This window comes from Thamnophis elegans, chromosome 2, assembly GCF_009769535.1.
Source record: "Thamnophis elegans isolate rThaEle1 chromosome 2, rThaEle1.pri, whole genome shotgun sequence".
NCBI lineage: Eukaryota > Metazoa > Chordata > Lepidosauria > Squamata > Colubridae > Thamnophis > Thamnophis elegans.
In genome coordinates, this window is record NC_045542.1 from 6,220,656 (window position 1) to 6,348,601 (window position 127,946).

General features: G+C 43.5%; 4 protein-coding genes across 4 annotated transcripts; 2 read left to right on the top strand and 2 right to left on the bottom strand.

The window, feature by feature from the left end:
• Positions 1–5,666: 5,666 nt before the first annotated feature.
• DNMT1 (DNA methyltransferase 1) lies at positions 5,667–64,989 on the top strand. The gene is made up of 34 exons (XM_032210202.1): positions 5,667–5,813; positions 12,739–12,781; positions 13,455–13,562; positions 17,810–18,086; positions 18,997–19,069; positions 21,034–21,136; positions 22,765–22,805; positions 25,049–25,100; positions 26,922–27,005; positions 27,687–27,796; positions 29,665–29,783; positions 32,519–32,611; positions 33,052–33,203; positions 35,761–35,948; positions 38,354–38,543; positions 39,370–39,467; positions 40,172–40,319; positions 41,098–41,213; positions 42,717–42,921; positions 46,226–46,359; positions 47,453–47,626; positions 48,944–49,165; positions 50,327–50,519; positions 51,529–51,619; positions 52,524–52,658; positions 52,846–53,128; positions 53,730–53,871; positions 56,449–56,615; positions 57,724–57,901; positions 59,023–59,218; positions 60,251–60,414; positions 61,981–62,097; positions 63,386–63,476; positions 64,491–64,989. The coding sequence occupies exons 1-34, from the start codon at positions 5,674–5,676 to the stop codon at positions 64,526–64,528; spliced, it is 4,665 nt and encodes a 1,554-aa protein (XP_032066093.1). The 5' UTR covers positions 5,667–5,673; the 3' UTR covers positions 64,529–64,989.
• A 5,380-nt stretch (positions 64,990–70,369) lies between these two features.
• EIF3G (eukaryotic translation initiation factor 3 subunit G) lies at positions 70,370–85,858 on the top strand. The gene is made up of 11 exons (XM_032211756.1): positions 70,370–70,477; positions 75,117–75,163; positions 76,436–76,540; positions 77,232–77,320; positions 78,997–79,056; positions 80,594–80,698; positions 81,934–82,123; positions 82,438–82,545; positions 82,913–83,049; positions 84,700–84,806; positions 85,743–85,858. Exons 1-11 carry the CDS (start codon positions 70,458–70,460, stop codon positions 85,756–85,758), a joined length of 984 nt encoding a protein of 327 aa, XP_032067647.1. The 5' UTR covers positions 70,370–70,457; the 3' UTR covers positions 85,759–85,858.
• Positions 85,859–97,457: 11,599 nt separating this feature from the next.
• On the bottom strand, positions 97,458–105,514 carry P2RY11 (purinergic receptor P2Y11). The gene is made up of 2 exons (XM_032211448.1): positions 105,427–105,514; positions 97,458–98,611 (listed from the first exon to the last, which is right to left on the bottom strand). The coding sequence occupies exon 2, from the start codon at positions 98,608–98,610 to the stop codon at positions 97,660–97,662; it is 951 nt and encodes a 316-aa protein (XP_032067339.1). The 5' UTR covers position 98,611; positions 105,427–105,514; the 3' UTR covers positions 97,458–97,659.
• A 5,645-nt stretch (positions 105,515–111,159) lies between these two features.
• On the bottom strand, positions 111,160–124,530 carry LOC116504444 (suppressor of SWI4 1 homolog). The gene is made up of 12 exons (XM_032211447.1): positions 124,432–124,530; positions 122,628–122,798; positions 122,018–122,119; positions 120,794–120,844; positions 119,621–119,791; positions 118,178–118,254; positions 115,862–115,969; positions 115,014–115,137; positions 114,176–114,254; positions 113,430–113,559; positions 113,119–113,279; positions 111,160–111,655 (listed from the first exon to the last, which is right to left on the bottom strand). Exons 1-12 carry the CDS (start codon positions 124,447–124,449, stop codon positions 111,231–111,233), a joined length of 1,617 nt encoding a protein of 538 aa, XP_032067338.1. The 5' UTR covers positions 124,450–124,530; the 3' UTR covers positions 111,160–111,230.
• Positions 124,531–127,946: the final 3,416 nt, after the last annotated feature.

Genomic DNA, 127,946 nt, shown 5'->3' on the forward strand with positions numbered 1-127,946 from the left:
CTCCCTTGGATCTTCATCTACATCTTTCATTTTCAATTCAATCATTATTTCCATCTCCACTATTTTCCGCTGCCAGTCCATCTACAGATCTGCCAAATCCTCTGTCTTTTTTCCAGAAATGTTTTTCAATTTATTGACTTCCATTTTTCTACCACCTAATATATATTCTCCCAATTTTATTTCACCCCACTTTATTGTCTCCTCTTTCTTATTTCCTTGTTCTATTTGTTATGGGTTCTGTTCTATCTCGTTCTCTAAGCTTCCAGTTGTCTCCTCTGTTTCCCGTTATTTCTTTAGCTTGATTCATCATTCCTTGTTGCATATTTTCAAGCTTTTTGGTTATATCATGTAGTAAGTCCTTTATCTCTCTGAGGTTCTTCATCATAGTGTCATAGATGTTGTGCAGTAGCAACGTAGTCTCTTTCTGGAGTAACTCCGATTCTTCCTGAAAATCCATCTTGCTTTGTCTTAAAGAGTCCAAATAATACTCAATGCTCTATCAATAGTCTATCACCATTCTTGAGTCTATTCTTTTTTACTTCTTGAAGCCAGCAGATTCCAAAATCTAAACATTGTTCATCATAAGATACAATAGTTATGGTTCTTTATATCTCACTATTAGTCAATAGGTTCCATTATACAGTCCAGGGTTTTTTCCAAATTCCATTAGACATTCTCCGGGTTTTCAAAGTTGAACCACTAGTAACCATAAAGTAGATAGGTGTAGAACAGTAAATAATACAGCAAACCTCCAAGTATTGTTCTTCTCTTATCAGAAATTTCCAAGGCTGTTTTATTATTCTAGGACAGTGTTTCCCAACCTTGGCAACTTGAAGATGTCCGGACTTCAACTCCCAGAATTCCCCAGCCAGCGAATGCTGGGAAGGTTGGGAAAGGCTGTTCTAGGAGTATGACTTAATATACATCCATTCACCAGTAGGTGGCATCTCAGTTTAAAGATCAACGTTAAAAAGCCACTTTAAAGCAATTCCACCAATTATATATTTCAAGTTAATTCAAACAAAATATCCAATAGATCAGGGGTAGTCAACCTTTTTATACCTACCGCCCACTTTTGTATCTCTGTTAGTAGTAAATTTTCTAACCGCCCACCGGTTCCACAGTCATGGTGATTTATAAAGTAGGGAAGTATCTTTACTTTATAAAATTTATAAAGCAGAGTTACAGCAAACCCCTACCGCCCACCACGAAAGCTAGTGGGCAGTAGGGACCAGGTTGACTACCACTGCAATAGACAGTCAGCTGTTCCGCGTTTTCAAGTGCCTAATCAGAGTCATGCCAATAGAATTTATACCTCCAGTCTTTTCCTATTTTATATCTTGTACTTATTTCCTGTTAGGGTGCAATTTTTCTCTGCCTCTTCTTAATCGCTGCTTACAAATATTCCAGAGAGCCTCTTTTCCCAGATGATTTTTTTAGGGTGGGGGGGTTAATCCTAAACAGAAGTTAAGATTCACTTTACCCAGCTCCAATCACTGTCCACTCTCACCGCTCCAGCACAATCTTAGTTTCTTTGGCAGACCCTGCTTCACGGCAGCCATGATGGCCACCTTGTATAGAGGGAAGAGACCCTGGGTTCAGCTGGAGAGCCACCGCTCTCTGGGATCTGCAGGGAGCCCCTCCTTATTAGCCCCTCCCCGGGGGGGGGGGCTCCGACGAAGAAGAATCGGTGTGGCGGTGCAGAGTCCCATTCCCCCATGTCGACCTTGCAGCGACATCTCCGGAATTTTTTTTGGGGGGGGGACAGACATTATTATCTCCATTGGGGTAAATTGGAAAGAAGGAAGGAAGGAAGGAAGGAAGGAAGGAAGGAAGGAAGGAAGGAAGGAAGGAAGAAAGAAAAGAAAGCACATTTCTATAGCCCCTGTAGATGGCAATCCCTGAGCAAGATGGCACAGAGCATCCCCTCTACCTGATCTTATTGGGAGGCAAATGTTATTAGGAGAAAGCAGTTGCACAAATGCCCTGAATCATGAAAAGTTTCAGAGATGGCAACCCACAACTTAAATAGCATCCAGAAGTAATGGTGTTACTGTGTAAAGTACGTGTATAAAGGAGCGCAAGAACGGGTACATTCTGGACCAAGTGTAGCTTGACTCAGTCAACATTGTCTATTGTGTGCTGTTGATTGGACCCAACTTCATTTATATTCTTCTTATCTTTTCTTCTTAATGTGTAGCTTGGGCAGAGCTACAATCTTAAATATTAGATTTTGTCAGCTTCTCCTTATCATCATCTTCTTCTTCTTTTAACGATTCCATAATCCCTTGCGGGGTGGAGTCTTGCCAGCTGAATTGAGCTGAGTGTTTACTGGTTGGATGCCCTTCCTGTCGCCAAGGCAGAGTTTTGTTCAGTTGATATATCCTCATTGTGCCTGGAGAGAGAAATATCTGCCTCTACCTAGGATTGAACTCACAGCCTCCTGATTGTGAAGCGAGAACTCCACCTCTAGGCCGCTCGTCAGCTTCTCCTTCTAAATAGTTTTATTGTCGGAATTTTAAAGAATGATTTTTTTATAGTTGGATAACATCCATCTTTATATTACTTTAAGGAAGTTTCCCTGATTTTCTTTTCTAATTGATTTTTTGTGGAGTACAATTGTAAAAAATTACTTGGCCTATATGAAATACATTTCTGAGACTACAACAGATATCCAGTTCATATTTTTTTCCTTTGCTTGCTGATGCTGTATACACCAAAGTTATCTTGGTTCATGTGAATTAACATCATTAAGATCATTAAGATCTTAGGGATGTTCTCTTCAGTTTGCTTTAGTGGCAATCTGAGAATGAAAAAGAAACATGCAGAAGATGGAAAAGAAGGACAACCCACCAAGGAAGAAGATATACAAGTAACCTAAGATTGGAAAGAATATCAGGAAAGGGAAGGCTATACGGGTTTCATAATAAGGGGTTTAAGTTGCAGGAAAGGTTGCCTTAAACACCCTAAAAACGTCCCCAAACTAGAAATATTTTGACAGTGAAACTGAAATAGCCAGCTCCCTTTCACTGGAGTTGTACAAGTGAAGACTAGACCACCATTTATCTGCATGCTTGAGTTTGGATTCCAGAATGGAACAGGAGGTTGGACTCAGTGGCCTAGTGATCCTTTTCAAAGCTTTCTTGTGCTGCTCCATCTGATCAGAGTTAACCCATCCCATATAAACAAACAATTGCTAGCTTAGCATCTTCGGATTAAGTTACTTTTGTTACTTGATCCTTTGTAGGCCATGGAGGTTGGTGGGTAGAGAAATGCTCTTCACATTGAGCACTTGAGTTCTTTTGCCTACGCAATTAGTCTTCAGTTTTGCCTATGGTGACCCTGCTTTTCCTCTGCCAGATGCCACATAAATGGAAGGGTGGGAGAGATACAAAGAGAGGCCTAAAGAAAAATGTAATTGCTGGCAGACCCAGGAAAGCCTTCCGCTCTTCTGTCTTGGGATGACTTGTAAAAGTCAAAATTGCTGTTTGGATTGTATGAAACACTAACTGGGAGCTCATGCCTTGGCAAAGAACAAATTCAGAATGGTGAATTCCGGTCTCACTGCTGATCCAAGGCAGTATCAAATTTTGGGTGCTCTCTGATCTTGGTTTTTCTTTGCACACATTTAATTACCTGATTAGGTAATATCATCAATGCTAGTGAGTGTAGGGTTTGCTCCGTTTATATATGGAAGCTTGGCCTGCCAGTGTGGGCGGTGTGACTGTTGCTTTGGTAGCTCCTTGATTAGGATTGTCTGCTTGACTCTTTATCTACATGGTAGTTTCTTGATTAGGGTATTGTTTTCTGCCTGGTAGTTTGTCTGGTATTAATCCCTGCTTATCTGGATGTTGGATGCTGGAGAGGATGTGTTCTTGTCTTTTGTTTCCTTCTTAGCTTTTATTATCTCTTTTGAATGTTGCATAAGTATAGCTAATCTCTATGTAACTGTTAATGGCTGATTTGTCTGAGTGCCAAATTTTTAGGAATTCCCTAGTATTTAGCTTTGTCTTAGAGGCTGATAAGTTCCCTAGCTGAAACTATGGTTAAGTCTGTCCATGTCTTGTGAAATTTTTATCCTGTCTTCTGACTGCTAGTTGATGTTCATGGATGCATTCAGCTAGTCCTCTGCCTCTCTATCCTACCTAGTGGCTGTTATAGTTCTTAAACTATATGTTGTAAATGGATCACTTTTTTTCTTCTTGAGCTGCTGGGTCTTATGGTTTATTTAAGACTAGTGCTGATAACCTGCTGTTGCCCTGGTATTTATTTATAGGGGGGAAATGTCCGGACTAAATGTTCTAATGTTGGATTTTCCCCCTTACCAGAGGGAGCCCCCTTGTGGAGTACAGTGAAGCTGTTACCATGGCAACTCCACTGGCTGTACAGTAGAATCCATTTTACGCCAGTATAGTAGAAGCCATTTTAAGGAACAATAGACTGTATCGTAACAGAACACACACGCCGAGGGGTGCTAGGGAGGTCTTTCCACCCACAGTATATGTTTCCAGAGATAAGTCATCTGTGTACCAAGATTGGTTGAAATTGCTCGAGGTGTTCGAGTTATGCTGGAACACACACACACACAGAGCGCATATATATATACATTCATTCATTCTGAAGGACTTTAGTTGGTTTGTGTGCTATGATGGATTGTTTCTTTCATAATGGAGCACTTGGTTAGTGTGGGTCATTTTTCAATAGCATTTCTCATCTGCTGCCATTTCCTCTACCGATGAGGATATCCATTAAGAGTAGTGTTGTGTTGTCTTTACTTGTGAATTTTATTCCTTTAAAAATGTTGATTGTTCCCTGTTTTCTCTAGCTGTTCCTTTTTTATTATGACAAAGGTGTCGGATCCATGCATTTGGTTCTACGTGCGGGAATAGTATGATTTCCGGACATTGCATTAGTCTCTGATATGAGTTCCAAGAGCCGTGATCCCAATGAGTTGTTCCTCTTGATTTGTTGGCATATTTTGTCTAATCACACTGAAAATAGTGAGGCAAAGATGAGGTCCATAATTCAGGGGTTGTTTTTTTTTATCTAGTAATGAAATATCTGCAAATAAATAACCAAGCTAAGAGAGCACCAAAAAAACCCCACAGTTCAGCTCTGAGGTACAGATGCTCTTCTTTTGTTAGTCAAATGTAGCCCAAATATATATTAAGAATATTAGCACGACGTGAATCACTGAGCCCCAAATAGCTCTTTTCTCATCAGGAAAAACGCGAATGATCCGAATGTTTGGAACATGTTTGGAATATCCAAATACTGTGGGAAGAAGCTGCGTTACGTTATTTGAATTTCCCAGGTGGTGAGGAGAAGCAAGGAAAGCGCCGGACTCAACTGAGGCAGAGAAATTCCCTATGCTATTATTATTATTGTTGTTGTTGTTGTTGTTGTTAGCTAAAATCGGGGTCGGCATGGTGAGGGGGAGCCGAAATGTTGTTCAACCCCGCGCCCTGCAAGCCTGACTCTCCCTCAGCAGCGCCCAAAACTAGAAAAGGCGAAAATAACGAGCGAAGCTCCCGCGCGCGCGCGCGCTCGGCCGTCCCCCCCCCACAAACCGCCGTTTGGTTTCTCCCTCTCCCTGAATGGAGGCTTCATAAGTTCCGCCCTTTCCTCCCCTCCCTCCTACTTCTTACCCACCCCCCCCGCCCGCTTTGCAGGATGGTCTATCCCGAAGCCGCTCCGCCCCCTCCCTCCCCGGTGCGCGCCAAATCGGCTCCCGTCGGATCCTCGCCTGCTGCCCTGCCGGTCCCGATGCCCGCCCAGGCCGCTCCGCTGTCCCCGGAGGAGCTGCGCAGGCGGTGAGTCCGTGCCGGCGCTACGAGGGGGTGCGGAGTGGAGGGGGGCTCGGCGCGGCGGGATCCCCGGCCGAAGGTTATCCGCTTCCCCCCCCCCCACTCCCGTCCTGAGGGCACGTTGACCTTACACCGCCCCCCCCTGCGGTGTCCGGGGCTGCTCTTCGGCCACCCCGCTAAATCTGAGGGCGGGGAGCGCGGTTTCCCCCCCTCCTCATAGTCCCTGTAGCCCCCCCCCCAAAAAAAACCTCCTGTTTCGGGACCAGGCGAGCGGGACCCCCCCTCGTGCTTCCCACCCCTCTTCCTGTTTGATGGGGAAGCCGCTTCCAAACTGACAATCCCGGGGCTTTTCGAGATTGGCGCTTCCTTCCCCCCCCCCCCCCAAACGTGTCTCTGCGGCCGTTTGGGGTTGCGCAGGGAGAAGGAAAAAAGTTCCCGCAAAGGGGGGGGGGAGAGAAGTGCGACAAGGAGAGCAAGGAAGTCTATGGAGAGAAGTTAAAGGAAAGGGGCTAGGTCTCTCCCCTCCCCAAACTCCCCACCCCCCACTTTTAATAGCCTGCAGTGGATTTCACTTGGGTGCTTTTGGGGGGGAGAGGGGGGGCAGACTAGGAGAAAAGCATGTTTGTGGTTCCCCTAGTTTGCAAAAAAAAAACAACGGATATATCCTCAATGGGGGAGTTTCCCCACTTTTTGGGGGGGGGGTTTGCAGAGATAGTGACCAGGAGTGCAAGGCCTTCTTTACATAATACTGTATGCTTCCCCCCCTCCCCAACTTGGAGGGAGAAGATATTTACTTGGATGTTTCTGGTTCATAGGATTGTTTGGCCACTGCGCTACTTTCCCGCTTCCCTCCCCCCCCCCCACTTGTCAAGTAACAAAAGTTAATCCAATTAGGTTAATTCCTAAAAATCAATTCAGATAAATTATCTTATCGGGTTTTTAGATTTCCCCCCTCCCCCCTCTCCAGGCTTGGGATCTCTTGCATAGAAATTGCAGCTCTCTAACAGCAACTATTAAAAAAAGAAAGAAAAGAGGAATCGGAAGTGGGGGGGGGGATTGTTAATCTTTACTAAAAACATTCAAAGGTGCCAGCTTCTTTTTGAGTTGGGGGTGGAGTGGGGGTGTGTGTAAGGAATATGAATCGCTGCATCAGACGTGAATTAGCCACTGGATATCTCACAAGGACGCGGGCCTCATCTTCCTTTTTTTTTCTCTCCTTATGCCACCCATTGCCATCTGGGACAGGAAGTGAAAACGCGTTTCTTTTCCAGTTGAAAGCGCAACTTGGCGGGAACATTTGTTTGTGTTTAGGGCAAGGATCAACGCAGGCGCACACACGCCGTTCAGGAAGCATTGGTTAACATGCCCTGACTTCTGCATAAAAATAAAGGGGGGGTGCTGAAATGGGTTGGATTGTTGGCAGTCATGAGTTTGCAGGATGAGGAGGTGGCTTTCTGCTCGTTGGCACTTCCAGCAGCGTGCTGCATTTCAAAGGAACCTCTTTCTGAAGGAGGTGGTTGTTGTTGTTTTTTGTTGGATCTCTTTCCCTGGGCAGAATTATTAATTGACAATTGCTCCAAATAATCATTGCTGTGCACATTTATCAACGTTGGCTCAAAACAAGTTATCTTTTTCCAAGTCATTTCAGCTTCCTCCCTTTCACTGGAATGGATAGCTCTCCTCCAACCAGAGAAACGAGGGAAAAACACTCTTCCTAATTCGTAATTTAATAAATTTATATGCCGCCCAATCCCGTAGGACTCCGGGCGGCTTACACATACAAGAGTAAAATAAAATATGGGGGAAAAAACAAAAACAGATTTAAAATAATACACCATGCCCTCAAACCTAGATGGGGGCTGGACCTCATTCAAGGGTCAACAGCCCCCAGGCCTGCCGGAAGAGCCAGGTTTTAGTGGCTTTTCTGAAGGCCGAGAGGGTGGGAAGGGTCCGGATCTCTGCGGGCAGATCGTTCCACAGGGCTTCCTCTCTTTCCACAACCCAGCCTCCTCACTCCACTGGTGATGGACATGTCAGTTTCTTTGTACTATGGGAAAGCATTTGAATTTTACCATTCATCAGCTTTAGGTTTTAAATTCTATAAGCCCCCTTAAGGTTGAGAGAAAATAGATTATATGTACAACTATTCTTTTTTTTTTTTCTCGGCAGAAAAATAAATTTGGAGACAGAATAAATGTTGGTCTCTCATTCTTCTTTAATTTAGTATCTGCTAAATCTTTGTGTTCTAGCTCTCGCATCTACTTTAGGTAGTTCTTCGGGCCTGCCTGCAAAATGGAGCCCAAAAATGGGTGCTTATTGGGGATGAGTTGACTTTTGTGTAACCATGGAGAGCTGGGAAGAAGGAAAGTGTTCCTTCTCTTTCTTTTTCAGCTTCTCATTAAATTGCCTGCAAGCTCCTGTGCTCCCTTTAAGGGTATCATATGTAAGCCTTCCTTACTATAACTGTTGTGAGCAAGCACGTTAGCTTATACCACCTGGTACATCTATTTGGGTATCTCCTTCTGAGAGAGTTTGTGTTGCTATTGTCTGGAGTCAGCAATGGGTGGGAACTTGCTTACCTGCCCTTCAGACAGAACTTAAGCACTGGGATTTTTCTCAATTCATTTATTCTCTTGCCCCAATTTTCATGACAGTTGTATGTATTGCAGGATTGGTAATGAAATCCCATCTTGAGTTAACATATCTAGCTGAATAAAATTCTTTCGCTTCTTTCTAATTTCTATTATGGAACTGTCACCTTTGGTTTTGACGTGGTTATTTATGTGGTCATAAGAGAAACTTGTAACAGCAAAGTTCTTTAAAAAATTTCCTTGTATCTTGGGGTGCTCCCTTCCCCTGTCTTGTATTGACAGTGGGGAGCAATGAGTCCACCATAGAGAAATACAGCCACACAGTAAAACTTTGAACAGCTTTGGTTGAATGTTTTAAAATGAAACCTCAGCTACTTTGCTTTGGCAAGAAATTTACAAATTGCATGATTAACCAAGAAGCAATGTGAGGCTGAAGGTTTTGTGTTACTCTGACGGGTCAATGGTCCAGAAGGTTTGTTTTCATTTAAAAATATTTTTTCCAAATCTGGAGAAACAGAAAAGTCAGAAAGAAACTTAAGTTTATTCTTTTCTTTTTTTACAATTGCTGCAGTAATTGTTTGTGGCATATTGATTTTGTATTTGTATTTGGTTTATTTGTATGCCGCCCTTCTCCAGGAGGGACTCAGGGCGGCGAACAACTCAGAATGTAGAATGAAAAGGATTCATTTCTGAGAATTATTTAAATAACTTATTTTAACAATGGAGGGATGGTTCAAGGTTTGCCTTCATTATTTTTTTTTTATAAAGTTCTGCTGACTGACCCTAAACAAATCTTATATTCAGGCTACAACAGTAAAGGAGAGCTTATATTGGAGTGATCGTTTGTGCAGGTGATCAAGAACATAAACCAACTTTGCGGCAAGTTTAGCCATAGTGGCTGAAGATGAGAGGAAGAGTTGTACACAGAGGGATAACTCCTTTTTTTTGCAGATAAAATAAGACATCTGTTGCAATTTTAAAAGCTAGTTCTTTGGTAGTAGTAATAGTTTTAGTACTTGTGGAAACTCTTAGAACTATGGCCCAACTGTCAAAATGCATGAAGCTGAAATATTTTAATTACACATGAGATGAAGGTGGGGATGTTTTTACAAAGTAAAGCAGCATTATGAAGAATATGAATGAAAAGTTAAAAGGTAAACATGTTAATTGGAGTAAGTATGGCCCACTTTAAATGATGATGAATATTGTACTTAAAATGCTGTAATAATAACAGCTGACGTCCTTCTTTGATGACCTAGTCTGTATTAGTTCTAGGACATAGTGTTAAATGTGGAAATTCTAACCTGAAACATATCTGGATTCTCCAGAGATATTTTTCTCCATCAGGGCAGTAGGCAAAGAAAAATAAAAGCCAATTTTTGAATGAAGAGGTCTTTGTAAAAGAGCAGTATAGCTATATAGCTTGCTAAATTATATAACTGGAATATAAATTAGTACTTGCAGAATATACACTGAGAGGGCAGTTCCCTGGTATGCCTCCACAGGAAAGCGTTTGCCTTCACTGGAGTAGGGGAAATACTTTGCTCTCTGGTATTGCTGTTGACATTTTGGCCATGCTTCTGACTATCTTTACTCATGGGAGTAAATGAAATGTAATCCAAAGAGGGTCTTAACACTGTTGTCTCATGGGCACCAGTCTCTTGCACGGCTACACAGTTGAATGATGAGATCCAGGAGAAAATATTAATATATTCTTCAATAACTGCTTACCTTTACTAGAAGGAATACCACTGTTTTGTTTTGAAAGAAGATAGGAAATCTTTGGCTCAGAATCTACCCATAATTTCTTTTTACCTGTTTACATGTCATTGTCTCTGGGGCAGTGGGCTCACTCTGAACTATGAAGTCACTGGACAAAGAGTCCTTTGAGCCAGAAGAAAACTCTCTTCCCATGATACCCATATCTTGTGTTCTGTTTCTCATACTTCTAACTTATAAATACAGCTGTAGGTGAAAGCAGATAGAAAGCTAGGCATTCAGTTTGTCCTGTTTTACTATATTAGTAATCTAGTGGTGGCTCAGCGACTAAGACACTGAGCTTGTTGATCAGAAAGACCAGCGGTTCGAATCCCTAGCGCCACGTAATGGAGTGAGCTCCCATTACTTGTCCCAGCTTCCGCCAACCTAGCAGTTTGAAAGCACGTAAAAAATGCAAGTAGAAAAATAGGGATCACCTTTGATGTGAAGGTAACAGCATTCCGGGTGCTTTTGGCATTTAGACATGCCAGCCACATGACCACGGGGACATCTTCGGACCGCGCTGGCTCTTCGGCTTTGAAACAGATGAGCACCGCCCCCTAGAGTCGGGAATGACTAGCACATATGTGTGAGGGGAACCTTTACCTTTAATCTAGTGAAATGGTTATTTTAACTGGTACTGCAATAAAGAAGGGATCAAAGGAAGTCAGGTAATTACACAAATTCAGTATTTCCTGTAAAAAAAAGGTTGAAGCCCTAAGGCACGTTTTTCAGTCTATGAATAGATTTTGTGTTTGTGTGTGGAAATCATTACCTGTGCTTTTAATCGCTACCTCTGCCTTTATGTTGGCAGCTATAGATTTCAATCTGAAGTATGAGATGAGGCTTTGGGCTCCATTTCTATACCTCCACTGCATAGAAATTAAGAGAACTATTCTTGGTTGTGGAATTACTGTTGTCAGTTGGAAGCCTCCTCCAAGAAAAAGGGATGAATTGAATATTTCCCTCTATAAATTGAACTTTAATACCATCTTATTTTAGAGAGATATATTAACTGATGTAGATTTTTTCCCCTCCTTTAATTTTGATTACTCCTATTGGAATGTTAAACTAGCTTTCCCCAAACTAGCAGTCCCCAATTGGACTGCAGCCTCCTTCAAGCCCTTTGATTGCTTGAGGGTGTGGTGGGATTTGTAGCCCAAAAGATATCATCAAGTTTAGGAAAGATGGTTTAAATCAAGCTAGTTTTCCCTTTTTTGCCTTGCTTGGCCTTGGGTTAAACAAGTTACTTTTATTACATTAGCATTTACTGCCAGTTCAACTGCTTTACTCATACTAAGACAATGTGAGCTAAGTGGTTTTTCCAGTCAGCCAGAGAAGGCCTATTACTTTTTGGCACAGGTATTTTCCTTTGGCCTAACCTGAGGGATTTGCAGGTGCTCTGGATAAAGGAAGTTGTGCATATGAATGTAAGGTGTGCCCATTAGAATCTGGTGGAAGCAATATCAAAGGAATAATGTTAACAAATCTTATTGGTTTCTTGGATGTCAGGTTGATCAGCCAGCCTATTCTCAATGCAAGAAGTGATTTTTGCCTGACTTTAAAACACAGATTTGAGTTTACTGTGTTTTTTTTCCCAAGTGGACAGTTCAAATATTTTAATGGGGAAGAGGAATATATGGATTCCTTGTTTCCCTAGAATGAAGAGTGGGTCACCTATCTTATAGCTGGAGTGGGTCACCTATCATAAGCTTATCCTTAGCTTATGCCTGACAGGTGGCTGCATACTTCACATACCTTACACTAGACCTATTGATATATGAGGATTACATTCTCAATCACCAGTTTTAATTATGTTCAGTGCAAGTACTTGAGGTGGTTTATCTTCTAAAAGTGTGAGAATTCTTTCCTCAACCAAAACATCATCTGAACTGCTTTTAGCAAGATGCCCAATCAAAATATGTTTAAATTATGCATGCGGGGATTAAAGTGTAACACAAATACTGTTCCTGACTGTCAGATATTTCCATTGATCTTAGTGCTAATGACTTCAAGCTTCATTTACTTTAGAAGCTGCCCCCCATCTAAGCACAACATGACGAATATTGTTGCAGCCCTAAAGGATATTTTTAATATGGATCTTGGATTCTAACAGTGATCCAGAGGAAGCCTCAAGTTTTACATACTCTCTTGCTGTCCTTTCCAGGATGGAAAAGAAGTGCACTGATGGAATGCTAATATCTTCATTTAGTGAAGGATCTCCTTTGATTACCTACAACAGTCTGGTTCACATGTATTGTACTATGCCAAGCTGAAGTTTGGTTGTTCATGGATTTATGTCTATCAAGCCAACGTATAATCTGTTCAAAAAACCATACTTAAACCCGGGCTTAGCACAATATGACAGTGTCAGTGAGTCATTTCTGAATTTGTTCTAGTATATCTTACTGTGATTCATTCTGTGACAAAAGTCACAGAAAATCAAAGGGCTTGTGTATATCTAAATTGGTTGTCGATCCTCTAACTTGGCTTTCATTTCAGAGGTGAAATTTCCTCCAGAACTCAAGAGGTCAAAACAAAACTAATTTGTGGTGTCTTTGTGTTTTGATTTTAAAAAACAGGCTGAAAGATCTCGAGAGGGATGAAGATGGCCTTGGTGAAAGAGTAAGTCACAAACTCCTCACTGCACCCTTCCCATGATGAATCGTGAAATTCAAGATTGAAGATTTAATGCATTTGTATGCCGCCCAATCCCGAAGGACTCCGGGCGGCTTACATAAAAACAGTTTTAAAAAAATACTAAAAAAATTTAAAATAAAGAGACAAAGCAAGTTAAAAGGACACAACATGCACTCAACTTTAGTGGGGCTGGAACTCAATCAAGGGTCAACAGCCCCAGGCCTGCCGGAATAGCCAGGTCTTAGTAGACTTTCGGAAGGCCGAGAGAGTGGGGAGGGTCCGGATCTCTGGGGGTAGATCGTGCCATAGGGCCGGGGCAGCTACAGAGAAGGCCCTCCCCCGAGGAGCCGCCAGACGACATTGTCTAGTCGACGGCAGCCGGAGAAGGCCCATCCTGTGAGATCTTATCGGACGCTGGGAAGTATGTGGCAGGAGACGGTCTCGTAGATATCCAGGTCCTAAGCCATGTAGGGCTTTAAAGGTGATAACCAGCACCTTGAAGCGTGTTCAGAGACCGATAGGGAGCCAGTGCAGCTCGCGGAGGATAGGTGTAACATGGGTGTAAATATCATTCTGCTTCTACAGCTTGGGAAGCTTCTGCAGATCTGGGTTGCTACCTGTGGTACTCACCTACTCTTTCCCCCCTTCTGGCTTTTAGGAATGTGTTAAAGAAAAACTGAGCTTGATACATGGCTTCTTGCAAGTAGATGTTCAAAATCAGTTGAAAGATCTGGAGACTAAGCTGCGCAAAGAGGAACTTTCTGAGGTGGGTAATCAGGATAAACAGATTCATCCCATTGTGTTCAACCGTTGTTTGTTTTGCCTGCCTTACAATTAGTGTTCCGTGATTTCAGGATGAGTTGGATACACGGTGGCTGCAAGTCTAATTTTGTTCCTCAAGTTTTTGTTGCATATCTCAACTTGCACGTCTGATCAAGGCACACTGCTAGAGAAAACAAATTACTTTGCTTTGTGATTTAAGCATATCTGAAAATTTATCATATATACCATCTATAATCTAAAGCAGTGGTTCCCAAACTTGGCAACTTTAAGACTTGTGGATTTCAACTCCCAGAATTCTCCCAGAGCTGGCTGGAGAATTCTGGGAGTTGAAATCCACAAGTCTTAAAGTTGCCAAGTTTGGGAACCACTGATCTAAAGGAAGAAAGACATGACCCGAGAATTGCTGTCAATTTATGTAGACATTTTCAAAGTAAATCTGGAAGTCAAAATACAGACTTATGCTACTAATTCATGAATAAGGGGGCCTGTTATAGAAACCTGATCATTCAGAACCCCCAGAGCCTCAGTTTTAAAAGAGACAGTTTTTGAGCATCTTAAATTTGCTGGTATTGCTGCATATCTATAAAGTCTCAGTTTACTTCTGGGCATCTCTTTCTGCTCTGTTAGTTGGAAGAACTTCCAAACACGGCATTCTGAAATTTGAATTCAGGAAAGCATTTGCTTCGTTGGACTTCATTACAAAAAAAAAAACACTGTTGGTTGTAGAATTGTTTATTTAAAAAAAAAAAACATTCATTTTTTTGCTCCTGGAATTTGAAACTTTTTACATTCTTCCACTGATCCAAGAGCAAATAATATTGCAAGATCATTTTTTTAATGTAAAAGATAAAATGTCCGTGATTGGAAAAATATTTGGAATAGAAGAGTATATAAGAATATGTCAGAAGAGAGAAGAAAGGAGGGAAGGGGGAAGGAAGGAGGGAAGGGAGAAGGAGGGAGGGAAGGAAGGAGAGCAGGAGAGAAGAAACGAGGGAAGGAAAGAGGGAGGGAGGGAAGAAGAAGTAGGACCGTTGTAAGATAAGATGGATCTATGGGATGGTAAGAAAGCAATCTTCAAGTATATTGTCAACTGTAGGGAAAAAATTGTTATAAATACATATTATTAATAACAGTTATGAGATCATATAATTGTGAATGTATATATGAAATTGATAAAATAATTTTAAAAAAAGAATATGTCAGTTAGAGTTAAGGAAAATGGATATAAAGTGATATGGAGGTGGTACCAAACACCACGTAAATTAAATCAAATAGATGGTAAATATACAAATATTTGTTGGAAGTGCAAGAAAGAGGCTGGAATGTATAAACATATGTGGCGGCATTGTGATAATGCACCAAAAATATGGAACCTGGTGTTTAGAGAAATTGGAGCACTGTTGAATGTAAATCTATGTATGTCACCGAGAATTGCATTACTGTTGCTGGTGGAAAAAATGGGACATAAATGAAACATAAAAAGGAATTGATTGTAAATTTGATAATGGCAGCTAGATTAGTGATGGCTAAATATTTGGGACGAAATTGGGATATTAAAAGAAATAAGTGGTATAATGAAATTTGGAGTATGGCAACAAATGATAAATTAACAACAGAAATTAAATTTTTAAAAAAGGGATGATTTTTTAAAGTAAATAATTATAATGAAATTGGGGGGGGGGATTTTATAAAATCCGTGTTGGTGGAAGAGCTGGCTGGGGGATTCTGGGAGTTGAAGTCCACAGGACTTAGAGTCGCCAAGGTTGAGAAACACTGTTATAGATGAAGAAATATAGAGTGTGGGGAGGTCTCGAGGGATGAGGGCGCACTGTAATGTGTTTTTTTTTCTTTCCCTTTTTTTCTTTCTTTTTTTTTGTATTCAGATGTATATGTACTGTTTGTATTATTTGTGTTCTAAAAAAAAATTAAAGATAGAATGTCAATATAGGTATTCCTCAATTTATGACCACAATTGAGCCCAACATTTGTTTTGTTAAGTGAGACATTAGATAAGTGAGTTTTGCCCCATTTTATGGCATAGAGCGGAGGTGGCGCAGTGGTTAGGGTGCAGTACTGCAGGCCACTTCAGCTGACTGTTATCTGCAGCTCAGCGGTTCTAATCTCACCGGCTCAAGGTTGACTCAGCCTTCCATCCTTCCGAGGTGGGTGAAATGAGGACCCAGACTGTGGGGGCGATATGCTGACTCTGTAAACCGCTTAGAGACGGCTGAAAGCCCTATGAAGCGGTATATAAGTCTAACTGCTATTGCTATTTCTTGCCACAGTTGATAAGTGACTCACTGCTGTTGATAGGTTAGTAACAGGGTTACTGGCTTGCCCATTGATTTTACTTGTCAAAAGGTAGCAAAAGATGATCCTGTGACCCTGGAATACTGCAAAGGTCATAAATATGAACCAGTTCCCAAGCATCTGTATTTTAATCACACGGTCATATAAAGGCCGTAAGCGTGAAAAATGGTCATGTCACTTTTTTCAGTGCCGTTGTAACTTTGAAACGGTCACTAAGTGAACTGTTCTAAATCAAGGATTATCTGTATAAAATTTCCCGTTAAAGCAAAATTTTAAAATTCCAAGATTTATGCCGGGAAGATTAAAACCTGTCTTTTCAATTAGTAATTTAAATTGTTCTGTAATAGGATCAATAAATTATTAGTGAGGATTCCGTTCATATTTCAGATATTAAATAATACTCAATTATTTTCTAAATAATTAAATATGACACTTAAATAATGGAAGTGTAAAAACAACTAGGGATTTACTAATAAGGAGGTTTAATTTGTGACCCGACAAATGCGCGCACAACAAAAGCGTGCCGATGAAACCGCGGTGCGAAAACCACAACGTCATCAATGCGCCGACAACAGCGCGCCGACAGAAGCATGATTTAAGTTAAGGGTTAGGTTCAGGGTTAGGGTTAGGTTTAGAGCGCGCTTCTGTCGGCGCACTTCTGTGCTCATTCATCGGTGTGATTTAGAACTCACAGTTTTGTCACCGCAGTTTATCGGACGCGCTTTTGTCGAGCGCGCATTTGTCGGGGAACTGGTTTAATTATCTTAAGTAGTTAGCCTATTTGTGGAATATCAAAGTAAAGATGTCTTTCACAATTTTCACACACACAGACTGACACCCGATATTCTTTCTATGTGTGGTGGAGTAAACAAACATGCATATTATCGGCATAGTGAGAACCTGCTCATAAATTTCCTAAACCAGTACTTTTATTCGCTAACCCGGTTACCACGTCTGCAGTGGCAAAGTTCTGTGCTGCTGCAATGTCCATAAGAAAAAAATTGGCTACAGAAGTATAATACCATCTTGTACCAATTATCTGGACATACCTCTTAACAATCTTTGGACCATTATGTTATTATCCACTTTTAGTGTCAATACTTTTTAATTATATTTTAATGTTAGTATTTTTTAATATAGTGTAAAAACTAATGTGTATTGCTGGTCTTTGACCGTAATAAAGATTATATATATATTTGCTATTGGCAAACTAACTATTTCCATGAGTCACATAAATGACTAGCCTTACTTCTTTTTTTTAATGGAAATATGAACATTCCAGTGGTGGGTTTCAAAAATTGTTCAAACCTACTCTGGGTGTGGCCTCCTTTGTGGGAGTGGCTTGACGCCCATGTGACCGGATGGGAGTGGCTTGCTGCCCATGTGACCGGATATGAAGATGCCGACGACACTTGTCAGAACCACCTTAAATTACCTCACACACAGCACTGGCATGCATAAGAATATGATGTTTTTTAAAAGGCATCTTTGCATTAAAACAACTTCAACACACGCAATGTTCTGATTGCACCACAAACGCAGTAGTCATCCTTACCTTTCACAGAGGCCCTGAGTTTTATAAATATGAGCATGATAGTGTAGAATAATCATATCCAAGGACCAGTGGTGGGTTTCAAAAAATTTTGGAACCTCTTTTGTAGGTGTTGCCTGCTTTCTGGGTCCACTGGTGGAACCTCCTCTAACCGGTTCGGTGGATTTGAAGAACCGGTTCTACCGAATAGGTGCGAACTGGTAGGAACCCACCTCTGAAACATTCATAACCTAAGGGTTGAAACCTATAGAATTAAAATGGATTATGTTTAAGAGATGATCCTGGTAAGCTAGGAGGCAGCGTCTCATGGAATCACACCCTGATTTATAAACATATTCAACCTGCTACTCTTTCCCTTCTTACCACAGGAACTCTACCTGGCCAAAGTCAAAGTCCTCCTCCATAGAGAACTCTCTTTAGAAAATGGAGACAACTTGTCATTTGGCCAGAAGCTCAATGGATGCTCAGAAAATGGTGGCTATGGCAGTGATGAAGACCCCGAGAGAGTGGAGAACAAGGGGAAGGAGGAAAGCAACATGGAAGTTGAAGAGGCTGCCTCCTCTTCCTCTTCAACACCGTTATCTTCACCATTTGTTCCAAAAGCTCGGAGAGGCAGGAAGAGCAAGTCCAATAGTGAGAACAGAAGTAAGATATGTGTTATCTACTTAACAGACATTTCCCTGGGGGAGAGAGGGTGGGTCAGTTGTAAATTTGGGGCTTAAAGGGATACCCTCCCAAATTATCTCTAAACAAGAAAGCTTAGCATTTAATACAAATTTGGTTATTTCCCCCTCTCACACTAGGTCTCAGCTGGCCAACACAATGTTGTGTGAATAAATGGGCTAGTAGAACATAGTTACCAAGCTCAGAACCAATTATATTAAACAAATTGAATGCGTTGAAGTAGAATATGAGAGCCGAGGTGGCGCAGTGGTTAGAGTGCAGTACTGCAGGCCACTTCAGCTGACTGTAATCTGCAGTTCGGCTGTTCAAATCTCATCGGCTCAGGGTTGACTCAGCCTTCCATCCTTCCGAGGTGGGTAAAATGAGGACCCGGATTGTTGTTGGGGGCAATATGCTGACTCTGTAAACCGCTTAGAGAGGGCTGAAAGCCCTACAAAGCAGTATATAAGTCTAACTGCTATTGCTATTGCTATATGATCATGTTATCATGTTTTGGAGATCTTTGTCCTGTATTTTTCCCTTGTTTTTACTATCTGGAAATTATGTACTTTTAGGGAAGCTTCTGTTTAATTTTAACATAATTTTATTGCAATTTTCTTAGGTTTCCCTAAGAAGACTTTTTTTTGAAAGGGAATAAACATTTAATTTAATTGAAAGACAATAAACATTTAACAATACACAGCACATAAGCTCCTATCGCAGCCTAACCCCCCCCCCCTTGCAATATTGCAGTAGACAACCTTCTTATTAGAACGTAATACATGGAGTTTAGAAGTGTTCCTTTAAATCAGGAGTGCGTAGCCTGCATTAAGTACTTTTAAAATGACAGCCATAATATCTGCCTGGCAACATTTTTAAAATGAATTTGCAGGAACCTCAATCAGCTCCAGAATCACCCGAAGTTCTGGCAAGCAACCAACCATAACGGCTTTATTTTCCAAAGGGTGAGTAAGTTATGTGAAATCCAGGTATTTTTCTACTTTCATCTGTTTGTGCCTCTTCTGATTCTTTATTGACACCCATAAGTTCCTTTCAGATTTTTTTCTTTGCTCCAATTGTGACATGACTACCTGCATTGAAAATGCTTAATGTCAAAGAGCAGGCAGTAATAAATACTGAGATATGTTTCCAAAGAGGAATAAAACAGTAGACTGTCCTGGGGCAGAGAGTTAGGAGTCATCTTGCTGGTTCATAATCAGAGATTTCGGTAACAATATAAGTAGTCCGCATTTAACAATCGCGATTGGGACTGGGAACTCCGTTGCTAATGAACAATCATGTGACTCTGACTATGCTTACAGTTTTACTTCAGATTTCCTTTTCCCCTTTCCCCATTTCTTTGGAATGTTAACCCCGGCACTGGGATAATTAGCAAGAAGGGAATTAATGTTTTTATTTAAGTTCATTGGAGAGGAGGGGATTATAAGAGAGTAAGCAGAGCACACAATGGGGAATATACATTGAAAGGATGCATATGCTGGCTGTCTGCCTCGCGCTCACGGCCTTGAGCATGCTAGGCAAATAGCTGGCACTAGCACATTCCTTTCAATGTACATTCCCCATTGTCTGCCTGCTTGTTCGTAATCACTTCTTCTCCAATCTCTCCATTTTTGTGAGGTGGGGGGTGGGATGAAAAACTAGTTCAGGCACCAGACAAAATGTACTGGCTGTAATGGTGAACAGGTGACTGAGAGATGTTGCAAAGTTTGTAAATGAATGTCTTGATTGCAAAGTTATTTTTTCAGCACTATTGTAACTTTGAATGGTCACTGCATGGGACAGTTTTTTTAGGGAAGTCCTCCTGTAGATAATCTGTTCCAAGTATGGTACAACTCTGATTTAGAGGACTCAGAGAGGGTTCGCAATTTGGGAGTCCTCCTGGATCCGCAGCTGACGTTAGAACATCACCTGTCAGCTGTGACCAGGGGGGCCTTTGCCCAGGTTCGCCTGATGCACCAATTGCGACCCTATCTGGACCGGGAGGCCCTTTGGATGGTCAGTCACGCCCTCGTCACCTCAAGTCTGGATTACTGTTAACGCGCTCTACATGGGGCTGCCCCTGAAGAGTGTTCGAAGAATTCAGTTTGTCTAGTACACAGTGGCACGAGTGATAGTGGGTGTACTTAGGTACTCCCACGTTACACCTATCCTCCGCGTGCTGCACTGGCTTCCCATTGGTCTCCGGACATGCTTCAAGGTGCTAGTCGTTACTTTTAAAGCCTTACATGGTATCGGACCTGACTACCTGAGAGACCACCTCCTGCCACTTACCTCCCAGAGACCTATAAGATCGCACAGACTAGGCCTCCTCCGGATTCCATCTGCCGGTCAATGTCGGCTGGTGATTCCCCGGGGGAGGGCTTTCTCTGTAGCTGCGCTGGCCCTATGGAACGATCTCCCCGTTGAGATCCGGACCCTTACTACCCTTCTGGCCTGTTGAATTATTCAGCCCCATCCTAAGTTGTGAATGTTGTGGACCTTTTAATGTTGTTTTGTTTTTTGTATGTTTCCCCTTCCCTTTTTTACTTGTAAGCCGCCCTGAGTCTCTCGGGAGTGGGCGGCATACAAACTAATTAAATAAATAATAAAAATAATAATGATTGAAGGCAGGTTTTGTTATGGTATCAAGAACATATTATTACGGATAATATATTAGACCCATACAGGGAGCCAAAGTACAGCATGCTTTTAGCTATACATTACACTCAGCCATAAAGAGCCTGAGTCTGATTTTTTTAGAAAAAGGACTGGTTTGGGGCGAATGCAACAAAGAAGTTGGGAGAAGGATGGAACGGATCTCATTTCCCTTAGCTTTGTTTTTCTCTTATTAATATATACCGTACTATGAACAGCAGCTCCTTTGATTAATTTATATTTTATGGGTCCGTTTTATGGTTAATCAAAATAGATCCAATAAACGCAAATCAGATGAGGTGAATGGAGAGCTAAAACAAGAAAGTAATGCAGAAAATGAGGAGGAAGAAGAGGAGGAGGAACTGCCAGGAGAAAAGGTATGCTTGCAACTTAGTTTTCTCCTATATGGCATGGGCTGGCTAGAACTTTCAATTTAACCCAGTGGTTCCCAAACTTGGCAACTTTAAGACTTGTGGACTTCAACTCCCAGAATTCTCTAGCCAGCTAGTCTTCTGGCTGGAGAACTCTGGGAGTTGAAGTCCACAAGTCTTTTTTTTTTTTTAAAGTTCAAAAGTTTTATTTCTTTTAAAACAAACATTTCATCATTCCTCAATCAGTAAGACATTGAAGTACAATTTTTTGTGTGTCAAAATAGTTCTAGTTTACCACCAAATTCTTGTCTAGCCTAATGTATACCCCTCCCTCCCTCCACCCTCCCCCCAACCCCCCCTCCTCCCCCCCCCCACTTCCCAGAACCCGTACACGGTATGGATTTTTAACAAACACGGTCTAAGATCTATTGAGAAAAAAGAAATAAATTAATGACATCTCTACATTGATCTTAGCTTCTTCTTGCTGAGCTAACTTTAAACAATTTAAATCATTTCTGATCTTAAGCATAGGCTATCTGGAATTTCTTAGTCCCGTATTTGTTTTGTATATAGTCAATCCATTTTTTCCAGTCTCGTTTATATCTCTCATTTGAGTGATCTTTAAGATATGCCGATATTTTAGCCATCTCGGCTAAGTTTGTGACTTTCAATGTCCATTCTTGAATTGTAGGCAAGTCTTCCTTCTTCCAGTATTGCGCCACCAACAGTCTTGCTGCCGTAGTTAGGTGCAGAATCAAATTAGTCTCTACCACTGTAAAGTCAGTACATATACCTAGTAAGAATAACTGAGGAGTAAACTTTATCCTTCTTTTAAAAACATTTTGCATAATCCACCATATTTTTATCCACAAGTCCACAAGTCTTAAAGTTGCCAAGTTTGGGAACCACTGACTTAACCCATCTGACAGTTGAGAAGGCTTATGAAATTCTTTGAAAGTTTAGTTTTCCTGTGCCTCCTCCCCCCCCTAAAAGCACCCGAATACCTCACTGTGAAATATATATCACCCAGGACAAATTCATTTTGGATTGAATATTAACAGAGTTGCCCTTTTGTGAGGAAGATTTTTATTGATGCTAATTAGATCTAGCTTCGGCATGCAATTACAGGTAGTCTCAACTTACAACCATAATTGAGCCAAGAATTACAGTTGTACATTATTGCAGTTGTTAAGTCAGTGTTTCTCAACCTTGGCAACTTGAAGATGTCTGGACGGCTGGGGAATTCTGGGAGTTGAAGTCCGGACATCTTCAAGTTGCCAAGGTTGAGAAACACTGTGTTAAATAGATGATCATGTCAACATGCCCAATTTTACAAGCTTCTTGGCGGTGGTCATCAAGTGAACATGGCAGTCATTAAGCAAATGTGATCGTTAAGTGAAACCCTTTATCCAACGGCCAGTTTTGGTGAACTAATTGCCAAATGCCCAATATGCAGTGGCATGACCATGGGGGGGGGAGGGGTTGTGTAGCTGCCATAACTTCAAAATTGGATCATAAGTAACTTTTGGAGACTCTGTCATAACTTTAAGTGGTTGCTAAGTGAGGACTACTTGTAATTTTAAAAGTATGTAAACTTTTTACCCTTTTTTTTTGTTTTCCATTTCCCTCTCAAGGAACAGGATGAGAAAAGAATCAAAACCGAAGCCAAAGAAGTGTAAGTACTGTAAACTGGACACTTAAAATCTAAGGTACTTTCCTCTCCACGGCTTAGTAGCAGTTACCTAAAACAATGATCCCAAAGATGAATATGCTTGAAAGCAAGTTGCCTTTTTTATCGAGAGTGAATCATCAGGCAGAATTCAGTGTTAATTCAATGCAGCATCCATGGAAAAGGGGTCAGTGATAAAAGGGGGTCAGAGATTTCCGATTTTGTAAGGCAGGTAGCAATTCAAATATTGCTTGTTCTTCATTCTGTGGATTTCACTGTCTTGTGATCTCTAGGTTTATAAACCCACATTTCCTAGAATTGTTAGTCCTGTTAGAAAGGAATTATTGGCATTTTAGGCCCAATCTCATTGAGATTCTTGATCACAAAGGCTGCCGCATTTTCTCTTTTTCATATCAAGATGCAAGAGATACATCCCTTTTGTATGTGATCACAGTCATCTAGTCCCTGTCATATCAAGGTTCGAGGTTCATTTTATTTATATGCCGCCCTATTCCCAGCGGGACTCAGGGCGGCGCACAAACCCAATGGAGGGGAAGGGAAACACAAGAACTACAGCAAAAAGTACAGGGAATTTAAAACGACCAACAGCCACACGATTCGAGAGGGGAAGGGAACTCATTGACCCCAGGCCTGCCGACACAGCCAGGTTTTAACGGCTTTTCGGAAGGCCTGGAGAGAAGTGAGGGTCCGAATCTCTGCAGGGAGCTCGTTCCAAAGGGCCGGAGCCGCTACAGAGAAGGCCCTCCCCCGGGTAGTAGCCAGATGACATTGGCTAGTAGACGGAACCCGGAGGAGGCCTAATCTGTGTGATCTAATGGGTCTTTGGGAGGTGTACTACAGGGCTGTACAGTTGTTGCAGAGCTACAGTTCTAAGCAGGCTTGGTCAGACTGTCCTGGAGTGCTGACTGTTTTATCTTAGCAACATCAGAAGAACCAACTCTAATCTTGCAGAACTTGCTGAAGTATGAAGGAGAGTTGGCTGCTCTGTTTTTGTAGCAGAGCCTTCTCCATTTGAATAGAGAGAGGGAAAAGAATAATAAAATCAGTTCTTAACTTTTTTTAAAAAAAAATTGGTAATCTTGACTGAGTAAAAGTGGCCCTTTAGTTATACTTAGGTGTTCTGACCCCCCCCCCCTTTCATACACCAAAGCACGCCGAGATAAAGATACTTCAAGGATTTATTAACACACAGACTGGACCTTGGCAGCAATCCAGCACAGACCAGACCTTGGCAGCAATCCGGCCTGCCAAGCTAGCCACGATAGCTTCTCCAGCTCTAGTAAATACATTGATTCCTGCAACGAGCGTGTGGAAAGTCATTCCATTTATAGTCTTGAGAGGAGCCTAATTACCACCAGCTGAGTTCAATTATCTCCTGTAACTGCGTAACTGTTCTTCACGCCTATTAGCCCTCCGTTGCCGGGCATCCAGGATCAACTCTCTTGTCTCCTCCCCACTGCTCCAATGCATGACGTCAGGATCACACTCCCTTGTCTCCTCTCCACTGCTCCAAGGCTCAGGCGCCTCCTGGTAGCCAACCAGCCTCTCTGTGCACTGCTCAGAGTCGGAACCCTGTCCAGGGTCCTCCAGAGCCGACTCATAGCGCCCCTCGCTGTCGGAGTCTGGTGGCAGCTCCAACGGCTCCTGCTGGGCCACAACACTTAGGTTCCTTTGTTTATGTTGATGTGACACTCCGGGAAGTTAGTTCAGAAAAGGAAATGGAGGGGGGATGGTAGAAAGCACGAGCAGAAAAAAGCATGGAGTTTACAAGAATGAAAGAAACAGGAATGTTATGTTTCCATCAGAACAGAAACGGCTTCTTCCAAGTTTAATAAAAATTCAGCATTTGCCCAACACTTCATTATGCTTCTGCAGAGATTGAAAGTAATAATTATAAAACTGGAGCAGAACCACAGTCTCTTCTGTTTCCATAATAGTGGAAATTTACTATAATATAGCCAATTATATACCTCCTTGGCAAACTTTGTTTTTAATGTGCTTATTTGTACAAAGAAATACTATGCAAGTGCATTTAAATTTATATTCCACCTTTTGAATATAGGATTCTAGTAAGCAATTTTGCAATAAAAGGCGCCACGGTAATCATAAATGTGCTACTGTTGGTTATTGGGATCCAAACACTTTACAAAATTATCAAATATCTTAAACTTGTTATAATAGCCTGTAATATCCCTAATTCTGTCATTATGTATGTCCCTTCTCCCCAGGTCTGAGATAAAAGAAGAAGTAAATCAGATTAAAACTGTAACTCCTGTTAAAGTAAGTAGCTACTTTGTTTGTGTGATTTTGTTTGTTTAATGAATTAAAAAACACCATCTATACTATATTTGCTAAAATGAAGTGTTGAAAGTAGTTTGGTGCAGATGAGCCTTTCCCTGTTGGGTGGCAAATCATATTGTGTATATGTACACAATTTGGCTGAGAAACATGTTTTAATTAGCTGTATCTGCTATTGTTTTGGTGAAAGCTAGTAAATATTACAATGGCCAAACATTCTAAAGCACCCCATATACATAATAGATAACCTTTATGAGATAATGGTCCTCTCTAGCTACTGACAATTCAGGATCAGAGTTTTTGAATAAGACCAGAAGAAATGTAACAATCACCTGCATGGTTAAGTGGCTACAGATAATCATGCTGCTGTTTGCTAATGGCTGTTTTATTGTGTGCTTAGCAATGTTCCTTTGCAAGTTACTGTGGAAATGTTTGGCATTACCTCCTGCCTGTCATGGGTAAACATTGAACTCTTTCCAACTTGAAGCCTTTTAACACCTGCAAGTCTTCAGCCAACATGAACACGGTAGTGCATTATATCTGAAAAGCATCAACTTGAAAAAATCTGCAGTTAATTGAAACTAAACAATCACATAGGTTATAATGTGGTTTGTTTACATTAAGCAAAACCAGTGCATAATTTCAGCTGTGATGCTTGTGTACTATAGAACGTGGCTTTAAAAAGCTATAGCTTTACATAATATATAAATCTAGTATCATACTTCAAAATGTTATATAAATATAAATGTTCATAAATGAGGGACGCGGTGACTCGGTGGGTAAGACACTGAGCTTGTTGATCAGGAAGTTCAGTGGTTCGAATCCCTAGCGCCGCGTAACGGAGTGAGCTCCCATTACTTTTCCCAGCTTCTGCCAACCTAGCAGTTTGAAAACATGTAAAAATGCAAGTAGAAAAATTTAGGAACCACCTTTGGTGGGAAGGTAACAGCTTTCCATGCGCCTTCGGCATTTAGTCATGTTAGCCACATGACCACGGAGACATCTTCAGATAGCGCTGGCTCTTCAGCTTTGAAACGGAGATGAGCACCGCCCTCTAGAGTAGGGAATGACTAGCACATATGTTCTAGGGGAACCTTTACCTTTTATGCTTTTAAATATTATTGCTCTTTGCTTGCATGAAGTAATGATTACATACTATTTGAAAATAGCATTATCTTATTATAAAATATCCAGGTTCCTGGTTACCTAAATTTAGTATTCTAGCTATGTACTTTTTCTAGGACATTTTACATAAGGCTCCTTTCAGAATGCTAACTCCGCATCTCTAATTCACTTCCTCATGAGCTTTTCAATTAACATGAGACGTTTTTTGTAAAATGATAAACTTCTTTATTTATAAAAGAAGCTGACAGGGCAGAATAGGAATTTGAAAAGCTGTTTCATTTTACTGTCTATTCTTTATATAAATACCTACGGTCCACTTTGATTTGGAGGTGAGCAAAACAGAACAAACTGGCAACTAAATGCATAAATACAGTAGCTAAAGTTATCTTGGATTTCTTCATTGAAGCAAGGTTGGAAACACCACATGTAGCCCCCTCAAGTGCCATCCTGCGAGAGCTGGAATGCCCTGGACCTGCCACTGAATTTCAGCGGCATGCAAAGACCCACCCCTGAATTAAGAACTGAAAATGCAGAGTTCGTGCCTTCATGATAACTTCAATATGTTGATTCCATATTCCAATGTATTGTTTTCAAAATTAGATTCAGCAGCGATTCCTGCATTAATTACATATTTCTGATGTCTGAGTGCAGTTTTTCTGTCATGCATTTTTCTTCCAGACGACCCCTCCCAAGTGCATGGAATGCAGGCAATACTTGGACGACCCTGATCTGAAGTTCTTTCAAGGAGATCCAGATGATGCAGTAAGTTGGCCCACTTTTGCAGCTGAAAAACTTCCTCATTTGGAGGAAAAAAATAATACTAATTGTAACTGAACATATACTGTACAATGAAAGTGAGGTATTTGGTTATACTAGGTGAAAAATCTGGGATGGTAAATATTGGAGAATATGGATGTTAAAACACCTGTAACCAAACAACATGCTGTATGTGATGATGTTTTTGTGTGTGTGTGTGTTTTTGTTTTGTTTTCTTTATTGTTGTGTGTATGTGTTGTCTGTGTAACAAAAATTTAAAAAAATTATATAAAAATATGAATATACATACAGTATGTATGCTAAATGTAATAATATATAATTGGCATTATGTAGAATATGGTGATTGATATAAAAACAATATACTGAAATATTGAATAATCAAATAACAAGTTGAATAAGCAATAATGGAAGATCTTAACGTAAGATAAATGTTGGTATTAATATTAGTTATTTGTCTGTTAAATGTAACAAATATGATTGATAATATTTTATTCACATCAAAAGATATGATAATTAAGATAGGGTGATTGGTTCAAAAATAGCATATTGAAATATTGAATAATTAAACAAAAAATAAAATTTAATATTAAGATGTGTAAAAAAAAATAAAAAACTTCCCTCATTTGAACGTTGTCAGGATGAAAACCAAATGTTCTTTACTCCTAGCTGGATGAACCAGAGATGTTGACAGATGAACGCTTGTCCATTTTTGATGCCAACGAAGATGGGTTTGAAAGCTATGATGACCTGCCACAGCACAAAGTAACATTTTTTAGGTAAAACTTTATTCATTGTAAAGTGTAAATTGGAAGGTGATCTGATTTGGAGAGATTCAAAACCACGTGGATTTTTCTCTTTTTTTATGAAGTAGGCTTCTTCTACCCACAAGTTTGAGTTTCTTAAAAGTAATTTTATTAAAAATTACAATTCACCACAACAAAAACTAATGCAAACTGAAAAAAAGAAAGAAAATAGAAAAAAGAAAGAATATATCAACGAAAGAGAAAATAAATATATAAAGGAGTGACACAAACAAGTATTAACAATTTTAATAAATTACCACCTTATCTTAGAATACAAATGATTTCTTTTTCCCATATCATATCTCTTATCTATAAACAAATCCATAAAACCCATCATCTCAATCTTGATGTCAGCAAAAAGTCATTAAGTGAAGTAGTGTGGTGTGTTGATAATTTTGGTTGTCAACTTTCCAGATTTACGACAAGATTTCTGAGGTGTAATGATCAGGAATATGTACAATATGTAGAGAAATGTGATTGGAATATATTCTTACTATTCTTATCATATTGGAGGTTTGATATCCTTTTCCAGTCCTCTTGGACATCTGATTTAATAATCATGATATTTTTCTTGAGCAAACCCCAATGTGAATTTGGATGGATGGATTTAACCTCGAATACATTAATTTAACTTTGCTTAGATTAAGTTGAACTTGCCTTTTGTTCTCCCTGTTACTATGGGTGGATAACTCTAATCCTCAAGGTTCCTTTCGGCAGTCCTGCTAAGCCCCTTCTAAGTGCTGAAAATTGGCTGCAGTTTTATTTTCCAAAATCATGTCTAGAAACCCATTTCTTTTTTTTAATATTTGAGATCTGTGAAATTATACAATGGTATCTTGTTCTGACCCCCCCTCATCCTACACTAAAGCAGACAGGACCTTGGCAGCAAGCCAGCACAGACTAACCTTGGCAGCAATCCAGCCTGCCAAGCTAGCCACAAAAGTTCTCCAACTTTAGTGAATATGTTGACTCCTGCAAAGGGGCGTGTGCACAATCATTCCTTTTATAGTCTTGAGAGGAGCCTAATTACCACCATCTGAGTGCAATTATCTCCTGTAACTGCCTAACTGTTCCTTCCACCTATTAGCTGTTCGTTGCCAGTCATCCAAGAACAACTCCCTTGTCTCCTCCCCACTGCTCCAATGCATGACGTCCGGAACACACTCCCTTGTCTCCTCCCCACTGGTCCAAGGCTCAGGTGGCTCCTGGTGGCCAACCAGCCTCTCTGCGCCCTGCTCGGAGTCAGAACCCTGTCCAGGGTCCTCCAGAGCCGACTCATAGGGCCCCTCGCCGTCGGAGTCTGGTGGCAGCTCCAACGGCTCCTGCTGGGCCACAACACTACCTGCCCATAAAAATAGCCCAAACTTAAAAGTAATGCAGGAAATGTTTGTAGCCTGAAATTCCCCCTTGTGTTAGCAGCGGCAAATGACGTTTTTCAGGGTGGACCTACTCTGCCAATGCAAGTCTGCATTCTTGGAACGAAGCCAGAGTCTTCAGCCCAGTCTGGTCTCTACCCAGCTGCCCAATGTATATTTTTCAAGCTGTTTAGATTTGTTTTGGTGAAAGTGACAAAAGACCTTGTAAACAAGCAAATACACATAACATGCTATCCTCATGAACGTCATTCACTTTCCCTAACTCACTCCACCGTGGCCTTACTATCAGCGCTTCCTTTTGAGTTTTTCATTGCAAAAGCACAAGTCTTTACATGTATTGCCTTGTTACATGGGAACTGTTCTGTGTATATTACTCTTAGGCAGTAGGTTTGTATTTTGCTGTAATAAATAGCAAGAGTAAAATTGGATCGATAAAAATCTACACCCATTACATTTTCTTTTCAGTGTATATGATCGAAAAGGTCATCTATGCCCATTTGATACCGGCCTCATAGAAAGGAATATTGAACTCTACTTCAGTGGTGCTGTGAAGCCAATATATGATGATAACCCCTGCCTGGATGGTAAGAGAAACGGGGGCTTGCTTAGTGCAAGGCTAAGGGAATTTGAACCCTAGATCTTTATCAGTGATCATTTTCTGCACCCTGTGATTTGTGTAAAACCTGTCTAGAATATTCAGAATGGTGATCAGATAAAGAGTTTCCTGCTGGCTCTACGGTCCTGGGATTCCAGAACTTCCTGCTGGCTTTACGGTCCTGGGATTCCAGAACTTCCTGCTGGCTTTACGGTCCTGGGATTCCAGAACTTCCTGCTGGCTTTACGGTCCTGGGATTCCAGAACTTCCTGCTGGCTTTACGGTCCTGGGATTCCAGAACTTCCTGCTGGCTTTACGGTCCTGGGATTCCAGAACTTCCTGCTGGCTTTACGGTCCTGGGATTCCAGAACTTCCTGCTGGCTTTACGGTCCTGGGATTCCAGAATTTCCTGCTGGCTTTACGGTCCTGGGATTCCAGAACTTCCTGCTGGCTAGTGTTAACAGATGGGGTCTTTTAAGTTATTATATCCAGATCTATTAGAAAATATCTCACATAATAATTTGCATTATTAAAAGAGTGGTGCTGAATACTGCTATTATGAAGTTATTTCTTTGTGTTTACTAAACACTTCTCCTGTGTGCTGCTTGGGGAATCCAATCATGGGTTAACTTTGTCCATTAGCCTAGAGACTGAGTATGTAAATTTTGACCACGCCTCCTCTGACTGGACCTAGGCATTCACCAGGAGTCAACCCTGAATTGGAGGCACCATACCCAAAAAAATCTTTATACATGTATATACATACGTACGTACGTACGTACGTACGTATATTCTATTAGATTTTTACAACCCCCGGTATGCCCAAATATGGGAGGAAGATCACTACTTCCATTCTCTGTCCTTCGGCTCTTCACAAGAGACCATCCAGGCAGAAACCCAATATTTTTACTGTTGCCTTTTTGTTACATTTTGTTGTATTTGTGCTGATAAATAAATAAAGGGAGACTAGTATAGATCTATTTCAAGCTATTTAGCTCTCATCAGCTAGCCATACCCTTAACCTCTAATAGATACCTTTCACCCTGGCTTGGCTGATAACGGATAAGAGCCTGTGGCCTAATGGCTAAGATGTCTGCCTAATATGTAATATAGCCCAGGTTCAAATCCCAGTAAGGGTATCGCTAGCTGATGAGAGCTAAATAGCTTGAAATAGATCTATACTAGTCTCCCTTTATTTATTTATCAGCACAAATACAACATATGTATATTCGTTAACATATAATTTACTATGATACTAATAGTGAAATGATAACCTTAGTTAGGATAAATAACCAGGCCATAGAAATGTTAATGTATACTTTTGGTGAATGATAAGTAGAAATGTTAACAACTCTTAGATTATCTTACATGTTTAACGTTTATTTCCTTAGCACGTAATTAACTAATTTGGGATTGAGGGAAAAGACCTATAAATCTTATTAATAGATCATTGTTTAAAGATGGCTATAAAGGTATAATATTGTGTGGGCCTGTGGAGAGGAGAGGTGAGATAAACAGTAAATAACTTTTAGTCAACTACAATAATAACAAAGAAGTGTTAATGGATAATATCTAATGATATATACAGGTGTGTTATGGGGGAGAAATGCTTAGATATCTTACTTAACTGAAGTTGTTTTAGAATATGTCATAAAGGTGTAACGTTATTGGAGATCTATTGAAACTGCAAATGAATGCCAGTAGGTGGTTGTGTCTTTAAATATAAATGATTCTAGATAAAAACATGTTTAAATAATGGTAATCAAATGAGAATTGTGGTACAGGGATAGTAAAATACGTAATTTTTCCTTCTTGACTTAAAATGTACAACTCGATTTGAATGAAGTATATGTAAGGATGGTGGAAGAAACGCACAGAATATATTTGTAACCAATCGATAACGCTTTCTACAAGGTGTTACGAAAGATGATTCTTTTTGTGTGTGTGTTTTTTTGTTTAACTTAAACAATAAAAAACATTTCCAAAAAAAATCTTCATGCCAACAAGATGTGAAGACATTTTACAAGACATTAAATAATTGGGCCTTTCAGTTTCATAAATGCACAATTGGAAAGGAAAGCTAGGAACTTTCAAAGTGACACTTATTGTAATATACATTGCTTATGTTATTTGGGACAAAAATTCAGAAGTTGTTGTTCCACTTAAAACGTGAGATTTCAGACTTTTCAAGAGCCAGCCAGAGACAAAGTTCACACTTAAGTCAAGGCTATATTTGGAGACTGAATTGAAAAACTGATAACTTCCAGGTAGACAAGGAAGCATTTTCAGATTTCTAAAGCAAGTATATGCAATCTCTTTTGGACCAAGGCTATATAGTTGCACTTTGAGTGCTCTTATAGTTCCCTACTCCAAGGAGTGGGCGAGACCAGTCATGAATTTCAACTAGGTACAGTTCACATCATTTCCCATGTGTCTCATCATTTGTACCACATTAAATATTACAGCGTGGTGGCAATTTCAGGAACCATGCGGCATAGTTAGATTGTGCGCCTTTTGTCCTAAAAAAAGGAAAGGCTGAGAAAATAAGACTACACAATGTTGTATTTAGTGATGGACATCTATCTGGTTTGATAATTAAGTTATAAAAATTCAGAAATGTTACTGATATTCAAGAGACGTGAAATAAATATTAAAACAACAACAATAGTCAGGAAAACCATGGCGATGGGTTAAATCTCCTTTATATTTCTGTTACTGTTGTAGGGGGTGTCCGAGCCAAAAAAATGGGCCCCATCAACGCTTGGTGGATCACTGGTTTTGATGGAGGGGAGAAAGCTTTAATTGGCTTCACCACAGGTAAGGTCAATTTGGCAGAGATTAATTCTCAGAAGTGTCCATTGTGTTTCTCTTACATGCTGGGTTCAGAGGGCATTAAGATGCAATCAGGTAGACAAAATTGAGTCTGGTTGAACCAAAGTATTCCTTTACATTCTGTTGCCCTTCCCCAACGCACATTCCACACTGAGGTCATTTTAAATGCTATATATTAGAAACCACAAGTCTCCCCAATTCATGATGATTTTTGCCACACTGCACTTGTTTCATCTGATGAAGGTATAGTACATGCTCTACGAGGCATGATATGTTAAGTTCTTTGAGATAGGTAAAAAGCAACTGATTTCAATCCATCATGGTTGCGTGCTTATAATTTTTAAAATAATAGGTTACGTTCCTAGTTATGTTTATGTCCCCACCCAGGTCCCATTAACTGGGCATGCATTTGCTCTGTCTTCTAGCCTTTGCAGATTACATCCTGATGGAACCCAGTGACGAATATGCCCCCATCTTTGCACTGATGCAAGAGAAGATTTACATGAGCAAGATTGTTGTTGAATTCTTGCAGAACAATCCTGACGTCAGCTATGAGGACCTGCTGAATAAGATAGAGGTTAGTCTGACTAAGCAGGGAAGCTCCATTTTTTTTTTTATGCAGTGTAAAAGAAAATGCCAATATATTGCTTGTTCACAGAAGGCATAAACCAAGCTATGGAATTATAGATAACTTGTTCTGACCCCCTCCTCTGTCCAGTAACGAATGCCGAGACAAGCTTAACTGGAATGTACTTTAATAGCAAGACACCAAGACCTCGGTGGCTGAAAGCCAAGCAGAACAAATAGATAAGGACCTTGGCAGCAACTCAGACAAACTCAGGCAGCAATAAACACAGATAAGGCTTGGCAGCAATCCAGCCTGCCAAGCTCCCAGTACTGTCTTCCGACATTCAATCCTGCGTTGACTTCTGCAAAGAGGGCCGTGTGCACAAGTAGCTTTTATAGTCTGGAGAGGAGCCTAATGACCACCAGCTGAGTGCAATCACCTCCTGTAATTGTGTAATTGTTCCTGACACCTAGTAGCTCTTTGATGGCGTGCATCCAGGAACAACTCACTACTGGCCCCCGGCTCACTCTCCCTTGTCTCCTCCCCACTGGTCCAAGGCTCAGCGCCTCCTGGTGGCCAACCAGCCTCTCTGCACCCTGCTTGGAGTCGGAACCCTGTCCAGGGTCCTCCACCTCCTCCAGAGCTGACTCATAGGGCCCCTCGCTGTTGGGAGTCTGGTGGCAGCTCCAACGGCTCCTGCTGGGCCACAACAGATACTATACAACATTCGGCTTATCAGATTGTTGCTTCCCAAATATAGAAAGAGAGACCTTGACAGGAATATTAAAGAACTTCTACCTGGCCAAAGAGAGCTAAAGGTTGATGTCAACATCGCTAGGTAAACCTGTCTAGGAAATCAATTCTATAGGAAAACTAAAACTATAATTTATTGCAACAGCCTGTAATAGCAGAATCCTGCAAGTCTGATTGAGGTTTCTCCTAATTATTACATCAGTGAATTGGGGAAACATTTGCCTGAGCCTCTTCCAAATATTATTTGGATTCCCCTGACTTAAAGGATGTTTCAGCCTCAGATCATGGAATGCTGTGTCATCAATCAGAAAAAAAGCAAATGAACAGTATACACTCCTTGTTTCAAAACTCTTTCAATAGTCCATAAATCCAGAATAGGTAAGTGTTTCTCTTCAGATTTTGCTGAACTACAGCTTCCTGCAGCCTCAGCCCACAAGGAGTGCTTGGAATATGATTTCAGTAATATTTGACGGGCCTCTGTTCCCTAACAAACTTACAAAAACTGTTTGGTGCAGTTAAGGCACCAACTTAAGCCAAGAGACCATAAATTCTAGTCCTGCTTAGACACAAATCCAGATGGGTGGCCTTGGGCCAGTCAATCTCTCACCCCTACGAAAAATTAAAGGGCAAAGCACTTCTTAAAATGTTGTCAATAAAACTACATTTTCTTGTCCAGTTAGTCAAGAGTACTCAAGATTGACTCAAAGGGACCAAAAAAAAAAGTATACATCATAATGACTTGTGGTAGTTCTTTTTTTTTTTAATCACTGAATTTTGCTACAATAGTATTCTATTTCTAAAACTTTACATTCATTAAATAGTTGAAGATTCCATTGTGTTGCTAATTGAATTGGGCAGTTGCAAAATGGTATCGAGATTTGTTTCCAGAGTGAGGTTTGGGAGGAGTAACCAATGGGTATTAACCCTGCCATCTTGCCCTTGGAGTCTGAGGATAATCCTTTGAAGCCACGCCTCTGATCCTCCTCTTGCTCTCCCAGATTAACCTCAGACTCGAGCCCAGAAGGAGTGTTTCTCTGACTCTCCCTCACCTGGAAAGTTTAGGGTTTTTTTTTTGTTTTTTTTTTTTGCCTTCAGGTTTTTCTAGGATTGCAGCCTTTTCCCCTGATACTGTAGTTTAAAAGCATAAGTATTTGGGGGTCACAAAGTTACCAAATGGAGATATCCTGCTTTTTCTCTAAAGAATTGAAGACAGTTTATAAGGCAGTTTTTCTGCTTATATCTTACAACATTCCTGTGTGTTGGGCACACCTGAGGGGGGAAAAAAACACCTGGGAAAATGGGGATTTGAACCTGGGTTTTCTCAATCCTGGTTTAATAAAGCATCCCCTGCTCCAAACTGCCTTCCTAAGCGTGACCCGTCAAATGTAGGCTCGACAAAAGCGCGCCGACAAAACCGTGGCAAGAAAACAGCGAAGACGAAATCGCGCCCACAGAAGCGCGCCGATAAATGCGCGCCGATGAAAGCGTGATTAGGGTTAAAGTAAGGGTTAGGGTTATTACGTTGTATTATGTTGTTTGTTGATGGCACGCTTTCGTCGGCGCGCATTTATTGGCGCGCTTCTGTGGGCACGATTTCGTCTTCGCTGTTTTGTCACGGCGGTTTTGTCAGCGCGCTTTTGTCGAGCGTGCATTTATCGGTGAACCCTTCCCAAGGCCTTTGAAGATCAGGAACCTTAGAGAATAGATGGGACCTCTGATTGGGGGGGAGTGTTGAGGGAGGCAGCTCATGTGTGCCTTTCTTCCTGCATAGCTTATCTGAAAACCATAATTAACTCTCCTTGATTTTCTCCAGACCACAGTTCCTCCTGCTGGATTGAACTTCAACCGTTTCACGGAAGATTCCCTTCTGCGACATGCCCAGTTTGTAGTGGAGCAGGTGGAGAGCTACGATGAGGCTGGGGATAGTGATGAGCCTCCAGTCCTTATCACGCCTTGCATGAGGGACCTGATTAAGCTGGCGGGAGTCACCTTGGGGAAAAGGTAGGAGGGCAGTTGGGCTCTATGTGGGGGGGGTTCACTGGCTCAAAGGAAACGTCTGTCTTGTAACAAAATACATACTTTGCATTGGTCTGGCTTTAAGTGAAGGCAAATTCTTTACCATGAACTGCCAGGTTTTACTGGTAGTCTTCCAACCATTAGTGACCATTCAAAGTTACAATGGCGCTGAAAAAAAGAGACTTATGACTGTTTTTCATACTTACGACCATTGCAGCATCCCTGTGGTTACATGATCAAAATTCAGACCCTTGGCAACTCGTGACCCGTCAAAATCGCGGTCCACTAAAGCGCGCCCGATCAAAGCGCGTACGTGACATCATCAGCAGCGCGACAAATAAAATTAAAAATAAATTAAAATTAAATTAAAGCAAGCCGATTCACATAAAGGTAAGGGTTAGGGTTAGGTTAAGGGTTAGGGTTAGGTTTAGGGTTACGTTAAGCGTTAGGGTTAGGGTTAGTGTTAGGTTAAGGGTTAGCGTTAGGTTTAGCGTTAGGTTAAGGGTTAGGTTAGGGGTTAGGTTTAGGGTTAGGTTTGGGGGGGGGTAGGGTAAGGTTTTCGCGTTAATTTTAAATTTACCGCTCACAGCGTGCCGTTTTCGTCGCGCTGTGATGACGTCACGTACGTGCTTTCGTCGAGTGCGCTTTAGTCTACCGCGGATTTGTGGTGGAACCTGGCAACTGATTTCTATTTATGATGGTTCAAGTGTAATCATGCAATCACTTTTTGCAATCTTTCTGACAAAGTCAATGGGGAAGCCAGGCTCATTTAACAACTGTGTTACTAACTTAGTCATTGCAGTGATTCACTTAACAATTGTGGCAAGAAAGGTCATGAAATTGGGCAAAATGGGGCAATGGGATTTGGGGCTAAATTGGGGTCATAAGTTGAGGACTAGTTATATTACACTGAAACAATTTACGTAATTTATTCAAAACTAACTCTTGTTTGGGATGAGAAGGAACTCCTCATGGCACCTGGGCCGGGTAAAGATCCAGCTTCCCACTGATCAGCTGTATTGTAGCTGAGAAAATGGCTGGACAATTTGAAGAAAATCTCTCCCCCCCCCCCCCCCAAAAAAAAAAAAAACACATTTTTGCCTTCCTATCCTCAAAATGGGATCCAACATGCATATTGGTCAACATTTGAAAATAGATCTGGTCATGAAGTGAACTAATTTATGAAAAGGAAAGCTTATTTCAGAAAAACCTTCAGTTTTCCAAAGTTTGCAAAGAGGAGAAAAGTGGGGGGGGGGGTTGGAAAGAAGAGTAATAATACAGTGTTTTGATTGAGGATAATGCAGTTTGAGCCAGCATTTTGTTGTGGAAGAATGCATAAATTGAATTTTGCTTCCTCCGTTCCCTTTTTCAAAATACAAAAAATTATGGCTCTTTGTAGCTATTTCATATTCTAAAGCAGTGGTTCTCAACCTTTCCAATGCCAGGACCCTTTAATATAGTTCCTCATGTTGTGGTGACCCCCAACCATAAAATTGGTGTCTCGGTTCCTAAGACCATCGAAATTATGTGTTTTCTGATGGTCTTAGACGAACCCCTGTAAAAGGGTCGTTCGGCCCCCAAAGGGGTCCCGACCCACCGGTTGAGAACCACTGATCTAAAGGATAAAATCCAAAACATGTAATTTCCTTTCCTTTTCTCTATAATGATGATTTTTTTTTCTGTTTTCAGCATAAACCTCTTGCCTTTCTGCTTCGCCTAAGACATAGACAAAAATGAGGAGCCAGCTATAACTCCTTTTAGTGCAAAATTTGAAATCACTCAACCAATTTTTAGTCCATGGCTTTCAGTGCTAATTTTGTGCAGATAGTATGTTTTACTTAATACTCCAAAATACTTTTAACAAGAAAAATTAAACTATATGTAGTATTATAACGTAACAACGCAGTGATAAAAGATGCTAACATTTAAATATTGTTTATCATATATTTTAATATTATTCTAAATATACATATTTTTAAGAAGTAACATCTTTTCCCTCTTGCTTCAAGATTTCTAGAAATAGCAATAGCAATAGCAGTTAGACTTATGTACCGCTTCATAGGGCTTTCAGCCCTCTCTAAGCAGTTTACAGAGTCAGCATATCGCCCCCAACAGTCTGGGTCCTCATTTCACCCACCTCGGAAGGATGGAAGGCTGAGTCTACCTTGAGCCGGTGAGATTTGAACAGCCGAACTGCTGAACTGCAGTCAGCTGAAGTAGCCTGCAGTGCTGCACTCTAACCACTGCGCCACCTCGGCTCTCTATGTTGCATGTCCAGTGAGGATTTTTGAAGCAGTGTTTCTAGTTGTTTCATTTTGTCCCAGTGCTGCCCTTATGCTGTACCCAGGTAAGTCCCGCAAGGACCTAATCCTTTCCGGTTTCTTCTCCAGACGAGCCGCAAGGAGACAGGCTATCAGGCATCCCACCAAAATTGACAAAGATAAAGGTCCTACCAAGGCCACCACAACCAAGCTGGTCTATTTGATCTTTGACACTTTCTTCTCTGAACAAATTGAGAAGAATGAAAAAGAAGAAGACAAGGAGAACGCTGCCAAGCGGAGGCGCTGTGGAGTCTGTGAGGTACGGGAGGGGGGGCGGGGGTTAGGTGGAGGAGGCTGGCATTCAGATGGAAAAGGCTTTACGTCTTCCACTCCTTTCTGATCCCTTTCTTTTGGCCTATTAAGCACATTCACATTAATTAATTAATTAATTAATTAATTAATTAATAGAATTTATATGCCGCCCAATCCCGAAGGACTCCGGGCGGCTTACAAAAAGAAGAGGAAGAAAGAAATTATTTTTAAAAAGACAGATTTAAAAGCACCACACATGCATTGTAATCGGGGCTGGACCTCAACAATGAGGTCAACAGCCCCAGGCCTGCCGGAATAGCCAGGTTTTAACAGCTTTCCTGAAGGCCATGAGAGTGGGCAAGGTCCGGATGTCTGGGGGTAGCTCGTTCCAAAGGGTTGGAGCAGCCACAGAGAAGGCCCTCCTCTGGGGAGCCGCCAGCCGACATTGTCTGGCTGACGGCATCTGAAGGAGGCCCAATCTGTGGGATCTCACCGGCCGCTGTGAGGTATGTGGCAGTAGGCTGGCCCTAAGCCATTTTGGTATCTGATCATTTATATTTTACCGCCGCGTTGCTTCTAGCCAGGATATCCCAAATTATGCCAGCATCCAGCGGTCACGTTCACAGTATAGACCACAAATTACGGTAAACTTTTTCGGAATTTTCCTTATGTGTCGCGCGAATTTGAAGCATGATGGTTGCTTTGGATTGTGAGATTTTATCCAGTCCTCAAAGCATGCAGTAGTACTCATTAACAACAGTTTCCACATGAAGATAGGAAGATTTCCTCCTTGATCTAGTTGCGCACACACACCCCTTGCTTTTTTCCCGCAGGTTTGCCAGCAACCAGAGTGTGGTAAATGCAAAGCTTGCCAAGATATGATTAAGTTTGGAGGGAGTGGAAAGTCAAGACAAGCCTGCCTGCATCGGAGGTAATAATTATTTTTATTTTCATCAGCCAATATTGAGGGCAGAGCAGCTGCTAGCTCCTCAGTTTAGGTGTTAACAAGCAAGGGGAAGGCAGTCCGAGAAACCTTCCATTAATTGGTTTTCGAATAAGTTTGTTTCTGGACTTCATAGTCATAAATACAGGTTCTGATATGCTGACACCCCCACCCCAGAGAATCCTGTTTACACTGAATCACTGGGGCTGGTAGGCAAACAGAATATATTCCGTTTCTCCAGACATTTATGACCACAAGACTCAGAATGGGGACATTCCTTGCTCATTTAAAGCAATAGCAATAGCAGTTAGACTTATATACCGCTTCATAGGGCTTTCAGCCCTCTCTAAGCGGTTTACAGAGTCAGCATATCGCCCCCACAGTCTGGGTCCTCATTTCACCCACCTCGGAAGGATGGAAGGCTGAGTCAACCTTTGAGCTGGTGAGATTAGAACCGCTGAACTGCAGATAACAGTCAGCTGAAGTGGCCTGCAGTACTGCACCCTAACTACTGCGCCACCTCGGTTCTTACTAGCAGTGTTCCTCAACCTTGGCAACCTTAAAATGTGTGGACTTTCACTCCCAACCAGCAAACGTATAGAACTTGGTGGCTCTTTTGGGGAGAATAGAGGCTAAATTGCTGGACTCTTTTAGTTGCCAAACTTCATATACATTTTTTGTCTTAACTCCAGGTGTCCCAACCTAGCTGTGAAAGAGGCCGATGAGGATGAAGAAGTGGATGATAACATTCCTGAAATGCCTTCCCCCAAAAAGATGTTGCAGAGCAGGAAGAAAAAGCAAATCAAGAATCGAATTTCCTGGGTGGGAGATATTATCAAGGTATGGTCTCTGCATGAGAAATACCAATTAGAATTCAGTTCAACTTTGAGCTGTACCTTGGGAAAATTCCCTCTTCAGTTTCACAGCTGTTATCCCAGTTTTGTGTAAGTGGATGGAGACGTAGACCGTGACCCGACAAAAGCGCAAACGTCATAAGCGCGCCGACAACACCGCGGCACTAAAACCGCGATGTCAAAAGCGCGCTGACAACAGCGCGCCGACAGAAGCGTGATTTAATTTAAGGTAAGGTTTACGGTTAGGGTTAGGTTTAGGGTTCCGTTACAGCGTGCTTCTGTCGGCATGCTTCTGTCGGCACGTTTTAGGGCTAATTAGTCGCTCATTCGTCGCACGGTTTTGTCACCGTGCTTTAGTCACCGCAGTTTAGTCAGGCGCGCTTTTGTTGTGCGCGCATTTGTGGTGGAACCGACGTAGACAACATGTATAAGGGGCCTGATAGTCCTAGATAGTTATCCGCATCGTTTGCAATTGAGCCAATTTTTGCCTTTTTAAAAGGGAGGAGTAGCAGCACTAGTAGTAGTATTTCCATAAAGGCCAGAGGCCGGCTTCTAGCACAAAATTTTAATCTGAGCGGTTCAGAAAAATGAAGGCCTTTACTTCTAGTCAGATTTTTTTTCCCCAATTGTAATACAGTAATACGAAGGCAAACTCATAATTCCTTTTCTGCTGAGATATAGTGACAGCGAGAGAAGAAGTATGGCCGAAGTCTTGCTGTGCTTTCTTTTTCCTGTTATCCCTTTTGGTTTGTTGTTATCTGCAGAGCGATGGCAAGAAAGATTATTACCAGAAAGTGTGCATTGATTCAGAGACTCTGCAAATTGGTGATTGTGTTTCTGTGAGCCCCGATGACCCCACCAAGCCTCTGTATCTTGCAAGGTACAAATAAAGCATATTACATAGATTTTTTTTAAAAAACTGTAGAACGGATTGTATGTTTTGTATTGTACTCCATTGCTTCGTGTCTTTCAAAGATATCGCCTATAATGATTGTTGCATTTTGCTTTTTTTGATAGTCAGAAAATGATACCTGCTTCATTGTGTAACTGATTGTATACATCATACTAAGCTGTTCTGACCCCCTCCTCCGTCCAGTAACGAAAGCCGAGACAAGCTTAACTAGAATGTACTTTTAATAGCAAGAAGCCAAAATCTCGGTGGCTGAAAGCCAAGCAAACAAACAGATAAGGACCTTGGCGGCAACTCAGACAAACCTTGGCAGCAATCCAGCCTGCCAAGTTAGTTACGTTCTCTTTAGTCAATGCTTTGACTTCTGCAAGAGGGGCGTGTGCACAAGCAGTCTTTTTTATAGTCTGGAGAGAAGCCTAATGACCACCAGCTGAGCGCAATTACCTCCTGTACTTGCGTAACTGTTCCTGACACCTATTAGCTCTTCGATGGCGTGCATCCAGGAACAACTCACTGCTGACGTCCGGATCACTCTCCCTTGTCTCCCACCCACTGGTCCAAGGCTCAGGCGCCACCTGGTGGCCAGCCAGTCTCTCTGCACCCTGCTCGGAACCCTGTCCAGGGTCCTCCACATCCTCCAGAGCCGACTCATAGGGCCGCTCACTGTCGGAGTCTGGTGGCAGCTCCAACGGCTCCTGCTGGGCCACAACACTAAGCCATGGCTTCTTTAAACAGGGGGTTGGAGACTTTGAAGGAGCTACTTGGATTTATACATCACTCTTAAGTCGAAACCAAACCAGTCTTATTGCAGCTTAGTACAGTGGGCAGACCAGGCTTCATATCTGAAACACTTGCAAAGAAGTGGTTGTGAAGCTGAGCAGTAATCTAGAAAGCCTTATATTTCATGCCTCAGTCCTAGGCTCCCTGATGTAAACCCTTCTCTTTCAGCCTCAGCACATGGCAATCCCATCATGGGCCACAGTAGGAGAAGACAGCCCTGTTCCTATACCGCTGTCCAGAAAGAATAATAGGCAGTATGATATGCCTCCCATGCACAAGCTTGGGTGTTAAGATTCGGAAAGCCTTCTACTCCCCAGGCCTGAGTGCTCTTCCAAGTATTGACAGCCAAACTTTCTAAACAATGGGAAGTCTTTCAAGTAAATGAAAGTAGTAGTGAGCCAAGGTGGCACACTGATTAGAGTGCAGCACTGCAGGCTACTTCAGCTGACTGCAGTTCTGCAGTTTGGCTGTTCAAATCTCACCGGCTCAAGGTTGACTCAGCCTTCCATCCTTCCGAGGTGGGTAAAATGAGGACCCGGATTGTTGTTGGGGGCAATATGCTGACTCTGTAAACCGCTTAGAGAGGGCTGAAAGCCCTATGAAGCGGTATATAAGTCTAACTGCTATTGCTATAAATTTGGCATTTGTATTCTTCATTGAATTAACATCCTACCCCATCCCCTTCCCCCCTAGAATCACGGCCATGTGGGAAGACCCCAGCGCTGGACCAATGTTCCACGTTCATTGGTTTTGCCGTGGCACCGATACCGTACTGGGAGCAACCTCTGACCCGCTGGAACTTTTCGTGGTCGATGAATGCGAAGATATGCAGCTGTCCTACATCCATGGCAAAGTCAATGTTATTTATAAGGCCCCTCCCGAGAATTGGTCTTTGGAGGTGTGTTGAATCGTCTCACTACTGGGGCATCTAATTTATTCACAACGTTTAATTGTTAGGATTATATCCCACCTTTCATACCTCAGTTCAAAGTAACACATAGAGCACACCCCGCTCCCTTTCCCACCCCACCCCTCACAGTAAAACCAGAGGACTATATTTCTGAGTTTGTGGTTTTATCTTTGTGTATGTAAGTTGTTGGGTTTTTTTTTTTAAATATACTTTTTTTTAATTTTCCATTTTCATAACATATAATCACATGTATGCTATTACACAGCCAATATCCTATTGTATTAAGTAGTAATTACATCAGTTCCTCTTGCCATCAACGCCCAGAAAGATAAAAACCCATTGTTAGCTCTTCTGCTCTCCATACACCTCTTTCTTCTACCTCTCCCCTACCTCCTTTCTTCCCTCCATCATCCTTTCCTACTCTACTTCCCCTTCCTTTCTCCTTCTCCTCTCTCTACATTCCACTCCTCCTTATCCTTCTCATCTTCCCCGCTTACCCTCTCTCCTATCCCTCTCTTCCCATCTTTCTTCTCTCTTCTATTTCCCACTCTCACAAATATCACTAAAGAAGAAATAAGACTCCGGAAATTGCTCTGACATTCAAGTGATTCTATGTTCAGCAGTGGTGGGATTCAAATAATTCTCCTACCTCCTTTATCTTAGTTTTAAAGAGCCGAGGTGGCGCAGTGGTTAAATGCAGCAGCACTGCAGGCTACTTGCAGCTGACTGCAGTTCTGCAGTTCGGCTGTTCAAATCTCACCGGCTCAGGGTTGACTCAGCCTTCCATCCTTCCGAGGTGGGTGAAATGAGGACCCAGACTGTGGGGGTGATATGCTGACTCTGTAAACCGCTTAGAGAGGGCTGAAAGCCCTATGAAGCGGTATATAAGTCTAATTGCTATTTCTTCCCTCCATCATCCTTTCCTACTCTACTTCCCCTTTCTTTCTCCTCCTCTCTCTTCATTCCACTCCTCCTTATTCTCCTCATCTTCCCCCCTTACCCTCTCTCCTACCCCTCTCTTCCCATCTTTCTTCTCTCTTCTGTTTCCCACTCTTCCTCTCATTGGTGTATTTCCGCTTCTGAGCAAACTCCATTCTATGTTGATGGTATTTATGCTTCCATATCAATATACTTAACATATCTTAGTTTTAAAGAAAAAATAAGAGAAGACAGTATACATGTGCAATCATATTACTTTAAAATCTAACACCCCTCGTCAAGCCTAATGTACATCACTCCCTCCCACCCACCCTTTTTTTTTGTCAGTTGTATGTTGGATGGTGATAATGCTATGCTAGTAGTGGAAGAAACAGATTTCACTTTCCCTTTTTATAAAATCACATTGATGGGCAGAGTAAAGGAAGCATATAAAGGCTTTCTGGAGTTTTCCTGTGTTGCTCCGCTGTTTTCCCCTTCGTCTCTGGAGATTGCACTGTGTTTAAGAGCCAAGGTGGCGCAGTGGTTAAATGCAGCACTGCAGGCTACTGCTAGATCAGCAGTTCAGCGGTTCAAATCTCACCGGCTCAGGGTTGACTCAGCCTTCCATCCTTCCGAGGTGGGTAAAATGAGGACCCAGACTGTTGGGGGCAATATGCTGACTCTCTGTAAACCGCTTAGAGAGGCCTGAAAGGCCTATGAAGCGGTATATAAGTCTACTGCTATTGCTATTGCTATTTGATACCCGGGTGCTTAATTATGATGATTTGATTCAGGAGTTATACTGATAAAACTTCAGAGCAGGGTAGCGATGACGTTTCGGAGACTGCATTTTTCCCTGGTCTGATTCAGTAGCAAGTCACAGCCCAAGGAACTGACTGATCTCTTCCATACATTTCTTTTTCTTTAGCCCTGGCTCCAGTCTTTTAAGGCAGAGCTTGGCAGGCTTCCTTGGCTTGCAACCCCTGACACCATGGTCATTGCAATTTGGACCCCCTGTGCCTCTTATGCATGAGTACAGCTACTGACAGCAGTTACTGCTGCCCCTTTTCTTAGCCCACAAATTGTCCTTATCCTGTGGCAGTCTTCTGGGAGGATTGCTTCAGGATTAAGTTCAAAATGGACGCAAACGGGAGCTGATAGCGACAGTCAGTAAGAGGCCAAAATACTTACAAGTACTGGCAGAGAAATCGGATAGGGAAGTGGCTTTGGTGAGCTTTGCTGGGCTATGCACTGACTTACTGAATTGCTCGTTTTGATACAATGCAGAAGTTGAGTCATTCTAATACAGGTAACTTTGACATGACTGGTTGTTTAGTGAGCGTTTAAAGTTAGAACAGAACACCCCAAAAAGTATGACCTGACACCACCTCCACCACCCAGCAGTAGCATTCTGGGTGCTCGGTAGCTGACTCACCTTTATAGCTGTTTGCAAGATCCTTTGGTCACAGCGATTTACATTTTCGCTGAAAACCAGCTTTTCTGCAAAATGCCCCATAGCAAACTGTTCTGACCCCCTTCTCCGTCCAGTAATGACTGCCGAGACAAGCTTAACTGGAATGTACTTTAATAGCAAGACACCAAGACCTCAGTGGCTGAAAGCCAAGCAGAACAAACAGATAAGGACCTTGGCAGCAACTCAGACAAACTCAGGCAGCAATAAACACAGATAAGGCTTGGCAGCAATTCAGCCTGCCAAGCTCCCAGTAATGTTCTCCAACATTCAATCCTGCGTTGACTTCTGCAAAGAGGGGCGTGTGCACCAGTAGCTTTTTATAGTCTGGAGAGGAGCCTAATGACCACCAGCTGAGTGCAATCACCTCCTGTAGTTGCGTAATTGTTTCTGACGCCTATTAGCTCTTCGATGGCGTGCATCCAGGAACAACTCACTACTGGCTTCCGGCTCATTCTCTCTTGTCTCCTCCCCACTGGTCCAAGGCTCAGGTGCCTCCTAGTGGCTAACCAGCCTCTCTGCGCCCTGTTCGGAGTCGGAACCCTGTCCAGTGTCCTCCAGAGCCGACTCAGAGGGCCCCTCACTGTCGGAGTCTGGTGGTAGCTCCAACAGCTCCTGCTGGGCCACAACAGCAAATAATGGGTTTGCTTAATGATGGTGACATTCATTTAAAGACGGTGGGTTCATTTAATGGACATGGTTGATTCACTTAACAACCGCTGGGGGGAAAAAAGATTGTAAAATTGGGTGAATCACACAAAGCTCCAGATCTCTTACCTTCCTTCTGGAACTTTTCTCTTAACTGCGGTAGGTTCTGTGTTTCTGTAATAATTGAATAACCAGTATGTGTTTTTTCTTTCTTTCTTTCTCCTTCTCCTCCTTCTGCCTCAAATATTCTCATAGGGAGGACTTGATGTGGAAATCAAAATGGTGGAAGATGATGGCAGGACCTATTTTTACCAAATGTGGTATGACCAAGAGTATTCTAGGTTTGAGACTCCGCCAAAGATCCAGCCCACAGAAGACAACAAACACAAGTTAGTGCACACAACTAAGTGGCGCGGGACTTAGATAAAGTCGAAAATCAATAAATGTGCAGGTTCCTACCTAATCCTAAATGTACTTGGGACTGTGTCCGCATTAGGCCCAACTCAAAAGAGTTGCAAAAATGGCATGCGCAGGCATTCAGTCTCAAGAACTCTTAATCAGATTACTTACACTCAACTTTCTCCCAAAGATAGCAGGGATGAAGAAATGAGCATTTATATTTTTTGAAAATATACACATGATTCCATTCTGAAGCTCCTTGTGAAACGGAAAACGGGAGGGAAATAAAACAGGCAGTTTTGCATGAGATTATTTGAAGTATTAGAAAGCAAAAAAGAGCAATTGGTAGTAAATCAAGTAGCATTATCAAGAGGTTGAAGCAGAGGTGGGTTCCTACCAGTCCGCACCTATTCGGTAGAACCGGTTCGTCAAATCTACCGAACCGGTTAGAAGAGGTTCCACCAGTGGACCCGGAAAGCAGGCCACACCTACAGAAGAGGTTCCCAAACTTTTTTGAAACCCACCACTGGTCCTTGGATAGGATTATTCTACACTATCATGCTCATATTTATAAAACTCAATGCCTCTGTGAAAGGTAAGGATGACTACTGCGTTTGTGGTGCAATCAGAACATTGCGTGTGTTGAAGTTGTTTTAACACAAACCAAAGATGCCTTTTAAAAAACAAGTTTACATCCTATTCTTATGCATGCCAGTGCTGTGTGTGAGGTAATTTAAGGGGGTTCTGACAAGTGTCGTCGGCATCTTCATAACCGGTCACATGGGCGGCAAGCCACTCCCATCCGGTCACATGGGTGGCAAACCACTCCCACAAAGGAGGCCACACCCACAGAGTAGGTTTCGAACAAATTTTGAAACCCACCACTGGGTTGAAGATATATACGTTTTAAAAATGCTCACGAACTGCGCGATATCAGTGGGTGGTGGTGCTTCAGATGCTTTGACTTGCTTGCACAGACTCGAATGCAGGGGGAGGGGAGAAGACTGGGAGGTAGCGTGGTGACTCGATGATATTACAGTTTCCCCCCAATCCAAAACAGGCCTCTGCTTCTTCCCTTCGAAGGTTTTGCATGAGTTGCGCCCATTTGGATGAGGCGAGGCAGAAGGAGATCCCCAAAGTCTCTGAGCCTCAGGAGGAATCGGAAGGAAAAATGTTCTACAGCATGGCAACCAAAAACGGGGTGCAGTACCGATTGGGAGACGGGGTTTTCCTCCCACCAGATGCCTTCCATTTCAGGTTGGTTGGTCAATTGATTTCAACTGGAACCAAGAGGGGGCTCCTTTTAGGCAGGGCTGGGGACACCAAGTCAAGAAAAGGGGTCAGTGATGCCCAAAGAGCAAACACATTTCAAAATAGTGAATAATTCAGGGCTTAATAGTTCAAATTTTACTCCTCAGTTGTTTTTGCTAGGTATATTTACAGACTGTACAGTTATAGAGACTAATTTGATTCTGAACTTAATAACGGCAGCAAGACTGTTGGTGGCGCAGTACTGGAAGAAGGAAGAATTGCCTACTATTCAAGAATGGACATTAAAAGTAGTAAATTTAGCAGAGATGGCCAGAATCTCAGCATATTTAGCAATAGCAATAGCAGTTAGACTTATATACCGCTTCATAGGGCTTTCAGCCCTCTCTAAGCGGTTTACAGAGTCAGCATATTGCCCCCAACAACAAATCCGGGTCCTCATTTTACCCACCTCGGAAGGATGGAAGGCTGAGTCAACCCTGAGCCGGTGAGATTTGAACAGCCGAACTGCAGAACTGCAGTCAGCTGAAGTAGCCTGCAGTGCTGCATTTAACCACTGCGCCACCTCGGCTCTTTGAAGGACCATTCATATTAGAAATACAAGTTGGAAGATGGATTGATTACATTCAAAATAAATATCGGACTAAGAAATTTCAATTAGCTTATGAATGAACAAGGAATGTCACAATCTATCTAAACTTAGTTTAATAAAAGGGGAGCTAAAGTACAAGAGGGAGGTAGGATGCTATAGTTAGTTAGCCTATGTTAGTGTATGATTGTTGAACGTTTATACCCTGTATTTTGATCTGGGAAGTTGGGGAGAGGGAGGGCTAGAGTGGGGGAAGGTTGGGCGGGAGGGGAAATATTTGTAAAATTTATTTTAAAAAAAGAAAAAAATAGTTTAAATGTTATGTCATAAGGAGAGTTAAATTTATTTCATGAGAATTAAGTTGATACTCACTTAAGGATCTACAGGATATATTTATCAGAAAAGAGAGAATTTTCAGGTAAGTGGGGTGGATATAAGTTTAGGCAATTGAATAGCAAACTGATGGGGGGATGAGATTGGGAAGGTTTTAACTCGGTAGCATTTCCATATTTAAAGTAGTTCAAGAATGCAATTAGCCTGGTTAAAAAAGGAGATGATAGAAGAATTGATTCATCAATCAACTCTCTTTGGAAATCAGTTGTCTGCCTTCAAATATATGCATAAATCACGTGATTAGCTATCCATGGCATGAAAGGAAGTAGGAAGCACCTCCGGTTCACAGAATCTTTTCCTTTCTCATTTTTCCCTCTCACTAGCCTGAGGCTGACCAGCCCGACCAAGCGCCAAAAGAAGGAAGCAGTGAACGAAGAGCTTTATCCTGAACATTACCGAAAATATTCCGAGTATATCAAAGGGAGCAACCAAGACGCACCTGAACCATACCGCATTGGCCGAATCAAGGCAATCTACTGCAACATCCGCAGCAGTGGCAGGCCCAACGAAGCTGAAATTAAATTGCAAGTGTACAAACTTTACAGGTAAGTTGCCATTAGAATTATTATTATTATTTATTATTTAATGGATTTATAGACCGCCCAATCCCGGAGGACTCCGGGCGGCTTACAAACAAAGGAAGTAATTAGAAAAACATAAAAGAAAACAATTTAAAACATCATCATGCACCCAATCTAGTCGGGGCTGGACCTCAGTAATGAGGTCAACAGCCCCAGGCCTGCCGGAATAGCCAGGTTTTAATGGCTGGCTGGGGAATTCTGGGAGTTGAAGTCCAGACATCTTCAAATTGCCAAGGTTGAGAAACACTGATCTATAGGAATTTTTCTAAAGTACATTGGAACTAGCAAAGGCTTATCACCTTACATTCAGAAGCCCTCTCTCATGTTTCTGTTCATGACATCATTTTGCTTCATCTTCTGAGAATTTGAGTGCTGTTTTTTTAAAAAAAAAATAGCTTCCGTGATTACAAACAGTTAGGCAATACACTAGCTAGAATCTAAACAAATGTAATAATACGATATCTTATAGAGGAAAAGTATTACCAAGCATTTTTCCCTCTTTCTCAGTCTGTCTTATTTCAGGAATTTGAACTGGCCTGGGAGAGAATTTAGCTCCACCTACCCAAGTCCTCCCTTTGATTCTAAGCAAACTAATAGACTTATAGAATAAGTGTGCAGGTACCAGGTCTTCGGCCAACTTCCTTTTTGGGGGGGAGAGGGGAGCCTCCAGACTGAGCAGTTACCCCCAAAAAATGGGGTTGTAGTTTCCTGCCAGTTGGGTTAATGCATAGATATGTCCTAGAGCCTGTTTTTTTAGAGATTGCCTGAAAATTGACTTAATATAATATTTTGAAACAACAGCCATGTGAAATAATTAGCAATGCTGCAAAACCCTGTCTTCATTACTTTGCATCGTCACCCTTAATTGGTGTCGCTTTTCAAGACCCACAAATGCTTAAATGAGTCTCAATCTTTTTGTTATATACAAATAGGAGGGGAAATAATCTGAAATGCAATGTATTCTTCAGTGATTATATTTTCTTGAAAGAGGATTTAAGGGTCACTGAAATCTGCGCTCATCATCATCGGTTTATCTGAGGAAAAATTCGTGTCCTTTCCCATTGTGTAGGTGTTCCTGGGTTTATGCCTTATCTTCCTCAGCGCAAATGTCTCTTGTCTTTGTAGGCCAGAAAACACACACAAATCAGTCAAAGCCAGCTACCATGCAGATATCAACTTGCTCTATTGGAGTGACGAAGAAGCAACGGTGGAGTTTAAAGATGTGCAGGGCCGCTGCACTGTGGTGTACGGGGAGGACTTGACAGGAAACATCCAAGATTACTCTGCCAGCGGCTCTGATCGTTTCTACTTTTTAGAGGTGACTTTTTCCACTATGTCATTGGTCCTGTGCAGTTTTTCACCAATATATTATCCAACACACTATAGGTTTTTGTTCTGACCTCCCTCGTCCCACACCAACACATACTCCGAGCCAAAGATAAGTTACGGCATTTAATTAACAGACAGACAGGTCCTTGGCAGCAACCCGGCACAGAGAAGCTTGGGCAGCAATCCAGCACAGATAAGCCGTGGCAGCAATCCAGCCTGCCAAGCTCACAATAATGTTCTCCGACATTAGTTCCTGCGTTGATTTCTGCAAAAGGGGCGTGTGCACAAGCAGTCCTTTTATAGTCGGGAGAGGAGCCTAATGACCACCAGATGAGTGCAATTACCTCCTGTAACTGCGTAATTGCTCCTTACGCCTATTAGCTCTCCAGTGCCGGACATCTAGGAACAACTCACTGCTGGCGTCCGGATCACACTCACTTGTCTCCTTCCCACTGGTCCAAGGCTCAGGCGCCTCCTGGTGGCCAACCAGCCTCTCTGCGCCCTGCTCGGAGTCGGAACCATGTCCAGGATCCTCCAAAGCCGACTCATAGGGCCCCTCGCTGTCAGAGTCTGGTGGCAGCTCCAACGGCACCTGCTGGGCCACAACAATTATCCAACACACTATAGGTTTTTAAGAAGAGTTTGGACAACCATTTGTCTGAAATGGTATAGGGTTTCCTGCTTGAGCAGGGGGTTGGACTAAAAGACCTCCAAGGTCCCTTCCAACTCTGTTATTCACAAGTGGGTGTCGTATCAGCAAGTGCTGCTATAGATGGGGCTGGCTGATATTTGAACTTTAGATTCCCCCATTCTGCTTTGGAAGAGGGACATTAACGAAAGCCCAGTTGCCCTCTCACAGTTGAAATTAACTCCAACCTACAGCTCATTCTACAGCTGCTACCTAGACTTCCCATCAATGCTTTCTGAAATCGATAAGAAATTATTAGAACTATCTTTGATGTGAATATAGGTGTGTTTTTTTCCCTTTTAATTTCCAGGCATATAATGCAAAAACAAAAAGCTTTGAAGACCCACCTTATCATGCTCGTAGTTCTGGAAATAAAGGGAAGGGGAAAGGGAAAGGGAAAGGTAAGTGATTAGTTGTTAAATGGTTTAAATCTTTGGTGGCCGGTAATATCTTTCCTGTAGAGAAAAATAAGGTGCCGAACCAGGTCAGTGCAAATCCTGCACAATAAAGAACTTAATAGGCTTCTGAGCATAGTTCAAGGTGCTCCTTACTTTAGCATTGGGCCTGGGTGTCTGAGGAACCGTCTGTGTTCTGACCCCCTCGTTCCACACCAAAGGACGCTCCGAGCCAGAGATAAATTACGGCATTTAATTAACAGACAAACAGGTCCTTGGCAGCAACCCAGCACAGACAAGCTTGGGCAGCAATAAACACAGATAAGGCTTGGCAGCAATCCAGCCTGCCAAGCTCATACAAAGTTCTCTGACATTCGATTCTGTGTTGCCTTCTGCAAAGAGAGGCATGTGCACAAGTAGCCTTTTTATAGTCTGGAGAGGAGCCTAATGACCACCAGCTGAGTGCAATCACCTCCTGTAATTGCGTAATTGTTCCTGACGCCTATTAGCTCTTCGATGGCGTGCATCCAGGAACAACTCACTACTGGCTTCTGGATCACTCTCCCTTGTCTCCTCCCCACTGGTCCAAGGCTCAGGCGCCTCCTGGTGGCCAACCAGCCTCTCTGCGCCCTGCTCGGAGTCGGAACCCTGTCCAGGGTCCTCCACATCCTCCAGAGCCGACTCATAGGGCCCCTCGCTGTCGGAGTCTGGTGGCAGCTCCAACAGCACCTGCTGGGCCACAGCAGATAGCTAATATTCTAATAATTACTTTCTTTCATTTATTTAATGGTTTTAAATAGCACTGAAAAAGATTTTAAAAAATACAATCCTGGCATGCTTACTTTGCAAACAAGGCGGCAATTCTTAATGCAAAAGGCACATGTAGACATATTTTTTCCTCCTCGTGCAGGTAAGAGCAAAGGGAAATCTTCAGGAGCATCTGAATACAGCGAGTCTGAAGCTGCTGCGATGAAGCCCCCCAAACTTCGAAGTCTGGATGTCTTCTCTGGTTGTGGAGGCTTGTCAGAAGGGTTCCATCAAGCAGGCAAGGCAGTTTCGAAGGATGGTTGAGTGCATGGGAAGGGGGCACGAGCATATGGTTTTTACAGTAGAACCAACGGGGGTTTCCAGCCCTGTTTTATGGGATGGAAAGAATTTTTTTGTGTACTTTTGAGGCTTGGAACCATCTAATATGAATTGTTGTTCTGTTTTCATCATCCTGTTGTCTTCAGGAGTCTCAGACACGCTCTGGGCCATTGAGATGTGGGAACCAGCGGCGCAGGCCTTCCGCCTGAACAATCCAAGCACCACCGTGTTCACTGAGGATTGCAATGTCCTGCTTAAGCTCGTAATGTCGGGTGAGAAGGTTAACTCCCTGGGCCAGAAGCTGCCACAGAAGGGAGATGTGGAGATGCTCTGCGGTGGGCCCCCTTGCCAAGGCTTCAGTGGGATGAACCGCTTCAATTCTCGCACCTACTCAAAGTTCAAGAACTCTCTGGTGGTTTCCTTCCTCAGGTGACTGAAGTCAACGGTTGCGTTTCCCCAACTCTCCTTAGGCCAATCCTTATCCTATTGCACGTCCCCGCCTCCCAGCCTACTCGAGAGAATGTATGAGATCAGATCTATGTTGGGGTAGGGGAAGCCTTGTTGGGATACAGATCTCTTGGGGTAGGGGAAGACTTGTTGGGATACGGACTGGGTCTTTTGCCACAAGTTCTTGAGCAAGGACTGTGTGTCTGCTGTCCGCAAAGCCATTAAAACTGTGTTTCTCAACCTTGGCCACCTGAAGATGCGTGGATTCTGGAAGTTGAAGTCCACGTATCTTCAGGTGGGCCAAGGTTGAGAAGTACTGCATTAAAACCTGGCTTTTACGGCAGGCCTGGGGCTGTTGACCCACCCTTGATGGTGGTCCAGCCCCGTCTGATTGGGTGTCTGTTGTCTTCCTTTTTAACTTGTTGTGTCTCATTGTTTTAATAATTCTTTTTTTCATTCTGTAAGCCATCCGGAGTCCTCCGGGATTGGGCAGCATAGAAATTCAATAAATGAATGAATGAATGAATGAATGTTGGGCTCAAGAGAGAGCGTAGCTGACCCTCAGTGCTCTTCTCTTCTGCAGTTACTGTGACTACTACAGGCCAAGGTTCTTCCTGCTTGAGAATGTTAGGAACTTTGTCTCCTTCAAGCGTTCTATGGTGCTAAAGCTCACTCTGCGGTGCCTTGTCCGGATGGGTTACCAGTGCACTTTTGGAGTGCTGCAGGTATGATAGTCAGCCTTTTTTTTTTATCTGAGGCTGGGATTGCACTGAACCATATTTGTGTGCTGTGCAGATTCACCTGGAGGCAAAGATTCCACTGGGTTTAGAGCTAGAAATTCTCTACCTGTATTTCCTCTGTAATATACTGATTCCTGGGTAGATAAATTTCATGTATCTGGACCAGTGGTGGGTTTCAAAAATTGTTCGAAAATAGGATGTTCAATAACAAGGACAGGTGTGTAGTGGGAGATAGAGAGGTAATGATTTAGTACTATATAGCTCAAACCCCCAAGAGGTCTATAGTTGGTTTCCCTATTTTTTAGAAAGTTAGATTACTGCTGGCATATTTTCAGATCAGTGGTGGGTTTCAAAAATTGTTCGAACCTACTCTGTGGGTGTGGCCTCCTTTGTGGGAGTGGCTTGCCGCCCATGTGACCGGATGGGAGTGGCTTGCCACCCATGTGACCGGATGGGAGTGGCTTGCCACCCATGTGACCGGATGGGAGTGGCTTGCTGCCCATGTGACCGGATATGAAGATGCCGACGACACTTGTCAGGACCACATTAAATTACCCCACACACAGCACTGGCATGCATAAGAATAGGATGTAAACTTGTTTTTTAAAAGGCATCTTTGGTTTGCGTTAAAACAACTTCAACACACGCAATGTTCTGATTGCACCACAAACGCAGTAGTCATCCTTACTTTTCACACAGGCACTGAGTTTTATAAATATGAGCATGATAGTGTAGAATAATCACATCCAAGGACCAGTGGTGGGTTTCAAAAAAAATTTGGAACCTCTTCTGTAGGTGTGACCTGCTTTCCGGGTCCACTGGTGGAACCTCTTCTAACCAGTTCGGTAGATTTGACGAACCGGTTCTACCGAATAGGTGCGAACTGGTAGGAACCCACCTCTGATCTGGACAGTGCTAAGTTGAGAAAGCCGATCTAGGAACTTTCATGGGGTTGTCATGATTTCTCAAGTCGATCTTGACTCCAGATGACTGCAGGTTGAGACAGTTTTCTTGGCAAAAATGTGGAAGTGTTAGGAGGGATTTTCCCCCAAGATGTTTTTCCACTTTACAATCTAAAATTGTGAGAGGATGCTGGCCACCCAATTGACTTTTATGTCTAAGGGAGAACTAGAACTATCCCTGCTTCTAATCTAGCATTTTCAACCACTATACAGACTGACTCTCAAGCAGTTTTTTTAGGGGGTGTTTTACAGACTCTGTGTTCAATTATAACAAGCTGCAAAAGATAAGCTAAAGAAAGCTGATTCCATTGCCTGGATTATGTCTCCCTGTCTCCCCTGGGACACCTGGCTGTTGTCTGTTGACAGTATTTGGTCTAGTCTGCTCTTTGTCTGAAATATCTTTCCCCAAGTAGCATGTCTAGCATGTATATCACAGACTTCCAGTGGACTGGAATTTTAGTTATATACTTTTTTATTTTCCATTTTCATAACATACAATCACATCTATACTATACATAGCCAGTATCCTATTGTATTAAGTAGTAATTACATCAGTTCCTCTTGTCATCAACGCCCAGAAAGATAAAAACCCATTATTACCTCTTCTGCTCTCCATATACCTCTTTCTTCTGCCTCTCTCCTACCTCCTTTCTTCCCTTCATCATCCTTTTCTACTCTACTTCCCCTTCCTTTCTCCTTCTCCTCTCTCTTCGTTCCACTCCTCCTTATCCTCCTCATCTTCCCCCCTTACCCTCTCTCCTATCCCTCTCTTCCCATCTTTCTTCTCCCTTCTATTTCCCACTCTTCCTCTCATTGGTGTATTTCCGCTTCCATATCAATATACTTGGCATATCCTAGTTTTAAAGAAAAAGTAAGAGAAGACAGTATACATGTGCAATCATATTACATTAAAATCTAACACCTCTCGTCAAACCTAATATACATCCCCCCCAACCCCCCCCCCAGACTTCCCTCCCCTGACTTCCCAGAACCCATACCCATTCCAAAAGATAAGCTAAAGAAAGCTGATTCCATTGCCTGGATTATGTCTCCCCTGGGACACCTGGCTGTTGTCTGTTGACAGTATTTGGTCTGGTCTGCTCTTTGTCTGAAATATCTTTCCCCAAGTAGCATGTAGCAATAGCAATAGCAGTTAGACTTATATACCGCTTCATAGGACTTTCTGCCCTCTCTAAGCGGTTTACAGAGTCAGCCTATTGCCCCCACAGTCTGGGTCCTCATTTCACCCACCTCGGAAAGGATGGAAGGCTGAGTCAACCTTGAGCCGGTGAGATTTGAACCGCTGAACTGCAGATAGCAGTCAGCTGAAGTAGCCTGCAGTACTGCACCCTAACCACTGCGCCACCTCGGCTCTATACATGTCTAGCATGTATACCACAGACTTCCAGTGGACTGGACTGGAATTTTAACATGTCAGTGTTTTCCTTTTTTTAACTAGTATTTTATGGAACTAGGAATAGCGGTTACCATGCTAATTCAGTACAGAATGTTATAGAAGATTGGTTTGTTAGGAGAAAATACATCCTCTTCCTCAAATAACTTATTTTCTTCTCGATTTTTCTCTTCCTCCTACATCTAGGCTGGGCAGTATGGAGTTGCTCAGACCCGCAGAAGAGCCATTGTCTTGGCTGCAGCTCCTGGAGAGAAACTCCCCTTGTTTCCCGAACCCCTGCATGTTTTCGCTCCCCGAGCCTGCCAGCTCAGCGTGGTGGTGGATGATAAGAAGTTTGTTAGCAATATAACAAGGTAATTGCCAACTCCCAGGTCTTGATGGTGTTGCTTTCCTTGGGGGCTGGAGAATGGGGCCAACAGTCTTGCAAGAAAGGGAAGCCTTTGCCCAGGTTTGCCTGGTGCGTCAATTGCAGCCCTACTTGGATCGGGGTGCATTTCAAACAGTCACTCACGCCCTTGTCACCTCAAGGCTGGATTATTGCAATGCGCTCTACAGGGGGCTACCCCTGAAAAGCGTTTGGAGACTACAGCTAGTCCAGAATGCAGCCGCGCGAGCGATATTGGGTGTACCGAGATACACCCATATTACACCTATCCTCCGCGAGCTGCACTGGCTGCCAATTGGTCTCCGGACGCAATTCAAGGTGTTGGTCATTACCTTTAAAGCCCTACATGGCTCAGGACCAGCGTATTTGCGAGACCGCCTACTGCCACATACCTCCCAACGGCCGATAAGATCCCACAGGGTGGGCCTCCTTAGGACGCCGTCAGCCGGACAGTGTCGGCTGGCGGGGCCTCGGAGGAGGGCCTTCTCTGTGGCTGCTCCGACCCTGTGGAATCAGCTGTCCCCAGAGATCCGGACCTCACCCACCCTCGTGGCCTTCAGGAAAGCCGTTAAAACCTGGCTGTTCCGGTAGGCCTGGGGCTGTTGACCTTAATATGTAGGGTCCAGCCCCGATCAAAACGTATGCGTGTTGGGGAATTTTTAAAATTATTTTTATTTTATTTTGTTTTTCTTTTGTTCTTGTAAGCCGCCCGGAATCCTCCGGGATTGGGCGGCCTATAAATCTAAGGAATTGAATTGAATTGAATGGCTGGGGGTCTGTTTTTCATACAAATGGAAGATAATCCTGAATAGTGGGGCGTCCCGACCTATCTGGAAAGCTCTTGTAACGTTATGGCAGTGGTTCCCAAACTTGGCAACTTTAAGACTTGTGGACTTCAACTCCCAGAAATCTCTAGCCAGCTCTGCTGGCTGGAGAATTCTGGGAATTGAAGTCCACAAGTCTTAAAGTTGCCAAGTTTGGGAACCACTGCGTTATGGAATTGCATCGTATTTTAGAAAAAGAGGAGAATCCAGTAACAATCGGCATTTAAGTTAAGTTTTTTCAATGTACTCTAGGACTTATTCGGGCCCATTCCGAACCATCACGGTCCGGGACACCATGTCTGACCTTCCCGAAATCAGGAATGGAGCGTCAGCACTTGAAATCTCCTATAATGGAGAGCCACAATCCTGGTTCCAGAGGCAAATTCGGGGCTCCCAGTATCAACCCATCCTCAGAGATCATATCTGCAAGGTAGCTACTCTTACAGTGTTTGTCTGGTTTGAGTGGGTATGAGTTATCTTTAATATAGTGCACTGAAAGCAGAATTTCCTAAAATCAAGGACTTTTTGAAGCAACTGTTATTTGCATCCAGGAAGTCCCCCCCCCCCCCCAAAAAATTCCAATCTTAGAGTAGTAATGCTACTCCAAAACTGAGAAAATTACATAGAGCGAGATGCCGAGAGCAATGATTGTCTGTCTGGCCAAAACATAAGAAAATTATATTATTGAATAATTCCATATTGGTCTGCAACCCATTACCTGCTGGGTGATAAGAAAGATCATTTTTACTCTAACCTGCAAGAAAAATTGTAGAAAAACTTCCAACGTTTTATCACACAAAAGGAAACAAAATAATAATCGGGCAGTTCCCCCCGCCCTCCAAAAAAAACAACCCCACTACCTGGTATCTTGTGTTCTCCTTCCCTTTTCCCCTCTCCTTAGAAATTTCATCACATTTGTGTCCTTTTGGGAAATGCACTAGGGTACCAAATTTTCCCGAAAATAAGACAGGGTCTTATTTACTCCCCCCCCCGAAATAAGTGCTTGGCCTTATTTTCGGGGAGGCCTTGTTATTTTTGAGGTGCAGGAGGCGGTGAGCAGAGGCGGTGTTGCAATATTTTCGGGGAGTGCTTACTTTAGCACATGCGCTCAAAAGTCCAATTGGGCTTATTACCCGGGGAGGTCTTATTTTCAGGGAAACAGGGTAGTACATTTAATCGTGACCCGACAAAAGCGCGAACGTCATAAGCGCGCCGACAACACCGCGGCGCTAAAACCGCGATGTCAAAAGTGCGCTGACAACAGCGCGCCGACAGAAGCGCGATTTAATTTAAGGTAAGGTTTACGGTTAGGTTTAGGGTTAGGTTTAGGGTTCCGTTACAGCGCGCTTCTGTCGGCGCGCTTTTGTCGGTGCGCTTTAGGGCTAATTAGTCGCTCATTCATCGCGTGGTTTTGTCACCGCGGTTTAGTCAGGCGCGCTTTTGTTGTGCGCGCATTTGTGGTGGAACCACATTTAATATATTGTAGGCTCAACAGAGATAGGAAGGGGGCATCCCCAGCGCTAAGGGTTAACTGTGCTTTGTCTTAACTAGGATATGAGTGCATTGGTAGCTGCAAGGATGCGGCACATCCCACTGGCCCCGGGTTCCGATTGGCGTGATCTGCCCAACATTGAAGTGCGCCTTTCTGATGGCGTAACCACCCGTAAGCTGCGCTATACACACCACGAGAAGAAAAATGGGCGGAGCAGCACAGGATCTCTGCGGGGGGTCTGCTCCTGCGCTGAAGGTACAACACCTGGCTTTTCTGGTTAGGAAGGATGGTTTGACGGGTCAGCCAAAGAATATGGCCATTAGCTCTTCAAAATAGAATAATAATACCTTAAACCGCTCTTTAAAAAACCCAAATGGTCACAATCTCATTGGATCTCTATGTTCTTCCATGCAAACTTCATGAAATTTGCATCTATGGATTCTGCTGATCCTTTTCTAGTCAGCCCAGATTTAGAAGTTGGATTTCAGCAGGACATCCAGTCCCAACAATTTTTTTTTAAAGAGCATACTTTTTGTTGCTAACAAGAATTGCATAGCCAAAATGAAGTAAGTCCTGCTCAGTGAGAAGGGGATTCTTACTTCCCAAATCCCACAGATTAGGCCTCCTCCATATTCCATCGGTTGGCGACTACACGGAGGAGGGCCTTCTCTGTGGCTGCCCCGGCCCTTTGGAACGAGCTCCCCGTGGAGATTCGGACCCCTCTCCACCCTTCGGGCCTTCCGGACGGCCGTGAAGACCTGGCTGTCCCAGCAAGCCTGGGGTTGAGTTCCCCACCCCCACCCCTACTCGAATTTGCTGTATCTGTTGTGCTTTTAAATTGTTCGTATTGTCCGATTGTTTTTGTCTTACTTTTTGTAATTTCCCCTCCCTTGGCTTTTGTTCAGCCGCCCTGAGTCCCTTCGGGGAATAGGGCGGCCTACAAATTGAATAAACTCCAAACTCCAAATACTTACCCTTTCAAGTTCTTGCTACATTCCAATTCGGTTCTGTTTTGTGCCTGATCTCGCAAGGCTGGGGAAGTTTTTTGAAGCAACGGGAATCAGCTGGTGTTTTGACTTAGATTTACCTGGGATTTTTTTAGATTTACCTGGGGTGCAACTGTAACCCCCTTTGCTCCTTCCTTTAGCTTGGGTGTGGGAAGGATTCCCCGGTGCTAGTAGTCCTACTCCTGTTTCTGATGGAGCAAAGAGAGAGCAAAATGTCAAAGGAAATCCCCAGCCATGCTTTCAGTGAAAAGTAAGCTGAATTCTATTCAAACTCCTCCAGGCAAGGCATGTGACCCTGCAGACCGGCAGTTCAACACCTTGATCCCTTGGTGTTTGCCTCACACGGGGAACCGGCACAATCATTGGGCAGGCTTGTATGGAAGGCTAGAGTGGGACGGATTCTTCAGCACAACGGTCACCAACCCTGAGCCCATGGGGAAACAGGTAAGCGAAGGGAAGGGGCCTGGAACGAGCCCAGTGGCTCATCATCATCATACTGATATTCCAGTGTATTCCCCATCCTATTCCCTTGGTATGTACTTTCTTGCTTGTAGCATCTCTGGCTTTATAGGAAGGCTACATTAGCAATAGCAGTTAGACTTATATACCGCTTCATAGGGCTTTCAGCCCTCTCTAAGCAGTTTACAGAGTCAGCATATATCGCCCCCACAGTCTGGGTCCTCATTTCACCCACCTCGGAAGGATGGAAGGCCGAGTCAACCTTGAGCCGGTGAGATTAGAACCGCTGAACTGCAGATAACAGTCAGCTGAAGTGGCCTGCAGTACTGCACCCTAACCACTGCGCCACCTCGGCTCCATACATTGAATGCTATTAAGAAAGGCAGAAAACGCAGCAGTGCAGACGGTTTTAGGGGCCCCATATCCATCCACGTAGCATCACTGTTGCCTGAACTGCATCGGTTGCCAATTTGGTTCCAGGTCGAATTCAAGGTGTTGGTTGACACTTTTAAAGTTTTTGGCATGGGTCCAAACTACCTTAGGAACTATCTCGCTCCAATGGGATTGACCTACTCCATTTGGCCCGGAAAGAGAGACATGTTCAGATCCCATCGGCCGAGGAATTTTGGCCGGCAAGGTCCAAAAGGACCTTTTCTGCTGTGGCACCCATCCTGTGCGATATCACGCCCCTTGAGATGAGATGAGTGCCCACCCTTTGACCTTCTGAGAGGGCCTGAAAACCTGCTTCTGTCAACTAGCTTGAAGCGCCGATGGGAGTGCCCCATTCTTTTTCAACTCTGGGCGGTTTACAGCATAAAACATTAAAATCATCGCGACCCGCCAATTGCGCGATAGACATATGCGCGCCGACAAAATAGCGGCAATTAAAACGCGACTTCAAAAGCGCGCCCACAAATTCACGACGTCAAAAGCGCGCCCACAAAAGCGCGATGACAAGCACAATAAAATCGAAAAAAATTTAGTGTTAGGGTTGGGTTAGGGTTATAACGTACGTATACGCGTCCCACTATGTTAAAGGCCCAGCACACTCACTGGGCTGTCTATAGTTTGTTGATGACGCCGTTTTGTCATCACGCATTTGTCAGCGCGATTTTGTCAAAAATCAATTAGCGATTTTGACGTCGCGGTTTTGTCGGCACGCATATGTCTATCACGCATTTGTCGGTGAACCTAAAATCATAACATAAATATCTCTAAAACAATCCAGGTAGTATATTAGAAAAAGATCCCACCTCTATCCTGCTTCCATAGTGATCCCTTTTTATTCAGTTTGTTGTTAATTCTAATGTTTTAACTTTTAATGTTCAATATTTTTAATGCTTTTAATATTCCAATTGTTTTCTATAAAGCTTGCTTTCCTAGTGGGCTGAGGGCAATTAGAAGATGATGTGGTATTTCGGTGCTTGAGAAGAAAAAAAAAGGCCCATATTTATTGTGGAGGAACCTGGGTGACTCAACCATAGCTCCAAATATAGTAGTTAACTACATCTCAACCCAAAGCTGCCAGTGACTCTGCTCTCCTTCTTCCAGGGCCGTGTGCTTCACCCTGAACAGCACAGAGTAGTGAGTGTGCGAGAGTGTGCACGGTCCCAGGGATTCCCCGATACTTACAGGCTCTTTGGAAATGTATTGGACAAGCACAGGCAGGTAAGTAGCTGCCTTCCTAGAGAAGATTTCTATATATAAAATGTTCACTGGAGTTTTTTTAGAATTTGAACACTCTCTTGTTCTGTTGCTCTATCTCTTAAGAACATTTGAAGAACACTTTCCTCCTGTAGCAATTTTGGAAAAAATTTTTTTTGCTATTGTTTGTAGTTGTTTGCAAGTCAGCCCTAGAAAATAACCTTGGGGAAACATAATAAAATAAAGGATTTTCTTCTAGGGATAAACTCCATTTCAATTGGCTGAACATAGTATTTTTTTTAGACACCTCAAAAACGGGAAAAGATCCTTAGTTGGATGGTTGCTCTTTATTAAGAGCCACCAACAGCGCAGCCTAAAAACAGAAAAATATAAAGTACAAAAGTGGCTTTCAGGAATGTATTGGGATCAATTGACAAATGTTTTTTTTATATATATGAAAGAAGCAACTATCAATGTATCACTCAAGGATGAAAATATTTGCCAGGAGAGATGTATAAATTACAGTGTTAACATTTGTGATTAGACGAAGAAGGCTCCCCCATATTTTTGTACTCTTTGATACCAAGGCTAAGACACCTCCGATAAAATGTAGTGCATTGTCACATAATGCTGTAAAAGCATCAGTCTGTGGGTTGGTTCCAGAGGTGGGTTCCTACCAGTTCGCACCAGTTCGGTAGAACCGGTTCGTCAAATCTACCGAACCAGTTAGAAGAGGTTCCACCAGAAAGCAGGCCACACCTACAGAAGAGGTTCCAAAAAATTTTGAAACCCACCACCGACACACACACACACACACACACACTCACAGAGAGAGAGAAAGAGAAAGAAAGGAAGAAAGAAAGAAAAAAAGAAAAGAGAAAGAAAAAGTGAGAGAGAGAGATGAAAGAAAAAAAGGAAAAAGGGACAGAGAGACAAAAGGAAGGAAAGAGAGGGAGAGAAAGAAAGAAAACACGTGGCCAGCAAGCCACTCCCACCAGGTCACATGGCCGGCAAGCCACTCTCACAAAGGAGGCCACACCCACAGAGTAGGTTCGAAAAATTTTTGAAACCCACCACTGGTTGGTTCCCAAGTAAAAGTGGGTCTTTGGACATATATCAGGGCTTTGATGCAGTGAAGGGAAGAGAGATGTTTCTTACCTTCCTTGGGATCAACTTTGTTCACAGTGCAGGATCTTTCCATTTAGTGGCCCTGCAGCCAGAGTAGGGCTTTGCCATATGAGGCCTCTTGCTTTTCAGGCAGAAACGGTCCGTGTAGCAACTCTTCACCCTTGCTTGTGCTTTCTTTGTGCAGGTGGGAAACGCAGTCCCTCCCCCTCTGGCGAAAGCCATTGGGTTAGAAATCAAACTGTGTGTGTTGGCAAAAATGAAAGAGGATGCCACAGGTACGTCATTGGAATGTTGTTGAGCTTATTTGAAAAGGGACATTTGATTTCTGTACTCAAGAGCTCAAGCGGTTTTGCACTTGTTGTGAACCAGGTAGCACAACTCAATCTGGTCTTCTACAAATTAGGATTGTAGTTCTTTTGTGCACCCTATGGAGTCCTCCAGATAGAACGGCTAAGTGAACTTTGTCCAAAGTTTGTTTACTGTTCTGACCCCCCTCGTCCCACACCAAAGCACACTCCGAGCCAAAAATAAGTTACGGCATTTAATTAACAGACAGACAGGTCCTTGGCAGCAAACCAGCACAGACAAGCTTGGGCAGCAATCCAGCACAGATAAGCTGTGGCAGCAATCCAGCCTGCCAAGCTCACAATAATGTTCTCCAACATTAGTTCCTGCGTTGACTTCTGCAAAAGGGGCGTGTGCACAAGCAGTCCTTTTATAGTCTGGAGAGGAGCCTAATGACCACCAGCTGAGTGCAATTACCTCCTGTAATGGCGTAATTGTTCCTTACGCCTATTGGCTCTCCGGTGCCAGGCATCTAGGAACAACTCCCTTGGCTCCTCCCCACTGCTGACCTCCGGATCATACTCCTTTGTCTCCTCCCCACTGGTCCAAGGCTCAGGCGCCTCCTGGTGGCCAACCAGCCTCTCTGCGCCCTGCTCGGAGTCGGAACCCTGTCCAGGATCCTCCAAAGCCGACTCATAGGGCCCCTCGCTGTCGGAGTCTGGTGGCAGCTCCAACGGCTCCTGCTGGGCCACAACATTTTACTATCTTAGAGGGGTTGGCATGGAGGCTAGAAACATGTTGGCCCTAATCTGAAATGCTTAATAGTTGGAAAGTACTGTAGATCCAGAGATGCACTTGGGAAGTCTGTAGGAAGGAAGCCACTTTCTTTCCAACAAAGAGTGAGAAGCTGATCCGTAGCTTTCAGACAGCTGTATTCTCTGTACATGAGAGCTTTAATGTGCATTTGGTTTCCTTGACTATCTGGCTGTTTTGTTTCTCTACAGATGCCATCAAACAGGAAAAGATGGACACTTCAAATTAATTTGTAAATTGCCCATCTGCTGCACCTGAACACCCAAACAAGCACTGATAATTTTTAATGTTCTTCTGTTATTTTCCCCGGTTTATTTTCTTACCTCTGGACATACTGAAAAAATTGTTGGAGGTTTTGGTTTGTTCAGGGTTTTTGGTTTTCTTTGTGCGTGTATGTGTTTTGTCTCTCTCCTTTCAAAGCCTGTGTTTGTGAACAGTGTTTGTCCACTTGGTTGACATTCTGAAACTGTTTCAATGTTCCCGCTGCCATTCTCAAATGATCAACTGTGCAGTGCCTCTCCATGTGTGTAAGTGCGTGCGTGCGTGCGTGTATGAGTTGGGGGAGTGGAGAATGTTTTTATTATGCATTGTATTGAAAAACTAATCAGCCACTTTATACAAGTGGAAATAATACTTTATGTAGTTTTTATATGTTGTAATATTTCTTCAAATAAATCTCCTATAAATTATTAGAGGGGCCATTGTTGTTGTTTTTCCCCCCAAATGATTGTCCCCCTGTTGCATTTGATTTGGCTAATGCATTTGAGCCGAGGTGGCGCAGTGGTTAGGGTGCAGTACTGCAGCCCACTTCAGCTGACTGTTATCTGCAGTTCAGCGGTTCTAATCTCACCGGCTCAAGGTTGACTCAGCCTTCCATCCTTCCGAGGTGGGTGAAATGAGGACCCGGACTGTGGGGGCGATATGCTGACTCTGTAAACCGCTTAGAGAGGGCTGAAAGCCCTATGAAGCGGTATACAAGACTAACTGCTATTGCTATCTCGTTGACCAAACTCTGATCATTAAGTGAGACCTAAAGGGCTGCATCTTACAAATTTCCGTCGACTTCCTCATTTATTTTGCTTGTTGGAAGTTTGTTAGGACAGTTGCAAATAAAGATCATGTGACCCTGGAAAATTCCAACTGCTATAAATATGAACTGGTTGCCAAATGCCCAGATCACAATCACGTTACCCCAGGGATGCTACGACAATTGTGTGATGACCAGTTGTAAGTCATTTTTTCAGTGCTGTTATAAGTTCAAATGATTATAAGTTGAGAATTACCTATAATGGGTTCAAACTCATGCCAGGCAACCACTCTGAACCATATCTCAGTCTCAAAGGAAATTGTGCAACTGGAGTCTGAAGAAATCCAAGCACCTTTATCCCACAAGCTTAGCGTTGCAGCCTTGGTGCCCCTTAGAAGAAATTAGGACATTCAAGAGCTGTTGCACAACGATCTCTGGATGTAATAAGAGCAGAAAAATATCGTTTTAAAACCTAACGGGGTTCATCAGATATATGAGATAGACCTATGTAACAGGTCGGTTCACTGACAAATGCTCGCTCAACAAAAGCGCGCCAACGAAACCGCAGCGACAAAACCCGCAAGTTCGAAATCGCGCCGACGAATGAGTGCAGAAGCGCGCCGACAAAAGCACGCCTTCAACGAACAAGTAATAACAACCGAATAACCCTAACCCTAAACAGAACCCTGAACCTAACCCTTACCTTAACTGAAATCGCGCTTTTGTGGGCGTGGTTTTGTCGGCGTGTTGTTGTGGGCGCGTGTATGACATTGCGGTTTTTGTCGCCGCGCTTTTGACGTGCGCGCATTTGTCAGGTCACGAACAGGTCTACCCTGCGACAAGAAGTGATTGCAGAATTAACAGTGATCACAGCAAGGGATAGATAGTGATATCTCCCACTTACAAATCTAACACTGTTATGAGGGGGGGAATGTAATGCATGTAATGATTTAGTATAATGGTTAAGGAGCCAACCTAGAAACCAGAAGACATGAGTTCTCATCCAAACATAGGCACAAAGTCAGCTGGGTGACTTTGGGTTCACTGTCAGCCCTAGGAAGAAGGTAATTGTAGAGGTTATACAAAGGTTACGTACAGACATGCGCAGCAAACTGCCATGATCTCAGTAATCGGTTACCTCAACATCTATGACCTCACCTAATTAGTAGAGCCAGCCAGTACCAGGAACTGTTGTGTTGTTGTGTGAGATTCTACCCTGGCTGGGATGGTCTTAGGGATTGACAGGGAGAATAAGCCAATAAGATGCTGTTGCTACCTATGCTCTTGCTTTGCTTGTTAAAACTGTATAAAAGCCAAATAAACTCTGCCTAAGGCAGAGAGACATTTTGGACACCAGCTGCTGTGAAGGATTTCTGAGACCAACAGGTAATGTCAAACCACTTCTGAAATGATGCCAAGAAAACTTCAAGAGAGTTTTCTTTTTAGGTAGGTAGGTAGGTAGGTAGATGATAGATAGATAGATAGATAGATAGATAGATAGATAGATAGATAGATAGATAGATAGATAGATAGATAGATAGATAGATAGATAGATGATAGATAGATAGATAGTTAGATAGAGATATAAATTTTTATTTTAAACACATAAACACATCAACAAAAACAGACACATGACTTAAAACAACATAGGAACAAGAAGTTCCATCGTATATCATACAGCAGTTCCGTATCGGTTTCTTTACAGTTAGTGTTTTCCCTTCTATACATTTCTATCTTGCATTCATGGTCTCCTTATTCATCATCCATTTTTATGTACAATTCTATATTTATTTATACTTAGCTATTTATAACCAAATATTGTTTACCTATATTGTGCTTTATATTCTTACTGTCATTTATTCTCTTACATACAATTATAGGTGTACATTCACATAGTTATTCTTTTTCTTTGCCATTCTTATACTAATGTTATTCCATTTAAAAGGTTATAAGGTATAGTTCGGATTGCTTTGTTTACCATCCCTAGCGCCTGTTGTAACACCACCTTATTTTCCCTTTCATTTCTCCCTCCCTTCTCTACTTCCTTCCTTCCTCCTCTCCTTCCCCTTCTTTCTTCCCTTACCTCTCCCCTACTCCTACCCTCTCTCTTCCCCTTCCTACCCTCTCTCCTTCTCTTTCTCTCCCTTCCACCCACCTCTCCTTACCTCTTTCTTCTTCCCTTACCTCTCCACTCTTCCTCTTCCTTTCCTACTATCTCTCCTTCTTCAAGAGACTTTTCAACACTGACTCAAAGGCAGACACACACACACCTCAAAATGTGTGATCATTATTTTAAATTGGCCCCATAAACTCTCTGGGTCAGGTTCAAGTTTCGGTAGCCATGAACTCCTGAGCCATGGCTGGATTTATGTCCAGAGAAGGCAGATTAAAGTCCTCCACTAGTACTAGTTTGGGAAACTCCATCCTGGAGGAGCTCAGGTAGGAATGTTGCTATAAAATAAGAAGGCCAATATAGTGGCAATAGTCCCATATATTCCCAGGGCATAATCTCATCAATAGATTCTCATAACCAGCTATGTCTAGAGCAGCATTTCTGAAAGTCACCATCCTTTTGGTTGCATCCTCAAAATCCAAAGGTTTCCGAAAGAAGAATCACCCCTCTGTACTCTTGGTAATGCACACTAGATCCCCCTCTCACAGCATTGGAGTTAAGCATAGGGAGTTGAAGATTGACATTGGGATTAAGGAAATTTAGTTTATCCATCGTGTTGAGTCAGCTTCATGTTGGCATGCTCCACAACATAATGTGGGAAGTTATCATCCAGCCCTCTCCCAGAAAAATGAAATATCCTAGGAAATATTGAAAAGGCAGAATATTTCTCTGGATGTGAAAAGAAACATGTTTTAAAAGACAGAATAGTTGCCTATAGCTTTCTGCCCATCCCCAGCTAATGGGCCATTAAGATGGCCAGGCTAGCCCACTTTACATAATAAAGACTTCTCCTCACTGCAGCTGTAGGGGGAAGGGATATTACTCAACTGACCACAAGGCAACTGAGAACTCATCACAGAGAGAGTAGCCCCCTGCATGGCACCATGGGAGTCTGAAACCAGTCAGAATACATTTCTTACACAGGAACAGGAAACAGAGAGGTGGGACTAAAAGCCTAGCAAGCCCCTCCCTCAGCCCTTCCCTTCTTCTCCACCAACAATGAAGCATGTGGTCACCTTTTCTGTTCAGGGCTCAAGCCATGTGGCCCTGTCCAACAATAAACCATCTTTCCAAGCAGCCTCCATGTCTCCAGTGTCTTCTTCCCCACTTGGAGCTGAACCCAGAAGGACATTTCTTTCAACAATAGTAAACCCAACCCATGGTTAATATACCAAAGTCACCCATCTGGCTAAACCCAAACTAATTAAAGTGCATTATGGTTAAATTCAGTGTGAATCCATTCACTGTGTGACCACACGTGTCGTGGCCCAGCAGGAGCTGTTGGAGCTGCCGATTGCGAGGAATCCTATGAGTCGGCTATGGGAGATGTGGAGGACCCTGGGCACGGTTCAGACTCAGAGCAGGGACTAGAGAGGCTGGTTGGCCCCCAGGAGGCGCCTGAGGCATGGAGCAGTGGGGAAGATCAAAGGGAGTTTGTTCCTGACAGCAACGAAGGGCGGAGAAACGGAGGCAGCAGTTACGGAGACAGACTCATAAGAGATAATCAAGCCCAGGTGGTTGTGGCTTGGCTCCTCCCAAGAGAGTATATAAGAAGAGACTTTGGGAGGAGTCCTTTTGCAGGACACAACCGTTCATAACAAGCTGGAGAAGCTGTTGTTTGTATTGTATCTCTTGTCTCTGGGAGTCTGGGTTGCTGCCAACGTTTTGCCTGTGAGTCGTGTGTGGGCTTTCAGCAAACAGGATTGTAATTGCTGTGAGTAAAGCACGGCTAACAGTAAGCCTTTAAGCCGGACGGAGGAGGGGGGGGTCAGAACACACACGTATATTACTCAGGAACCAAAAATGAACGATGAGCAAACGTTAACTCATATAGAGTATTTTGTAGTTCAGTGGTGATGCCAGAATTTTCTATTCATATATTTCAAAGCAGTCCCAGTGGATTTTGTATGTTCTTTCAATCACATGGAGAAAAATAGTACACTTTGGTTTGAAATAAATAGCATGCAAAAGTATCAATGCAGAGAACTAATATTTTGAGTGATTCTCAGAGAACTGAGATGGTATGTCTTCAGACAGCAAATGGCAACTGCTATTTGGGAGCGATGAAAGAAATGTCCTTCTGGGTTCAGCTCCAAGTGGGGAAAAAGACACTGGAGACACAGAGGCTGCTTGGAAAGATGGTTTATTGGTGGACAGGGCCACATGGCTTGAGCCCTGAACAGGAAAGGTGATCACATGCTTCAATGCTGGTGGAGAAGAAGAGAAGGGCTGAGGGAGGGGCTTGCTAGGCTTTTTATAACCCGTTCAGTCCCACCTCTCTGCTTCCTGTTCCTGTGTAAGAAGTGTATTCTGATTGGTTGTCAGACGCCCATGGGCCCATGCAGGAGCAACTCTCTAGGCTCTGTTTTGAATCCAGGTTTGGTTGAGTTCTCAGATGCCATGTGGTCAGTTGGCGCCAATATTATCATGCTTTAATCCCATCCCCCTGCAGCTGAAGTGGAGAAGCCTTTATCATGTAAAGTGGACTAGCCTGGCCTTCTTAATGGCCCATTGACGAAAGTGGGGATGGGCAGGAAGCTGCAGGCAGCTATTCTGTCTTTCAAAACATGTTTCTTTCTTTTCGCATCCAGAGAAATATTCTGCCTTTTCAATATTTCCTAGGATATTTCATTTTTTTTCTGGGAGAGGGCTGGGTGATAAACTTCCTACAGGAGGAAAAAGAGAAGAAACTCGCTGAATAGCCTTTTTTTGTTTTTTTGGTAAAGAGGATTGGCACCCAAATACGAAGCAAATACTCCTGCCACGCACCAGGACTACCACGCAGGCGAAGAAGAGGCGCAATATCCGTTGACGTCGAGCAGCAGGGAACTACATCTCCCAGGATGCCTCGTGTGCCTCTTTGCGGCGCTCTGTCGCGCGTCACTCTCATGCGCTGCGGCGCCCACTTCCTGCCGTGGAGCCAGGCCTGAGTCGCTCCGGTCGTTTCCGTCGGCGACGATGCCAACCGGCGACTACGAGTAAGGAAAGCAAGGGGGGGGGGCGGGTTGGGGGAGGGGGGTTGTAACGGGAAGGGGGTCGCGTGCTGCGTGGGGCGAGAGGGGGTGGGGGAAAGGCACCCGGGGAAGGCGCACACGTGTCGTCGCCGGTTATCCTGAAAAGGCACGCAGACGGCGCCCAGGAGGGACGCGCGTATCGGGTGTGAATTCACACGTGCGCGCGCGCGCGCGTGCAAGGCCGGGGATTCGAACTCTCGAGCGAGTCGGCCTTCCGAACTCCTCGGGCGCCATTTGCGCAGCTGTCCTCGCCTCGTGTTATTAAAACGCTGCGCCCGCGCTGAACGTTTCCCCGAACACTTTTTGCGGGTTGTCCTTTCAATAAACTGAACACGATTTATTTTTAATTGAAAAGTTTTAATAAATTTTACAGAGGTTTCCCCCTTCCCTCCCTCCCCAGCCCTGCCCCCCCCTCCAGCCCCTCCCTCCCCCCCCCAAACTTCCCAGAGCAAAATACAGGTTATAAACATTTAAAAACTCATACACTAACATAAGCTAAACTAACTATAGTTCAGTGTTTCTCAACCTTGGCCACTTGAAGATGTCTGGACTTCAACTCCCAGAATTCCCCAGCCAGGGGAATTCTGGGAGTTGAAGTCCAGACATCTTCAAGTGGCCAAGGTTGAGAAACACTGAACTATAGCATCCTACCTCCCTCTTGTACTTTAGCTCCCCTTTTATTAAGCTAAATTTAGATAAATTATAACATTCCTCGTCCATTTCATAAGCTAATTGAAGTTCCTTAGTCCGATATTTATTTTGAACGTAGTCAATCCATCTTCTCCATTCCAACTTGTATTTCTCATCCGAATGGTCTTTCCAATATGCTGAGATTTTAGCCATCTCTGCTAAGTTTACTACTTTTAACGTCCGTTCTTGAATAACAAGCAGTTCTTCCTTCTCCCAGCAAACTTGTTGCCCTTGTTAAATTCAGAATCAAATTAGTCTCTATAACTATACAGTCTGTAATTATACCTAGCAGAAACAGCTGAGGAGTGAACGTTGTCCTTTTTTAAAAGAGTATTTTAGATAATCCACCATATTTTTATCCAAAATGCTTTAGCTTTTTTTACAAACCCGTCATACATAATAATACATAGCATCAACACAATCACATTGGACCTGGGTACTTGAGAGACTGCCTGCTGCCAATTACCTCCAATAGACCCATTAGATCCCACAGATTAGGCCTCCTCCGAATTCCATCCGCCGGCCAATGCCAACTGGCGACCACCCGGAGGAGAGCCTTCTCTGTGGCTGCTCCGACCCTCTGGAACGAGCTCCCCGTGGAGATTCGAACCCTCACCACCCTCCAGGCCTTCCGCAAAGCCCTTAAAACCTGGCTGTTCCGACAGGCCTGGGGCTAAAGAGCTTTTGCCCCCCCCCCCCCCTCGAATGGTATGGTTGTTGTGTGCTTTTAAATTGTGTATTGTTTTGTTCATCTTTTTTATTCCTTATCTGTACCCCTTCCCTTGACTTGGATTGTGAGCCGCCCTGAGTCCCCTTTGGGGAAAAGGGTGGCATATAAATGTAATAAATTCAATTCAATTCATCTCCAACATTTAAATTGTAAATTTGGATACGTACAAGGTAACTTTTTGGGATCTAAATACCATCTATTAAACATCTTACTAGAACTCTCTTTATCAATTTTTAAGCTTGCATAAATTTTACATTTCTTACCCAAATCTTTCCCCATGTTTCCATCATTATTAAACAAAGTTATCAATACCTTTCTACCATTCTTCCATTTTTGCATCTTTTTTAAAATGTTGGTAAATAAACTAAACACAAATTAAAGGGAGGGAGAAGAAGGTAGCCACGCAAAAGCCTGCCATGAATTCCCACCGATGCGCCCTGGGTAGGAAGGGGAAAGAGGAAGAAGTGGCGTTGGGGAAAGTGGGTGAAGCGCTGTGCCTGACTCTGTTTTCACTGAGGGGAGCCAAGTCTTTGTCTGGGTGGTTCCCATGACTGTGGGATCACCAGAAAAACGCAGCCACCTCCCTGTTCTAATGTAGGAACTAAAGTGGAAGCCTCTTTCCAACCCAATTAGGGTTAGGTTTTTTTTCTTTCTGTACAGGTAAGTCCTCAACTTACCATCACAATTCAGCCCAAAATGTATGTTGCTAAGTGAGAAATTTGTTAAGTGGCTTCTGTCCCATTTGATGACTTTCCTCCCCCGCGTTTCATTTCATTTATTGAATTTCTATGCCGCCCAATCCCGAGGGACTCCGGGCGGCTTACAGAAATGAAAAAATTAAAAAGAATTTTTAAAAACAATGGGACATAACAAAGTTAAAAAAAAAGGAACACAACAAACACCCAATCGAAAGGGGGCTGGACCTCAAATCAAGGGGTCAACAGCCCCAGGCCTGCCGGAAAAGCCAGGTTTTAATGGCTTTGCGGAAGGCCATGAGAGTGGGTAGGGCCCGGATCTCTGGGGGCAGCTCACTCCATAGGGCCGGAGCGGCAACAGAGAAGGCCCTACTCCTAGGCGCCGCCAGCCGGCATTGTCCCGCTGAAGGCACCCGGAGAAGGTCCATCCTGTGCGATCTTATTGGTCTAAGGGAGGTATGTGGTAGAAGACGGTCTCGCAGGTATCCGGGTCCTAGGCCATGTAGGGCTTTAAAGGTGATAACCAGCACCTTGAATCGTGCTCGGAGACCAATGGGCAGCCAGTGCAGCTGAGCCAGTTGTCAGTTGTCAAGCTTCCAAATGTAAATCAGGTGACCATGGGGGGTTCCTGCAATTTTTATAAGCCTGAAAGATGTTCCTATGTCACTTTTTTTTCAGTGCCGTTGTAACTTCAGACAGTCACTCAATGAATTGTTGTAAGTTGAGGACTACCTGTACAATGTTTTACACAATAGCGTAATCTCTACATGTAAATTATAGGTAGCCAATCCCAAATTGTGCACTGGACAGTGTTTTTGGACCAGTCGACTTGCAACCGTTGATTTAGGGACCATTCAAACTTGCAACGGCGTTGAAAAAAAAGTAAATTATGAGCATTTATCACATTTACAACCATTTGCAGCATCTCCATGGTCACGTGATCAAAATTCAGACCCTTGGCGACTGGCTCGTATTTATGACGGTTGCAGTGTCCTGGGCTCACGTGATCCCTTTTGTGGCCGTCTGACAAACAAAGTCAATGGAGAAGCCAGATTCACTTAGCAGGCGTGTACTAATTGAACAACGGCAGTGATTCACTTAATAACTGTGGCAAGAAAGGTTGCAAAAGGAGAGAAAGTTCACTTAAATCAGTGTTTCTCAAGCTTGTCAACTTGAAGATGTCTGGACTTCAACTCCCAGAATTCCCCAGCCAGCATTCGCATCTTCAAGTTGACAAGCTTGAGAAACACTGACTTAAATGTTTTGCTTAGCAACTGAAATTTTGGACTCAGTTGTGGTCATAAATCGAGGAATGCCTGTATGGGCATCTGATCTGAATAAGGTGAGTTTTCAGAAGTAAGAAAACAAGTACAATGTGGATAGAAAACTGGAGTGGTAATTGTGTGAATGAATTGGGGGATATGGAGGCTGGCGTTACTTTATATTATTGCACTAGATTTTTATCCCACCTTTTTTGTATATAGGCCAGTGTGGTGAATTCACCTAACACTCCTGTGTCCTATTTTTCCTCAGAACAAAAACCCTGTAAATTGTGTTAGGTTGGGTTGAGAGAGTCACCAAACTGGCTTTTATGCCTAAGGCGGGACTAGAACTCACATTCCTGAGTTCTAGGCTAATGCTTAAACCACTACAGCAAACTGGCTCTCTGATGGAATTATAGTTTGAGGACAAAGGAGAAAGGCTTGGGAGGCACAACACATGACTGTGGAATTAGGAAACTTTGGTAGATGGCGGAGGAAGAAATTTAGATGCTTTATGGGCAAAATTTTGGTGTCTTGTCCTGAACATGTAAGCAGATAAACTCGCCAGATGGTTAAAATTAACCCAGGTTTTTAGCCCTACGTTTTGTAACTTATTGTCAGCTTGTTGGCTTCTCCATTAGAAATTATAGAAAAAGGAAAAATAACAGCTGTTCACCCAAATTGATATTTTGATTAAACCGCTAAAAAAAATATTTAAACTATTATTTTACCATAGACTAAAATATGATTGGAAATAAACCTAAATAAACCTTTGGAATCAGCTACCCCCAGAGATCCGGACCATACCCACTCTCATGGCCTTCAGGAAAGCTGTAAAAACCTGGCTGTTCCGGCAGGCCTGGGGCTGTTGACCTCATTGTTGAGGTCCAGCCCCGATTAGAACGAATGCATGTAATTTTGTGATTTTAAACTGTCTTTTTTCTTTTCTTTTTCTTTCTTTCTTTCTTTTGTAAACCGCCTGGAGTCCTTCGGGATTGGGCGGCATATAAATTTTAATAAATAATAAATATTTCTTGCTAGCCAAAGAAGAAAGTGTGCATTTTATGGAATCGAGTTAGAATGGAATCCGGAGCATATTGTAATACTGTGTAACAGAATAAGATACACATGAGAGACCAGTTTTAGAATAATGAAATTGAGGGAGGACACATATATTTATGGAATTTGACAATAGGTACCTAACATGATATTTTTCTCTCTTTTAGCTCCAAGCCCAGTTGGGCAGATCAAGTGGAAGAAGAAGGAGATGATGGTGAGAGATTTAATGTGCAGCTAATTGGCTCTTTGCTTAGCCAAGTGTAGTAACACTTTGTTTACATGCTGGATTTTATCACACAATCTCTCCACCTGTCCCTTTTGAAATCTTATGCCCATATCTCAGGAAGAAGCAATGTCAAGAAAACCTCCCTAGTATTAATTTCCTTTGAAAGCTGCCTGATTTTGTTTATCAAGTTACATAAATCCCAATCAGTCCTTTAGAACTTCAGTTCTCCTTGCATATTTCCATTACTTTGTGGGTGGTTTTCTGTTTTGTACATTTGGATTTTGCATTCGGTGGACAGTTTATATAGACAGTTCTCCTTTATTTTATTCCCTAACAACATTGTAAGGTTGATATTCTTTCTGGATAACTTAAATTGACAAACTTAAGGAGAGCCTTCTCTGTGGGAGCGCCTTCCCTCCCTCCTGGAATAGCAATAGCAGTTAGACTTATATACCGCTTCATAGGGCTTTCAGCCCTCTCTAAGAGGTTTACAGAGTCAACATATTGCCCCCAACAACCATCCGGGTCCTCATTTCACCCACCTCGGAAGGATGGAAGGCTGAGTCAACCTTGAGCCGGTGAGATTTGAACAGCCGAACTGCAGAACTGCAGTCAGCTGAAGTAGCCTGCAGTGCTGCATTTAACCACTGCGCCACCTCGGCTCTATCTTGCTATCCAAATGTGAGCTGCCCCCGGAGCTTTGTATAATCCCCGACCTCCGGTCCTTCTGACGCGCCCTAAAAAGTTGGCTTTTCCAGCAAGCCGGCCTGGCCTGAACAAAATAAAAGAAATGATATATTATTGTTAATTTTAATCGATTTTTTAAAATGTTATTGTTAATCTCAATTGGGTTTGTTTTTTGGATATTCTACCGAATTTTTAAAAAACTTTTGTAATATGTGTTTCTTTTTTAATGTTGTACGCCGCCCTGAGTCCTTTGGGAGAAGGGCAGCATATAAATCCAATACACCAAACCAACCAAACAGTATCTTTCATTGATAACAGTGAAGGTGAACAGTAGGAAACATCAGTTCAAATACACATGTAATACACATGGTTAAATGGCTCTATTTTGGGCTTTTAAAATATTGTAGAACGGTATACTTCTATGGACGTAGAGTATTCTGCTATTCATTTTGAATGAATCTACTTTGCTTCCAAATTGATAAACCTTCAACCATCTAATTTTGCCGTAATTTAGATGGTTGAAGAATTTTGTGTGCATATCACAGCTGGCCTCCCTATGCTTTTCCATCACAGATAAATGCATTACCAGCGACCTACTCAAAGATATTCCCCTGACAGATGTACTGAGCGAACCTGCAGTCGTAACTGCGGTCGTCGAGCCAGAACTTATCAAAGGAGGTAGGAGCTACATTGGTATCTGTTGTGGCCCAGCAGGAGCCGTTGGAGCTGTCACCAGAGTCTGACAGCGAGGGGCCCTCTGAGTCGGCTCTGGAGGATGTGGAGGACCCTGGACAGGGTTCCGACTCCGAGCAGGGCGCAGAGAGACTGGTTGGCCACTAGGTGGCGCCTGAGCCTTAGACCAGTGGGGAGGAGACATGGGAGAGTGATCCAGAAGCCAGCAGTAAGTTGTTCCTGGATGCACGCTATCGAAGAGCTACTAGGCGTCAGGAACAGTTGCGCAATTACAGGAGGTGATTGTGCTCAGCTGGTGGTCATTAGGCTCCTCTACAGACTATAAAAAAGACTGCTTGTGACACGCCTCTCTTGCAGAAGTCAACGCATTGACTAAAGAGAACGTAACTAACTTGGCAGGCTGGATTGCTGCCAAGGTTTGTCTGAATTGCTGCCAAGGTTTGTCTGACTTGCTGCCAAGGTCCTTATCTGTTTGTTTGCTCGGCTTTCAGCCACCGAGATTTTGGCTTCTTGCTATTAAAAGTACATTCTAGTTAAGCTTGTCTCGGCATTTGTTACTGGATGGAGGAGGGGGTCAGAAGAGGTATCTATCTGAATGGCAGGAGGAAGCCGAGCATGAAATGTCTCCAGTTCCCCCAATGCGAATCTTTGTAAATTCCCGTACTCCTTTTTACAGAGCCGCTCCCACCTCCCAAAGAAGTTGTGAATGGAAACATTAAGACAGTGACTGAGTACAGAGAAGAGGAAGATGGCCATAAGGTGAAGGTGAGTGGAAACCAAGATTGAGGGGTGTGTCCAGCTTCCTCACTCAGGGTCTCTCTTGTCTGGGCCACTCACAGTCCTCTCCTGATCTATTGTTCGCTGTTTAGTAGGACCTGTGACAGCGACCCACATTTTCATTGCTAGTTGCCTTTCTTTAGTGAAGAGGAAAAGTTCTTTCCCATATACTACATTTTTTTTAAATATACTTTTTTTATTTTCCATTTTCATAACATAATCACATGTATACTATTACATAGCCAATATCCTATTGTATTAAGTAGTAATTACATCAGTTCCTCTTGTCAACAACGCCCAGAAAGATAAAAAGCCATTATTAGCTCTTCTGCTCTCCATACACCTTTCTTCTACCTCTCTCCTACCTCCTTTCTTCCCTCCATCATCCTTTCCTACTCTACTTCCCCTTCCTTTCTCCTTCTCCTCTCTCTTCATTCCACTCCTCCTTATCCTCCTCATCTTTCCCCCTTACCCTTTCTCCTATCCCTCTCTTCCCATCTTTCTTCTCTCCTCTGTTTCCCACTCTTCCTCTCATTGGTGTATTTCCGCTTCTGAGCAAACTCCATTCTGTGAGTGAAAGTTGTGTTTTATTGTTATTTTTTCTTTTTTCTTTTTTTATTATTCACGCACAGTTTTATGTCTTTTTTGTCTTGCACTCCCCTTCCCATGATTTGTAAGCCGCCCTGAGTCCCCTCAGGGAAAAGGGCGGCCTATAAGCTTTAATAAAATGAAAAAAAAAATGAATAAATTCTATGTTGATGGTATTTATGCTTCCGTATCAATATATACTACATATGCTACATTTTTTTTGTTGTTAGCTGAAAGTGAACTATCTTCAATTGCTGCTTATTCTCTCCTGGTTTGAAGATTATTATTTTTTTTGAGAATTTTTTTTTATTGTTTTAGTTAAACAAAAACACACAAAAAAGAATCATCTTTTGTTACATCTTGTAGAAGATGTATCGATTGGTTACAAATATATTCCGTGCGTTTCTTCCATAGTCCTTACATATACTTCATTCAAATCAAGTTGTACATTTTAAGTCAAGAAGGAAAAATTACATATTTTACTATCCCTGTACCACAATTTTCATTTGATTACCATTATTTAAAGATGTTTTTTTAATCTAGAATCATTTATATTTAAAGACACAACCACCTACTGGCATTCATTTGCAGTTTCAATAGATCTCCAATAACGTTACACCTTTATGACATATTCTAAAACAACTTCAGTTAAGTAAGATATCTAAGCATTTCTCCCCCCATAACACACCTGTATATATCATTAGATATTATCCATTAACGTTTCTTTGTTATTATTGTAGTTGACTAAAAGTTATTTACTGTTTATCTCACCTCTCCTCTCCACAGGCTCACACAATATTATACCTTTATAGCCATCTTTAAACAATGATCTATTAATAAGATTTATAGGACTTTTCCCTCAATCCCAAATTAGTTAATTACGTGCTAATGTTGACGCTGCTTCACCTCTTTCCTTTCCTCGTGGTCCTGTTCTGCAGACTCAGAGAAGTAGGCTTTGGGATACAGGCTACTAATAGTTTAAGCTTAGCCATCATATGGTGAAACGTAAGAAAGTCCTATGCAGAATTACTTATTCCCACCTGAGCACTTTGTGACAAGTTGCTGTCCTTTCACAGATCATCCGCACCTTTAGAATCGAGACTCGAAAGGCCTCCAAGGCTGTGGCAAGGAGAAAGGTGAGTGTCCAACGGGGCCAAGGCCTGAAGTGTGCCAGGCTCAGCCTCAAGCCCAGCACCTGCACTTCCGAGTCGACGTGCAGTCGATATTCGGCAGCCCAAAGGCGACAGCTGGCGAGGTACCATGGGTGGTGTGGCTCCACCGGTGACCAAATGGGCCCTGGCAGACCAGCGGTGGGAGGAAGCACTCCAGAGGTTGTAGATCTGAACCAGTTCACCCCATGCCAGGTAGGAGCAACCCAGTAGGGTGACCGAGAGCAGCACAGCCAGGCGGGCAAACGGTCCCCGTGAAACCAGCAGGCCCAGCAGCCTGACAGAGGCATGGGGGGGGAGGGTCAATTCCGATGCACCGCGTGGTCTGCTGCATCCCAGCCGTGGACAAGCCAAGAGTAGGTGGGCCAGATTGACACCCGGATTAATGGAGGCAGGCTATTGTGACACGTGGCGGCACCGGCAGCAGGCAAAGGCACGGGAGAGTGGAGGCGATCCCTACTGCCACCGGTAGCCTCCCACCATCCAGTGCGATCCCACAGAGTTGGCCTCCTCAGGGTGCTGTCGGCCAGGCAATGTCGGCTAGCGACTCCCAGGGGGAGAGCCTTCTCTGTGGGAGCGCCTTCCCTCTGGAATGAACTGCCTCCGGAGCTTCGTATAATCCCCGACCTCCGGTCCTTCTGGCGCACCCTAAAAAGTTGGCTTTTCCAGCAAGCCGGCCTGGCCTGAACAAAGTAAAAGAAATGATTGATTATTGTTAATTTTAATCGAATTTTTTAAATGTTATTGTTAATCTTAATTGGGTTTGTTTTTTGGATACTCTATCTTTTTTTTAACTTTTGTAATATGTATTTATTTTTTAATGTTGTACGCCGCCCTGAGTCCTTTGGGAGAAGGGCAGCATATAAATCCAATGAACAACAATAATAACGTGCTGCATGGTTTTTTGCCTTGTTATAACAGCAGCCTGAGCAAGACCTGAGCTCCATGCCTGGCGGAGCATAAACCATGTTAGGGCGATTTACACATCTGTCATTTTACACTCCGTCCCACCGTCTCTCTGCTTGCCCGAGGCTGCTGTTGGATACCATCCCATGAACTCATGGCCTTCCCCACGCCCTGCCCAGGCTGATGATGATCTTCACCAGGGCTTATTTGGGGGGTAGGGCTTATAATTAGGCACATGCTTAAAAATCAGGTTAGGCCTTATTTTTGAGATAGGTCTTTTTTTGGTGGGGAAGGAAACAGTTCCCCCCCCCCAAACTTTTCAGGCTCACCAATGAGGGAGAAAATAGGAATAGCAATAGCAGTTAGACTTATATACCGCTTCATAGGGCTTTCAGCCCTCTAAGCGGTTTACAGAGTCAGCATATCGCCCTCAACAACAATCCGGGTCCTCATTTTACCCACCTCGGAAGGATGGAAGGTTGAGTCAACCTTGAGCCGGTGAGATTTGAACAGCCGAACTGCAGTCAGCTGAAGTAGCCTGCAGTGCTGCATTTAACCACTGCGCCACCTTATTCAACCTTTTTATTCTTCTCCTTAGAACTGGAAGAAATTTGGCAACTCCGAATTTGATGCCCCTGGCCCAAATGTGGCTACTACTACTGTGAGCGACGATGTCTTTATGACTTTCATAACCAGCAAGGAGGTGAGTGGCGGCATGCAGGACATCAATCATTCTGTAATTATTCCCCGCCCCCCCAAATTCTGGCAGTTGCTGTGATAGTATCTCTTGAGCATGCCAGATTGCATTCAAAATTAGTGGATGGATGGTTATGGAAAGGAATGACATTCCTTTTGCGTTGTTCCACAGAGGTTGTACTAGCCATGCTTGTTCACATTTTTGGCATATGTGAAAAAAGTAAAGGAGACATTTGCATGGATTCAGAAGAGGAAGAGGGAGTTAGATAAGCTTTTACATGGGGCTGCCCCTGAAGAGTGTTTGGAGACTACAGTTGGTCCAGAATGCAGCCGCGCGAGCGATATCGGGTGTATCTAGATACACCCATGTTACACCCATCCTCTGCGAGCTGCACTGGCTCCCTATTGGCCTCCGAACGTGCTTCAAGGTGCTAGTCGTTACTTTTAAAGCCCTACATGGCTTAGGACCTGCCTATCTGAGAGACCGCCTCCTGCCACATACCTCCCAACGACCAATAAGATCTCACAGGTGAATATATTAATAGATAGTAGAAATACACCGAAGGGAGGAGTAGAGGGAAAGAAGAAAGAGGGGTAGAGAGGGTGGGAGAGAGGATTGGAGGGAGGGAGTGTATTGGGAGAGAGGTGTGGTAGAGGGGGAGGGGAAGTAGGGTAGAGGGGAATGATGGTGGGAAGACGGAAAGTTGGAGGGGGGCGAAAGAAAGGGTGTATGGAGGGTCGAAGAGGTACATTGGGTTTCTATTTTGGGGGGTATTATTGACAAGAGGAATGGCTGTGTTTATTGTTTAATGTTATATGGCCCCGGTTCTGTACAGTATATGTGTGACTGTAAGAAAGTGAAAATGGAAAATAAAACTATCTATATAAGATCTCACAGGTTGGGCCTCCTCTGGGTGCTGTCGGCCAGACAATGCCAGCTGGCGGCCCCTTGAGGGAGGGCCTTCTCTGTAGCTGCTCCGGTCCTGTGGAACGACCTACCCATAGAGATCCAGACCCTTTCCACTCTCTCGGCCTTCCGAAAAGCCACCAAAACCTGGCTGTCCAGCCCCATCTAGACAGAATGTGTTGTTTTAAAAACTGTATCTTTTTATTCCTAATTTTTAACTTTTTATCTGTCTCTGTAAGCCGCCCAGAGTCCTACGGGATTGGGCGGCATACAAATTTATTAAATTTCAATTTTTTACTCATTTATCTATGCCTGTCGTCATTTCCCTTTTCCAGGACTTGAATTGCCAGGAGGAGGAGGACCCTATGAACAAGCTAAAAGGGCAGAAGATCGTGTCATGCCGTATCTGCAAGGGCGACCACTGGACCACTCGCTGCCCGTATAAGGACACACTGGGGCCCATGCAGAAGGAGCTAGCGGAGCAGCTGGGTCTTTCCACAGGCGAGAAGGAGAAAGTCCCTGGAGGTGAGGGCTGGAAAAGTCAGGGACAGTGGAAGGCATCTTAGAGCCGGGGTGTTGCAGTGGTTAGGGTGCAGTACTGCAGGCCACTTCAGCTGACTGCTAGCTGCAGTTCAGCGGTTCAAATCTCACCGGCTCAAGGTTGACTCAGCCTTCCATCCTTCCGAGGTGGGTGAAATGAGGACCCGGATTGTTGTTGGGGGCGATATGCTGACTCTGTAAACTGCTTAGAGAGGGCTGAAAGCCCTAGGAAGCGGTATATAAGTCTAATTGCTATTGCTATTGCTCAACCTTTTGTTTAAACCACATTTTGTCTCCAGAACCAGAGCCTGTTCAGGCTCAGCAGAACAAGACTGGGAAATACGTCCCACCCAGCCTGAGAGATGGAGCCAGTCGCAGAGGGGAATCCATGCAGCCAAATCGCAGAGGTGAGTTTCTGCAAAGGGAAGCTGGCTATCTACATCTGCTGTGGTCTTAACAGCGGCGTGTTTCGGCATCTGCACCAGCCGAGGTGGCGTAGTGGTTAGGGTGCAGTACCGCAGGCCACTTCAGCTGACTGTTATCTGCAGTTCAGCGGTTCAAATCTCACCGGCTCAAGGTTGACTCAGCCTTCCATCCTTCCGAGGTGGGTGAAATGAGGACCCAGATTGTTGGGGGCAATATGTTGACTCTGTAAACCGATTAGAGAGGGCTGAAAGCCCTATGAAGCGGTATATAAGTCTAACTGCTATTGCTATCCAGTCCTTCAGCTTCTGCCAGCAGCCATCTCTTTTGCCTTTTCACTCCCATCCGTAGCTGATGACAATGCCACCATCCGCGTCACCAACTTGTCTGAGGACACCCGGGAGACTGACCTTCAAGAGCTCTTCCGTCCTTTCGGATCCATCTCCCGCATTTACCTGGCCAAGGACAAAACTACTGGCCAATCCAAGGTAAGGGATGGATAAGTGGGATGGGAGGGGGAAAAAAACACTTTCTTTTTTTTTTTTTCAAATTATCTTTATTGGTTATACATTTTTTTAAAAAATAAGACATACAAATACAACTTTAAACATACAACCCACCCACCCACCCCTGCAGTGACAATCATTCACAGCCCAACTTTTTTTTCCCTTCCTCATTGTTGTTGTTATTATTATTATTATCATTATTATTATTATTAAATCGATTTATAGGCCGCCCAATCCCAGAGGACTCCGGGCGGCTTACATCGAAAGAAAGAAAAAAGAATAATAAAAAATGACAATAAAAACATGATTAAAAACAACACACATACATTCGTTACGATCGGTACTGGACCTCAACAACTCGTTTCTGGGGGTAGCTCATATAGTCTCTAACCAGCATCTTCTCATTACAAAGTTCAGGGATCTATTACAATACCCACGTTCACTTTTAGTTCCCACTGTTAACAACTGCTATTTGACTTTCCCTGTTTTAAGTCCCTGCTTGTCGCCCACATATACCACTGGTTCCAGCTAAGATAATGTTCCGTTTCTCCTTTGTCCCTCAGCCAACCCATCATTCTGTCCGTTTCTGCACACTCATAAATCTTTTCAATTATGGCATCTTCCGATGGTATGGTAGTAGATTTCCAAAATTGTGCATAGGTTATTCTTGTGGCCATAATTATATGTAGGCTCAAATGCCATGTAGATTTACTCATGTTTTCTGGTTTTATGCTTAGTAAAAAAAATTCTCGGGTTTCCATTTCATGCTTGCCCCGGTAACCACTTTTAGCCATTTTTGAATCCTTCTCCAGAATTTCGTGGCCTCAGTATAGGACCACCAAATATGGTAGAATGTGCCATCCCTTCTTCCCCATTTCCAACACAGTGGGGATAACCCAGGAAACATTTTGGCTAACCTCGTTGGGGGAAAATGCCATCTATAAACCATCTTGTATATATTTTCTTTAAACGCTGTAGATCACGTGAGTTTAATAGTCTTACTCCAACACGTTTGATGCTGACTCAGATTGCAAAGATGAGAGGGGGAGGCAATCCCTCACTTGTAGCACACTCTTAGTTGTTTAAAGCACTGTTGTGAGAGGCTCTGCAAAGGTAAGCTCTGGGCAGGTGCAAAATTGGTCAGGATATAATTGATTTTTTTCCAGGTGATCCTAGATAAGCATCGTCCTGGCTCAAGGCTTGCCAAACGCTGGCACTTGTGGAAGTAAAATTCCAACCTGTTTAAAGTGAGGGGGAAATTAAGCAGATCTCATTGCTTCCAAAGAAGATGGTTGGAAAACACTTTCTGCATTCCCAGGAACTTGGAAAATATGGGCTAAACCTGTGCTCCAGGTTAATCAATAGTGAAACTTTTTCTGAGCGACTGGTGGCAGCTAAACTGATAGTAACAAGATTTCCCAGGACAGGCAGGTTGATCTCAATGCCCCCACTATTTTGGAAGAGTTGGCAAGAGCCCTTTTATCATAATTGTCCTCTGGCAGATTGAGATGTAGGGGTTTTCTTTGAACGCTGTAGATAAGGAGAAACTCCCTGGAGGTGAGAGTTGGAGAGGCGGCCAATGTCCTCCCCCTTGCTTGCTTCTAATTGTTCTTCCTGTTATTTTCTTTTTAGGGCTTTGCCTTCATCAGCTTCCACCGCCGCGAGGATGCTGCCAGGGCTATTGCGGGCGTGTCTGGCTTTGGCTACGATCACCTGATCCTAAATGTGGAATGGGCCAAGTAAGTAAATGCCTGATGCCCTAAGCATAGTTTGCCCTTAGTTTTCACTTTCAAAATCTCCCTACAGAGTTAGTTTTTCAAAGTTAGTTAAGTTTTGATTAGGTTATGCTTGGCCCGGCGGTCCATTACACTTCAAAATTTAGGACAGCAGCCCCCCCCCCCAACTCTTTCATTGGGAAATTTCTCTTGCCCAGCTTTTGCAGTGTGCCATGGAAGCTGCTGTGTCACTCCTCAGATTCCCAAGATAGCATCATCTACAGGGCTCTAGAATTACATCAAAATAAATGTTTAAAAATATAACAAAGGTGGAAAGATCAAAATTTCATTTGATTTGAAGTAAGACTGTCCACATTATCTGAATTTTCCGTGACCCGACAAATGCGCGCCGACAAAACCACCGCGACAAAACGGCGGCGTTCAAAGGGCGCCGACAAAACCGTGCCCACAAAAGCGCGATTAGGGTTTTTAGGTAAGGGTTAGGGTTGTTAACGTTGTTACCGTTGTTTTCACGTTGTTTTCGATGGTGTGCTTTTGTTGACGCGCTTTAGTGGGCGCGCTTTTGACGTCGCCGTTTTGTCACGGCGGTTTTGTCGGCGCGCATTTGTCAGTGAACTGAATTTTCAATCCTTTTTTTTTAAAAAAGGACAGTGACATCCATATCAACTCTCACTTGTGAATCACAATTTGATCTTAAAATGGGGATTGGAACGCTAAAGTTTTTTTGGGGGGGGGTCCTCTAATTGCACGGATTTTTTTTCTGCAAAATTAATTTGATGCTGCTGTGATCAGCCTCCCCTCTTCTCAGGACATGTTTCTGCCCCTGCCAAAGATAGGAAGTAGTTTTAATTCAATATGTTGAAAATTATTCATCTCAGTGAGTGTTTTCAGGATTTTTTTCATCAGAGACCAAGCTAAAATACTTTTCTTTCCCCACAGACCTTCCACCAACTGAAGTCTTCTGCCCTGATTTTGGTTTTGGCTTTGGAAATAACCAGGTTCTGTTGTTAACTGGAGATAACTAGTCTCTAATAAAAATTCATTGCAGCCTTGTATGTTGTTGTGTCAGTTGTATCATGATGAAGAAAGTCCTGTTAAGTCAGAATATCATTCGTGAATCCCCAGTCTTATTAATCACCAAAACTCCCTTTTTACTCCTTATCTGGTTTATTTTATTTGCTGCATATGTTAATAAATACTGCATTGGATGAGCAGCTCCTACACTGCTTAACAGTATATGATTGCAGATGTATTAGTTTGTTGCAGCCATATATATATATACCTTTCACCCTGGCTTCGCTGATAACGGATAAGAGCCTGTGGCCTAATGGCTAAGAAGTCTGCCTAGTATGTAATATAGCCCAGGTTCAAATCCCAGTAAGGGTATGGCTAGTTGATGAGAGCTAAATAGCTTGAAATAGATCTATACTAGTCTCCCTTTATTTATTTATCAGCACAAATACAACATATATATATATATATATGTGTGTGTGTGTGTGTGTTTTTTTTTTTTTTTATTTGTGCTGATAAATAAAGGGAGACTAGTATACATCTATTTCAAGCTATTTAGCTCTCATCAGCTAGCCATAACCTTACTGGGATTTGAAATAGATCTATACTAGTCTCCCTTTATTTATTTATCAGCACAAATAAAAAAACACAAATATAACAAAGGCAACAGTAAAAAACATTGGGTTTCTGTCGTGATGGACTCTTGTGACGAGCCGATTGACAGATGATGGAAGCAGTTAGCTTCCTCCCATAATTGGGGCTTACCAGGGGTTGTAAAAATCTAATAGATACCTTTCACCCTGGCTTCGCTGATAACGGATAAGAGCCTGTGGCCTAATGGCTAAGAAGTTTGCCTAGTATGTAATATAGCCCAGGTTCAAATCCCAGTAAGGGTATGGCTAGCTGATGAGAGCTAAATAGCTTGAAATAGATCTATACTAGTCTCCCTTTATTTATTTATCAGCACAAATTAAAAAAAAAAAACACAAATATAACAAAGGCAACAGTAAAAATATTGTGTTTCTGTTGTGATGGACTCTTGTGACGAGCCAATTGACAGATGTTGGAAGCAGTTAGCTTCCTCCCATAATTGGGGCTTACCAGGGGTTGTAAAAATCTAATAGATACATATATATATATATATACACACACATATATATATACACACACACGCACATACATACACACACACATACATACTTACATATATATCAGCAAAATTAGAGTTACGTGGGAGCTTAGCAAATAAAGACTCAAAGACTGCAGTGCTATGTCCTCCTAAAATAATCAATGAACATGTCACCCCGCCTTCCAGGAGACAAAACTAATGATTCCATTGGAGTAAGGATTGAGCAAGGAATAAATTATTAATAATTGCAATTTAATCAATGCAACACCTTCCTATGATGGAAAAGGTACAGATTTTGCAGACGGTGTAAAGGAAAATAGAAAGTTATAAAAAAAAAGTGCAGTGAAATGAGTGTCTCCACGTTCCACGTGTTCTGCATCAGAATATTGCTATTGAGATGAGTTGCATAGATAATATTGTGGCCTAGCAGGAGCCGTTGGAGCTGCCACCAGACTCCGACAGCGAGGGGCCCTATGAGTCGGCTCTGGAGGATGTGGAGGATCCTGGACAGGGTTCCGACTCCGAGCAGGGTGCAGAGAGGCTGGTTGGCCACCAGGAGGCGCCTGAACCTTGGACCGTAGGGAGGAGACAAGGGAGAGTGATCCGGAAGCCAGCAGTGAGTTGTTCCTGGATGCCCGGCACCAATGAGCTAATAGGCGTCAGGAACAGTTGTGCAAGTACAGGAGGTAATTGCACTCAGCTGGTGGTCATTAGGCTCCTCTCCAGACTATAAAAAGGACTGCTTGAGCATACGCCCCTCTTGCAGAAGTCAACACAGGAACTAATGTCAGAGAATAGAATTTGTGAGCTTGGCAGGCTGGTTTGCTGCCAAGCCTTAATCTGTGCCAGCTTGCTGCCAAGGACCTGTCTGTCTGTTAATAAATTCCGGAAAGTATCTTTGACTCAGAGTGTGTTGGTGTGGGAAGAGAGTGGGTCAGAACAGATAATGACCCCATAGGACACACTGATCATATTGCACGACAATCCAAAAGCAAAAACCAATTGGAATGAGTTGTGAGGCCAACAGATGGAGCTGTTGCTCATCAGATTGCTTGCTATGGGATGAGGGTTTTCTTATTTTATTTGTCCTTTTAAGTCAGTGTTGATTTCTGAAGACTTCCTGGACAAAGTCCCTTCAATTTCCTTGGCCAGATTTCAGAAGTGGTTTGTCATTGTCTGCTTTCTAAGGCTGAGTGTGTGGCTGATTTAAGGCTTTGAGCCTAAGAAGGGTTTGTTGGTTTATAATTGGTACCTTAATCGTGATATAAAACTGGCTCTCATTCTTTTAAGACAAAGTTCAGTGTGGAGAAACAGGACCAGAGTTGAGATGGTCATCTATCAGAATAACAGAGTTGGACGGGAACTTGGAGGTCTGCTACTCCAACTCAAGCAGGAAACCCTAGGGTATAAAATGTATAAAACAACAACTTTGGGTGGCTTATAAAAATGAAAACAATACAGAAACTAAATAATAAAACAAATGATGCACATTGTATAATCTTACAAGAAGCTTCCCACCACCCTAATGCAAACCCCAGGAGAGGTGCCATATTTAAAACAACTTTTTAAGTGAGCTCCAAATAGCCATCTGGAAAGAGGTTGTTCCAGCAGATAGAGACATGCTGACTGACTGTTTTCTGGGTAAGGAAATATCTTAAGGGACATTATAGACCTAAAGGACAAAAGTAAAAAAAAAAATGTCAGATTCATCCAACCTTTAGGTTTTCCTTCCTTCCGTCCTTCCTTCTTCCTTCCTTCAACATTTTTTACTAAGCATAAAACCAGAAAACATGAGCAAATCTCTATGGCATTTGAGCCTACATATAATTGTGGCCGCAAGAATAACCTATGCGCAATTTTGGAAATCTACTACCATACCATCGGAAGATGCCATAATTGAAAAGATTTATGAGTGTGCAGAAATGGACAGAATGATGGGTTGGCTGAGGGACAAAGGAGAAACAGAACATTAGCTTAGCTGGAACCAGTGGTGGGATTCAGCCAGTTCGCACCTATTCGGGAGAACTGGTTGGTAACTTTCTAAGTAGTTCAGAGAACCGATTGTTGGAAGAAATCTTTTATTTTTTTCCCCACTTTACAGGGCTAATCCTGTAAGGAAGGCAGGAAGGAAACATTCTGGTGTTGTTTCTAGCCTCATCTTTATTGCCCTGCTTACAGAAACTGCCTCTCCGGTTAACCCTTATTACATTGTAACAGCTAAGGTGAAGCATCCATCGACCTGAGTGACATTGAGTTGGCCACGCCCACATGATCACATGACCACCAAGCCCCACCTACCCAGATGGTCATTAGGGCAGAGAACCGGTTGTTAAATTATTTGAATCCCACCACTGGCAGGAACCAGTGGTATATGTGGGCGACAAAGAGAACAGCAGGGACTTAAAACTGGGAAAGTCAAATAGCAGTTGTTAACAGTGGGAACTAAAAGTGAACATGGGTATTGTAATAGATCCCTGAATTTTGTAACAAGAAGATGCTGGTTAGAGACTAAACAATGTGGAAGAAAAGAATGTTGGGCTGTGAGCGACTGTCGAGGGGAGTGAGGGGAGAGGGTTTGTATGTTTAAAGCTGTATTTGTATGTCCCATTAAAAAAAAAGTATAACCAATAAAGATTACTTAAAAAAAAAACTTCTTGTGGCCCAAACCTGGCTCACCTAAGACAACCAAATCACTTCCAAGATACAGATCACATATATATAGATGAAAATGGTAAAACAGTGTTGTGGCTCGGCAGGAGCCGTTGGAGCTGCCGCCAGACTCCGACAGCGAGGGGTCTTATGATTCGGCCCTGGAGGATGTGGAGGACCCTGGACAGGGTTCTGACTCCGAGCAGGGCGCAGAGAGACTGGTTGGTCCCCAGGTGACGACTGAGTCTTGGATCAGTGGTGAGGAGACAAGAGAGAAGGATACAGAAACCTCCTGTGAGTTGTTTCGGGATGCACGCAGGCGAAGGGTTGATTGGCATAAAGAACAACTAAGTTCTTACAGGAAGGAGGTGATTACGAGCAGCTGTTGCTTGTTAAGATTCCCCTCCTGCTTATAAAAGAGACTGCTGGTGACACGCCCTTCTTGCAGAAGTCAACGTTCTCGTTGGCGTCCACAAATCGAGAGAAACCAACTGGTATAGGTGGCTTGATTAGAGAAGCCTGTTTGCAGTGTTTGCAGTGAAGTTATAGGACTTTTGCCAGAGCGATTATCTTTGTTTATTTTGGGCTCGCAGCCAACAAGAGCCTGGACCAGAGGTGGGTTCCTACCAGTTCGCACCTATTCGGTAGAACCGGTTCGTCAAATCTACCGAACCGGTTAGAAGAGGTTCCACCAGTGGACCCGGAAAGCAGGCCACACCTACAGAAGAAGTTCCAAAAATTTTTGAAACCCACCACTGCCACACACACACACACACAGACCGACAGACAGACAGAGAAAGAGAGGAAGAAATAATAAAGAAAGAAAGAAAAGAGAAAGAAAAGAGTGAGAGAGAGAGATGAAAGAAAAAAAGAAAAAAGGGACAGAGAGACAAAAGGAAAGAAAGAGAGAGGGGGGGGCTGGCAAGCCACTCCCACCAGGTCACATGGCCGGCAAACCACTCCCACAAAGGAGGCCACAGTAGGTGCCAAAAAATTTTGAAACCCACCACTGGCCTGGACTGATTAAAACATTCTTTCGTACGTCTGTTTTGGCTTTCGTTCCTGTTCGGAGAAGGGGTCAGAACAAAACAGTATATACAAAACTCCTAGCAAAGCATTGGCAACTTGCTGAGAGCCTTGTTAAAAAGGAGGAACCACAACTTGTACCCCCTTTGACCTACAACATTTCAAAGACAGGTCAAAGGAAAAAAGGCAGGCACTGGAAATTACAGCATGACATTGAGCTGTTTTGATAAACCCATCTGGACGAACTTATTATTTATCCCTTCCCACTAAATCATCATGCTAGCCATACCATGACCCCATAGATTTGGTAATGAATGCAGTTTACATGTGTTTTGGAGGATGGGGAGGGGACTTTTACCACCATAGAGGATAAATGGTACTTGACTTTTGCCCGTTAGCCAGATGCCATGTTATATCTTTTGATGAGCATGTCAAACATCTGTTCAGTCTTTCCTGGCACAGTATTAAATGTTAACAAGTCTGCTAGGAGGGCCTGCCTTCACATTCCACTAATTGCAGCAGAAATATGCCTCATTAGCTGTGTTTCATGTCCTCAAAATGCCACCTTTGCTCATCTGCAGCCCTCACAGCCGCAGCTCAATTAATCTTTAGCTAGGCCACTTTTAAAATAGCATCTCATGCTTCTCCCAGTACAAGTCTTGCTGTAGAATCTGTGATGCCTCATTGATGATGTTAGTGATGATGTACAGAGGTTGGCATCTTCCTTGCTCCCACTGACTATTTGAGGCTACTGTAGACATGTCCCCTCCTCCCTGGGCATTGCTCTTGCTTCAGCTTTAGATTAGAGTAATAACCTGCCTTAGCACCCACCTCAATTATAATGTTGGGATGTAGGGTGGACAAGATAGCAATAGCCATAACACTTAGAGTTACATACCACTTTACAGTGCTTTACAGCCCTCTCTAAGCAGTTTACAGAGTCAGCATATTGCCCCCCAACAATCTGGATCCTCATTGTGCCCACCTTGGGAGGATGGAAGGCTGAGTTAATCTTGAGCCCTGGTGAGATTTGAGCTGCCAAATTGCAGGCAGCCAGCAGTCAGCAGAAGTAGCCTGCAGTACTGCACTCTAACCACTGTGCCACCACGGCTCAAGATCCTCAACATCCCTACCTAACACATCCATCATGGAGTTGAACAATATATGTTTATAATCAAAAGAGACAGATGGTCAGGTAGAAAGTTCACCCAGAAGAGTTAACCCTAATTTTTAGGAGTAGCCCTTACCTCCTCATTACATAGGGAAATTATCAAAAGTAAGTTATTAACCTAACATACTTCTGGAACTGAGGACTCTTAATTCATTTAGCTCCATGTCTTGGTAATAGGTCTAGTCATTCTCACAGGACTACAGAGACTGTAGGAGACACGAAAGCCAAAAACATGTTGAACATAAGTATAAGTATGATCTTTATTTGTCATTGTACTTAAATACAACGAAATTGGTTTTAACCTCACTGGTGCAAAATTAGAACAGAAACGAAAAAAGAAAGAAAAAAAAACCTAGCGTGTGCATGGAGTGATTGTGGTTGTATTTAAAAGTCTCACAGCCCAAGGATAGAAACTTTAAACCTGTTTGTTCGCCTGGCTATGCTTCGATGTCTTCTGCCCGATGGTAGAAGTGCAAAGAGACACTGACCAGGGTGTGAATCATCTCTGAGTATCTTCCTTACTCTGCTAAAGCAGCGAGGCCTGGCGATGTCATCCAATGGTGTCAGAGGGCAACCAATGCTTTCTTGTGCCGAATTGATCACTCTCTGTAGTGCCTTCCTGTCCGCAGCTGTTAAACCAGCACACCATACTGTAATACAATATGTGAGGACACTTTCTATGGTGGACTGATAGAAAGAGGTCATCAGCCGTTGTTCCACCTGATTTTTTCGCAGGACTCTAAGGAAATGAAGTATCTGTTGGGCCTTTCCAATCACCAGGGATGTGTTGTTTTTCCAGGTGAGATCTTGACTACTAAGCACTCCCAAGAATTTCAAAGAGGAAGCCCCCTCCACACAGCACCCCTCGATATACAGTGGGGCAGGTTCCTCTCTGTGCTTCCGGAAATCTAACACCATCTCCTTTGTCTTACTAGTATTTAGATGTAAGTTGTTTCTTGAGCACCATGTGGATATCTTCTGGACTTCTCCCTTGTATGCTGATTTGTCCCCTCCAGTTATGAGACCCAGCACTGTTGTGTCGTCTGCAAACTTTATTAGGATATTGGATGGATCAGAGGATATGCAGTCATATGTATACAGAGAGTACAGGCATGGGCTGAGCACACAGCCTTGAGGGGAGCCTGTGCTGAGCTTCAGCGTGGAAGATGTAAAGGACCCAACCCTTACTGTTTGTGGAAATCTTTGATCCATTCACAATTGAAGGGAGGGAAATTCAAGTCAGTCAACTTTTCAATGAGAATTCCTGGTAAGATGGTGTTAAAGGCCGAGCTATAGTCTATAAAAACATCCTGACATAATCCCCAGATTTCTCAAGGTGGCTCAGTGCAATATGTAGAGCAGTGGTGATGGCGTCCCCTGTCGACCTGTTGTTTCTATAAGCAAACCGGTGTTGATCAAAATTTGGTGGAAGGCAGGACCTGAGGTGTTGTAGGAGCAATCTCTCAAAGCACTTCATCGCTATAGACGTCAGTGCAAGAGGCATCCAAGCTTTTTATGGCTGCTTTTTTCGGAACTGGGATAATTGTGGCTGCTTTCAAGCATGATGGGACTCTAGCCTGTTGCAGGAAGAGGTTAAAAATCCTTGTCAGGACCCCTGATAGCAGTGGAGGGACCGGATGGAGAGGAGAGTGTGGGCTTAGAACAGATCTTCAAAACTCTGAATTGACATCACCCCCCTAAACATCTTTTGATGCACTTTTAGTCATATAGCAGAAGTGGGTTTCTGCCGGCTCAGATCGGGCGAACCGGTAGTGGTAGCGGCAGGAGGCTCCGCCCACCTGGACATTTCTGCGCATGTGCAGAAGTGTCGCGCACACGAGCAAACCGGTAGTAAAAAAAAACTGAGGGTATGGACATACAATGGGGATACTTTTTGTAATGTCTCCGGGTCAGTGTTGACTCCTGGCAACTCTGAAGTTTTCTTTGCAGTTTTCTTGGGAACTTTTTTTGGGAAGTGGCTTGCCATTGCTTCCTTCCTAGGGCCCAGATAGAGGGACTGGCCCAGAATCATGCAGCTGGCTTTGAGCCTAAGTTGGGGGACTAGAATTCACGGTCCTCTGGTTTCTAGTGGAGCCTTAACCGATACTAGGTGAGTTGCAAAGTTATTCGTCCAAATTTGTGAAATAAACCATTTCTCATCCAGATGCTTTCCAAATGTGTTGTATTATAGGCCCAACAAGAAAGTGTGTGTGTTTCCATATACAAGGTAGTGTGGTGAGAAAAAAGTAATACACTATTGTCCATGGTCATTTTTCTGTAATTTAAACAAGACATATGCATGTTGCTATTTCCCATTTCTTTTGTCGAGCCGAGGTGGCGCAGTGGTTAAATGCAGCACTGCAGGCTACTTCAGCTGACTGCAGTTCTGCAGTTCGGCTGTTCAAATCTCACCAGCTCAAGGTTGACTCAGCCTTCCATCCTTGCGAGGTGGGTAAAATGAGGACCCGGATTGTTGTTGGGGGCAATATGCTGACTCTGTAAACCGCTTAGAGAGGGCTGAAAGCCCTATGAAGCAGTATATAAGTCTAACTGCTATTGCTATTGATAGTTTCCTTCGTTCCTTCCTTGTGGTTAGAATGCAGTATTGCAGGCTAACTCTACCCACAGTCTGATCCTGACCGGCTCAAAGTTGACTCAGCCTCCCATCCTTCCGAGGTGGGTAAAATGAGGACCCGGATTGTTGGGGGACAATATGCCGACTCTGTAAACCGCTTAGAGAGGGATGAAAGCCCTATGAAGCGGTATATAAGTCTAACTGCTATTGCTATTGCTATTGTCTCATCTTGGGATCATTCAGTTACTGTTAATTTTAAATAGAAATGAAGTTTCCCCCCCCCCTAAAACTCTTTAAAAATGCACAAGGGAAACATGTCTCCGCTGAACACTTTTCTGCCTAAGGGCCTGCAAGAATTCTGGCATGAAAAACCATTTCCTTCCTGGAAAAAAAACATGCTTGATAAGCTGGTTTTAACCACAGACACCCAGTGAAAGCATCCTCATCGCCAGGGCTCTCTTTGAAGCGGGAAGTATTGCGGATTGCTTTCCTTTTGTATGATCAGATAAATCCTTTGACTCAAGTCTCCATATGCTGTACAATTGCAAAATATTGCTAAGACTAGCAGCATCTGAAGGCTGTGAGAGCTCGTAACTACAATTAAAGTACCAAAGGGATAAATATTCTGTAGTCCAAGCACGATTCAAGGTGCTGATTATTACCTTTAAAGCCCTACATGGCCTAGGACCCGGATATCTACGAAACCGTCTTCTGCCGCACACCTCCCAACGACCGATAAGATCGTACAGGGTGGGCCTTCTCCAGGTGCCATCAGGCAGGCAATGTCGGCTGGCGGCTCCTCGGAGGAGGGCCTTCTCTGTAGCCGCTCTGACCCTATGGAATGAACTACCCCCAGAGATCCGGACCCTGCCCACTCTCATGGCCTTCCGAAAGGCTATCAAAACCTGGCTATTCCGGCAGGCCTGGGGCTGTTGACCTCTTGACTGAGGTCCAGCCCCGATTAGACTGGGTGCATGATGTGCTTCTTTTAATTTATTTTCCTCTGTTTGTTTTTAACTCTTTTTTAAAATCTATTTTCTGTAAGCCGCCCGGAGTCCTTCGGGATTGGGTGGCCTATAAATTTAATAAATCCAATCCAATCCATTTCCTCACAGTCATTTTAATGAGTTGGCAAGAAAATGTGTTGGCATAATTGTGCTAGTGACGAAATGTGCCCATCTTCGATCTGCAAGGACAGTCTCACTCCTTGGCATGTTTGCCAAGGCTCGGAGCATTTTGGTGAACCTCAGAGCCATGAGTGAGAGACTGAGAAAGTCAGTGGGGGTGTGACACAAGTGATATCATGAAGCAAGTCTCTTAAAAATGGCTAGCAATTTTGTCCTGGGGAAGACAGAATAAAACCAAGAGAATAACTGATGAGATAGGGACGTGTTTGTAAATAGTTTTATCTGAAAAATTTAAAGTAGGTCAAAGAATTATGTTATTGAATATTGTAAGATGGCGAAATGGACTTGTGTAATAATGAACATGTGCTTCTTAAAATGTATAAACGTTTATTGACATTTGAAACATAACAAATTAATGTGTGATGAAATGGAATTCAAATATGGTTATAATATACAGATGGAAGAGTGGGAAAATATGTGGTTGAAAGGATTGAAATTTGTGCTATGTTATAATGTTGAAAAATGAAGGAATATCATCTCTGTTTGAATGTATGATGTACAAGGACAATAATGAACATAAGCATACTCGATAGGTGATTGGTGGAATTATACATAATTGAAAACAGTGATATACAAATATAAATGGTTGGTAAATCTCTTTCATATTGGGATCTGTGATTATATAAAGGTATATTGTTATTAAACAGACAATCAAGAATGTAAGGGAATTAGGTTTATTGAAAAAAATATTAATTGTAATTGAATATACACTGTACAATGAAAGTGAGATATTTACTTATATTAGATGAAAAATCTGTGATTATAAATGTAATTGAGAATATGGATGCAAAAACACTTGTAACCAAATGACATGCTGTATGTAATGGATGAGATCATTTTTTTTTAAATATTGGTTTATGTTTAAAAATAAATAAAAACAGATATGGAAAAAAAAATTAAAGTAGGTAAAAGAATTTATTGAATATTGTAAGGTGGTGAAATGGACTTGTGTAATAATGAACATGTGCTTCTTAAAATGTATAAACATTTATTGACATTTGAAACATAACAAATTAATGTGTGACAAAATGGAATTCAAATATGGTTATAATATACAGATGGAAGAGTGGGAAAATATGCGGTTGAAAGGACTGAAATTTGCACCATGATATAATGTTAAAGAGAACCATCTTATGTTCAAGTATGTACTACTCCATGTTCTCTAAAGCACAAGCCAGAGGCTCCACATAAATATCAAAAAGCAGAAGTGAAAGGGCAGATTCTTGCTTGGTTCCTTTAAATCAGGGGTAGTCAACCTTTTTATACCTACCGCCCACTTTTGTATCTCTGTTAGTAATAAAATTTTCTAACCGCCCACCGGTTCCACAGTCATGGTGATTTATAAAGTAGGGAAGTAACTTTACTTTATAAAATTTATAAAGCAGAGTCATAGCAAATCCCTACCGCCCACCACAGAGGTGGGTTCCTACCAGTTCGCACCTATTCGGTAGAACCGGTTCGTCAAATCTACCGAACCGGTTAGAAGAGGTTCCACCAGTGGACCCGGAAAGCAGGCCACACCTACAGAAGAGGCTCCAACATTTTTTGAAACCCACCACTGGTCCTTGGATATGATTATAATACACTATCAGGCTCATATTTATAAAACTCAGTGCCTCTGTGAAAGGTAAGGATGACTACTGCGTTTGTGGTGCAATCAGAACATTGTGTGTGTTGAAGTTGTTTTAACGCAAACCAAAGATGCCTTTTAAAAAACAAGTTTGCATCCTATTCTTATGCATGCCAGTGTGTGAGGCAATTTAAGGTGGTTCTGACAAGTGTCGTCGGCATCTTCATATCCGGTCACATGGGCGGCAAGCCACTCCCATCCGGTCACATGGGCGGCAAGCCACTCCCATCCAGTCACATGGGCGGCAAGCCACTCCCACAAAGGAGGCCACACCCACAGAGTAGGTTCGAACAATTTTTGAAACCCACCACTGTAATGCTGGCTCCTTTAGCCAAGAAATGGAGATGATGGTGCCCTAGACATGACTGACATGACTGACAGGGAAACCTTTACCTTTAGTAGAAAATATACAGCAGAGGACAGCTTGTCAGCAAATAGCAAAACTAACTACTAGCCAAGTGTATTTTCATCATTGGTTTCAGTAGTCATCGAAGGGGGCTGGTTGCAATTCCAGATGCTTCTCTTTCCCTTGCAGCTGTTTCTGCCTCTGTAAAGCCTTACAGCAACCTTTGGGCATGTTCTTAGCTAGAGCTGCGTAGATGAATGGGTGGATGCAAACATGGAAGTTCACTAGGATCCTAGTGATTTGGTAAGTGATGTAAATGGTCTTGTTCCTGTTGTCCTTCGCCCGATAATAAAAATTCAAATTGCGAAAGATGTGAAAGGGCCAGTAAAACAGGGCATAAAGGAGCACAACCGTGGAAATCAGTATCATCACTTTACACTTTTCATCCCTGGTGGTGCCATGGCTGCGTCTAACAGCGCAAACGATGGCCACGCAGGAAAAGAGGGTCAGGACGAAAGGCAGCCCGCAGCCCACAGCGAGGAGGAACCAGCTGTAGGGTTGATACGCAGGGAATTGCGACTTAGGAGCGCTTCCCAGGCAGAGGGTTGCGTTGCCTTTAAGATCCAGGGTGGTGAAATGAAGGACAGGGGCCGAGATGGCTATCGCGAGCAACCACATCACCCCGCTGACAACTTTGGCGTGGAAGGGTTCGACGCGCTCACGGGCAAAGAAGGGATGGACGACGGCAATGTAGCGGTTCAGGCTGATGCAAGCGATGAAGAAGGTGCTGCCGTACAAGTTGACGAAGAAGACGAAGCGATCCAACTTGCACAAAAGGCAGCCGTAACTCCAGTTCTTGGGGGGGAAGTAGTAAGTAGCCAAGGGCAATAAGGAGATGGCATAGAAGAGGTCAGAGAGTGCCAGGTTGAAGGAGAAGATCATGCCAGGATGCCAGGTGCGTTCCCATGCCACAAAGTGGTAGATTGTAAAGCCGTTCCCCAAAACTGCGAAAATGAACTGCAGAACTATGACGACCCACAATTTTTCTTGGAAGTAGTCCAGGTCTTCTGTCCCAGTCTCCATCCTAGATAAAGCAGGATAAAGGAGATGAGAGGCTTCCAAGACTACCTGTTGACTACAGCAGAGGTGGGTTCCTACCGGTTCGCACCAGTTCGGTAGAACCGGTTCGTCAAATCTACCGAACCGGTTATAGAAGAGGTTCCACCAGTGGACCCGGAAAGCAGGCCACACCTACAGAAGAGGTTCCAAAATTTTTTGAAACCCAGCACTTCCCCCCCCCCCCACACACACACAGACTCACACAGAGAGAGAAAGAGAAAGGAAGGAAGGAAGAAAGAAAAAAGAAAAAAGAAAGAAAAAGTGAGAGAGAGATGAAAGAAAAAAGGAAAAAGGGACAGAGAGAAAAAGAAGGAGAGAGAGAGAGAGAGAGAGAGAGAGAGAGAGAGAACACATGGCCGACAAGCCACTCCCACCAGGTCACATGGGAGGCAAGCCACTCCCACAAAGGAGGCCACACCCACAGAGTAGGTTCGAAAAAATTTTGAAACCCACCACTGGACTACAGGCAGAGAACATGAAGGAGCATATTATCAGAAATGTTGACACCTATCACTTCAACTGCAGCTCTCTTAAAAAAATAAGTGACTCCCTTGAGCTTTTTTTTTTTTTTTCTCCCTTGGAATAGATGCTTATTTGATAAACAGAATTTCCGGTAAGCCTAATACAGAATGATTAGGATGGTTATATAAAAATATGGAAAATAGAAAGAGAGAAAACAATCACAAAACAACTGGCATCTACTGTATAGTTAGAACTAGTTTTACCATTCATGATCTGCTATGCAAATTAATACACACAGTAAATCAATTTGTTGACGATTTAAAAAAAACGAGAACGTCAGCAGCTAAACAATAGATATTTGAAATATGGAATAGTCCTTCCACTGTCCTTCGCTGGTTACTGACCTTAAGAAAGGATCATGCAGGATGTCAAGTAGCTTTCAACCCTGCTGGCTTCTTCACTGACTTTGTTTGAGGGAAACCAGTAGGGACAGTCGCAAATCAAAACTGTGTGACCATGGGATGCGGCAAAGATCGGAAATCGAAGTGTCTTAACCCTAACCCTGAGCACGCAGATCATGATTGCAGAACAGTGGGGGTGCTTCGCCAGCTGGAACTTTGATGACCAGTCAGGCCTACCATTCTGTTCAGTGCTGTAGCAAGTTTTGAACAATCGCTGAAAGAGTGGTTGTTAAACGAGAACCACCTGTGATGTCTTTGACATCACATCTCTGTTGTGGCCCAGCAGGAGCCGTTGGAGCTGCCACCAGACTCCGACAGCGAGGGGCCCTCTGAGTCAGCTCTGGAGGATGTGGAGGACCCTGGACAGAGTTCCGACTCCGAGCAGGGCGCAGAGAGGCTGGTTGGCCACCAGGAGGTGCCTGAGCCTTGGACCAGTGGGGAGGAGACAAGGGAGAGTGAGCCTGAGGTCAGCGGTGAGTTGTTTCTGGATGCCCGGCACCGAAGAGCTAATAGGCGTCAGGAACAGTTACACAGTTACAGGAGTAATTGCACTCAGCTGGTGGTCATTAGGCTCCTCTCCAGACTATAAAAGGACTGCTTGTGCACACACCCCTTTTGCAGAAGTCAACGCAGGAACTAATGTCGGAGAACATTATTGTGAGCTTGGCAGGCTGGATTGCTGCCACGGCTTATCTGTGCTGGATTGCTGCCCAAGCTTGTCTGTGCCGGTTTGCTGCCAAGGACCTGTCTGTCTGTTAATTAAATGCCATAACTTACCTTTGGCTCGGAGTGTGTGTTGGTGTGGGACGAGGGGGGTCAAAACAGATCTCCAACCACTAATTGAACTGATCAGTTTCTTCCAGAAAAAAAAAGTATAATCCAAGGGAAATAATATTTTTATTGTAAATCGTATGCAACTGGCATGCCTCTTTGAAAATATATACATGCCAAAATAGTCTTCCATCAATATTCATGAAATACAAATTCCAATTCTTATTTGGTGCCTCCCTAAACTTTCAAACATATAATTTAGTGTATTTTAACAATCATTTATAAATAATGATAGGCTTTTTTATTTCACACAGAATATGCTAAATATTTTATTTATACAAGCATTCTAAGACATAAAGGATTCTTGGCCTTTAGTCTAAAAATGCTTTAGCTGAACAAATGAAGTGGTTTCCCCTTGCCTCCTTCCCGGGGTTGAGAGTGAGTGACTGCCCCAAGGTTGCCAGATTGGCTTTGAGCCAAAGGCAGGATTAGGAAGTCACAATCTCCCAATTTCTAGCCTGATGCCTTTAACTACTATGCCAATGTATTACAAATAACAAAAAAATAATAATAATCATTTCAGTATTCGTAGATCTCAAACAGGCACTCCATAAACCACAGGAGTTCCACAAGATAACCAAATGCCCCAGCAAAGAGCTATTTAGAAATTTTGAAAAGACTCTTCTCCTTATCTTACAGGTTATGATTCCATTTTTAAGTTGGTCTTGTAGAAAGGAAGAATATTGTTACCCCTAATGCTTGCTTTGCTCAATTTTAAAGGCTTATTCCAATGATTTAAATATAGTCTCTTTCTGGTGTGTGCTTTAAAATTGGCCATTCATCCCCTATTACAAACAATTTATCAATAATAGTCCAAAACCTGGCTGTTCTGGCAGGCCTGGGGCTGTTGATCAATTTCCAGCCCCACCTAGACAGAATGGATGGTGTGTAATTTTAATAACTGTATTTTTAATTTTAATTTTTTAAATTTTTTATCTCATTTCTGTAAGCCGCCCAAAGTCCTACGGGATTGGGCGGCATACAAATTTTATTAAATTTCAAAATTTCAATTTCATAAATTCTTAACTCGCCATATGATGTATTCACAAGCAATTATTCTGCCTACTGGTTTCATCAAAGCAGCTCTCTTATCTTTTTTTCACATTTGATCTTCTGATGTTTTAGACTATGCAGTTTTCTTTGTAATTTCCCATAATTTGTTTTTTCTTTTCTGGTTAGAAGCAAGCTCTGGATTTTAGATCAGCCAAAAACTACATTAGGCACTTTTGTTTGGTTCACCGACAAATGCGCGCTCGACAAAAGCGTGCTGACAAAACCGTGGTGAGAAAAGAGCGAAGTTTAAATCACGCCCACAGAAGCGCGTCGATAAATGCGCGCCGACGAAAGTGCGCTATCAACAAACTACGCGAAAACAAGGTAATAACCCTAACCCTTATCCTAACCCTAACCCTAACCCTAAACCTAACCCTAATCCTTAGGGTTATTACCTTGTTTTCGCGTGGTTTGTTGATAGTGTGCTTTCGTTGGCGCGCATTTATCGTCGCGCTTCTGTGGGCGCGATTTCGACGTCACTCTTTTCTCGCCGCGGTTTTGTAGGCGCGCTTTTGTCGGGCGCGCCTTTGACAGGTCACGCTTTTGTTTAATAGTTTTAGTACATTAATGCATCTAATGTATTCATTATAGCTTTTGTGCTGTGGCAGTGAATTTAAATTTGACCTGTGCTCCCTAAAATGACTTGAATATCAATTTCTTATGTTGTCTTTAGTTTGTCTATGCCATTGAACCAAAGTATTTGATTATCTTCCATTTTCCCTTCAACCTATGCAAATAGTTCTGTCTGATGATACTATCTACAAATAATGTATTCTACTGAAACTGTAGCTGGAAAATTTCTGTTGTTTGGTTCAATAGGATTAATGACACGGGATATGTAGGATCTGAGCTTGAATGTGAATGAAATCCAATTGAGTCCATGTTTTTATTTTCTGACACCTAGCTGATATAAATTTACCAGATTAAAGCTATAATCTTCTAACTTAATACCATGTTACCCCCCAAAAATGCAACTAGTCCGATTTTCATGCCTGAACCAAATATAAACCCTACCCCTAAAGTAAGCCTGACTTAAGAGCCTGTGCAGCTGGCTGCCCATCCATTCTGTCTGGTTGCTGCCGACATAAGGCAGAGGTCACTAAGCGAGGCAGTCAGGATGGGTGGGTGGAGGACGAAACGAGGTGGGGGTGGAGGACGAAGCTTCTTCTTGTTCACCATCATGAAGCAGGAAGCTGAGCAATGCACTGGTGCCGTGGCCACTAAGCAAGGCAATAGGGGCCGGTAGAAGACAAAACAAGGCAGTGGGTGGGGGACGAAGCACCAACAGTATCCTTGGCCACCCGGCCTGCAGAGCCCTGATGTTGATGGAGTGAGGCGCTGGCAGCCGGAGTAGCCTCGTCCCCATTTCACCCAGCGGGCGCTGCTTGCCGCCACTCCCATTCCACCACTGGTTGCCTAGAGCCCTTGGGGGGGGGGTTCCTTGCCCCCTGCTTTCCAACTCCCACCCAGCTCCTCTCACTTCCCCAAAGCATCCCTTCATTAACCTGCTTTCCAGCTCCGTTCTCCGCTGCTGCATGCAGGGCAACAAAAGAAGGTTCACCGACAAATGCGCGCACAACAAAAGCGCGCCGACAAAACCGCGGCAAGAAAACCACGACGTCGAAATCGCACAGACAACAGCGGGCTGACAACAGCGCGCCAACAACAGCGCTCTGACAAAAGTGCGCCTTCAACAAACAACGCGAAAACAACGTAATAACCATAACCCTAACCCTAACCCTAATCCTAACCCTAATCCTAAACCTAACCCTAACCCTAACCCTAACCCTGAACCTAACTCTAACCCTAACCCTTACCTTAACCCTAATCGCACTTTTGTGGGCACGGGGTTTTGTCGGCACGCTGTTGTGGGCGCGATTTCGACATCGCGGTTTTCTCGCAGCGGTTTTGTTGGCGCGCTTTTGTCATGCGCGCATTTGTCGGGTCACGCAAAAGAAGACTGTGGGACTACTAGTAAAAAAAAAAAAAGTTCAATCAGATCTTTCAATTTTGTGAGATATTTTTTTTCCATGAGAAGTTGGAAGGTCTGACTGACTGCAACCCTGAATCTTTTCCGCCTTCCCTCCCTCATCCAGTCCAGGGCTGCACAATCTCTTATTGCGGGCCCCTCTTTTGGAAATGTGTTGTCTGCTCCCTGGGAAGCCATTGTGCGATTGCCACGATCCCCCCACCACCACTTCTTCTCCAACTGTATATTCCAGCATATCATACTTACAAATACCCCAAATGGTCAGAGACACCTCCCTTCCCTCCCCCCGCCACCAAAAAAATCTAAGCTATTCTACCTTCAAAGACTCACTTGCAGCATTGGAAAAAAGAGCAATAAAATCAAGGAGACAAAGAAACATAGGAAATAAAGGGCATATTGACTAATAGAATCCCGAAACCTTTTGGGAAAATGCAGAAAAGAACAAAGATGATTAGGGGACTGGAGACTAAAACAATCTCACCGGCTCAGGGTTGACTCAGCCTTCCATCCTTCCGAGGTGGGTGAAATGAGGACCCAGACTGTGGGGGCGATATGTTAACTCTGTAAACCGCTTAGAGAGGGCTGGTAACTGCTATTGCTATTGCTAACATGATGAACAGTTGCAGGAATTGGTTATAGCTAGTCTAGTAAAAAAAGAAGGATCAGGTGAGACGTGATAGCAATGTTCCAACATTTGAAAGGTTGCCACAAAGAAGGTGGTGGTAGTGGGGAGTTGTCAACCAATTTCCCAAAGCACCAGAAGACAGAACAAGAAGCAATGAATGGAAACTAATCAAGGAGAGAAGCAATTTCCTGACAGTGGCAACAATCAACTAATGGAACAACCTATCTTCAGACGTTGTGGATGCTCCATCGCTGAAGGATTTCAAAAAGAGACTGAACAGAGACCAGTCTGAAATAGTATAGGGTCCCTTGCTTGAGCAGGGGGTTGGATTAGAAGACCTCCAAGGTCCCTTCCAACTCTGATATATTCTGAAAGCCTTGATTTGGTCGTAGTATCTAGGATATATCATCTGATGACAAAGTTTTAGCATTAGAGACAGACTTCCTGTATTATTCTGGTTGCCACCTTTCCCAGCCATGACCCGTCAAAACCGCGTTCCACAAAAGCGCGGTCGACGAAATCGCGTATGTGACGTCATCACAGCGCGACGAAAAAGATCGAAAAATTGAAATAAAAATTAAATTACAGCAAGCCGATTCACATAAAGGTAAGCGTTAGGTTAAGGGTTAGGGTTAGGTTAAGGGTTAGGTTTAGGTTTAGAGCGTTAGCGTTACGTTTAGCGTTAGGTTAAGGGTTAGCGTTAGGTTTTTCGTTAGGTTAAGGGTTAGGTTTAGGGTTAGGTTTAGGGTTAGGTTAAGGGTTAGGGTTAGGGTTAGGTTTAGAGCGTTAGCGTTACATTTAGCGTTAGGTTAAGGGTTAGCGTTAGGTTTTTCATTAGGTTAAGGGTTAGGTTTAGGGTTAGGTTTAGGGTTAGGTTAAGGGTTAGGTTTAGGGTTAGGTTAAGGGTTAGGTTTGGGGGGGTTAGGGTAAGGTTTTCGCTTTATTTTTACATTTTTTGATCTTTTTTGTCGCGCTGTGATGACGTCACATACGCGCTTTCGTCGTCCGCGATTTTGTCGTCCGCGGTTTTGTGGTGGAACCTTCCCAGCTTATCCACTGCTAGAATTTAGCAAGATACATTCTTCAATACTTCAGATAACCGGGCGCAGGGTTAAAAGACATACATATACATGGAACAAGGTGAAACAAAGTGAAAAGAATAAAATGAAAACTAAGAAAAGGAAATAGGAAGCGTTACATCAGTGTTCTCCAACTTGCCCCCGTTTTGTAAAACTACAATTCTCATAATCTCCAGCCAAAGTTGTTGGAAATAGTGAGGGGTGTAAACAAATACATTTGGAGAACACTAAGACAGAGAGTGCAGTAGCTATTTAAATAGTATCCCGATGCACATATACCTGATCCAGCTTCCAGTCGATTCCACGTAGAAGAGAGTCAGTTGTATTTTCCCTTACTGCAAAGAAGTTGTGAAGTCCGTATTCAAAGTGTGGTAGTGTATTATCATGTAGATTCTGAAACTGCAGCAGGAAGTAGATGAATCATGACTAAAATTTGCACAGTTGCGCAATTTTTAACTCGTATGGGGAGTGCATGGGTTATGTGTGTGATTGAGTGAATGATCCCACTTTTTATTAACCTATTATTATTGTATTTTGTGTTTTTAACTATTACGTGGGGATTGTTTGAGTAAATGGATGTGTACGTTTGAAAGGACTGGGACTACAACCTGGCGCCTCCTCCACTGAGTGCTTTGCAGAAGTCTTAGGGGGCCCAGGCCCACCCCCAGTCCTAGAATGTTTGATGTAAATGGCCTGCCGGAGAGAGCAGCGGCTATGGGAGGGAATGGGGGCTACAGACACGGGGGTGGGTCGGAACATTATGGTCATGACGGGGAGGAGCAGGTACGGCGGGAACTTTAGGGCTAGGCATTACTGGGGAAGGAGGGTCCACTACGTCACAGCGATCCCTCCTTCCGGCCCTATTAGTTCCACTCCAAGGCCAGATGGCGAGAGTTGTCAGGACCCTGGTCTCAGGCTGTTGTTGCTAAATGCCAGGTCTGTGGTTCACAAGGCTCCCCTCGTCCGGGACCTAATATTAGACGAGGGGGCAGACCTGGCATGTATTACTGAAACCTGGCTGGGCCCGGAGGGAGGAGTCCCCCTCACTGAAATGTGCCCAGAAGGGTTTCAGGTGCTTCACCAGCTGCGACCTCAGAGAAGGGGTGGGGGAGTGGCTATCATGATCCGAGGGTCATTAATTCCTCGTAGGATCCCTGCTCCGGAGCTTGTCGGGTGTGAGTCCTTGTTGGTGAAGTTGGACCTTGCGGGTCAAGTGGGCTTGTTGTTAATGTACCTTCCTCCCAACAGCGTTGCAACAGCCCTCCCCTCGCTCCTTGAGTCAGTAGCCGAGCTGGCGGTCGAGTTCCCCAGGCTTATGGTACTGGGGGACTTCAACTTGCCTTCGCTCAGTGAATGCTCGGATGGGGCGCAGGAGTTCATGGCTTCCATGACAGCCATGGACTTGACCCAAGTAATTCAGGGTTCGACTCACTCAGCAGGTCACACACTTGACCTCGTATTCCTCTCGGAGCAGTGGAGACGTGATCTTGAATTGAGAGGTATTAAGATCTTGCCCTTGTCATGGTCTGATCACTTCCTACTGAGGCTTGATTTTCGGAAACCAATCCCGCACTGTAGGGAGGAGGAACCGATTAGGTGGTTCCGCCCCAGGCGCCTGATGGACCCTATGGGATTTCAGACGGCGCTTGGAGAAATACCTGACGCTCTCGTCCACAGTCCGGTGGAGTCCTTAGTCGCTGCTTGGAATATAGTGGCGGCGGGGGCTCTGAACCGGAGTGTGCCTTTGCGGCCTCTCCAAGGTAGCAGATCCAGGAGGGCCCCTTGGTTTACCGAGGAACTCCGGGCGATGAAGCGCCAAAAGAGACGTCTAGAGCGCCGCTGGAGGGCCAGTAAATCTGAGTCAGACCGAGCACTGATGAGAGCCTGTATCAGAGCCTATCTCGTGGCAATACGGGCGGCGAAATGTGCGCATTTTGCCGCTCTTATTGCATCCGCTGAATCGCGCCCAGCCGCCTTGTTTAGAATAAACCGCTCCCTCTTGAAAGGGAGGGACGCGGATGACCCTTTACAAGGTAGAGCTGAGGAATTTGTTCAGTTTCTAGCGGATAAAGTTGCTTGGATTCGGACAGACCTGGACTCCAATTGCATGGTGCCAGCTGAGGTACTGAGGAAATGTCTTGAGCGGAGTTTATGGAGCGAGTTTCAACTTGTTGTTCCTGAGGAAGTGGACAAGGCCATGGGAGCGGTGAGTGCCTCCACCTGTATACTGGACCCGTGCCCCTCCTGGCTGGTCTCGACCAGCAGGGAAGTGACACGTGGCTGGATCCAGATGATAGTTAACACTTCTCTCTGGGAGGGATTCTTTCTGCCCCTCCTAAAGGAGGCGGTGGTGAGACCCCTCCTGAAGAAGCCTTCTCTGGACCCAGCCATCTTGAGTAACTATCGTCCAGTCTCCAACCTCCCCTTCATGGGGAAGGTTGTTGAGAAAGTGGTGGCCTTTCAACTCCGGCGGTCCTTGGATGAAATCTGGATCCCTTTCAGTCGGGGTTCAGGCCTGGCTACAGCACAGAAACTGCTTTGGTCGTGCTGACCGATGATCTCTGGAGAGCCAGGGATAGGGGTCACTCCTCTATCCTAGTGCTCCTTGACCTCTCAGCGGCCTTCAATACCATCGACCATGGTATCCTTCTGCGACGGTTGCGGGAGGTGGGAGTGGGAGGCACCGTCCTTCGGTGGTTCTCCTCCTACCTCTCAGACAGGTCGCAGTCGGTGTTGGTCGAAGGGCAGAGGTCGACCCCTAGGCCCCTCAATTATGGGGTGCCACAGGGTTCGGTCCTGTCCCCCCTCCTATTTAACATCTACATGAAGCCGCTGGGTGAGATCATGCGCTGGCACAGGATTAAATACCACGAATATGCGGACGATACACAGCTGTATCTGTCCGCCCTGTGCCAACTCAGTGAAGCGGTAGAAGTGATGTGCCAGTGCCTGGAGGCTGTCAGGGTCTGGATGGGAACGAACAAGCTTGCACTCAATCCCGACAAGACTGAGTGCTATTGATGCTCCCTCCCAAAGATTGGCTACCTATTCCATCTCTCAGTCTGGGGGGTGAAATTATACGCCCCTCAGAGAGGGTTCGCAATTTGGGAGTCCTCCTGGACCCACAGCTGGCTTTAGAACATCATTTGTCGGCTGTGACCAGGGGAGCCTTTGCCCAGGTTCGCCTGGTGCACCAATTGCGACCCTACCTGGACCGGGAGGCCCTTCGAATAGTCACTCACCCCCTCGTGACCTCAAGACTGGACTACTGTAACGCGCTCTACATGGGGCTGCCCTTGAAGAGTGTTCGGAGACTTCAGCTTGTCCAGAATGCAGCCGCGCAAGCAATTGTGGGTGCACCTCGGTTCACCTATGTCACGCCTATCCTCCGTGAGCTGCACTGGCTGCCTATTGGTCTCCGGACACGCTTCAAGGTGCTAGTCGTTACTTATAAAGCCCTACATGGCATCAGACCTGGGTACTTGAGAGACCACCTCCTGCCAGTCACCTCCCAAAGATCTATTAGATCCCACAGATTAGGCCTCCTCCGAATTCCATCTGCTGGCCAGTGCCAGCTGGCAACCCCCCGGGGGAGAGCCTTCTTTGTGGCTGCTCCAACCCTCTGGAATGATCTCCCCGTGGAGATCCGGAGATGTCTCTTACTGAATTGGAACTTGATGAAAGCTATGCCTTGAATTCTGATTTAATTCTGGATGATATTTGGAACGCTGACAAAAGGAGGTAAAAATCTTAGCAATAGAAATTTTGGATTCAATTGTCATAAGTCGAGCGTTACCTATGCCGGAACAGCCTTTCTTTTTTTCTTTGCGCCCAGAGGGAGAAACATCTGCCGCTATCTAGGATTGAACTCTCAACCTTCCCAACGGGAGGTGATTAGCTTCACCACTAGGCCATCGCATGGTCCAATCATCATCTGCCACGCTGGCATTTCTACCCATCTAGTTCCGGTCAGGTGCAGAGGTGCAGACAAAAGATGACCTTGGGCTTCTAGAAAGGAATGTTTTGTTTTGACAACACCACATTCTGCTCCTTACTATTCCCCCTCCCAATTCCCCACTAATGAAACAGCAGAGTAAAATAATAGAACAGTGTTTCTCCGTGCCACGACAAAACCGCGCTCCACTAAAGCGCGCCTGATTAAACCGCGTCGCTGACATCATCAGCAGCGCGACAACAGCGACCGCGGAGAAAAAAGGGCGCTTTAAAAGCGCTTTGAAAGCAAGCTGATTCAAGTTAAGGTAAGGGTTAGGTTTAGGGTTAGGTTTAGAGTTAGGTTAAGGGTTAGGTGTTAATTTTAGCTTTAGTGCTCACAGCATGCTTTTTTCGTCGCGCTGTGATATTAGGTACGCGGTTTCGTCGAGTACGCTTTAGTCGAACGCAGTTTTGTGGTGGAACCGTGTTTCTCAACCTTGGTAACTTGAAGATGTCTGGACTTCAAGCCCCAGAATTACCCAGCCAGCGAATGCTGGCTGGGGAATTCTGGGAGTTGAAGTCCAGATATCTTCAAGTTGCCAAGGTTGAGAAACACTGTAATAGAAAGTGTGGCAGGCCAAAGATCCTGAAAGGAATATGCCTGCAGGCCTGACACTTTTCACACCTGTGGCGAGGAAGGTGGTAAAATTAGTAGTTTTGCCTCGTTTTATCACATGCCTTGCCACAGTTGTTAAATAAACCATGCAGTTATTAAGTTAGGAGCACAGTTGCAAAGTGAATCTGGTTTCCCCATTGACTTTGCTTATCAGGTCACAAAATGTGATCACATGACCCCAGGACATGGCAACCCTAACACACCACGAATTTTGATGTGACCATGGGGATGCTGAAACCGTCATAGGTGTGAAAAACAGTCGTAAGTCGCTTTTTTCAGTGCCATCATAACTTCAGTCACGAAACAAATGGCTGTGAGTCAAGGACTACCTATATTTACTTCCACAGATGGAATCTTGTAGAGCAGTGTTTCTCAACCTTGGCAACTTGAAGATGTCTGGACTTCAACTCATAGAATTCCCCAGCCAGCAAAGGAATTCGGTTCCACCACAAAACCGCGGACGACAAAATCGCGGTAGACGAAAGCGCGCATTTGACGTCATCACAGCGCGACGAAAACATCGCGCTGTGATCAAAAAATGTAATAAAGCGAAAACCTTACCCTAACCCCCCCAAACCTAGCCCTAAACCTAACCCTAACCGTTAACGTAACGCTAAACCTAACGCTAACCCTTAACCTAACGCTAAACGGAACCCTAACGCTCTAAACCTAACCCTAACCCTTAACCTAACCCTAACCCTTACCTTTATGTGAATCGGCTTGCTTTAATTTAATTTTTATTTAAATTTTTAATTTTTTTCGTCGCGCTGTGATGACGTCAAATGCGCGCTTTCGTCGATCGCGCTTTTGTCGTCCGCGGTTTTGACGGGTCACAAGGAATTCTGGGAGTTGAAGTCCGGACATCTTCAAGTTGCCAAGGTTGAGAAACACTGTTGTAGAGCCTTTGAATGCAACCAGGATGTATTTCAGCAAACCTGCCCCTACGTTTTGGATGAATAAGAGTTTAGCCAAGGGTAATAATTTTACAAATTATTCTTTTTATACCCTCTGAAGAGCTGCAGCTGCCCACAAGGAAGCCAAATACATTTGGTATCTTTTGAAAAGCTTTGTGGGAGAACCAGGAATTTAAAAGTGGAGAGCATTATTGCTAAAGGAAAGAATCCTGCCAATTAAAATCAGCCAGTATCGGTATAGCTGTTTCTGTCACTTTTGTTCTACATTATCAAACAAAAAACAATTTTCTTAGAAACCTGCTGCATTGCAGTAGAGAAATTTTGACCCTCAAAAGAAATGGCCATCTGCTCCTTGTATCATCTCCTTCCAAAGGGCTCAAGTCCTCGTTAAAAAAAACTTCGATCAACTGTCCTATCTTTTTCTGGCACTTCCAACCAATCCAACATCAAAGCATATACAAGTCCAACCCAAAAAGAAGCGGAGGCAGATTATGGAAGTCAATATATATTTTATAAAACAACCAGTACATCTCAAAAGACTACGAAAGTGTTTCAGGACATTATGCTGACTTCTGCTTCCTTGAATGCCTCGCTTTTCGGAAGGTGGTTTTGCCTCTGAAGGCCTGCTTCTGCCCCGGTCTAGATTTTCCCTGCCTTCCTGATCCCGGAGGCCTAAAGCCAGTCTGTCTTTTGCCTCTTGGCTGTCCCGCAGCCCGAGGTTGCTTCTGCTTTGCATTCTGTGGCTTCTTGTGCTGCCTGGTATTCCTCTGCTGCTGGCTCAGCTTCCCCTGGCGGTGTTGAGGGGTGCCTCTTTGTAGCTGCCTCTGACCACCAGGCCGCGAAGTTTTCTTGTGTTTCATTGTGGTTTTGAGCCCCGTACGCTCTTGACTCTGATCTCGCAATGAAGGCATGTGTTTACGTTTTTTCTTGGGCGTGGTGGATTGGCTGAGCCTCCGTTTCCTCTTTGTGCTTTGTGGGAACAAGTCTAGAAAGAATGGGGCCCAATAAAAGCAGCAGTTAAGAAGAGTCATTTAAAAAAAAAGTTTTTATTGTTTTTATTAAAAGGAAACACACACACACAAAAATAATCTTTCATTACATCTTGTAGAAAGCGTTATCCATTGGTTACAGGTATATTTCGTGCATTTCTTCCACCAGCACATATATCTCATTCAGTTTAAATTGTACATTTTAGAATTTATATATTTTACTATCGCTGTACCACCATTTTCATTTAATAGAGTTTTAAGGACACAGCCGCCTACTGGCATTGTTAAAAAGATATCTAACATTCCCTCTCCCTTCCACCCTCTCCAACTCACAAATTAACGCTTCTGTCCATTTTACTTTTAGTAGTGGATCGCACCTGCAAGTCATTTTTATACTCAGCACTTTTTTAAAAAAAAACAAGAATGATCTTAAGGCAGTAACAAAAATTTAGATCATAGGATCTTCAAGTAGGAAGTCACAGCCCAGCCAGAAACAAAGGAAAAACAGTTTCGGAAAAAAGCCAGAGCTATGAGAACCAAAAGGAAAGCTTGATATGGGATTGTTGGAAAATCTAGCCCTCCCCAAATTCTCTCCCCTGCACCTGTATTTGCCCCGTGAGGGAAGGGAAAGGAATAGACACCTACAGTTAAAAGTGCCGTGGCAGCAGCTCTTGACGAGGATCAAATGTCAAAGAAGGATCTTTGACATTTGACAGATCAAATGTCTGCCAAAGAAGGAATACTGCTTCTTCTTGGCTCAGACCTTTAACAATGACGGCTAGTCCCAAGTGAGTTGAGAAAGCACACACTCCTCTTTCTTCCCCAGGACAGATGCATCAGGAAGTTACTTTAGAGAACCAGGATTCAGGTTATGAGCAACGATGCCCACCTCCAAATTGTTCCAATTTTAGAGAAGGAGAGAAGAAAGGAGGGAAGGAAGGAGGGAAGGAAGGAGAGAAGAAAGGAGGGAAGGAAGGAGGGAATGAAGGAGAGAAGGAGAGAAGAAAGGAGGGAAGGAAGGAGGGAATGAAGGAGAGAAGAAAGGAGGGAAGGAAGGAGGGAAGGAGAGAAGAAAGGAGGGAAGAAAAGAGGGAAGGAGAGAAGAAAGGAGGGAAGGAAGGGGGAAGGAAGAAGGGAAGGAAGGAGGGAAGAAAGGAGGGAAGGAAGGAAAGGAGGGAAGGAAGGAGGGAAGGAAGGAGGGAAGGAAGGAGAGAAGAAAGGAGGGAAGGAAGGAGGGAAGGAAGAAGAAGTAGGATTGTTGTAAAATAAGATGGGTGTATGGGATGGTAAGAAAGCAATCTTAATTATATTGTCAATTGTAGGGGAGAAAAATTGTTATAAATACATATTATTAACAACAGTTATGAGATTATATAATTGTGAATGTATATATGAGAAATAAAAATTTAAAAAATTAAAAAAAAAAAACACCAAATTCTTCCAATTTAAAAGCACTGACCTTCATCCGGCTCCTCCCCAACTTCCTGGCGGTAGTATTCCACGTCGTCATCGGAGGGCTCGTCTACATTTTGCTGGCCCTGCATTCCGGGGTCCTCGGCATCACTGTCTCCTCCCACCGCTTGGTCTGTCTTGCTCTTCATCCCTGCCAGACTCTTCTTCCTGTAGCCAAGGATAATTTCCATGAGTGCCCAGAGTCTCCATCTTCTCAACCCAAAGGGACATTCCCTGCTCCCGCTTAGGCTCTGGGGGAAACATCTGGACGAGAAGCTTTGCTGGCTTTGGGTGCCTCCTCTTCCCCTCCCCCCTTACCGATGAGCCTGCTTCAGTGCTTTTTTGTGGGCCACATCTGCCTCTTGCTTCTGGCGCCGTTGAGCCTTGAGTAGCAGTTTTTCCTCTTTCCTGGCCAAGGCTTCTCGGATCTCTTCTTCAGTCTTGTGAACTGGGAGGAGGCACGGGGCATTAACCAATGGGAAGATGCACAGGGAAAGCCACTAAGGCCAGGCGGTTAGCTTCCCCCCTTGAGGCACCCAAGGGGGAGGGGGGCAGGTAAAACCCATTTGCCATGATGAGCGGCAACAGGCACAGCAATAACTGAGTTAAGTCTCAGAAACGTTTTGACTGCTGAAAGACAGGATTTATTTATAAGAAGATAGGGAGCTACCTTGCAATGGTAGGTCATCCATTCATCTAATCCAGGGGTAGTCAGCCTTTTTACACCTACCGCCCACTTTTGTATCTCTGTTAGTAGTAAAATTTTCTAACCACCCGCCAGTTCCACAGTAACGGTGATTTATAAAGTAGGGAAGTAACTTTACTTTATAAAATTTATAAAGCAGAGTTAACAGCAAACCCCTACCGCCCACCATGAAAGCTGGAACGCCCACTAGTGGGCAGTGGGGACCAGGTTGACTGGGAGTTGAAGTCCAGACATCTTCAAGTTGCCAACGTTGAGAAACACTGCTCTATGTCATACAGTACACCACCATAGGAGAGGTGTTCGTGAATACCATCAATACTCTGGTTCTGCTCTTCGACAGAAGAGCCACAATACTTACTGAAGCTGTGGTAGAGTACATTGCCTTGACCTAGTCCTTCTTCCACCTTGATGAGCTGCAATGTCATGCGAGGACCAATCTGGGCACAGAGACAACACACAAGCGACACAGAAATTCAAATTCAGGCATCTTGAGCAGCAAGGAAGAAAGGCTGCAGCTCTTGGATGAGGGGTGGGGCATTCCAAAGCCAGGTGATCAGAGCAGATCATCTGGAGGATCAGAAGAGCTCTGTTTACTGCTATACCTGGCCCCATGCTACATCCTGAGCCGAGGTGGCGCGGTGGTTAAATGCAGCACTGCAGGCTACTTCAGCTGACTGCAGTTCTGCAGTTCGGCTGTTCAAATCTCACCGGCTCAAGGTTGACTCAGCCTTCCATCCTTCCGAGGTGGGTAAAATGAGGACCCGGATTGTTGTTGGGGGCGATATGCTGACTCTGTAAACCGCTTAGAGAGGGCTGAAAGCCCTATGAAGCGGTATAGAAGTCTAACTGCTATTGCTATTGCTATCCTTGTTCACCCAATCATTAAGAATTTTTACATAAGTAAAAGACTAATGTAAAGGGGGGGAAATTACAAAGCGCAAAAAAACAAAATCTAGAAAGAAAATAAAGAATGAGAAAAACTAAGCAGCTTTGACCTTCTTTTCTAAACTAAACTAATCATCCCTCCTCGCTGATTTTACAAAAAAGAAATCCTTTTTTTTTACTTAAGTCTTTTTTTTCAGTCACATCCATTTATTATCCCTTCACTCTTTTCTATTTCCAGTGAAAAGTCCATAAAGCGTTTCCAGTCTTTTAACGCTCTCACCCAACTCTCAAGCACCCCATTCCTCACTGACCTCGGTGAGTCGGACTGCACTCTGCTGGGCCTTCATGTTCCCACGGCCAGCGCAGGCCTGAGGCAGCTCCGTGATATTGTGACTGCCGTCTTGCTCAGCTTCGCTCTCAGAGAGATTGATGTCCCTGCAGGTCAGGGCAACAAAACAACACATTTTTTGTTCTTCCTAGCACGACTAACATCAACATTCAAAATAATTCCCATTCTGGGATGTATTAAGACTACAAACCCCACCAACTTCAGTTAGCATGGTACCGATTGGAGTTGGGAGGGGAAGGGGTTGAGAGACCGCCTACTGCCAATTACCTCCACCAGACCGATACGATCGCATAGATTAGGCCTCCTCCGAATTCCATCATCCAGCCAGTGTAGACTGGCAACTACCCGGAGGAGAGCCTTCTCGGTGGCTGCTCCGACCCTCTGGAACGAACTCCCCGTGGAGATTCGGACCCTCACCACCCTCCAGACCTTCCGCGCCGCCCTAGAGATCTGGCTGTCCCGGCTGGTCTGGGGTTAAGATTCTAACCCCACTCGAATTGTGTGACTGTTGTGTTTTTAATAATGATGTATTGTCTTTATGTTAGAAATTGTTTGTCCTCCCCCCCCCTTTTTTTTTTGAACTGTGAGCCGCCCTGAGTCCCCCCCAGGGAAAAGGGCGGCATACAAATAAAGGGAAAATGAAAATGAAATGGTTGAGCAAATGAGGACCCATACTGTAAAATGAAGACCCCAGCCCTGCCTTCAAACCACGCCCCCCCCTTCTCACACCTCTGCAGAATTCCTCCCAGGATTCAAAAGGTAGTTAAATTCTAGATGGAAGGAACAGGTAGATAGCTTTCACTTTCTCACCTGACCAACAATTCACTGATGTCATCCAGGCGGTTCATGTTAGGAAATTTCTCTTGCAGGAGCTTCTTCAGCCCTTTGCTCATGCCCACTGGCACTACTTTCAGGCTGCTACAAAATACAGGAAAGGAGCAGATTTCATCGGGGGGGGGGGGGGGGAATAAGCACAATTTAACTACAACTGTGTTGGGGCCACAGAGGCGCAAGGAGGAGAGGTAGCCCTGGTATCTCTCCAAGGAAAGTCCCATGGTATCAGGCCTGAGAAAGACCATTCTTCTAGCCAAGGAGCTTGAGAACCATGATTAGATTCCCCAAACTGATGTAGATGTTAGACGTGTTGCTCTACAACTGCTAACAACCATGCCACCTGGAAATCCTGGGAGTTACAACACAACACATCTAGTGTATAAGGCTGGGAAAGGCAGTCAATATTAAATTAATATTTAATGCAATGTGCTCTACATGGGGCTGCCCCTGAAGTGCATCCGGCGACTGCACTGGCTACCTGTTGATCTCCGGGTGCGCTTCAGGGCGCTGTTGACCATCTTCAAAGCCCTTCATGGTAGTGGATCCGAGTACTTGAGAGACCGCCTTCTGCCGATTACCTCCCTCCGACCGATAAGATCGCACAGACTGGGCCTCCTCCGAATCCCATCCGCCAGTCAATGCCGACTGGCGACTACACGGAGGAGAGCCTTTTCTGTTGCAGCTCCGACCCTGTGGAACGATCTCCCCGTCGAGATACGCACCCTCACCACCGTCCAGGCCTTCCGCGCAGCCCTCAAGACCTGGCTATCCCAACAGGCCTGGGGATAAGTCTTTAATTTGCCCCACCCGAGTGTTGAATGTTGAATGCAATTTGTGTTTTTATTATTTTATTTTGCTCACATATTGTTTATTTTGAATTGCACCCCCTCCCTAATGATTGTAAGCCGCCCTGAGTCCCCTCAGGGAAAAGGGCGGCCTATAAATCCTAATAAAATAAAATAAAAAAAATACAAATAATGGTTTAATTACCAGCATTATACAAGACAAGAGAGGATTATATAGCACATCAGGAAGGTCTATTCTTGTTCTCATATTAACAAGAAGCAATGTATACACAAACTCTGAAATAAGCAAGACCAGCCATAAGTGGAGAACCCAAGAATCTATATAGCTCTCTGACCTCATCTAATGAACCACCCCGCTGTTGTTTAAGTTTTCGAACTGATGTGGTTCTCAATGTTAGTATAAAAAATAAAGGACCTGCTCAGAAAAAGACTAGATCATCTGGGATGGTTATCTCTCATTTCGGTAGACATCTTTCTTTGACATAGCAGCTTTATCCTAGTTTTTGCAGGTCCCAATTCTTGAATTACATGCTAACAATTTAAAAATTAAGATGATGAGGATCGATATTGCGTACTTTACAAGTGCAAACAAAATGATACAAACTTGGAAAGATACTTATTTTGTCAGATGCAAAATAGTCTACAGAGTTTGCTTTTTTTCCCATAACTGCTTAAATATGTTGCCAGGAAGCTTAATTAGAGGATTACTTGAAAATTTTCATAAAGTTTTGCATTTAATTTCCCATTTACTTACTATTTATATTGTTCAGTAAACTGCCTTAAAGGTTAAGGGACAGATACTAGTTAGTAATTCAGACACAAATATTCTGATGAATTTCCTTCTTTGTTTCGTTGTTTTTTTAAGGGGAATTCTGGGTTTGTATGATAAAAAGAGGTGAGATTATTGAGCTCATTAGAAAAAACACTGCAACCACCTATCATTAAAAAAAAACCCATTTCTAACTGGCTTGGATACATCAGAGCGTTTACTGAAATATAAGATCAGAGACATATCAGCAGACTATACTCTCATCATCTGCATCCAATTTAGACAGGACCTTGTTCGTGTCTGCAACAGAATCTCCAGTCACATTAGAGCCACTGTGGATAGCAGCCTTGCCTCCATTGTACCAATACACTGATCTGTAACTTCCATCTCCCCCTACCTCCAGCTGGCTGAGAATGATGGGAACAGGAATCCAATTAACCCGGAGAAACCAAGTTAGGGAGTCAGGACATGGATCCTGAGCTAGCCTGAAACTAACAAAGGACACATAGGTTCCTCTCAGCTTCCAGCTTACCAAATAGTACTGAAGACCCTGAAAAGTCCCCTTTTCCCCGAGTTCGTACTCATGTTGCCCCCTAGAATTGTGAGTGTTTTAATGAACATGAATACAACGGCATTTCTCATCAGGACTCCCTGTGCAGTCTATTTCAAACCATCAGAAACAAGAGTGGCACAGAGCAGAAATTAAAACTTACTTACTAGTGACGGAATTCCATTATCTGGGTGTCAGGATTGTAATTGATGAGGACACAGCGTTTGATGGTATTTAAACTGACCTGATAGGTAGGAAAAAAGAAAGGCACACATGGTGAGATTGAGGATTCAGTCTAGGGCTCCAGCCCTTTCTCGAAAAGCAACCTCTTTCTACTGGGAATAATCAAAGGGAAATATACAAAGAAAATTAAGTACATATTAATACATCTGCTATCTACAGCTAGAATAGCATTTGCCCAATGCTGGAAACAAAATAATACCCCCCTCGGACGAATTAGTGATTAAAAAAACTGTGGATTGTGCAGAGGTGGACACATTAACACTGAAATTAAAAGATAAAGAAGAGTCGGAATATTATGAAATTTGGAACAATTGGTACAAATGACTGCAAAACAAGAATAAAATTAATTAAGCCAAAAAACTATATATAAATATATATAGAACTGTGTATAAAGATGTGTAAATATAGAAGCGAAATATTATACACATGTACAGGTATGATGACATAACAATGTTGATGTAATGACTGTAAGGTGTTGTAGAAGGGAAAAAATAATAATAAAAAATCTGCAAAAAAAAAGAAAAAGAAAAAAAAGAAAAGAAACCTCAGGTTAAGATTTTCCAGCTGCCAACAACCAGTACTCAAACTACTTCTCAATGATCAAACTTGCAAGCCAAAGAGTTCTTATATCCAATTCTCAAATATCGGATTTAAAAATTTCTGGGAGGAGAGAGATAGAGGAAAACCTGGAAAATCCCTATTTTCTTCACTGAACATTTTTGAAAATGTTTCTGGAGCATCTTATCTCCATAGTTTCTAACTCCAGGTTCTCAAAAAGCACATTTATTTCTGAGTTGACTAAAATCGTATTTAATTCAAGCAGTGGGAATGAGGTTTATCCTATGTCTCTCCTCTCCTTTCCGTGGTTAAAGATGACCACTAGATAATATATTTGAACAATATCTGTACAACTCAAAGGAAGAACTACATTCAACTTGGGAGGAGGAGGAGGAGGGAGGAGATTCAAAACTAAATAACCCTCTTCCATTTCTGCATTCATACAACTTGCACTCCAACATTAACAAGGACTCAAGTGTTAGAAACACCAAACATCCAGCAAAATGGGTGATAAAAGGGTTGATGCATCAGTGCGTTTACTTTGGAAGAAAATCACAGAGAACTGTCATCCAAGATACACTATCATCATTTGCATCGGGATCAAAATTATGCCAAAATTTAGGTTTCATCTACCACTGCTCTATGCCTGTTAGAGGGATGAGGTCCTTCTTGTTGAGATTTAGCTCTATCTCCTGCGTCAATTTTTAGGCAGCAAAGTTATCACAAGGGCGGGATTCAGACCAGAGGAATCTGAGCAGCAAACGAGTCATCTAATTAGCTTCCCAATCTCCAAGCTTGAATATACTCACTTTGTGAACATTGATGGAAGGAAACATGTTCTGGAACATAGTGGCCATGACTTTGATGTGCATGCCCTCAATGCCAAAGTTGTTCAGCACTAGGAGAGGAGGATGGGTAAACTGTTGTTCATGCATCCGATGCCGCTTCAGAGATGACACAACATCTTTGATGAGTGAATACTGTGGCAAACAACAAACAGAGACAAGGGAGGCATACATTCTTTTTAGAGGGGATGTCACTATTTCGAGGACTGCCTCAGATCTCAGCTTTTATTTAGAACAAACTACACAAAGTCTGTATTCTTCAGGCTAGTTAAGTGGGAGTTTGAAAATATATGGACTACTCTCTGTGAAATCTTTAAGAATCCAGATAATGACAATATACAGCAGTCGCCAGAATAACTTATAGAAAATAGGAGCCGAGGTGGCGCAGTGGTTAGGGTGCAGTACTGCAGGCCACTTCAGCTGACTGTTATCTGCAGTTCAATATAGCAGTAGACTTATATACCGCTTCATAGGCCTTTCAGGCCTCTCTAAGCGGTTTACAGAGAGTCAGCATATTGCCCCCAACAATCTGGGTCCTCATTTTACCCACCTCGGAAGGATGGAAGGCTGAGTCAACCCTGAGCCGGTGAGATTTGAACTGCTGACCTGCTGATCTAGCAGTAGCCTGCAGTGCTGCATTTAACCACTGCGCCACCTTGGCTCTTAGTGATTAAAAGTTCAGTGGTTCAAATCTCACCAGCTCAAGGTCGACTCAGCCTTCCATCCTTCCGAGGTGGGTGAAATGAGGACCCAGACTGTGGGGGCAATTTGCTGACTCAATTTGCTAAAAATCTGTAAACCACTTAGAGGGGGCTGAAAGCCCTATGAAGCGGTATATGTCTAATAAATAAATAAATACAATAAATTATGCAAGATCATTGTATATGAATGCACAAACCTTTCAAATTTCAATTGTTTTGTTACACAAGGAAGAGGAGGAAGAAAAGAATAAGAACTACTCTGCACCCAAGCACACAACAAGCATCCTGAGGAACAATCTGCAATCCTGTATACTATCCATAGGAACTGCAAGCAGTTAAAATCATAAACATAGCATCTCCATCCATGACAAATTCCAGCGACAGTTCTAAATCTACCCAGCCGATCCCACTGTAGATAATATAATCCCTCTGGTACCTGAGTGACTCTGAAGGTCAGTGTTGGTCCACCAGGGAGGCGCAGGAGTCTCTAAGAGAAATCAACAGGAAGGAGCTTTAACTCCTAAGTACTAATATTGCAGGATTCAGAAGCTTAAAGCAGGCCCTAATAGTTTATAGACCTTACTTCTATTTAATTTCCAATAGTATGGAAATTCTTTACACAGATGCATCAGTGCGTTTACTTTGAAATAAGAATCACAGAATTAAATCAGCAAGACACTTGTCATCATTTGCACCTGATAAGCAGACAGAATTAATGTAATTCACTGGGCAAGAAATTTAAAAATTGTTCAGGGAAGAAACACGCTTAACATTCAACCGCTGTAAAAGCAGGACCCTTCAAACAATGTAAGAGTGATTCTTAAATGTTTGTTTGGTTCAACAATTTTACTACTTCACAACTGTTGCCATTTGAATGTCTTAGGAAGCCCCAAAGCAGAAAAAAAACAAGCAGAATCTTCCTGCTTATATTTCCCCATAATTTCCTCCAATATTAATTTGGTTACAAATAGCTCTCACCAACTGCTGACTCAGCAACTATTCAAAGTTGTGACAATGCTGAAAAGGGGAATTTACAAGCAGCTCTCCAAGTTGTGGCTGCCACAGCATCCCAATTTAATGGACTGAAGAGCTAATGTAACTTGTGGCTTCAAAATCATTCGCTCACTAGAGATAAGTTATGTATGGACAAATGTAAAAAAAATAGCGTGCATTGGGTATGTTTAATTAAATAAATTCAAATTTCTTTTTATTGCAAGTCACCTCTCATTTGCCTTTTTAAAAAGCAAACAACGTTCCAATTGTTGCATATATCCTCATGTACATACTTGTCACGAAACTATTTCACCACAGCTCTGAGGTCTTTTTCATGTTCATTTATCAGAAGCTTTAAATTTTATTGATTTATTCAAGAAGAGGATTAGTGAAGCGTTCCCATTTTACTTCTACGTAGATATAACGGGGCTGATTTGCTACACGCAACCAGGGGGATGGCCAGCTTCTAGGTATATCTCCTCTTCACATTAAGTGGCAACAAGATGTAACAGTATTGTATGAAAGCTGAATCTATATGCCAGGTCAGAACCTGCTCCAAATCCTCTCCAATATATATAATTGAACAGAGGCCCAATTAGACCAGTTAGCACAGACAACCAGGGTCATAGGTTCTTAAAACAAAACATTTCCTCAATATGTCACTTACAAGGTTGATGCTGGTGGGATTTTTTGTGAAGACCAGGAAATGAGTCACACCCAGAGGTCCAGCTATTGTCACAAAATCTTTCAAAGAATTCTTCTTCCGCACCTAAAAAAGACACAACTGTGAGTAGGGCCATTCCACTGCCTGGCGTGCTTTGGGGACAAAATCTAGGATAAAATATATTTAAATTTTACTTCATTAATAGAAGTAAATAGCATTGCAAAAATGGACTGAACAATAGATTGATTTGCCTAGTTGCCTTTGTGAAGTTACAATATTTAGCCAAGTTGTTTTTCCTTCTTCTATTACAGCCGCTCACACTTTTAAGTGCTGTCCCCACCTCATTTTATAGTCTGCTTTGATAATAAAATGCAATCATAACTCGAATAAAGCATAAAAATGTTTTGTATAACATGATTGCTTCCATAAACATGTACATCTACATAATTAACATTTGCTTCTGGAAAGAATATTTTCAACTAGAATTTAGAAAATTACCCCAATATCAACGATCGACATTCCAGTCCCAATTGTGGTTGTTAAGCAAGCACTACCTGTAAAGCAATTATTTCCATGAACCACAGTAGCCTTCCATGGCATTTAATAATTTCACCTTGAGGCTGGTAGCAGAAAAGGGCTCCATCACTCGCCGAACATCTTGGATGAGTTGCTGTATATTCTTACCAATACGACCTCGATGAAACACAAAGGAGTGAGGCACAGAGCCATATTCCTCCTGAGATCGATGCTGGGCAGATGCTCGCTCCTTCTTTTGATTCTTAGTCTGAAAATGAATTGGATGAAGAATAACACTAGTAGGGTTTAAGATATGCGAAACAAATATCCCATTCCATACCAAATCCACTTTCTTATTGCAGGTTACTTTCTTATAGCCTCCACAGCTGGACTTTTAACTGCTGTAAAGAAGATCAGAAACTGCTGATGGTTTCCCCACTCTCTTCTTAACAATCTAATATATGCAATAATGAATTATTCCCCTAAAAACTCCAGAGCAGGAAGAGATTTTTAACTATTTCAAAACCACGCTGGTCATAAAAGCAATTTTACAGTATTATTTGCTTTGTTTGGAATTACCCAGGTATCAGGAAGAGCAAGCCAGTAGGGGGGAAAAGATACTAGGTGAAGCGGTGGTTCTATTAATATGCGTGGAAAAATATCTCAGAACCTCACATTAAGAAGCAGAGCAACTTTATAACCTGGACGAATTTCAATCAAGGTCGAACAATTATTAGTTTCTCACAAAATAAGACACACGCATGAAGTTTTCTTGGGCACAGATAGATGCCTCACAACAATCTCGCATCAGGCCAACAATAATGAGTTTTCTAAATCTTTTATCATTCACTAATCGGGCTTGTTTGTTTATGTTTGTTTATTGGATTTATATGCCGCCCTTCTCCCAAGGACTCAGGATGGCGTACAACATTAAAAAAGACACAGATGATACTAACTTTAAGTTTATTTTAGAACATCGTTGTTAAGAGCCAAGGTGGCGCAGTGGTTAGGGTGCAGTACTGCAGGCCACTTCAGCTGACTGTTATCTGCAGTTCGGCAGTTCTAATCTCACCGGCTCAAGGTTGACTCAGCCTTCCATCCTTCCGAGGTGGGTGAAATGAGGACCCAGACTGTGGGGGCAATATGCTGACTCTGTAAACCACTTAGAGAGGGCTGAAAGCCCTATGAAGCGGTATATAAGTCTAACTTATGAATGAATGTTGCTTCTATTTTTTAATTATGTACTGTCTGTATATGTCATTACGTGTATCCCCTCCCTATAGGTTGTAAGCCACCCTGAGTCCCCTCAGGGAAAAGGGCGGCCTATAAATAAAAGCAATCTAATCTAATCTAACTGCTATAAAGATTTATACCCTGTATTTGTTCTGGGAAGTCGGGGGGGGGGGGAAGTTGGGGGAATTCGGGTGGGGGAGGGGAGGTAAATTTTTGTAAAAGCTTTTTTTTTCCAAAAAATTTCAATTAAAAAAAAAGACACATATTACAAAAGTTTAAAAAAAATTAGAGTATCCAAAAAACAAACCCAATTAAGATTAACAGTAACATTTAAAATTCGATTAAAATCAACAATAATCAATCCTTTATTTTATTTTGTTCAGGCCAGGCCGGCCTTCTCCTGTTAAATATTTCGGATTTTGTTTCGTCCTTCACTAGTTCACCATTCGGCCGCAGCACCCATGCCGGCCTCCACTGCCTCTCAAGGCACCCTCGTCACCACACCCGGCCTTGGCCCCAAATTCAACCTCTCCCGAGGCCTTTCAAGGAGCCCTCCGCCTCCGGGCCTCACTTTGCTGGGCCTCCCCATAACACTCGCGCCCTCCTCCTCGGGTCAACATCTCCCGAGGCCTTTCAAGGAGCCCTCCATCCCGGCCTCCGGTCCTCACTTTGCTCGGCCTCCCCATAACACTCGCGTCCTCCTCCTCGGGGCTCCTCTCGCCGGCGCGACCACGCGGGATGCGCTCACTTCCGGCCTCTAGTGCACCCAAATGTTCCCCCCACTCTCCGCCTCCCCAGATGAGGAGTTCCGACTTCCAACCGAGCAATGTGTGCTACCAAAATATTCATCCGGGCGGGTCTCTTGCGTAGCTTAATAAGTGAATCTCGGTTAGATCCCACGGGGTCCTTTCCCGTCTCAACATTGTTTATAGTGCTAAGTTAAGAGAAAGGCGCTGTGGAAAATTAAGGGGGGATGATGATGATGATGATGATTGAAGTTATGATTTAGCCCCACAATCCTGCTTTCCCCCCAGTGTCAATTACAGCAGTCAGGATTAGATTGCAAAAAATCCAGACTGCCGCGAAATGGAAACAAGCGTGGCTTGTTTTGTGCATGTGTGTGTGCGCGCCTTTTAAATCTTTGGAGACCCAAGTTGACACTAGTACCGTAAATTAGTGGCAAAATATTTTTGCTCTAATCGTGGGTACGTTAAACATTTGAATATCCCTTTAGATTAAAAAAAACAACTATAAACAGCCAAGGCACAAGGCTTGGGAACGCAACGGAGCGCTAAAGCATGAAAAACGGTGGATCTGTGATGGTGGAGGGTAGAAATAATAAAATCGTAGGAAAAGCATGGGCATGCCGGTGTTCTCCTGTCTCGGGGTTATACTCCAAGCATCTAAATCAGGGGTCTCCAACCTTGGCAATTTTAAGACTTGTGGACTTCAACTCCCAGAGTTCCTCAGCCAGGGGATTATACTCCAAGCATCTAAATCAGGGGTCTCCAACCTTGGCAACTTTAAGACCTGTGGACTTCAACTCCCAGAGTTCCTCAGCCAGGGGATTATACTCCAAGCATCTAAATCAGGGGTCTCCAACCTTGGCAACTTTAAGACTTGTGGACTTCAACTCCCAGAGTTCCTCAGCCAGGGGATTATACTCCAAGCATCTAAATCAGGGGTCTCCAACCTTGGCAACTTTAAGACCTGTGGACTTCAACTCCCAGAGTTCCTCAGCCAGGGGATTATACTCCAAGCATCTAAATCAGGGGTCTCCAACCTTGGCAACTTTAAGACTTGTGGACTTCAACTCCCAGAGTTCCTCAGGCAGGGGATTATACTCCAAGCATCTAAATCAGGGGTCTCCAACCTTGGCAATTTTAAGACCTGTGGACTTCAACTCCCAGAGTTCCTCAGCCAGGGGATTATACTCCAAGCATCTAAATCAGGGGTCTCCAACCTTGGCAACTTTAAGACCTGTGGACTTCAACTCCCAGAGTTCCTCAGCCAGCTTTGCTTTAGCTTTGCTGGCTGAGGAACTCTGGGAGTTGAAGTCCACAAGTCTTAAAGTTGCCAAGGTGGGAGAACCCCTGATAACTCATTGAAGTGTGATCCTTGAAAGTTTATGTCGCTATAACGCTGACAAACGTTAAAAGTGCCACAAAGCTTTCTCCTCGCTTTTGCCGCAGCCTAACAACGCGCGCCTTTGCATCATTTTTCTCCGGGAGGCGTTTGCTTTTTCCTCCCCAGAACCATCAGGGTAATTGCACGACGTTCCCCGCCCGTTGCAAAGCTGAGCATCCCCGGGTGGGAAGGGGGGGGGGGGGGACTTAAGCGATGCTCCCTAGTATCCCAGGCAACGGGGACGCTGCCGTCAGCAACCCCGCTGGCTGCAAAGAGAAGCCGGTGGCGCCAGGCGTGGGTGCAGGCGGGCAAGGCACGACCCGCCTGGAAGGGACGGTGAGAGGCGGGCACGCGGAAGGACGGTCCGGGGAGAAGAGGCCGGGTGTTACCCTCCACCACTGCCCCGTTTTCTCTCCCACCCCCTCCCCGCCAGCAGGTTTTTTTCCCACCCCCCCATGGCAAGCTCTGCCCACTTCTAAAAGGGAGCATTGCTTCCCTGTGTTTCCTACTTAGCTGGGCACCTCTGCTTTATGCCACCCAGCTTGCACCCGCTAAACTGTCTAGAGCTTCCCCATTCACCCATCAATCTGCCCCCTTTTTTATTCAAAATAGGTTGTAGCCTCTGCTTCCCCCCCCCCCCCCTCCAGTACATCCCAGGTCAATACAGGCAAAGTGATTTTTCAGCCAGCCATCCTCTGCAAGACACAAATATCTTTCCTGGTGCTTCTTTGGTATTGGAACATGTTTTAGCACAGGTCTTTTTTTTTGCTTCGTTGTTTCGTGCCATTATTTTTTTGGACACTGCTGCAAAGCTTAGTGTGAGCCTCACGCTCTCCACTCCCTCTCTGATCACAGATTGCCAAAATCAGGGTGACACTTCTAAAAGGGAGCATTGCTTCCCTGCGTTTCCTACTTAGCTGGGCACCTCTGCTTTATGCCACCCAGCTTGCACCCCGCTAAACTGTCTAGAGCTTCCCCATTCCCCCATCATTCTGCCCCCTTTTTTTATTCAAATAATAAATAGGTTGTAGTCTCTGCTTTCCAACCCTTCCCCGCCTTAGTACATCCCAGGTCAATACGGGCGAAGTGATTTTTCAGCCAGCCATCCTCTGCAAGACACAAATACCTTTCCTGGCACTTCTTTGGTATTGGAACATGTTTTAGCACAGGTCTTTTTTTGCTTCATTGTTTCGTGCCATTTTTTTTTGACACTGCTGCAAAGCTTAGTGTGAGCCTCACACTCTCCGTTCACTCTCTGATTGCCCAAGTCAGGGTGACACTCCGGAAGGCGTTTTATTCTTTCCACTGTTTTGTTATCCTGCCAAAGAGCAGCGGTGGATGGAAAAGCTAAGCCTATTGTGCCAGGATTGAGATGGCACCGTGTGGGACTTAATGCATCTTCTCGTGTTCTTGTTCCTGAGACGCAGTTCTTAATGATCCTTAGGGTCAAACTGATCAGGAAAAGTGCCTTGTCAGCTTCCCCGTGGAAACCCTGTGCTCTTTCCACGCAGGCATAATTTCAGAGTCCCTAATAATATTGAGGTCTTTTGGGGGGGGGGGAGGGAGCAGAGCTATATGGTTTCTTAGCCCATTTGTGGATCAGCTGCAGTCAGAGTGGTGGAGGGACCCTGCGTTCCTTTCACTGCTACCGCAACGAAGCCTTGGATGAAGCCAGTGGAGATCATTTGCTGGATGTCTCCCTGTCACCGCTTGGCCTTCTATGCCTCTAGGAGGTATTGTGAGGTCATAAGTGGATTCTAGGTGTGTCCCATAGAAAACTGTCCCCAGAATCTGTAAAAAATTCATAGCCTAGTAGCCGGTGGAAACCTGGAACCTTCTGCTGTAGCGTATCACTACCTCTCTTACAGCAAGACCAAAGGAAAATCAACTGCCTCTTTCATTTGGATTCCTCCTCTACCATCCTGGCCCAACATTGCCTCTGGTTGTTGTTGTTTATTTTTTTTTCCAATTCTTGACATTTTTAAAATTGATATTGGAGGTTCTCCCTTCTTTCTAGAAAGCTCACTGCCTTTTGCAATCTTGTTCAGGGCACATC

Bases quoted from the DNA above. Each gene is read 5' to 3' on its own strand.
- DNMT1 (XM_032210202.1), top strand. From the start codon at position 5,674: ATGGTCTATCCCGAAGCCGCTCCGCCCCCTCCCTCCCCGGTGCGCGCC. The intron at 40,320-41,097 runs GTATGGTCTCTG...TGTTATCTGCAG, and splicing joins GGGTGGGAGATATTATCAAG to AGCGATGGCAAGAAAGATTA. The intron at 56,616-57,723 runs GTAATTGCCAAC...AATGTACTCTAG, and splicing joins TTTGTTAGCAATATAACAAG to GACTTATTCGGGCCCATTCC.
- EIF3G (XM_032211756.1), top strand. From the start codon at position 70,458: ATGCCAACCGGCGACTACGA. The intron at 79,057-80,593 runs GTGAGTGTCCAA...TCTTCTCCTTAG, and splicing joins AGGCTGTGGCAAGGAGAAAG to AACTGGAAGAAATTTGGCAA. The intron at 82,546-82,912 runs GTGAGTTTCTGC...TCCCATCCGTAG, and splicing joins CATGCAGCCAAATCGCAGAG to CTGATGACAATGCCACCATC.
- P2RY11 (XM_032211448.1), bottom strand. From the start codon at position 98,610: ATGGAGACTGGGACAGAAGACCTGGACTACTTCCAAGAAAAATTGTGG.
- LOC116504444 (XM_032211447.1), bottom strand. The intron at 122,120-122,627 runs GTGAAATTATTA...TGTCTTTTTTAG, and splicing joins TTTCTGCTACCAGCCTCAAG to GTGCGGAAGAAGAATTCTTT. The intron at 119,792-120,793 runs GTACCAGAGGGA...TGTTTGCCACAG, and splicing joins TGACCTTCAGAGTCACTCAG to TATTCACTCATCAAAGATGT.